This window comes from Hyaena hyaena, unplaced genomic scaffold (genome assembly GCF_003009895.1).
Source record: "Hyaena hyaena isolate Hyena2069 unplaced genomic scaffold, ASM300989v1 scaffold_180, whole genome shotgun sequence".
NCBI classification, from domain to species: Eukaryota; Metazoa; Chordata; class Mammalia; order Carnivora; family Hyaenidae; genus Hyaena; species Hyaena hyaena.
Window position 1 is genome coordinate 137,856 of NW_024080811.1, and position 124,187 is coordinate 262,042.

At 39.4% G+C, this 124,187-nt stretch overlaps 1 protein-coding gene across 1 annotated transcript; it reads right to left on the reverse strand.

The window, feature by feature from the left end:
• Window positions 1–9,227: 9,227 nt before the first annotated feature.
• Window positions 9,228–94,515, reverse strand: PTH2R (parathyroid hormone 2 receptor). Its single transcript, XM_039240661.1, has 13 exons — window positions 94,441–94,515; window positions 67,257–67,359; window positions 59,827–59,937; window positions 59,594–59,715; window positions 51,060–51,157; window positions 47,060–47,249; window positions 45,749–45,902; window positions 37,951–38,011; window positions 30,178–30,244; window positions 21,144–21,238; window positions 13,030–13,168; window positions 11,479–11,520; window positions 9,228–10,408 (listed from the first exon to the last, which is right to left on the reverse strand). The coding sequence occupies exons 1-13, from the start codon at window positions 94,513–94,515 to the stop codon at window positions 10,013–10,015; spliced, it is 1,653 nt and encodes a 550-aa protein (XP_039096592.1). The 3' UTR covers window positions 9,228–10,012.
• Window positions 94,516–124,187: the final 29,672 nt, after the last annotated feature.

Below are 124,187 nucleotides of genomic sequence, written 5' to 3' on the forward strand. Positions count from 1 at the left end.
ACCTACTGCATCTTAAACATTCCCCCCCCCCCCACATCATTCTCTATCCCATCACCCTGTTAATGTTCCTCATAACAGCTAACTAGGTCTGGGATTATCTCATCTGTGCCAGACTTCATTTATTTGCAGTCTGTGCTATCTTTTCCCAAGGAATACAATTTTCTTGAGAATAAAGACCCTGTCTATCTCATCCACTGCCTTAATCTCAAGTCCTTGGACACGACCCGGCACACGATAAATATTTGCCGAATGAATAAAATAACCTAAATAAAGTGTGACTTTTTTATTTTTATTTTTTTATTTCTAGGAGAGAGAGAGACAGCGTGAGCAGGGGAGGGCCAGAGAGAGAGGGAGTCACAGACTCTGAAACAGGCTCCAGGCTCTGAGCTGGCAGTCAGCACACAGCCCGACGCGGGGCTCGAACCCACGAACCGCGAGATCATGACCCAAGCGAAAGTCGGACGCTTAACCGACTAAGCCACCCAGGCGCCCCAAAGTGTGACTTTTTATATCAGCATAACCTAGGGTTGAAAATGGCAGAAAAACTTCACTGGCAAATAAATAAAATCAGGCATTGATTGGCTTCATGATTTAAGAGATGATTATGAGGTAAAGGAATTGCTACCTGAAACAATGTCAGCAGGATACATGGGTCTGCTTTGCCTCTTCGGAGCTGGCTCCGCTGTCAAACTCTGCTCCAGGCACATGTCTTAACCATCAGTCCAGTAAGGGAGACAGCTTCTTTTTCCTGCAAGCCCAACCTATTTATTTCCCCCTGGGTATACCTTCATCACCAACCCAATACCTGGCCAGAGGAAAGAAATAATTGTTTGATTGCAGCCTAACAGGCCCCATCTGGGAATTGTAAGTGGCTTCAATCCCACCCAAATCACATGACTGAGGATGGAAGAGGGGTGGTTTCCCAAAGGAACCTGGAGGTGTTATTACCGGAAGGAAAGAGAACAGGTGATGGGCATCAACCACAAGACGTCCTCTACGGTATCTTTCCTCTGATCCATTAACTGGAACAAATCACCTTGATTCAAACCTCTCCTTTTTTTTAATTTGAATGTTATTTAGCTCTACACAAATATTGCCATTTCTGATCAGAATGAGGAAGACAGAAAAGAGTGCAGAGGCTAGGTTATTTAATAGTCCTTTGGTTGTTCATGAATATTCATACAGCTCCTCACAGCTGGTTGCTACTCTGCCTGAGCCTCCCTTTGGAGGCAGATCACCACCCACATGGAGGCTTGTTCCCTCCTCTCTGGCAGCCTTGAATTATTAGATTACGGCTCTTTTCTTTGAGCTGGAACCTGATAATACTTAGGAAAGCCTCGGTGTTATAGCCAACAGAACTCTGGAAAATGCTTGCTCAACAGGCTGAGAGGTAGACTTTTGTAGCTGAGGCTTGCTAAAGCCGCACCAGAGAGTAATGTCTCCACCTTGGAGGACTTTGCTCTGTCTTCTCTTCTGCTTCTATCCTCAGGCTACCTTAACTTACAGAGCTCTCGAATTCAGCACACCCAACTCTGGAATTACCAATTTTCTTCTTTAGTACCTCTGCCTGCCTTCTATCTCTTAAATACCTTTCCCCCCATTTCCACTGCCCTCCTCCTCGTACTTCAGACTCCTATATCTCACCTCCTAACCGCTTTCTTCATACCTATTTAACCTTTTCTAGTTCATCTCATACAGCTTGAGAGTTATCTTAGAAATATATACCTGCTCCTTTACCGCTTACCTCTGTTAGGGATTCCTCCTTTTAGGTTATAGATAGAAGGAATAGAAGCCTTGCCAGTATTTTCCCTGACTCCCTCTGCAGCTACATCTCTGATATCCCTGTCTTCCCAGTCCACACTTCATCACAAAAGGTACCCGAACGTACCACATTCTCCCACACCTTCGTAGCTTTCCACCTGCAAGTTCAAGTGCCTGGAACACCTTCTTCCTGAGAGAAGTTCCTAGAACTTTTCCTTTTCCTTAGATTCTCCTTTACTTCCATGAGGAAGCCTACTTCTCACTCCATGTCTGAACCAAGTACTTCCCTTTTGTGGCCCCATAACTATCTTCTCTCATAACAGTCCTTACATTTGAATGTGAACTTCTTGAGAGTAAGGATCTCTGTTATTTCCCTTATCTTCAATGCATGGCTTTTGGTCAGAGTTCAATGGATGTTGATTAAACCAAAGAGCTGACATATCACTGTCGCTCAGGTGGAAATTTCCAAGACTGCAAGGGCACAGCCTACAACTCTACACATTACTTAACTCCAACTTTACTCACTGAATGTATAAATGTAACTTTAATAACTGAAGGTATAAATGTATGTATACATACTTTCCTAAGTACTATCTATCTATGAGATTTATGACAAGAGGAAAACAATGGAATTCTTTTGACCGCTTTATTTCAAAGGGGAATATGTGATCTAGATTACAATATAGAAACTGATACTTCACAAAAGGGGACTTGTCAAATAGGAAACACACAGAAGAATGCATATTGTATGCTTGATGATGTTACAGCTTATACAATAAAACTACAGGAGTTGAGCTCCTTTCCAGCTCTCTTCAACGCAACAGAAATTCGACTAGAATAAAGATAGCATTCAAAAGATTGGGATTGGGGGTGGGCTTTACCAGAGAGGAAATAGTAACAAAATGAATGACTACTCCAGACCACACTTTCAGCATTTACCATTTTTCCCCAAGGGTTTCAAAATCCTTAAGATTGAATTGTAACTAGAAAATGTGCATTATAATTAGTGAATGTGAAAGAGGTAGAAGGTTTGCTATGGGAAGAGCTAAAAACAAATATTTGACATTTTCAGATAAAGGCATTCAGTAATTATTACTCAAAAGTGGGATTAGATATACTTGTAAACCAAAGATCTTGGTGTGTGCTTTTTGTTATATTTCAATGAAATCATATTAAATATTTGATATGGAAAATTTCAAGTGGAGTTAGACAATATCCATGCTAATTTCCTAAATGTATTCCTTTTTTGTTAAGATGAGAATTTTTTGAGAATTTTATTTTGGAATGGCTTTATATTTACAGAAAACTCACAAAGATAGTACAGACAGTTCATGTATGGCCCACACCTGACAATGGGTTTCCCCCTTTGTTAACATTTTATGTTAATTACCATTGTAGATTGATCAAAACTCAGAAACTAACCTTGGCACATTTACTATTAACTAACCTCTAGACTTTGCTTGGATTTTACCAATTTTTACATTAATGTTTTCTTTCTGTCCCAGGATCCCAGTCAGGGTAACACATTGCATTTACAAGTCAGTCTCCTCTGACCAAGACAGTTCCTCAATCTATCCTCTCTTTTCATGACCTTGACAATCTTGAGAGATATTTAGCCACGCATGCTGTAAAATGTCTCCTATCTAGGTTTGTCTGTTGTTTTTTTTTTAATGATTGAACTGAGGTAATATGAGATTTTTCAGAGAAATAGCACTTGCTTAGTAGTTCTATTTTAAGAAACCGTTTTCCTTGTGTGCCAAAAAAAAAAAAAAAACCAACCTGTGAAAATCTTCTTGGTTTTGGTTTATTCTGTCCATAATGAGACCCTCAAAACAAGATCCAACAAGATTAAATCACATAAAGTTATTTTGGATGAATGTGCAAATTTTAAAGAGTTCTTACGATTTACTGAGGCATTCTTACAATTTGCAGTAATTCTGAAAATGTTAGATGCTATGATAGCCAACTGGAATGGAAGGGAAAGCCTCCAGGGCTCCACAGGTTAAGACAAATTGGGGGTACCTACCGTTTTGCCTGCTCAGGCTGGCATTTTTCTGAGGCACAGATCTCCATCGACATGTTCTGGGGCAGTCAAGGCCGGCAGACTTAGGAAATGTCTTTGGTCAGCAAGCATCTGCCGTATATGTCCTAGAGATGTGGGGAAAAGGTTACACAAACTCATGGCTTCGTATTCTAAATCTGTTTTCCTAATCAGCCATGTAACTCATTAATCAAATGAGCCCATAAGCTCCCAAAATGAAATGTGGTGTCGGAAGAGATTAAGGGTCTAAGTAGGAGCTAAATTGAAATGCTAATGACATTAAGCTAAGAGTCAGTGAAAGAAGAGGAGGTTTGCCATTGTGTCTGGCTTCTGCACCATTTATAGATAGTTCCATTGCTCTGAGTGGTTTTTATAATAGCGAATAAGTGGAAACCCACATAAAAGCTATCTTTAAATGCCATAAAGATGAGTAATCTGGAGATAAATTGTTCAAAGTCATCTTTGTAACAATATGTGGGCAAATTTTCCATGGTCTCATGAGGCAGTTTAAGAACAGGATTGAGATCTCTGTCTCTACTTAGAGATCCTGGCTAGAATTAAAAGAAGAGTTGAGATTAAAAAGCTATTTTTTATTCTGATAGTCATAAAATCCTGGGAAATTAAAATGCACTTACCCAAAACTATAATCATGTTATTGTTTTTCACATTTCCGTAACTATTAGTAATTTGCTACCACAATAGTTAAAATGAATCCTTATTTTATTTATTCGTTGATTACTTGGCATACTATTAGTTTCTTGATAAAGAAAGTAAAAAGGTCCATATGCATGAAAAAAGAATCAAACTTGGAGTCAAACGGAACAGGGTTCAAATCCAGATTCAACCCCCTTGACCTGAAGCAAATCATCTAACTTCTCTACATTTTTGAAATGGTGATAGCTTCACAGTGTGTTATGAGGATTATATGATAAAAAATACGGAAAAGGCTGAGCTCAGCTCAGTTCCTATGTTATTCCCAAACTACCCACAGGGTGGGCCAACTTTTCAGCCTTGAACTTCCCTAACCTTGCTCGTGAGAGCTTTACTGAGCAACTGAGTCCCTGTGTGTCTCATGGAGAGGGGCTGAGGGTGGAAGACATATGCAGAGCAAGTCCAAAGACAGACAATGAATGAAATACAACTCATAAAACAAGATACTTGGTAACTCTTTACAGAAGATGAGAATGCTGATAAAAAAAAAAGTACCTTTCTAAAACAAAACAATCACTGGTAAAAAAAAAAAAAAAAGTGAGTTATAGTTAAATGGCAAATAGACAACTTTCCTCCCTGTAAAGGCAGCACATAAAACACCATAAACGCTACCAAAATAAGTAATCATCATGAAGCAAGCAGACAAGCAGCAATTATTCAACATAATTCTAATCAACCATTATAATTCTTTCCATGCAGGTCATCTATATAAATCTCTGCAACAGGTTTCTATCGGTGCCATATTACCACAAACTTAGTGGCTTAAAACAACACGAATGGATTATTTTACAGTTCTACAGGATAGAAGTCCAGCAAGGGTCTCACTGGGCTAAAATCAAGGTGTCAGTAGGGCTGCATTCCTTCTGCAGGTTCTGGGGGGGGATTCAGGTCTTTGCCTTGTCCACTTTCTAGAGATTGCCTATGGCCCCTTCTGCCCTCTTCAAAGCCGGCAACGAGAGGCAGTCCTTCTTACATTATATCACTCTGACATTCTCTTCTGCCTCCCTCTTCCATTTTTAAGGACCTTTGTGACTATGCAGGGCCCACCCAGGTAATTCCATTTATTTTAAGGTCAACTGATTAGCAATCCTTATACAACCTAATCCCTCTTTGCCAAGTAATCCCACACAGTCACAGATTCTGGGAATTAGTGGGCAAATATCTTTGGGGAGGGGGGATAGGTGCTATTCTGTCTGCCATAATTTCCAAGGAAAATCACCTCCGAATTATATACTATTAATCTCTAACTGTAAATAATAGACTCCGACTCAGACATACCTTATGCATTTTCTTCCTACAACTTAAAAACAGTGGCCCTTTTCAGCAACCTTAGAAAAGGTGTTTCCATTCTATTTAACAAGAGCAGAAAGAGACAATGCTATGACAGTAAGAGTTATGTGACCAGAATCATTCCTGTTTACGCTAGGCAGTGGAATTTTGTTATCTCTGCTCTCAGGCTTCCTTTGGCTACAGGGAAAACAGGGTATCAAAATATAATCTCCATGTGAACAAGCCGCCTCGGTAACCTACTATACGGTTTAGTCCATTTTGCATTTAGAACTTGCTGTTATTTCCAAAGAGAAAAATATCTGTTACATTAGCAACAGGTCAGAGAGATGACTTAGAAAGTGAAGCTATGAATCGTGTGGTTGGGATATGAAAGCACAGAAACTGTGGGATGAATTTTTCTTTTAATAGACTCATCTAAACACGATAATTGTGGTTTCAAGCCTAAATACCACCACACATAAAAATACTTGGTTGCAAAACAAACAAATAAAAACAAACTTGGTTGTTTAACTTTATTTAAAAAATTAAAATTATATAGAATGTCACTCCCCAAGAACATTTTTAAAAAATTTATGTTTATTTATTTCTGAGAGGGAGAAAGACAGAGTGTGAACAGGGAACGGCAGACAGAGAGGGAGACGACACAGAATCCGAAGCAGGCTCCAGCCTCTGAGCGGTCAGCACAGACCCAGATGTGGGGCTCGAACTCACAAAGAGCGAGATCATGACCTGAGCTGACATCGGACGCTTAACCACCTGAGCCACCCAAGCGCTCCCCCAAGAACACTTCAGAAAACTACTGTTAAAGTGTTATGTAAGTGCACTGCCTAGATCAGGAGACGTAGCGGAAAGGGGTCTGGAGCCCAGGCAGGTCACAGAAATAATGGATGAAAGCAGGTGGGCACTCTGTGTACTTGCTCCGTCGCTGTCCTGTCTGTAGAGGCCAGCCACTGCCCAGCTCTAGCAGCTGAGTGTTGGCTTATATGATTGTCTGATATTTTCATAATCCAGCAAATATAATTTTATGTGGAAGAATTCATATTTTCAAGGTTGGCAACCTAATAGTATACCGCAACCCCTTGACGGAGCAATGAAACACACCCATGGGCCCGATTTAGCTAATCGGCCAGTAGTTTGTGCCTCTGAATATAGATCAGCCAATCCTTAGTAACTACCTGATAGTTTAATTGCTAAAATCAAGAGTGGTATAACTTATTGTCTAAGTGGACGCAAACATCAAAACCTAGAAGAAAAATGTGTGTACACAGATGAGGTAAAGAGCCTTAGCATGCACTTAAGGGGTTCTTTGTTCCTTTCAGGGAATACATTGTGCCTTATGTTTTGTCATGGCCCCAGCACGTAGAATACTATCTGTTACATAATAGGCTTAAAGTAAATTTTTGCCTAATTTATGAGTAACTGAACTCTAAAGAAAACATTGATGGGGTACCGGGGTGGCTCAGTCGGTTAAGTGTTCAACTTTGGCTCAGGCCATGATCTCACAGTTCATGAGTTGGAGCCCCTCATTGGGCTCTGTGCTGACAGCTTGGAGCCTGGAGCCTTCTTTGGATTCTGTGTCTCCCTCTCTCTCTCTGTCCCTGCCCTGCTTGTGCACTCTCTCTCTCAAAAATAAATAAGTAAACATTTTTTTTAAATTAAAAAATTTAAAAAATAAAACTTCAGTTACTCTCAGGATTATACTCACACTTGTTAACATAAAGAAGTAGGGACGTAGCTTTAGAATTTTTTAATGTTTATTTAATTTTGAGAGAGAGAGAGAGACAGAGTGCAAGCGGGGGTTGGTGCGGTGGGGGGCAGAGAGAGACAGAGAGGGAGACGCAGAATCCGAAGTAGGCTCCAGGCTCTGAGCTGTCAGCACAGAGCCTGATGCAGGGCTTGAACTTGTGAACCGTGAGATCATGACTTGAGCCGAAGTCAGATACTTAACCGACTGAGACCCCCAGGCACCCCAAGTGACATAACTTTAGAATGTGGGGCTGGCTTAGAAAGTAAGAACTCTTAATATTTTCCATATTATCAAAATCTATATATTCTAAAAGTTACTATGTTGCACCGACCAAGGAGGTCTTTTATAATGGGGCAAAGCCAGATTTTAACTTGAAATTATAATATAACAACCTAAAGCAAGTATTTGTATGATATTTGTATGTTATAAAGTGCTTTCAATATATGATTTTTCTTATCAGAACTTTTCTCTTCATTTTATTTTTTAAAGAGTTCATTTTTTTAAGTTTATTACTTTTGAGAGAGAGAGCACACAGGCAGGGGAGGGGCAGAGAGAGAGAGAGAGAGAGAGAGAGAGAGAGAGAATCCTAAGCAGGCTCCATGCTGTCAGCCCAGAGCCCAACATAGGGCTCCATCTTATGAACCAGAGATCAGGACCTGAGCTGAAAAGAAGAGTCTGACGCTTAATCGACTGAGCCACCCAGGGCCCTCATCTTCATTTTAAAGATAGAAAACCTACAGATGAAGTTAAGTGACTTTATGAAGACTTGCAGGAAACTAGCTATAGAACTGAATCTCTCAGTCCGTGACGGTTCTCTGCCGACAAGGAGAGAGCATGGTGTGTGACATTAAAGCGTAGAAGCAGATAAATCGAATCTGCAACAGGATGAGAAGGAAATCACCTCTGTGTGGCACAGAAGAGGAAGGCAAGAATGACCATAGCGGGTAAGTATAATATTTTTGAAGAAGGTGTGCGGGCCTCACCTACCTTATTCATCATGACACTGGTGGCACGTTGGTTCAATCATTCAGCAAAATGAGACACATCAGCTTGACCTGCAGTGTTTCACTTAGAAACACATCATTGCTCTGTAATATTTCATTTCCCACATATATTTGTCTCCCCCACTACGGTGGAATCTTCATGAAGGTCAGGGGCTAAAACATAATAAGAGTTCTTAAGCACTCTCTAGCCAGAAGAAATTAATCGAATGTTTTGATTGATTGATGGGCAACATGTATATTGGTGACAGCAGAGCATAATGGTATGAACAGGGGACTTGAAGTCTGTAGATCTGTATCTGAAACCACATTCTGTCATGACTAGCTGTGCGACTTTTGGGCAAGTTACTCCACCTCGGTGAGTCCATTGCCCTCTGTAAAAACGGTGACAGTGATACAACTTAACCCTGAGTTTGTAGTGAGGATTAAATAAGTTAATTCTGGTAAATAAAAACCAGTGGGATGTCAGGTACCGAACATACACTCAGTAAATGTCTCACTGCTGCAACATACTGAAGTTTCAAGTTCAGGAAAGTGCTGGAGTTACATGCTGATCTCCGTAGATTTGAAGAAAGAATGTTGGGTTGGTTCTCAAAAACAAAGTTAGAGGCTGAGGGAAAAATTTTAAAAGGGACCCAAAATGGATTTTTAAAACACACTTTTAATTTATCCCACATGCCATTTGGAATACAGCAATAGAACAAAGAACAAAAAGGCACGGATGCAGTGTGCCTTACCAGCGATACAAATGACTACAAATACGATCAGTCTGTGGGCACAAACCCACGGAGAAAAACCGTGTAACATGTCAAGGTTTACAGAGGAGTGAAGACCTGAGATTTGGCTGGTCACAGAGGAGACATTCAAAAGAAGGAAGATGCACAACACTTTTTTTCAGTAATTCTCCTTGTTCCTAGAAAGAAACAAATCTGTCGCAAATGTATTATCTTATCAGAGCCAAGCCCCTTACTTTCCAGTGTCTGCATGTTCTTAGCTCATCTTGAAACGTACATTTTCAGACCCTAATTACTCCCATGCATCCACAAAAGAAATGCAATGGTAGAAGTACCTTAAAAGGAGAAAGAGAAAAACAGAATGCTAATTTCTTAAAAGGGAAACGACACAGACCGAATGATCTCTATGATAAGTAGGGTGATATTTGCGACAGAAAACCAGCGCCAAGGAAGTGAAACATTTTCTACCCAAAAGTAGCAGAAAAATGAACAATCACAGAGCAAGCATCACACAACTTGGAAGAGAACCTGATGCCAAAATAAAACAATAAACTACTCCACTGACACTTCCTCTTTTGTGTCTTTTGTACGTATAGGATCAAATTCATGCAACCTGAACAGTTTTGCGAAGTAACGGGATGAACCCTGAATTTTCAGTTCTGGGGCGCGAGCAGAGGAAGGCCAGCCAAGCTTCTCTCACACAACCGGAGGGATCAGAGATGTTGACTCAGAGAACATCCTCGTTTTCTCCTCTGCTTCCTTCAGGGTCTGCGTTCAATTCCAACAGCCTGGGAGACTCCGCCATGGCAATCTCACCTCCTCGCCTCGCGTCACCTTCCTTGGTCTCCTCATGGATCAAGTGTGGCAGGCAGTCCTGCTCCGAGTTACTCCAGACATAGCCGGGTAACGTCACGTGGCTGTCGGGCTGGCGGCCGGCTGCCTTGGTGGCTTTGCCAGAGATGAGCACCATGCGAGCGCTGGCCGCCACCTGCGACTGGCTGCTGGTGCTGTGGGTCAAGGTGGTGAGCACGGAGCCGTATCGGTGGCCGCCGCATGGGGGCGTCCTTTTCCAGTCGATGGAAACGTTCCACCGGCTCCACAACTTCTTCACCTCCGACTGAACCTGAGTGGCAGGAAACACTGTCCGTCAGAAACCATCAGGGAGCCCTGAAGCCTCGTTAGATGGATGTTTGCCCTTCGGGGACAGTAATCGCTGAGTTTCCACTGTGTGCCAAGGACGTGATGTGCACATTCTCTCTCAACCCCCCCCAAAACCTCTAGGTGTTATTACTGGCTTCGAGAGAGGTAAAGGGACTTGTCCAAGATGAGTATTTTAATAGAAGCTGAAATGCAGCCCATAGAAGCATCTGACTTGTGGGAGAGAGAAAAGAGGATTCTGGGTGGAAGAGGAGGGAAGAGAAATAATGCCAGCTGTGTCTGAGGAACGGCGTGGAAGTACTCGACTTGAAATGTAACACTATGACTTTGCACAGGCGTGCTGAAGGAGGCCAAAATGGGAAAGAGGCTGGCACCACGGAAAGCAGCCACTGCAAATACATTCCTAATAGGGTGGGGCTCTTGCCTCCAAGATCGTGGTTGAAGATTCAGTTCTACTGCTATTGCCACTTACCAGAGGAGAGCTTAGTTGGAAGTTCCATGGAAAGCAGTGGAAACCTGGTAAGCTGATGTCACCTAAAAGAACAGTATGGCTAATTCTCTCCAGCCAACCCCTCAGTGAACTCAAAGTGTCCTGTTACCATGTGTGGTTTTAAAAATATAAAAATATTCTCATGGGCTTTCCCAAGAAAACGTATTTTTTAGTTTCTTATGGAACTGGAAATTGAATATAAGGTTACGTATTAACTGGAATATGAAATTCATTGTCCTTCCAAGCATCGATTTACATTCCAACAAGTTGCATGGTTTTTGGTTTTGTTGTTTTGTTGTTTGTTTTTCTGATATCAGGGTTTGCAACTGAATTAACATTGAAAAATGCTACGGGAAGGCTTTAGCTTATTTACATTCATTCTTGCTTTCTCAAAATAATTTATGATTGAAATATCTCCTTTCTCCCTGCTCATTTTTTCCTATAGTTCCTGGGGATTGTAAAGAGATGCCGGTCACACCGTGATGGCCATTTACAAGCTTACTCGAAGCTACACTGTGCAGTGTCGGGGCATTCTTCAAACCTACCTCCCCATTGCAGTAGCAGTAGATGATAGACACAAAGAAACCCTAGGGAACAAAAGAGAATGTTAGCATGCTGACAAGGCATGAAGATCATAGCACTGACGTGCCTTGCTTGTGTCAAAATACATAATTGAAAAACTAGGTTGTCTATGATTCCTTCAGAAAATTATATGAACTACTCTCTCCCGATGTTTCCAAATCTTTAAGTATATATTATATTTGCCTGAGATCTTTCCTCGGTGTCAGCTGAACCAAACAAGTAACTGAGTAAAACACTCCGAGAGTCACAAAGAACTGATTCCTATTTTATTAGCTTCATTTATGTGGTCACTCAAGGATCACAGAATAGTTCCTGGTTGGGACGAGATATGTATACATTGTAAATGCTGGAAACCACAGGCACGGGCTATTATATGGTAAGAAGACAAAGAAACGTTTTGTGTCACTCATTCAAAAGTATTTATTGAGCCTCTACAGTGCAAACTGCTCAGCACGCCAGGGGTGAACAATTCAATCAAGACAGACCGGGTCCCTGTTCCCTTAGAGCTTACATTCTAGAAGGAAATACAGATGGGTAAAACATAAACACCTAGCCACGCTGGAAAAACTTAAGATAATAAAAGCTATGCAGGCAAAACAAGTGGTGTGAAAGAGAAGAATGGGGACGGTAAACTGAATGGGCAACTCAATGAAGAGCGCTTTGAAGAGATGGCGTTTAAGCTGGTTTGAGAGACAAGAAGAAGCCAGACCTTGTGAATATTAGGGGTGGCGGGGGGAGAGCTTTCCAGACAAAGGGAACAGCGAGTATAAGCCCCTGACATGGGAATGAGTTTGAGGAACAGAAAGTGTGGAAGCACGAGTGTGACTCAAACTCAGTGGGTGACAGGAAGCACCATGTGATGTGAAGTCACAGTCAGTCAGGGTCCCTGCCACACAGGGCTGTGCACACCAGCAAATGGCATTTGGATTTTACTCTGAGTGCAATGGGAAACCTCTGGGTACTTCCGGTAGGTAAGTGACACAATCAAATTTATTTTTAAGATCTTCCAGACGATGTCAGGGAGACTAGATTTAAGGGGCAGGAGGTGCAGCGAGTGAGGGCCCGGGAGGAGGGAGGTGTCTGCTGTGGGCCACGTGAGCGATGGTGGGATGGTGGTAATTGGATTTTCCAATGAGTTAAAACGTGTAGCAGATACCTCTCCTTTTTCGTCTCCCTTTCCCTTTTTTGCCTCCTCCCTGCCTTCTTTTTCATTGGCTTTGGTTTATTTTCCATACACCCATGCAGAAGTCCCTGCTCTGCACGTGTTCCATTATTTTACAGGAATATGCTTTCTTGTCTCACTGCCCAGGCTTGTTGGCGAGAAGCAGCCCCTGCTGTGGGCAGAGGTTAAAAGCACAGGCTCCAGAGAATAATGCCCTTTCGTGGCCCTCAGGAGACAGGTGCATTAGAGCCAGAGAGGGGCAGAGAAAAAAGTTCGTTGCAAGTGGGGGTGGGGGATGGGGGTTGGGGACTGGGTTGTTACCAAAATGCAGGAGCCAGGGCTACCTACCTACCTGAAAGGAATTGAAGAAGAGCTCACAGTGCATGCGGACCTCCCAGCCCAGGCCGGCGAAGGAGTGAGGCAGGCACAGGAATACGATGTAGTGCACTCCGAACACCAGCACCAGGACCAGGGTCGATTTGGCAAGTTTCCTGAAAGAAACCTTTCTATTAATCAACTTAGAGCGTCCATCCTTGGCGACGGCTTGTGGGGGGTGGGGGAAGGGAAGAGGGAGGAGGGGGGAGGGGAGGGACCAAGTTTAGCAGAGGCTGAATTCCCCGTCTTTTCGGACACTGTGGCTTCTGTTACATTTTTTCCCCTTCCCTCCTTTTCCTGTCACATTTATACTAAATAGAAAAAAGGGAAAGATTAATTCAAGCTTGAGAGACATTGAGAAAAGCTTAAGGGAAAACAGTACTTTTTTAAAAAGCTGAATTTGTTAGACGAAATCCAATTGTTTATTCTCACTTCCCATGATTATCATCCCTTACTCTCCTGGACTAACAGAGAGTATTGTCATAAAGCTATGAAATGCCCTTTGTTTCTGTCCTAAATTTACTTTAACTTCTATGTTTGAGACTTAAATAAATATCACTCCCATTCATGTCAAATGTCTTTACTTTTCACAGACCACATTTTTATTTGTTTTGTTCATTTTAAAACTAACTACTCCCAGGGTGTGTGGATAGCTCAGTCAGTTAAGCATCCAACGTTTAATTTTGGCTCAGGTCATGATCTCATGGCTCAGCTCAAGAGTTCAAGCCCTGAGTCAGGCTCCAGGCTCTGTGCTGACAGCTAAGAGCCTATAGTCTGCTTCAGATTCTATCTCCTTCTCTCCACCCCTCTCCCGAGGGACCCCTTGGTCCCTCTCTCTCTCTAATATAAATACACATTTTAAAAAATTTTAATTAATTAAAATAAAATTAACTACTCCCTAGATTCTTCTTCAGTTGGATCTCCATTAATCATTTCATATTTTCTTGTGAGCAGCAAATGGTCAATATTTTTTGCTGTCTTTAAATATTCTCCAAATTATCTACAGTTCTAGGTGTTGTACCTTTATTTTGCAAGCTAAGCAATTTGACTTTATTTCCCTTAACTACTTCTTCATATACAGTTTCTTGTGTATTTGGAGGAACCCCAGGTTTCCAGTATGTTGGTTGGCTCTAAAACAGCTCCCAGTGATTCCCCACCTACCATTTATATTCTTGTTAATCCTCTTCCCTTAAGTGTAGACCATCTTGGTCTAGGACTTGTTTCTAACTGACAGACTACCGCCAAAATGATGGGATGTCACTTCAGTGATGATATTTCGTAAGATTGTAACTTTCATCTTAATAGCAAACCCTCTCCCTTGTTTGGCCCAATGAAGCAAGAAACCATGTTGTGAGCTACTCTACCTAATGGCCCATGTGGCAAGGTGAGGTGGCATCAGCCAACAGCCAGTAAAAAGCCGAATTCTGTCAACAATCTCATAAGCTTGGAAGTGGATTCTTCCCCAGTCCAGCCTTAAGATAAGACTGCAGCCCTGACTGACATTTCAGTTGACCCTTATAAAAGATCCTGAAGGAGGGGGTCCATCTGAACCATGCCCAGATTCCTGACCTACAGAAATGTTAAAATAGCAAGTGTGTTGCTTTAAGCCACTTATGTTTGTGGTAATTCATCTGCACAGTAGATAGCTAGTACACCCAAACACATCATTTTCTGGTATTTGGTTTGGGGGTTGGGGGGGAAGGGGTTCCTTTGTGTTTTTTATCCAAGAATCTGCCAAATCTGGCTTCTTCTATTCCTCAAATATTTCCTTCTTCGCAAATCATTTATGCCCCAGTAATCTCAAACAATTGTAACCTTCTCCCATTCTTACTGGTCTCTTCTATGGCTACTTTTCTTCCTTCCTCCCTCCCTCCCTCCCTCCCTCCCTCCCTTCTTCATTTGTTTACTTACTTATATACTTACCTAGCTTTCTTCTTGGAAATAAACAGTGTGGGAAAGTAGAGATCACACTGGACTGAAACTAAACAAAACTGGATTCACATTCCAGATTTGCCATTAACTTCCTGAGTGATTGGGATTCAGTTTTCTGTTCTCTAAAATGAGGTCACGGGGCCCAGAAGTTTAGAAGAGCGATAATAGTCTAAGGCTTTCATAGGGATCATCTTCCAGACAAATCCACTTTCGTATCATAACTATCTTCTCAGCTCTTGCAGGATCTGGGTGCCTCACAAATCATCTGGAAATGCCTCACTTGGACGTTTGGAGTTGCACATGTGTCCCATCTCATTCTCCTCTGCCTCTCGTATCTCCCAGTAGTGCCTCGACTGTCTGCTCCTCTTGTCTCAGAGCTGTCTGCTCTGCCTCATACTCACAGTTTGCCCAGTGGCCTACGGGCTCTCCCTTGTGCTGTTCCAGCCCCACACTTCATACTTTGACTCATCTACAGTCTACTTCATTTGAAAATTCTACCTAAAGTCTGTTTCATTCCAGGCACCATCCCTAGTAAGACAATGGGTCTTACCTAACTAATCCTTCCAACTTTCAGAGGCTCCTTGAGATATGCCTGTCCTCCTGAATCCTCACAAGTGACTACTCTTTCCATCACTGCATAAATAAGCAAGACACTGTGAGTAACTTCATGACATCATAGTTCAGTCTAATCAGATAAAGGGGGACAGCACTAACTACATTTGCAGAATTTTACAAGTCTTGCTTAACATGACCCTGAAAAGGAAATTGCATTTCCTCTTTTAAGATGAATGGATAAGGGTGCCTGGGTGGCTTAGTTGGTTGACTGCCCAACTTCGGGTCAGGTCATGATCTCATGGCTTATGAGTTCAAATGCCACGTCAGGCTCTGTGATGACAGCTCAGAGCCTGGAGCCTGCTTCAGATTCTGTCTCTCTCTCTGCCCCACCCTTGCTAGTGCTCTGTCTCTCTCTCTCAAAATAAATAAACATTAAATTAAAAAAGTATTATTTTTAAGATGAATGGAGAAATACTCATGGAGACCATTCTCAAAATCAAGCTAATTTTGATTGTTCCTATTGTGTGTGATGAGGAGCCAAAAACTAGGTTAAAACAGGAAAGAGAGAGAGAGAGAGAGAGAGAGACAGAAAGAAAGAAAGAAAGAAAGAAAGAAAGAAAGAAAGAAAGAAAGAAAGAAAGAAAGAGAGAGAGAGAGAAGGGGAGGGGAGGGGAGGGGAGGGAAGGGAAGGGAAGGGAAGAAAATGAAAGGAAAAGAAGAAAAATGCAACACATTGTAAAATGATCACAAATGTAAAACTTTAGGGACAATTTGGTTCAAAGCAGAGCAAGAAACAGTTGTCAAAGGCTGCAATTTAGTGGGAATCCTGCTAGCTCAGCCATCTGGGTTTTCTCTCTCTTTTTCTATGACCTGGCTCTTTTACAACTCTGTAGAGATAAAAGTTAATTTATAGAAAACATGATAATTGAATTCATTTTCTATTGCTATGTAACAAATTATCACAAATCTAGTGACATAAACAAAATTCTATTTATTCGCTCTCAGTTTCTGTATGGCCCAAGTCCAGGCATGATGTATATAGGTCTTCTGCTCAGGGTGTCACAAGGCCAAAATCAAGGTGTCAGCCACCAGGATTGTGTTCTCATCTGGACCTCAGGGCTCTTCTCCAAGTTTATGCATACTGATAGCAGACCTCAGCTCCTTGAAGCTGTAGGAGGGGGAAGCTGGCTGACGGCCAGGGATCATTCAGTGCCTACAAGCCGCCCTCAGACTGTCCTCAGGTCCTAGCCACGTGCCTTCACAACATGTCAGATTACTTCTTCAAAGCCAGAAGAAGGATCTCTCTCTAGGCTGCCACCCACAGGAGTTACTACCCCAGCACCTTGGCCATATAACGTAACCTAAGCAAAGGGAGAAACTATCCTATCACAGGTCTTGCTCAAGAAAGGTTAGGGGAGATGAGGATCATACAGGCAGGTAAGCCAGGGAAGATAATCTTGGTAGGGCAGGGGTTGGGGGAGGGGGAGTGGCGGGAGGATGCATCTTAGAAATCTGTGCACCAAGCAGTGCAAATAATTCCTGTCCATAGACATGTAAATTGTGTCCAGTGGAATGTCACTAATTACAGCCTTGTGGATATTAACAAGTTTTACTAATTTGCATCCATTTGTAAGTTCATTTCAGCCTTCATAATTCCCTTTTAGGCATCTGCAATATCTTATCAGTTCCTTCATTCATGAGTTAAATAAAATCTTTGATGTGTGTTCATTTATATTGTCGAAGAGTTACAGTCGCATCCTCTCTTAAAATGTATTCTTCCATGTCGGTGAGCAAGCTGAAGCAGGGGCATGTACCAGGCCAATGTATACATTTGTCTTTCTGTTCATTTACAAAATGGATTTTCCCACTCACATAAAGTCATTCCACAATCGTGGGTACTGATTTGTTCAGCGTCCATCTGCTCACTCATGCGCACTGTACATCTTTGCAGCCCGGCTCTGAAAAGGCACAGCTGTCTAATGAGATGATCGGGGTGCACCAACTGAACGTGGCCTTCCAGCTTGCTGGAAATGTGGTGGCTTTGCCCTTGGCAGCCATGGCAAAGCTCAAGGGCAAAGCCATGAGAGGAATATAAAGAAATCAAATGGTTGGTTGGACTCAGTGTCCTATTTAGAAAATATATACTCAATTCTTGCAATAGCTCTCTCTCCAGGTGGAAAGTGTTGGAAGATCCCAACTTTCTTTAAGAGTCAACTTAGTTTTTTTAAAAAACTACTATTTCGATCCCTCTTGAGCTTGAATTAATCTTTCCCTTTTTTCTATACACCTAACACTGTAAGTGCATTTCTACTGGTACTGTCCTCACTTTGTTTAATCTCTCTCTCTCTCTCTCTCTCATCACTCAAATTTCCTGGCAGACAGAAACCATGTCTTCTTATGCTTTGAATTCTTGCATGGCACAAAAAGGGCACTCCGTCAATGAAGCTCTTGCCTATCACACCCCTGGCGCATCCCATACAGGCTGCCTCCTCCTATTCGGCCAACCACATAAGAGCCATTACCACCCCATATCCAGAGAAGGATAGAGGCTCGGAAAAGGAAAGTATTTGCCTAAAACCAGACAATGAGTATAGGATTCAGCCTTAAAAGCTGCCCTCTTTACTATCATACTGTATAATAGACATTGGTTGAATTTATTCCAGAAATAATAAACAATAAATATGAGTTTTGTCTAATATTGAATGGAAAGCCAAATTAACCAAAACATTCCAATGTTCTTTTCCATTGAATGTTGCATTTCTCATAGCTCATGTTCTTTCAGTCTTGGCAATCTTTCTTACTTTGCAAGGGGACGGAGTTGTAATTTAAAACAAAAAGTACAGGGGTGTCTGGGTGGTTCAGTGGGTTAAGCATCCGACGTTGGCTCAGGTCATTATCTCACAGTTTGTGAGTTCGAATCCCTCATCGGGCTCTGCTCTGACAGCTCGGAGCCTGGAGCCTACTTCAGATTCTGTGTCTCTCTCTCTCTGTCCCTCCCTTGCTCATGTGCACTCTCTATCAAAATTATATAAACATTAAAAACTTTTTTTAAAATGCATTAGCCCTGTTGTTCAATCTAATACATTATTTAATTTTCTACATACCAGTCTTGTTTTAAAATAACTTATGTGAAAAAAATAAAAAAATGACTGATGTGAACTACAGTTATGTAAAATGTCACTTTCGAGTGTAACTGGGTAAAGGGTATATATATTATACATTACACATACATATGCATTATTTTTACATTCTGCAGTATTTGCATATATTATTTTATCTCTGTATTACTTCTATAACTGCATATAATTCTATAATTATCTCAAAATAAAAAGTTTCCTAAAAGCTGATTATATTAATTCACTTCAGTTTTAAGCTACTGTATCAGTGAACGGATACCGTGTACTTTTCATAAGTCTTTCTTGGTGGGTACACACATGCTCACAAGGAGAGACTATCTCAATGCTGAAGGATGTTTTCAGTCTTTCAGAGAATAATATGCATGGCAATAAGTTTAAAAATTGCTTTAGATGCACCATTTGGATATATAAATATAATATACATATATTTTTTGTTTTATTTTAGCAAGAATATTTGAACATCTGTTGGACAAGAGTAATAACCAAATGAAATATAAGTTTAAAGGAACAAAAATGAGTAAGTGTAAGTGTAAATACTCAATTAAACCTCATAGGTAGAATTTCACTGAGGCAGAGACACAAATTACATTTTTCCAAGTCTCTTTATTTACAAAGTGAGAAGCTATTAAAACATGGTTATCTAAGGCCTCAGAAACTAAATACTGAATTGAATTCCCAAATACTGCCAAGTAAGTACCCACATTTTTCTCTCCAGAAAGAAAGACCGAGCCTTTCCTCACCACATTTTTAACTTTGGACACAGGTAAGAATACTAAGTATGTTTCAGTTGTTAAAAAAAAAATGTATTTGGCTGGAAAATACTTTCCTTGACTACTGTTAGTCTAGACTCTGTTCAAATTAATCACTTCAAACTTAAAAAACTTCTGGGCCCCAGATTATTTTAAAATGTGTTGTGAATTCTGAATAGCAGATTATTTTAATCCTTGATGAATTTTTCTCTTCCATTATTTTGAGAACTAATTCCTGATGCATGAACTCAAAATATTGTCTATTCAATCTATTTTTTAAGATAATTCACCCTTTGTTCTCCTCAGAGTTTCTCAAGTCTCTTTGGTAACTTTGAGAGTTCAAGTTCACATCATTTAGGGCTATAAAAGTAAGGAGCTTTTATTCAGAACTAGAGAAATAAGCAGCTTTCAAAACCTTTGTACTTTTCCACTTTCTGGAGAAGACTGAAGAGCTATTTACATTTTCCATTTTCCATTGTTCTGTCATCCTCTGGCCTTTGTCTTCATCAGTGGGATGTAACATGAGACAGGCTATATTAATACAGCAAAGGTCTTTCACTGTAAACTCTTAGGCACAATTTATGTTATAATAATACCGCTTGCAGCACATTAAAAATAATTGGAGCCTGCAGCTCCTGGTTTGTTCAGACCATGTGTCTTATCCCAGACTCCAGTCTATACCCGTCATCTTTTCTGTCTGACAGTGAATGTTGCCTACACAGTAGAGGGAAATAATTCAACAAAGGGCCTCGAGAACACTTGTGACACTGAGCCAAAATACCGACTATGGTTTTTTCCTTTCCGTGTCTCAGACTCGCAACAATCCAAGACAGAAAGTAGTAGTTATTACTTTGGGATTATAAAGATCAATCCACATCCACCTGACTACTGGATGTGTGTCTGGATAGAGGCTGTTATTATTCAGAATTTCCAAAATTATCGTCGGGAAAAGTGGGCACACCCTTAAGATAGTTTGATAACGATCATAAACACTCGATTTGCATTTTTCTTCATGAGAGACTGAATAATGGGTCTTGCTCAATCAGTGCATTTGAAAGTTCTTAAAAATTTATATTTGGTAGGGGCCAGTTTAATGGACAGATTAGAAACAATAGAGCAAACCCACTTTCTTGATATTTTCAGATATGACACATTATTTTAAGATCACAGAGGGATGCCTAGGTGGCTCAGTCAGCTAAACGTCCGACTTCAGCTCAGACCATGATCTCACAGTTTGTGAGTTCCATCCCTGCATCAGGCTCTGTGATGACAGCTCAGAGCCTGGAGCCTGCTTCAGACCCTGTCTCCCTCTCTCTCTGCCTTTCTCCCACTTGAGCTCTGTCCCTCTCTCTCTCAAAAATAAATAAGCATAAAAAAATGAACACAGAAAAGAAAATATAAACTTGTCTGCTAAGATCATCAACAAGAGATTTTCTGAGTAGTCACATCATATATGGGAAAATCCCAATCTTCTAAGAACAGATAAAAAAAATTATCCTTAATGAACACCTAAAATGTAAGCACATTAGGAAGGTTTTAGACTACTTCGATTTCCCTAAAGTATATATGCTTTTCTGATAAACTGCGTAACTAAACCAAATGAAAATGTGTATTCATAAATTTATCTCTCAGAGACATTTCCCATCAGTCAATACCTGTTCTTTACTCTAAATAGTAACCAAAATATTTCCTCTGGTGGATGCCTGTCCTGGAATTACCTGTATTGCTTTTTTGTGTCATGCCCAACTGCATTGGTCTCCCAGATTTTGGTAGCCAGAACTCTAACCGTATTCAGAAACAGAATAAAATTGAGCTGAAAGAGAAGGTAATAATACAAAGAATTATTGAATTAGCCATCAAGATGTTTATAAACATTTATACAAATTGAACTTCTTTGTATTCAAAACCCAAAAACTACCCATTCCGTAAATGTGAATGAGGGACTCCGAGATAAGATACTGGACAGCTAGTGATTCTTGAGCAGCCCTCATGAAAACACAGAGATAAAGAGTGTGAGCAGCACTGGAAACTGAAAATGCCGCAGGACGGTCTGCAGAATCCACGGGGAATTTCCAAACCAACGTTCAGACGAAGTCCTGCGGCAGACGGGCAGCAGAAAGGATGATAGTTACTGTGTATATGGAACCACGTGCCCTGTTTGAAATGAATTCCCAGCTTCTGTATATACTTTAGGGAGAGGACTATTAGAGTTCTTAGGGGAATGCTGTCCTTCTTATGATATATAAAAAGTATTGGGTGAAGTATATAAGGTGTTTTTCTTTTTTAAGCAAGTGGTGTGGGGCATGGATGAAACTGATAAAAGGGATTAAGAGCACACATATCTGGATGAGCACTGAGTAATGTACAGAATTGTTAAACCATTATGTGGTATGCTGAAAACTAATATTATAACACTGTATGTGAATTACACTTCAATTAAAACAATAAAAGTTTTAAAAATGCTTCTCAGACACACACAAAGATATGATGCTGTCTAAGAAAATGCCCCAGTGAGGCAGTTAGATTAAATTTGAAATATTACAGGTGTGAGCACCCCCAGAGACAATCAAGTTCTGGTGTTAAAAATGGCAGAGAGGACTTTTGGTCAGATAAGCCCTTTTACGCCTAAGGGCCGCACGAATCAGAGAAAAGATCCAAAATGAAGGAAAAGAAAAGATCTCCAGGCCTAGGGTATTAAGGAAGCAGAAGCCTGAAACCATGGAGATGCCTGCAGTCGAGAAAGTGCCACTACTTAGGAGTAACAGAAATGTGGGTTGCCACGAGTGGGCTGTGTTAGTGGCAGACCAGTAGCTGGAAGACAGGACCGACCAAGGTCTGGATTTTTTTTTTTAATGTATTTTTAAAATTTATTTCTGAGAGAGAGAGAGAGTGTGTGCAGGGGAGGGTCAGAGAGAGAGGGGGATACAGAATCTGAAACAGGCTCCAGGCTCTGAGCTGGCTGTCAGCACAGAGCCTGACGTGGGTCTCGAACCCACAGACTGTGAGATCATGACCTAAGCTGAAGTCGGACGCTTAACCGACCGAGCCACCCAGGCACCCCAAGTTCTGGATTCTTGGAGATAAATTGTCTTGCAGAGTTTTCAACAGTTTCTGGAATTTGGAGAATTTGGGTTATGGGGTGAATCGTGTGCCCCCCTCCCGGGTCCAGCTGATCATCTCCATCAGCCCTTAGCTCCCTGCCACCTCCATTGTCATCCTACCACTGACTATACTCTTACCTCTCACTAATGTCACACTTTCTATAAGAACTAGAGACTGAGTCTTGAGCCCCAAAGCCTGGAGGAAGGACACAGGGGCGCTATGAGCTGGCTGAAAAAGGATTTTCAGGCCAGTAAGAGCTGCCATTTGTCAACACCTGAGTTTAAATGCGCACATGAATATGGGACAAGCATATGTCCCTCTATTACGAAGAAACTCCAGTCCAAAGAGATCAGTTGATTTGACCTAGGCTATTCAGCTATCAGGGGAATCTGACCCAGGTCTATGTGTGTCTGTACCGTGAATTCTTAACCACTATCTTATATCTTCTCTTCAGGAAGATAAAAAGATGCAAAACACGAGAGCAGAGAATCTCGCCCATTGCAACACCTGGCTCAAGACATAAAATCTTTTTCTTTAAAAAAAAAGTTTATTTTTTCAGAGAGAGAGAGAGGAAGAGAGAGCATGAGTGGGGGAGGGGCAGAGAGAGGGGGACAGGATCCAAAGCAGGCTCTGTGTTGACAGCAGCAAGCCTGATGTGGGGCTCGAACTCCAGAACAGTGAGATCATGACCTGAGCCAAAGTCGGATGTTCAACCGACTAAGCCACCCAGGCGCCCTAAGACACAAAATCTTTTTCAATAAGAGGGTGAAAGCAGCTCACAGATGTCACATGAGTGCTACTCTGTGAATAGCCACTTCTGTCGGGCCTCATTCATTCTACCCTCCCTACGACCACAGCCCTGGGCCATACAGTGCAGCTGGGAGTCAAATGGTGAAAAGCGATGCTGTGTAGTTACCCTGCAAAGGACAAAGTGGCAGGAACCGAAGCTGGCAGAGCTGTGGAAGGAAGCCATGTCAGCAGGGGACTGTCACTTGTCATTTCCTGCTTCTGGAAAAGGAAGAATTGTAGATGGCTTTAGGCAGGGCCAACCTTAAACTTCATCCACATTAAAAAGCTCATGACCAGGACCTCTGTTCTCAGGCCAGCAGACCCCACTAAATAAATACTGAAAACTCCCAAATATTTGACTAAAGAAAATATACACATCCAATACGTCAGCTTAATAATGAAAATGATGCATCGAAGGCAAGGAAGTGGATTATGGAAAGAATTAAGAAAAACTAAGATGGAGTAAAACGTGCTGCCTTAAAAGATCAGTTAACAAAATATACTGATACCTGCAGCAATAGGTGGATGAAATTCCAAATAATCACTCTGAATAATTTAAGAAGGTATAGAATAGAGTAATTAGGGAAACTAAGTTCTTGACTACTTACGTGTATTACGTGAAGTGACTCTTAGTCTTCCCAGGAGATAGGCATATTACTGTCCCATTTCACAGAGGAGGAAACGAAGTAACACCTTATACAAAATATTCACGGTCACACAGCCAGCAAGTGTCAGAGGCCTGATGAGGCCCTTACCGCCTGGTTGTGTGTATGGTCTCAGCCCCTGCACCATACTGCCCATAAAATAGAGCTGAGTTACTGCAGATTGAGATGGATACAGAAGCTTCTTAAAGAGCAGGGTGGATTAAGAAAAGATTGTAAAGAATCTAAAATATAATCAAGTATTAAAATCAATATTAGAAACAGCAAACAGGGGATGTAACAAAGCTGGAAAATACATCCTGCAGAGTGGAAGCCCCCTGAGGAGCTCCCACGTGGGAGGTAGAGAACAGAGACCCGCCCGGATGATGAGGGGAGAGAAGCCTGCGTGGACGATGTGCAATTGCCGAGTCGTGCACATTAATTTCTCTTTCTGTAGAAAAGATCATGATGAATTGAACAAATCAATAAAACCATAAGAGGGAGAAGTCCCTGTGCTCAAGGAAGACCTGCGTCTGCAGGTGCAGAAATGACATTCTACGCCGGGCAAATGGAGTGAGAAAAGACCAAGGCCAAGAAGAAGCTTCCCGGTGAGATCCCTAAATTTTATTTTAAAAGATGAAGATACAGTTCTAAGAGAAAACTGGAGAGTCCATGTATCTCTCACGTGAACTTCTTGTAAAATTTTGCTTTAAGATCTACCTCAGGCAAAGCATAGATAAAACGAAGAAAGAAAACCCAAAACTGCGGTGAATAAAATGACCCCGCAGCAGCATTAAACCCAGTCACACATGGAATCAATTTTATGCAAATACAGTTTTTAAATAACGCAAATATAAACATTAGATTCGTTCTCAATTAAAAATTTAAAGACGGATTCAAAGTGAACCACAGATGACTGGAAACAAAGAACTCCAACTTTCAGGCTGGAAACCTCTGGCCGCTCAGGCTATCTCTGAGACTTTGTTCCCAGAGTCCTCTTTGCCGGGATCGTTCCCTCACTCCCTTTCCCCCCTTCCCGCACCAAGTTAGCTCATTTTCCTCGGCTTCAGGCTGAATGTCAGCTTTTCCCAGAAGCTGTTCCAACCTCACCAGGGCACTTGTCACGTTTAAACGTCTGCCTCACCCACTCTGCTTAAGCTTCAGGAGGGTCTCCTCACCATATCACGGCCACTGCCTCACCCAGCACCCGCAAAGTCCTTGGTGTTTAATCAGGATTTGTTAAATGAGTGAATGAATCATTGATCGCATGAGATCGGCCCTCCGCAAGCCCTAGTTATATTCTGAGAAATCAGCATCTCCCCCCTTGATGTAGAATGTTCTCTCCTCCGTGCCTATCATAGAAAGACATCGTCAGAGACAGAAGTCAGAATTTATGTCTAGGAAAGTCCACTGTAGTAAAACATCTATAAAACCATCTTTGGGCCCCTGCAATTTTCATCTGTGTCTTTGAATACGTGCGGGGGAGGGGTGCTTTCTCCTGGTCCCTACGGTCCCTGCCAGGGGGTGCCCGCTCAACTGATGTGCACGTCTCTTCTCCCCTTTACTCTCTCCAGCCCCAGTGAGACAAACTGAAGTATTTAATGAGCAAGTGTGGGAAGAATATCGGGTTTGCTAGACCTGACCCATCCTTCTTTGCCTTGGGAGCTCGCAGTAAGCAGCCTTGCCCCACAGCGTCTCCAGGGTTAGGAGTCGGTCCCTTAGTGTCCTGTGGAAACGTAGGTCCCCCTGTCTCAGGGGGCCATGGCCCGCTTGGTCAGGATGGATTACATCGGCCAACTTCACCTTTACCACTTCTTCCAGACGTTGCTGCCTTGCCCGCTGCTTCCTCTCTTCTTTCTTCTGATGACGCTCTGGGGGGCCCAGGACCAAAACCATGCTCCATGCTCTGCTGTCCACCCGGAAGTATTCCTCCCATAGTTTGATGTTATACAGAAGAAATTTTTTTAAAAATCACCCTCAAGTCAACATAGTGTTGCAGGTGAATAAGAAATTGTGTTATTGGCAGATGTTTATTTTCAGACCAAAAAACGAATGTTTTCTAATGACTCTAGTTCTTTTAAATATGGCGTTAACACTTATGAATAAAACAAAGTCAACAACAATTGCTGTAATTTCAGATTCTGTGATTCCAAAATCAAGTGGTTATTCCTACATGTGTACTGACGTCTGTGATTGTCTCTAAAATTCGATTCTCTCGATATGACGTCTTCAAGTTAGAACCTTTAAGTGCTTATTGTCTACAAACTCCTTTGTTCTCTTAAATTCAGTTTGCTTCATATATAGCTTAGACCTTCCGATCACATTTTATCAGATTTTACTCCCAGAGACACAAAATTCCAATTAATAGCATCTTTGCTATTCCAGTATCCAAAGCCACAATCAAGTGAGGGATCCAACTCATATTTAAAATTCTTGGCAAATAATTTCTGATAGCATATAACGAGCATATCTCATTACATAAAACCCTGCCACATGCAATGCAAGTCTGAAAAACAAGTATTTTACCCAAAGTGAATAAATAAAAAACTACAAATATTGCCTTAAAAATTGAAAGAACTTTTTCCCATAAATTCAAGAGACAATCTTGACAAGTCTTGGGGGGCAAGGCATAAGAACATGGTCAAAAATGTGCTCGGTCTTATTTTGTCACACGGGCTGTGTGACCTTTATCTGCGTGGGCTCTTGTTGGCTTCTCTGGAAATGAAAAGATCACATGAAATGGACTCAGAGTTTCTGTAATTACACAGAACTTCCCTTTGTGCTCTCATTTCACTTCCCTCTTAGCAGCTCCTCAGGGCTTCTACTCTGCACACCAGTTTTATTTTTTCAACAAATATCGAGTGGCTACTCCGCACCAGAAACTTGCTAGGCACTAGATATATAGAAGTTGAGGAAAAGTATGGTTCTTGATCACATAAACTTTCCAGCTTAGTGGGCAAGACGGACAGTTAACAGTTAGGAGCTTTATACATTGATCTTGAGAAAGAAAAACCTCACCTTGCCCTATGGGATATAACAAGTGCGACCTAATTTAGACTGGAGGCGTCAAGGAGGCCACAATGAAGAAGTGGCATTTAAAAGTGAGGAAGAGAAGAAAGCACATCCCAGCCCTCCAAAAGTACACAGCAGAGTGTGAGAAAGCCTTGGGGAGGCAGAGGTGGACAAGTTCAAGGATCTGAATGGAAAACAATGGTACTGCATATAAATAGTGCAGGCATGAGTGACGGGGCTTCTCTAGACTATCGGGAACGTTAGATTTTATTATAAGTGAAAGGAGTTCATTGGGTAGAGACACGGACCCTGAAGTTCCAATCCCACTCCACCACTTACTAGCTGTGTGACCTCGGGCAGTTTCCTCTTTTAGAAGATTAGATAAATCTCCATAAATAAAGCACTTAAAACAGTTCCCACTTCCTGGTAAGCACTATACAGTGTTTGCTATTATTTGTCATTTTTCCCAGCTTCAGGACATTGAGGAGCTGAGAGGAAGGAACACATCACTCAGAACACAAGGATGGTGTTCAGGGCACACCTCTTCCCTTACAGACTGGCTCTACAGTAAAATGAGAGAATCTTTTTTTTTTTTTTTTTTAATTTTATTTCTAGGAGAGAGAGAGAGAGACAGCGTGAGCAGGGGAGGGTCAGAGAGAGAGGGAGTCACAGACTGAAACAGGCTCCAGGCTCTGAGCTGGCAGTCAGCACAGAGCCCGACGCGGGGCTCGAACCCACGAACCGCGAGATCGTGACCGAAGCGAAAGTCGGACGCTTAACCGACTAAGCCACCCAGGCGCCCCTAAAATGAGAGAATCTTAACGGGAACTGTGATGACTGAATTGTAATACTAAAACAAAAAGGTCACTCAGCAAACAGAAAGGTGGTCTTGAATCTTCTCTGATTTGTGAGATTAAATGGATGTTGTGATATTGGAAAAACATTCAAGAATTCTTGCTTTGGAGCTGGCATAATTTTAGTTCAAGAAGATGAAGATGGCTTCCACCTAAATTTTCTTCAAAATGCATTGAGTGTACCATCATTTCTAGCTCTCTTTCCCCAATGGGGAATCTTCTAGAACATCTATAATCACCTAACTTTACTGTTTTACTTTTCAATTTAGAAAACTCAGCAATTAACTTCTCATCCATCTTGATGATGTAACTACAATCTGCAAACAAACAAAAAATATAAACACAAAGCTTTGGATAAAAAAAAAAATAATAATCAGTGGTTATTGGAGTGCCTGGGTGGCTCAGTCAGGTAAGAGTCCCACTTCGGCTCAGGCCATGATCTCATAGTTTGTGAGTCCCAGCCCCTGGTCAGGCTCTGTGCAGACAGCCTGGATCTTGCTTTGGATTCTGTGTCTCCCTCTCTCTCTCTCTGCCCCTCCCCCACTTGTGCTTCTCTCTCTCTCTCTCTCTCAAATATAAATAAACATTAAAAAAATTTTAATCAATGGTTTCAATGGAAGGCATCCTATGATTTACTTTTCTCCACTGTCCTCTGCTTCAGTTATTAATTTTGCAAGGATCTCTTAGAGCTTTAACAGGTCTTTTCTTTTCATCAAATGAAAACTCAAACCTGCTGTTCGTAAACTCATCTACATTTTCATATAATGTTTAATTATCTCTTTTTTCACAATTCTAGTATAAGGCACTGAAGACACTAAAAGTAAGACCTGATTTATCCCTTAAAAAGAGGATGGTAAGTAATAGATGAGCAAACCCAGCAGAGGAGGAACCAGGAGGAAAGAAAATGAAAGGCAGGGAAGCACAGATGAGGATAGAGTATTAGCGGATAAAAGGGAAATCAGCGTGGTAAACACTATACCCTATTTTATAAAGTCAATTTGTATCTTTAAGTTCATTCATGTTCCCGCAGGGATACACTTAATCACTAGACGGTTTGATGGGGTGGTTTATCCCTAGACTAAGAAAGCAGCCCTCCATTAAAATTAAAATGATAAGAGTTTATAAATGTAAGTAATTCATTCATTTACCCACAGTCCGTTTATAGCTTCTCCCACGACACAGAATCCAGTCTACATTGCTAACACGCTGTTTTTGCAAGAAACTGGCTTCTCTAAAAGGGGTCTACATTTTACTTCCCCCTATAAATATTTACGTCAATGGGCTTTTGAAATGAGTCCTTTTCGATCTTCTCCATTTTCCTTTCTGCATTTTTCCTATGAGATAAACAAGCTTTTCTCTGTCTCTGGGTAGATCTATGAAACCTCAGACCCATTAATGGCCATCCCTCTACATCCAGTGTGGCAGCATAATGACAAACCGGGTGATGCACTGTGCTACAGGAACAAAATGAGAAAAGTAAGAAACTGGAGAGCAAAGAAAAACCAAAAAATCATTACAAACTAGGCTCCCACTTTACTTTCCAATGGTTTGATGGTTAATATGGAAACATAAGTCATTTTATTAAGATGTTTATAATCTTGAATTAATACAAGAAAACCTAAGATGGTATAATTTCTTGATCAAACCACAGAGAAGCTAATGAGATAAAGCCTTCAAGGGAAGTCAACAGTAAACATTTTGGCTTGACACAAAGAAGCGTAACTTTGTTTTCTTTCACAAACCAGATATAATATGCAGCTGAAATACTATAGGCAGATAAAGTCCATGCAATACGTATTGCCTACTCCAGTCCTTCCAATTCCATATCAGCCAGGATTCTGTGGGATATGTCTCCTCACAGCATCCTCTTAACCACTCAGACAGTACGCCAAGGAAGAGGTTCCGTCAATGCTTTCTAATGAATCATCCTATCATTTTTCCTTCTCCCAATAATTCCTCTGTCCTCCTGCTATGTCTTCTCCTCCTGACCTCCTTACTGTCAGGTGATCAGAACTGTAAAGTGGAGCTATAATATAACAGATGTAAAGACAGAAGAGTTTTAGGATCTTCCAACTCCTTGAACGTGTAAATGGCCACAGATATTTTGAAGCACTGGAACTGAACCACGTGCTAGCTGACTAAAGCGAGGTCTGTGCTTTCTGCATGGATCCCAGCATCAGCCACGAATAGGGTACGATCCCAGCCCAGACTCTCCCAACAGCTATTGCTATAATGTGAGGGTCTCCTAAACCTTTGTAGAAAAAAGTGACAGACACAGGTTCTCTCAGTTTTAGCAGCAATTTAATTATGCATTCTATTCCTTTCTTTCCACTACACAGGCTTTTTACACTCACCCCGATAGCTGCTAAGATTGGGGCTTGGTAAATCCACTTGATGTTTCCAGCACTAAGTTCCCAGCATCTGAGACATGAAAAAGAACTTCCATGAATAAAATGACAAGCAAATAGGCAGTGAGAATTAAGTAGCATTTTAAGTTTTACCAAACACTCCACTCCCAAACTTTTGATTAAAAAATAAGTAGACCAAAAAAAAAAAAAAATCTCATAAAACACCCAAACCAGTTAAAAAAAAATGTGTAATGGGTCTTGGTTTCCATACGATGAACTGAGAGCATTATAATATAAATATTCTTTATTTTTATAATAACAAGAGTCAAAACCACGGTTCCAGAGCCACAAAAAATCATTGTCTTTTAAATGCGGTGCACCTGATACTTCATTTTTATCACTGGAGTGAGAACGTCTTCTCGCTTTCAGCAGTTCCAGAAATTCTATGTTATAACTCCACTTGCTGTAGAATACTGACAATAATGCAAAGCATTCTTACCTATCGAAATGCAATAAAATACTGACAAGGGGCGCCTGGATGGCTCAGTCGGTTAAGCATCTGACTTCAACTCAGGTCATGATCTCACAGTTCATGAGTTTGAGCCCCATGTCCCGCTCTGTGCCGACAGCTCAGAGCCTGGACCCTGCTTGGAGTCTGTCTCCCTCTCCCTCCACCCACCCCCAATCACACTCTGTGTGTGTGTGTGTCAAAAATTAATAAACATTAAAAATAAAAAACTGACAGTAATGTAAATAATCTTTGTTGACAGAAAAGCATCAGAAAACCAGAAGCAAGTGATTTTTATGCCTAGAAGTGAAAACTAGTGTGTTCGGTGGAATATGACTGATTATTGTCTTATTAAGACTGAATTTTTGCATGTATTTATAAAGTTATTTCAGTGTTCATTTTGTTAAATATAAGCAGGTGATTCCTATATTTCTTCTTTGTACCACTTATAACATCTTATTGGTTCCTTCACTAATTAGTGAGTTAAAAGATCTTTGACAATGCTCATTTTATATCAGCATAAAATCCATTTTATCTTGGACTGTAAAAAGCTTGTTTTTAGCAGTACTTAATAAAAATGCTATATGATTTACCTATTTGTTTCACTTATTCATTTATCTTTTGCTTCACTCCCATCCCGGATAGAACTTAAGTTTCTACATGAACAGGGATCACTGTTCATATTTTCTGATGTAGGATACGTGCCTACAGCAATATAGAGCATGCAGGTAGTGGACACATATTTTTGGATTGAATTGAATTCAAAGTAAGTTAACTCAGTCTCACCCTGGCTGATGTGCGATTGGGTGAAATTGGAATAAATAGAACAGTGTTGAAAAAAAACTAGTTTTGCTTGAAACTTTAATGTAGCATTTTAAACAGTTTTTATATATTAAAGATACATGAATAAAAGCTTCTTTCTTGGGTTCTTTCTCCTTAGACAAAACCTAGCATCAATTGTGGGCACAATACGTGAAAGTTTATTTAAAAATATTAAGGATATATTGATCATTTTTTAACTCTAGATGACAAACCTCAAAAAGTTACTTTTAAATTAATGAACAAGTTAAAAAGTTATTTCAACTATCCCTTGAAGGTAAAACATTTTCAGTATATATGTAATGACTATATATTTTTAAATTTTAATATTTTTATACAGGCAATATATTCTCAGTTGAAAAATCAAACTATAGACAGCCGTTGAGACATGTCTGTTCTTCCCATGTTCACCTTCCTCTGCCCGTCTCTCTCCTTATGCATCATGTCTTTTATTACTTTATTGTATATGTTTCCAGTGTTTTCTTATGCATATACAAACCCAAATATTATAATCTTACTTTTCCCTGCTTAAGAAAAATCCAATGTATAGTCTGTCCTGCAACTGCATCTTTCCTTTTAACAGTATATTTTTTATTTCTTTTCCTATCTGTGCCAAGACAGCTCAGTAGCACAGCATTCTGTTAGAAGCATGTACGACAGTAGAATCAACTAGACCCCAAAACCAAAGTGTAATCCTGACCCTGCTACACTGCAATCTGCAAAGTCAACGGACTTGAGGTTTGAATAACATGGAAATCGAAGACAGGGAAATTTTGCGCTCACATGTTATTAAATATTTCCTAGCATTATTTGCATTCACGTATTCAGCTACACACAAAGGATAAGTGTGACTGAGCTGTGCACAATGTCCATCACACTACCTAAAAACTCCTCCTACTATATGAAAAGGAGCATGTATTGTATGAACACAAATTGAACATGATTCAGTAGCTGCAAGACTCTTGGATTCCATAAATTTTCCTCTTGCTTTGACTTTTGGTAATATCTTCACAATCTTCTTTATTTGCCTCAATGGCATTTCATCATGGTGTCTCCTAACACACTGCACTTCAGTTGTACAATTTCAGCTCTATAAAAAAACCTTCTACTTGGAACTAGGTCAAAACCAGCTACCTCTAAAAACAGGAAAAACTTGACATTGATAGTTTTCAATGTCAAAGCTTCAAACTTACCCTTTGCTATGAAAGGCAACTGAGATTTCAGATCTTTAAGAAAAAATGCTATTAATCCTTGTTTTTCATTAATTCTTCAGTGTCCCAGCTCATGCTGTGTTTGTTAACATGGCTCAGAAACTACCCTCTGTTCAGACTTCACGAATTAAATGTTGACACTCTCTAAAATGCAGCAATGGATGCCAGTAAAAACGCAGTTCTGAGTGGTGAGTAAGAGGCACAAAGATCTGACTAGAAAGTAGGACTCCCTGGAGCCACATAGGGAGTAAGAGAGGCTCTGTTCCATCAGAACAGCTCCAGGCACCTGTACTGACACCTATATTGTGTCCACAGCTCACAATGGGATAAGAGCAGGGGAAGTCTCAGAAGCCCTGGGAGCCACGCAGGTTTCCTAGAACTGGTAGAAGCTATCTTTCAAGTCCTTTGCAAGATGGTCCCACTTTTCCGCTGGCGTCTCCTCTCCTTTGAATGAGCCGGGAGAAGGTAATAAGGTTCTGCTTTTGTTAAGTAAAAAGAAAGAGAAACAAAAATACTCACTTTCTAAGCTCATTTGTCCAATCAAAACTACTCAATTTTCTTACCCTAGCTTAGCCAAATAACTTCTGATAGAATTTTAGAACTGTAGGACCTCCTTTGTGTATTCAGTAGCATTTAAAGGATCTTCCAAAACAGAGTCTGATCAGCTTACCTCGCATAGGCAAGGCCACAGAGAAAATCAGAGCTCTCGTTTTGAAAGGCCAGAATAGAAAAAAAGAGAAATCTCAAATGTTAGAGACAGGAGCAGAGATCCCATTCATCCTTTGTAGATGCTCTAAGCTGGCTCCAAAGCTGAACTTTGTAGCAGAGAACTCTGTGTAGGTCAGATTACCCTCAAGAAAACCCACAAAAACCTTCTATCTAGAGACAAGCTGAATTGCGTGAAAAATCAAGTTAGGCAACTTTGAAATCATGCCATGTATGTGACAACACAGTTTTATTTCATATGCAAAATAAAAACAAAATGACCCCTTAACCCAATTATCATGAGATCAGGACACTATAAAATTCAAAATTTTATTCTATGTAAGGCAGGAATAAATGTCTTGCACAGAAGAGTTACAGAATCTAACTTATATTTCATTTTTGACATTAATTCAACTGTTTAGAGCAATATTCAGTATCAGTTGTATTTTTTGAAATATTATGCACCTAAAGGTGCCTCAAATATAATATGTACAATTCTTATTTTTTTCTTGAAAATACAAATGACTGTTAATGGTGTATGGTTCAGTTTATGATTCTTAAGAAAGAATACAAGATAGCTAAGAAAACTAATTATCTAATTCAATATAAAATGCATTGTGAATATATTTGCTTGCTTTCTGTGCTCAAGGCTTGGAATATCTGCTGAACAGATGAGTGAGCCAAAATTGCTACAGGCTGACTATAGATTTTGAAATGTAACCTGATGTCTCTGGGAGCCTTTTACTCATCTCCCAAATGAGAGGATTGAACCAAAAAATACCTTATGATCTACTTTCTCTAAAATTCCAAAGCTAAGTTATACGGTTGCACATCTCAGGGTAAAATTATTTAGCATTATTTAGTACCTCTTTACGGACTCAACCCACCCTGCAAGAAATCAAATAGCAGATGCTATAAGTTTTCTTTGACATTTCCAATATCACCATATACATATAGCAATAATGATAATGTTGATAACATTAACACTCAATTATTAGCCAATTTAATGTTTGCATAGAAGTTGGAGTTTACAGGGGTACCTGCGTGGCTCAGTCAGTTAAGCTCAGGTCATGATCTCATGGTTCATGGGTTCAAGCCCCACATTGGGCTCTGTGCTGACAGCTCAGAGCCTGGAGCCTGCTTCGGATTCTGTCTCCCTCTCTCTACACCCCTGCCCCCGCTGCTCTCACTCTGCCAATCCCGCTCTCTGAAAAATAAAAATAAACATTAAAAAATAAAAAAAAAGAAGTTGGAGTTTACAAAGCCCTTTCATAAATGGGCTCTCATCTGATTTTCAAATCCAACCCCTGCAGACTCACAACCTTACTCAATGCCAAGAATATTTTCATTTTATAAGTGGAAGTCTGAGGCTAAGGGAAATGGTCACAATTAACAAATGGACGAGAAAATGCATCTCCTGGTAACTCACAATTTGCACTGAGTCAAACTTTATCTTGCTCCAGAAACACTTAGAAAATGGAGGAAAGTGGCCAAATAGATCCGTAAGAACTGATTAGCAAGCATTGGAGAGTTCTCTATTATAAAACAGAGAATTTCACTCCTGCCCGTTTGTAATTCATAGGTTTTTTTTTTTTTCAAATGTGACAGTTATACATGCACATCAAGAGAAATAAGATAGTAGGGAAAATAACAGAATATACATACAAAATGCTACAGGAATTTGGTAAGGAAGATTTTACATGGCGGCATAGTGCGTTTCAAACATATTGAAGTGGCAGAGTACTTGTAGTTATGGTTTTCCTTTCTGAACACCATGAAACGCAGATGTAGTTGTAACATGTGAATGAGAGAAAATGTGCTAGTAAACAGCTCTGTGTGTTTACACAAATACCAAGGCCCAAGCATGAGTTCACATTGCAGCAAAAAGTGTGAACTATTGAGAAGTCCATGGTAGGTGACAAACTATTTCTGATTTAGAGAATGGAAACAACTACAAGTGGTAGAAGGACAAAGAGAAGATCGAATGAAGGCATGAAAAACTGTCCAGTGTACAGTGGGCATTTTCCACTGTGCATGCCTTATTACCAGAGGGGTGGAAACTACTGAGGAGTGAGCAGCTGTCAGTGACAATGTAAAAGGAATCTCTTTACAAAACTCCTCCTCCACGGAAAATAAAAATACCACTAATCTTAACAGAAACATGGACTCTGCTCATAGTATTTATTGAGTGCCTCTGGAGCCCAATGGTCTAGACAAATTCCTTCTCTACCACTGTGGCTGTGCAATGTTGGCTACAACTGTTCTGGCCTCAGTCTCATAGGGCTGGCATGATGTTCAATTAAACTAATATTTACAGAACCCTTAGAGAGTACCTGAAATGTGGGTATCATTCAAAAATGCTAGCTACTGGGGGTGCCTGGGTGGCTCAGTCGGTTAAGTGTCTGACTCCTGATTTCAGCTCAGGTCATGATGTCATGGTTCGTGAGATCGAGCTCTGTGTTGGGCTTGCTCTGATAACGTGGAGCCTGCTTGGGATTCTCTCTCTCCCTCCCTCTCTGCCCCTTTCCCCACTCTACTCAAAATAAATAAATAAACTTTAAGAAAATGCTAGCTGCAATCTTTATTATTACTTTTCTCCAATTTTTCCTCTGTATGCTGGTAACGATCTTTATAAAATGCAAATTTGTTGTCATTGTCACTGAAAAAACACCAACCATCCTAATGGACCTATAAATACTTGGAAGAGGTGGCCCCCGTCTCTTCACCAGCTTCATATTTAAGCTCTAACTTTAGCAGAATCAAGGTTCCACCGGCTTGATAGGATAAATATCATCAGCTAGGATCAATGAAAGGATAAGTCCTGCTTTCTAATGGAATAACATAACAGAAACATTATTTTTGATCAGACACTATCTATAGGTATAAATTAATGAAATAATTAAGGGAATAATACTTGCTAATACATATTTAGTACTTATTATTCCAAACCCTATTCCAAAACCCTAAGTATTTTACATAGATTCTCCTTCAATCTTCCAATAACCTCATGAAGAGTAATATTCATTTTATCTGCACTTGATCGATGAGAAAACCAAGGCTCAGAGAGGCCAGGTAGTGTACCTGTTGTCACAGAACCAACCAGTAGTAGAAGAGGCCTGTAAGTTACCCACACTTGAACTCTTCCTCATCACGTTCCCATTTAGTGCCTGCCAGCTACCAGGCTCTGTGCTAAGTGTTTTATCTCTACGAATGTCATGTATACATTATTATCTCTGTTTTATATTAAGAAGTGAAGTACAAAGAGGTCATGTGTGTTTCCCATGGTCTCAAAATTAATAGCAGCGAAACCAAAATTTGAACTCAGGTCTGTGTAAGTCTAAAAAAAAAAAAAAGGGTCTTTTACCATCATTCATCATCACTGCGCTGTACTTTAAAATGGTCCTTCAGGGGCTCCTGAATGGCTCAGTTGATTAAGGGTTGGACTTCAGCTCAGGTCATGATCTCACAGTTCATGAGTTCGAGACCCGAACTCGGGCTCGCTGGTGTCAGCACATAGCCTGCTTCAGATCCTTTCTTCCTCTCTTTCTGCCCCTCCCCTCCCTCTCAAAAATAAACATTAAAACAATAAAAATAATAATATGCTACTTCAAATTAACCCCAGGCTACTTGATAATCTTAGCAATTCACTAGAATGGATTCCACTTCCAATGTACATTTGTTTTAATTTTTGAAAACATTTAATTATGCTATAAAAGACCAAAAAAAACCCAAATGGGATGGACAAAACCCGTAGTTTGCATCAAATAGAGATAAGTAGGTAAGGAGTGGAGCCCATGCATGTTAAACACAACACTATAACATGGGCACTATATATTCATGATATACCAAATATATAAGAGACACAAAATATCTCTGATAGACAGGAAGTGTTCAATATCCTTGACATCCTAATTCAGCCACTGGTTGGTAAAACCCATGCCCACATATTATTTGGAAGGAACCCAAATAAAACCCAAAGCTGTTTAGCAGACTAACTGGCCAGCTACAGCTATGACCAAGCACACTTTCCTCTCATCAATACGAGAAAGCAAATGGGTGTCATTGGCCCCGGGCACCTTCTGTGTGCAAGTCTCCTTGCTGCAACCACATCTCTGGTCTTCATAACCACACCATCAGTAGGGACGGCTGACATGGACAGATTGAGAGAGAAAATCTGAATATGGCCCATTCTGGAACTCAAGTAGTGTGGTCCTTCCACATGCTTGCATCATATCTTAAATGTGTTAACTTACCCATCTCCTTCCCCTTGATTCTCACCATATGTTTTTAAACGATATTACAAACTAAGGAGGTCAAGCATTCTAATCTGGTCTGCAAGTCTTTCTGTCCCATGACCTCTGGGATGGATAGCTTGCTGGTAATGTATCAAAGGCTACAAGTTCACCAAGGTAATTTCCTACATGACGTCCATCAAGGGAAATGTGGTCCACAACAGCAGCCAGTGTAAATTCCAGGCAGGAAGACTGAGTCTTAGGAAATTTTAGGTTCTCTCCTTACCTCTTCTTTTTCACTCACCTTGCATCAGCCAGAGTCGCTCGCGCCAAAGCCCAGGCTACAACAAAAGCTGCCGGGAACCCTGTAATCAAAAAAGAATTCAGAGGCCATACTTATTTTAAGATTAAGGGAATTTTTAGCCTCATACTCAGCACACATAAGAATATACTATCAAAAGTTGAGAGAGAAAAACAGAAAATACCCATATGAAAAATATGGGTATATCAATGTGAAATTCTTCTTAGTTTTTCCTCTTGCCCCCTTGAGAAACAAGCCAGGTACACTGCTGCACGTGCCCCTGAAAGTCTGAAGTTTTGAAGGCTGGCCCAATGTCCCCTGGAGGGATGTAGAATCAAGCCATATGGGGAGGGGACAGAAATTCCTGGGGCCAGAAGCAGGTAGCGGTTGGAGCACTGGACTTTGACTCTTGCCAAACTGACAGCTACATGCCTTCAAGGGGGAATGAAGCCGCAGACTTCATCAGGAGCTGCAGGGACATTGTTAGTTCAAAAAATTAGAACTTTGCGCATTCTAAAAGTGCAAGCTGTTAGAGAAACTATACCGGGAAGTATATATAAAAGTTATAAAACTGGGAAGTTTCGATCAGTGTAGCCTCTTCTTTTCAGGAAATTTCATATTGGCTCAAGATAAGCATTTGCATTCAGTAAGACCATAGTGAAGGGTGAGCCCTAAGTTAGTTTGATGATTTAAGCATGAGATATATATCCTTCATAAATGGTAAACACCTTGTGAGCTTGCAATGTCATATCTATTATACTGACTTTCCATGAGTGTAAAAAGTCTGCCCACAGCAAAGGCTGACTGTTTGGCTTATGTTATAGTTGATTAGACTCTGACATCACACGCAAAAAATCACAAACCATAACTTTTATGGAAAATGACAAAAAGGACCAAAAGATTTAATGGACAGCTTCCCATTCTGCAGAATTTATGAAAGCAGTTTAAACAAAGGAAAGAGAGCATAGTGAAAACATTGCAGAAGTTGGGAAGCACTTTACAAGGGGAGAGAAAAAGTTTTAATCTAACTTACATTTTTTTATTAAACACAATATTAAATTCTTTACTTTTAAAAATACATTTGTAAATTTTGAGTATGCCTTTTTAGCAAAAAAGTGAAAAAGAATAGGTTCAGATGAAGAAAAATGCCATTAAAAGTGAAAATAAGATGGTGCCCTGCAATAGAGAAAATTTTGGCCTCCTTGGTGATCATCTCATTGAAATTAACCTCATCCTGCCTGGGTGGCCATTTAATTTCAAATTTTATGTTCCAGGAAATTATTTTTGTCAAAATAGATCTACCCAGGGGGCGCCTGGGTGGCTCAGTCAGTTAAGCTTTAGCTCAGGTCACAGTCTCACAGTTCGTGGGTTTGAGCTCTGCGTTAAGTTCCATGCTGACAGCTCAAAGCCTGGAGCCTGCTTCAGATTCTGTGTCTCCGTCTCTCTCTGCCCCTCCCCTGCTCACACTCTGTCTCTCTTTCTCTTAAAAATAAATAAACATTAAAAAATAAATCTACACAACTCTGGTTCTTTCTTAGGCTCAGTTCACATATTTTATCTATCTTTCTGTCCATCCATCTATCCATCCTTCCAACCACCCATCCAGTAAGTATTTATTAAGTGCCTACGTATGTGTCAAGGATTGTTCTGGTTTGAGAATACTTTATAGTTCTGAAATAAACAGATCAACAATATTCCTGTTTTTCTGAAGCATATTGTATAGGGAGATGCAAAATTAATAACATAACTTCAGGTATCAGTCAGCACCCTGAAAGAGGAAACAAGAATAAGGCTGTGTAATGAAGGGAGTCTGGATCCTTCTAACAGGGTGGTTCAAAAAGCCCTGACATAGCTCTCTTTACTGTTCTGCTGCCTTGCCTGTTTTAAAATAGTGTCTGTCTTTGATCAGAATTTTCACATTTTCTCATTTACAGGTATTTATCTTTTCCTTCCTTTACCATCTCCCAATCAAGCAATTTCCTGAATAATGTTCTATACACATTGACCAATGGCACTTGAGTTGAGATTCTGCTTTAGATGATCATTATAACAAATATCTTCTATCAGACATTATGTCTTAATGAAATTACTTTTCTCAGCCTCTTGGAAGACTCTCACTCACAAAACTAGCACGGAGGCAACCATGGAGGAAAAAGAATTAAAACCATTTTTGGGATTTAAGGATTTTTGATTACCAATCTTGGTATCACATCATTGCAGAATTGGGAACACATAAATACAGGGGGAAATGTTTGAAATTTAGACTTTATTTTAAATTTGAATGCTAATTTAAGTAAATGTAATGTAAATTCAAATGTTACTCAATATATACATTTACCTTGAGAGCTGAGTAATCTTCATAAAATGTCAGTATAAAGAAGTGACTCTGAGAGGGAAACAATCTCTGGTCCAAAAATAAGTAGACACGGGGGTGGGGGTGGGGAGCACCTGGATGGTTCAGTAGGCTGAGCATCAAACTCTTGAGTTCAGCTCAAGTCATGATCTCACAGTTCTTGAGTTTGAGCCCTGTGTTGGGCTCTGTGCTGACAGTGCAAAGCATGCTTATGATTCTCTCTCCCTCCCTCTCTCTCTGCACCTGCCCCCCTCACATTCGCTCTGTCTCTCTCAAAATAAATAAACTTAAAAAAAAAATAAAAGATAAAAATAAGTAGACATGGGTTCTCATGTGGCTCCATTACTACTCTTCTTTAGTTTTTTTTTTTTTAATTTTTTTTTAATGTTTTATTTATTTCTAGGAGAGAGAGAGACAGTGTGAGCGGGGGGGGGGGGGGGGGGGGGGGGGGCGTCAGAGAAAGAAGGAGCCACAGACTGAAACAGGCTCCAGGCTCTGAGCTGGCAGTCAGCACAGAGCCTGACGCGGGGCCCGAACCCACGAACCGCGAGATCATGACCTAAGCGAAAGTCGGACGCTAAACCGACTAAGCCACCCAGGCGCCCCTACTACTCTCCTTTAAAATGAAGTTTTGGGGGCGCCTGGGTGGCATAGTAGGTTGGGCGATCAATTTCACTTGGGTTATGATCTCAGAGATCGTGAGTTCAAGCCCTGCGTCAGGCTCTCTGCTGACAGCTCAGAACCTGGAGCCTGATTCGGATTCTGTGTCTCCCTCTCTCTCCGCCCCTCACCCACTCACACTCTGTCCTTGCCCCTCAAAAATAAATAAACATTTAAAATTTTTTTAATAATAAAAAAGTTTAAAAATTAAAAAATAAAATGAAGTTTTGGACTAATTAAATGGTAGTCAAAAACGTTTTAGCAATTAAACTCTTTCTTCACGTAAAAACTTAGGCAGCAGCCCACAGCATAAAACAGGGATGCTTTGAAGCCAAAGACAGTAAATAGGATCTTCTCATCTTGGTCCACATAGTTTCATCTTGTTTTGGATATTTGCATAGGCTTCATAAGCCATGCCTCAGCCTTACTCTCTTCCTGTAGTGCTAGTACTAGTGTAAAATCACAGATTGGTCATAAAGTGTAAAGTTAGTTCTAGAAATTAGAGACCCATCATGACATGGGCTACCTGGATTAGCTACAGACATACAGTATCTTAGTAACCAGAAATACTGATTCCCCAGGGAATCTAGTCAACATATGGACTGCTCAGACCTGAAGTTTCAAGCTATATCTGCCGTTCTCCCTCTACTCATCACAGGACGCTGGAATTCACTATCCATCACCTAGATTTCAGTCTTTAGGGAACTTAGAAGTGCCTTCATATGATTTTGGTAGAATTGTTCTCAACTCTTATGGGACTTGAAGCCAATGCTGAATGAGTACTTCTTTTTTTCAGGAAAACTGCAAAACCTTTGGAATCCTCCATTGTTATGAGGAAGAGTATCTACTTAGGAAACTTTAGAAGAACTATCTCCTCCTGAGATGGAACTGCTATAGGAAACAGAAGAAATATTTTAAAAATATGTTTTATTATAGTCCAAAAAATGCAGTAAGGTACTGTGGAAAAGGACAGTCTGAAATAGAAGAGTTGCAATAGAAAAGAAAATAGGCTTACTGAATTAAATATTGCCACTGGGCAGAAACTAAAGAAGATCGAATTAGTGGAGATGAGGTGAAATCTTAAAACCAGGTGAACCCACTGAGATAAACTTACATAATTGCTGCATATGTAAATCTAAACTTGACTATAATTTGTTTTCTGTTAAAAAGGTAATAATCCGTATAATTTTAAATGGTTCAGAGTAAAACCTCAAATTACATTTGAAAAGTTTGTTCTGTATCTTTCATAAGGGAGGGTTAAAATATAGATCTTCTTTTGACTCCACTTGTTAAATGCAATTTTAAGTTTAAGGCAATCTTCAGTAGAAATAATAATGGAATTAAAAATCATAAAGGATGGGAGAAATAGCTCTTCTAGATTTTTTAATTGTATAAAGGTATTATTTGACTACTGTAAATAACTTTTTGGAGAACAGATCTTACAAGTCAAACATTTTCATTTATGATCACAAGTGACCAGAACAGGCAAACACAAAACAAAATAACCTACTGGGTCAGACTGCACACTTCTTGTGTGCACAGACTATTTACCACATATCTCTGTATTTCAATTATGTTTACTGCCAGCTGGATAATCAAAAAATATTTGCTGAATTGACATCAGCTTATACAGAGATAATAAAACTGCCAATGTACTGTTCTCCTGATTATTTTCAGAGAATACAGAATATGAAAATATTCTACATGAAAGCTTGGCAAAAGAGACATGACTACACGGTATAACCAGGAAAGGTGATCTTATATGACAATGTATACATCCTGGCATCTTATCTAACAGTTGAAAATTAAGAATGGTTGCTAATATAGAGAAAAATGACCACATTCACTAAGATGAATGAATAAGACTGATATCTTTTAAATAGAGAATGAAATACATAGAAAAATAATGCATACATGAAAGAACAAAATGGAACCAAGAATAAAGTGCCTAATTTATGAGAAAATTGAAGCAGGAAGAGGGACAATTAAGAATTTGGCTGAAAGAAAAGAAATATAGTCATCATCGGATTTTTCCTTTACTCCTTGGGATACATCTTGTTTTGTGATGAAAATCTTGTTTTGTGATGAAGAAACAGTTATTTTAAGACTGTAATTTCCTTCCCTTCCAATTTATTCTTAAGAATCAGTAAAATCAATGCAAATGATATAGCTGCACACATCACTATAATGTGAGCAATAACGTTCTGAGTATTTATTTAGCTGAAGAGAGCTTAAAGGTAAAATGATTGGGTCCAATGAGTAACATAGGAATCCAAGCAAGTTGTCTTCTCACATGAAGCCCATAAATCACATCATTGAAAGAAAGCACAAAATTGGATTCATTCTAAATTATTTCTAGCAAAGGATCCTGCAAAGCAGCTATAATGTTTTTGATCATTGTTTTCCTTATAGGAATTCCGAAAAATGAGTCAGAAATAAAAATGATTATTTTCCAATCAGACTGTCAGTGTTAAGGGAAAAATAGTCTATTACTCAAATAGACTTAGGTATTTACTTCATTAAATGGTAGCTTCATTTAAGGAATGGAGAGATATTCTTAAAAGAATATAGCTATAATTATATATGCCCTAGACTAGAGCATTGGTTTTGTTTATTATACATTTATTGAACAAGCAAGACAACTGACAAAGACAGCATTCTGAGGGTTAGAGCATTTTTTTAAAATGGAGTTGCAAAGAGAGAGAGTCAGAAGGTAGACTAAGTGGAGAACTGTAATTCTATAATGATTGGTTATTAGTGTTTCAGATTGTAGTTAAGTGTGCATGACATATCTATGTAAATGCTTTTCAAAGAAAGCTTCCATATGAAGCCTACTTGATTTCATGTTTGTTCTTCAGCCATTTGATAAAAAGAAGATTTCAAGTAACGATGCTTCTCTACTATAGTTATCATTCCAATGTCAAATTTCTTGTGGACAAATCAGTAAAAGTTGTAAAGGAAGGTAAGAAATTCATACTTGAATAGAAGCTCACTGGACTGTTGTTGTTTTTTTTGTTTTTTTTTTCCAATTCTTTTTTTTATTTTTGTAGAAAGATTTGAAAACTAGTTTCTTGGGTTTAAGTGATACAAACTCCTGACATTAAAAAGGAACAGACTGAGCTGTCAGCACAGAGCCTAACATGGGGCTCAAATTCACGAACTGCAAGATATTGATGCAAGCCATAGTTGGAGGCTTAACCAACTGAACCACTCTGGGCACCCCTGACCAAATAACAGTTAATGGGGGAGTTAGCCATCAAACCAATAAGTAAATAGAGAAAAAAGAGTTTATTACGTGTGACCAGTGGTGCTGAAATCCAAAATATAAAACGTAACTCAGACAGATATCTACACTCATTGCTGAATTTTCTATCAACGCCTTTACCAACTTCTAGTAATTATGTGAGTACAAAGATGTAATTATGATTTGAAGGCAAACTGCCAGAAACTATTGAGGAAATTTCCAAAGTACTCTAAAAAAATAAAATGCATCTTTTTTATTTTTAGCAACTGCTAGTCAAAAGCAGAGCTTTAAAATAGACACACTGCCTTCAGAAATAAAACTTTATTCACAACAATCATTTCATAATAAATGAAATGTTATAGTAAATAGACCCTTTGTTTTCTTAAAAGTTATTCATTCACTAGTAGAAAATTCAATATTCCGTACTTCACATTTTCAAATGTTATAACAATATTAAGGTAAAGCAAACAAAGAAATATTTTTAATTTGAGGAGGAAAAAAAAGCCCTTCAAATTTAATCTTGAACCACTTAGTTAATTTTTTCCCAATGCCAAGCACCTCATAATTTGAATATAAAATGATACCTGGGTGGCTCAGTCAATTAAGAATCCAACTCTTGATTTTGGCTCTGGTCCTGATCTCATGGTTCATGAATTCAAACCCCACATAGGGCTCTGCACTAACAGTGCGGAGCCTACTTAGGATTCTCTTCCCCTCTATCCATGCCCCTCCCCCACTCTCGTGTGTGTGTGTGTGTGTGTGTGTGTGTGTGTGTGTGTGTTCTCTCTCAAAATAAATAAGCTTTAAAAAAATAAAATAACAATTGAGATCTGCATTTGTTAATCATGATGTTTCTTAATTGCAACCACATATGAGTTTTAATTTTTCTTAAATTTGAACAAAAAAGCAACATCCTTTTCTCCATGTCATGTTGAGTTAGCGCCTAGTCCAGTCTAGTACTGATAAGGCATTTTTGGAATGTGAGCTGGTTATCCTTTTTTAAATTATGTATGCATAAAGTAATCTGAATTATGTTTTTCCAAAAGACATGATAAGTCTACATAATTAGTTTGTAATTTCTATCATTAAGTGCAATCAAGATGCAATCTTATAAATTCCTTCCTGGCATTCTCACCAACTTATCAACAATGCATCAGTATAGCTTAGAAATTTAAAAATCAAAATATTTAGGGTGAAATTATTGTTAAATCAGGACACTGACATAAGACAAGAGCATAGCAGTTCTAAATGTGTGTGGCTAACAATGTGTTCTTTTATATTTCTGCCGAAGAATTCTCTCAAGAATCTGGCCCAAGAACACCAACCGGTAAGATATACCTGAAGAGTTTCTTACCACTGGGAGGCTTATAGTCTTGATCTTAATAACTCTCCCCAATGAACAACGGAAGAGTAAAAAGGAGGTATAAAGGTCAGATGGGGAGACATTTCAGGAAAATGGCTGAAAGTATGCTAAAGACAGGCTTAACAGAAAGCCCTCAAATCCATAATCCAGTTTAAAGGGAAAGGAGACATAAATACCTTACCCCAGCCTATCAAGGTGAAGCCCCACAGGTATTTGGTGTCCGAAAAGAACGCCACAAAGATTAGACTATGCAGGTAGAGACCTTCCACCAAGATCCAATAGTAATTCGTAGCCAGGAAGTAAATAAACATCACAACAGCAATCTTGCACCCAATCTGTTACAAATAAACCAGAATTGCATCATATTAGAACTCTTAATTGTACTAGATGCACTAACAGACCACCAAAAAGCAGTTCTCTCCTTCTCTTTTATAATCTATTTCCTGTACATAGAAAAGCCAAGACTGTTAAAAGAGAGGACAAAGTTATTTTAAGACAGCATCTCGAAGACTCTGGGCTTGATTCTACTTTTTTTATATAAGATAATTTTCCTTTAGAAATTACCAAAAAATCACTTTTGCTTAATTTCTCCTGTTTATCAAAATAAGACTTGATCATCAGAGAAAATTAGGAAAGTACAGAAGAGCATAAAGAAGAAATATTAGCCTTTATTCTACCATAAATTTATTTTATTCTTGTCCTTTTTATGCCCTAAAGTCAGTGGCTAAAACAATAAACATTTAATATATCTTATGAATCTATGGACTGACTACGTGATTCTGCTGATCTGGGCCAGGTTCAGCTAATCTTGGTTAGGCTCACTCACAGAGCTCTACGTTCAACCGGCACACTGTCACATCTACTTCATTCTGTTGGATAAAACAAGTCACAAAGCCAGCCCAGAATAAGAATCAGAAGGGGTTACAAAGTTACAGGGCAAAGGCCAAAGATACAGAAAGGGTACTAATTCATACCATCAAGGCATACTTGATTTCTAGATATAGTGCATCAGTATCTAACTAACTGAATTATTGAGTGATTCTAGTTACTAAATAACCCCAGGGCATTTCAGAGCAGAATCAAGTACTTGGAGTCTTACATTTGAACAAGTCTTTGAGTCTACAATAAAGAAACTAAATGTCGTGGGCTTTTAAATCCCACACTTCTGGTTTTGCAAGTGAGCTTTTTACTTTTGAGAGTCACAGACAGTGGCTAGGAGCCATATACCAAATGCATTCCAGTCATGTGATTTTTGAGGCTTCCATTCCAGAATGTTCTGGAGGAAAGAGCCCAAATACTTTTAATAGTCTAAGATGATGAGTAATTAGGAGTGAAGCTTGAGACAGAACTGAGGTAGTAAACATTATACAAACTGGTCATCAGTTAATTCAGAGATAAGCCCAAACAAGTTAACATTTAGTGGACTGTAAAATGTAACGTATCTATAATGTTATGTGAATCAGTAATGAGAGAAAATGGTGAAAACACTTACATACTGTGATTTGTCCACAGAAGCCACTTTCATGGAACTCTGCAGGTCATCTTGCATTAACAGAGACTGCAGCTCCTTGACTCCTATGTGAGTATGGACCACTTTGTCCTTGACAAAGATGCTTACAGCTCTCAGCATGAAAGACATAAACAGGTGCATGTGGATGTAATTCCTAGTGCAGTGCAATCGTCTATAGAGAAAAAATATTTAGTTCTTAGATTTGGATGAAATTAGAAATGGAGAAAGAAAATACATAAATGAGCCCATACTCGTCCACAAAGAAGAAAATGCAGTAAGCATGAACAAAGACAGAAACCCATTACTATATATTTCCAATAGAAACAATTGAGATCAAAATCTAAATTGTAACTTTTTGAGAAATGATTTCAAATTTATCCTGCTCTACTACCATGTTTATTCTGATTTGGCAGTTAGCTATTACATTATATGGTAGTATTATACTAAACTATATATTAAAGTAATAAATGGTTAATGAAGAACCATTTTGAAAAGGGATAAATATTATTAAAAGTGGAACTTTTGCATTTTCAATACATTCTCTATAAGAAAAAATTAAAATAGGGGCACCTGAGTGGCTCAGGTATCAGCTGTGCTGACAGCTCAGAGCCTGGAGCCTGCTTTGGATTCTGTGTCTCCCTCTCTCCCTGCCCCTCCCCGGCTCACACTCTGTCTCTCTGTCTCTCTGCCACTCTCTCTCTGTCTCTCAAAAATAAACATTAAAAATTTTTTAAAAAAAAAGAAAAAGTAAAAATATTTTGATAGCATTACACAACTTTATTTCCAAGTACTGTTAAAGAGTAAACAAGCTGACTTTAACATAAAAAGCTTTGAGTTTATAAAAGAATCTTAGACACAAGTTAAGTCATAACATACTTATAAGTAGATATAGTACTACTAATTTCCTTTACAAAAAGCTAACTCCAAAAGAGATCTTTTTTTTAAGTTTGATGGAAAACAACAACAACACTTAGAAAGGGACGTATAATCTGGCCCAGCACTACCATTGCTTGACTGTGAGACAGTACAACTTCCCTGTACAAGGGACACAATAATACTTCTCTTCCAGAAAGGACAAAGTACGCAAGTGTAAGGTAGTAAAAAAAATTTAATCCAATAATATATTTTTATATTTCATAATATAGGAGGGGGTAGACCAAATGAGAATGAGCTAAAATTAGAAATTTTGGAAGTGCTTTGTTAGTATGTTAGGGACACGGATGCATGTCCATGCTGCCCAGATGGTCCTCCTCATGGATTGATTCTTTTGGGGGAGTTTCTTCACAATCAAGTGGGATTTTACCAGATAGGTTTTCAGGTGTTTGTGGAAACCATTGACTGTGAATAGTGCCATCAGAGGATATAAATAGGTATGGATTTTTAGAAGACTCAACACAATTTACTATCCCATTAAAAAAAGTACTTTGTTTTGTGAGATGGAAGTTTCTCAAATTTTTGTATAGCATTCTGCTATATAGTACAATAATTGTATAAAAAGTACTATATAGAAAAGAATTTGTTAAATAGAGTGATAAATGACTACGTAAATTGAAGAATTACTACTTAGTGATGTGTATCCTCCTGAAATTTTGTGTAGGGTTTTTTTCTCATAAATATTCACTTCTTATTCTAAACAACCAGAGCTACACTTAGTATAATGGAATGGACTGGATAGGAGTTGGAAGATGAAGGTTCTGTTTCCAATTGGATCATCTGGGACCTTGTGACCTTGGACACTGAGCTTCAGTGGTGTCTCTAAAATGAGATAATACTGCCAAGCCAATTTCACAAGACTGTTTTGAGAACACCTTCGTAATTTTACAGATCTGATGGTGGTCCCCTTCTACTTAACAACTTCATTAGCTCCCTATTCTCTACCTTTCCAAGACAAAATTCAAAGCCTTTGACAAGGGCCTGCAAACCCAATGCCACAAAATCTAGTTTCTTCCTGGCCATTCCTACCTGGATACTTCTCCCTGTAAATCAAATGCTGCATTCACACTGGACTCTTCTATGTTCTCAGCATCTACTCTGCTCCTTCCTGCCTCTGAGTTTTGCACATTCTGTTCCCATCATCTGGAATGCATTGAATTCCTTCTCATCATTGCAACATCAGTTCACATGTCTGTTGATCTGGGAAGTCTCTCTCTCTCTCTCTCATCTAGTCAGTTTTGGACTAGTACCTTGGTCTTCCCAAAGCTCTTTATAAAAACCTGTATTATAGTACTAACAGTATTTTATTTTATAATCATTTAATGAGTCAGTCTCTCTCAATGGCTTATATACTCCTTTTCCAGTCTGCAACATATCTTAACCTGTTCTCCATCAGTACTAAAAAGAGTCTACCATATGACAGAGAAAAATGCTTACTGAGTAGATGGACTAGTGAATCAATAAAGTAAAAGTTTTGAAAATATAAACTATACCATAATAAGAGTCATCATTTTAGAAGAAGTAGTTGGAATATTAAACTAGTCATTTATTTATTAATTCAACAACTATTTATTAAGCATTACTACAAATCAAGTACATTGCAACTACTAAGAATGCTCCAATGAGCAAACAGAAAAAAAATAATGCTCTTATGTAGTTTTACATTCTAGACGAAGAGATAAATAAAAAGATAAATAAGTAGAACATCATATTAGATCATGATAAAACAAAAGAGAAAGACAAAACAGGAAATAAATATGAGAAGTTTCAAGGAAGAGGAGATTGTAAGATGGTCAGAAACAAAATATAAAACATTTTGTTTTTTGAATCTGTCATCTACCCTCCTCTCTCTCCCCACACATAATTTGCCACTAAATTCTTAAAATTATATTGTCTTAATTAATATACCTCAAAACCTTCCATTTCTATCCAATCCTCAAAGCCACTGCTGTTGGCCAGGCCACCATCTTCTGGTCCTGAATTATTCTAACAGCCTCTTCCAAATGAGCTTCCTATTTTGCCTCCCACCAACTCACTCTCCACCTTACAAATGACCTTTCATGTCACTCTTCTGCTTAAAATTCTTCAATGGCTCCTCATTGCTCTTTGGGTAAAGTTCATATTTCTTCCTATAACCTTCAGGTCTCAAAACATCCTCAACCCTGCTTACCTCTCCTGTCTCAGTGCCCATCACTTACCTACACCACAACTCTGAAATCTCAAATATTCCATGCTTTTCTTGACATAAACTTGTCTTGATCTAAACTCTGTTCTCCAAGGTTCCTTGTTGGTTAAATCTTATTTATACTCCCATGTCTTTTGAGATTTCACTTCATTTCAGTCTTCCCTCATCTTCTTAACACTGCCATCCCAAATTACCATCCACCACCTGAATCACAGCACTTCTCACACTGTATACTAATTGTTTCTTCAGCTCTTTGTATCACAAAGCAGCTGCAAGCATAATGAGAATACCTTTCCCATACATGCTGTGCACTGTTGTATCTGCATACCGGTGCTCAAAATTTTGTATTGATTTAGATTAAGTTGAATCGAATCAGGCAAAAGTTTCAATGGATAAAAAACAAACCACAACAGAAGCAATAAACGTGATTATTTTATATATATCATCAGATAATTTGGGAAATTATTTCAAATGAATTTTGGTCCAAGGGCACCAAATTCATTTGGGAAAAATGAAGTCTTTGCACCAGGAATGAAAATTTTTGTAACTCATTCTGTTCCGCTCTGCATGTGTCACTTTGCAAACAGCATACTGTCCTGAATGATCTATTGACTTACTGGCTTCATACTGCTTTAATGCTTTTTTAAAATTTTTTTTCATTTTTTAAACAACAACAAAAATAAAAACCCTGAATCTCCTCATGAAAAATAAAATTTCAATGCCAAATATCATAACACTGGGGTGAATTCAAAAACTTATGCTGAGAAAAGTGCTTGGAGACAGAAATTTTGACACCTCTACGTCTTCGATGCATAGGAAACAAAACCTGTTCCTTCATGGAGAAATGCATAGGGGATCACTCACCTGAAGTAACCAATGATGAGAATAGCCACAGCCAAGGAACCGAAGGAGATAGAATATCCAATTGTGTACATGACATAGAGGCGTTCAAAGAATTCTTGCTGACGGGGAAGAGATTTAATTAGAAAAACAGGTTTGAACAAATAAGTAGATGTACATAAACTTAAAAATCATGTTTTCCTCTGTTTAGAGACAGGCAATGTATTATCCCATTTATAGAACATTGGTTATTTATCTGGTCTTCCTTTTACTTTCTAAATTCAAGTCAGAGTTAAAGATATAATAATAATCTTGGACATTTCTTGCTTAATTGAGGCCAAATTAAATGTTGCAATATTTACTTCATGAATTTTTGTGCTATCCACTTTAATTACTTGGAACTGTATATCTAATGTGATATTTGAGGTAAACAAAAAGCATGTTACATGGCTATTTTAAAAGGAAACGTGTAAAAACGATATGTCATTCTTGGAATATTAGTTCTAGCTTTCTTTAATTTTTTTAAATTGTTTACTGTAACTTCCATTTATTTTTTTGTTTTGGTTTGGTTTTTTCCTTTTTTATTTTTTTCTTTTATTTAATTTATTTTTTAAATTTACACCCAAGTTAGTTAGCATATAGGAGTAGATTCCAAGTTAGTGATTTCAGGAGTAGATTCCTTAATGCCCCTTACCCATGTAGCCCATCGCCCCTCCCACAACCCCTCCAGTAACCCTCTGTTTGTTCTCTATATTTAAGACTCTCTTATGTTTTGTCTCCCTCCCTGTTTTTATATTATTTTAGCTTCACTTCCCTTATGTTCATCTGTTTTGTATCTTAAAGTCCTCATATGAGTGAAGTCATATGATATTTGTCTTTCTCTGATTGACTAATTTCGCTTAGCATAATACCCTCTGGTTCCAACCATGTAGTTGCAAATGGCAAGAGTTCATTCTTTTTGATTGCTGAGTAATACCCCATTGTATATATACACCACATCTTCTTTATCCATTCATCCATCGATGGACATTTGGGCTCTTTCCAATCTTTGGCTCTTTCAGTTTTTATTGAGCCATCATTCACATGAAATACAGATCTCAAATGAACTGTTTGATGGGTTTTTGACAAACCAACTTTGCTGTGCCCCTGGCCAGTCAAGAAAACCACCCACCATTCATCCCCTTGTAACCACTGTTCCAATTTCTGTCATCACAAATTGGTACCATCTGTTCATGTACTTCATGTACTTTTTGACTGTTCTTGGACTAAGAATTAGATAGTATATACTGTTTTTGTCAAAATAATGTTTTTGATATTCACCAATATTGCTACATGAATGAATGATCCATTCCTTTTTAATTTTTTAAAATAATTACAAATTCACAAAAACTGGAAAAGACAGTAAAAAATGTCCTATGTGTCCTTTACTCAGTATTCTCCAATGGTTACATCTTAACATAATTATACTAAAATTACAAAGGCAGAAATTTGATATGGTGCAATTGTGCATTTATAATTCTACATCATGTTATCACATTTGTACATTTCTGTATCTCTATAATTTTGTCATTTCAGGGGCACCTGGGTGGCTCAGTCATTTAAGCGCCCAACTTTGGCTCAAGTCATGATCTCAAGTCTGTGAGTTCTAGTCCCAGGTCAGGCTCTATGCTGACAGCTCAGAGCCTGGAGCCTGCTTCAGATTCTGTGTCTCCCTCTCTCTCTGCCCCTCTCCTACTCATGTTCTGTCTCTTTCTCTCTCAAAAGTAAAAAAAAAATTAAAAAAAATTTTTAAGTTTAAAAAATATATAATTTCATAAATGTTATAGAAATGGAATCATAAAGTATGTGACCTTTTGAGATTGGCTTTTTTCACTCAAGATCCATTCAAGCTATTGCATATATCAAGCTTGTTCTTTTTTATGCCGAATAGTATGGTATAGTATGTGTATAATCTATGTGTATCATTATATTTTAAATGTTCCAAACTTTGTAGACAGCATACATTTGAGTCATGCTTTTTAATAGATTTCTTCAATCTCTGTTAATTGGTATATTTACACCATTTTTTAAATATAATATTGATATGTTAAGGCTAAGTCCATCATTTTATTTTCTTTTTTCTGTTGTTCTATTTTCCATTTCTCTCTTTTATTTTTCCTGCCACACAGTGGGCTACTTGAACATTTTGTAGAATTCCATTTTGATGTCTCTTTTTGTGGTAGGTATTATTGTGTACTGTTTAATGTGGAACCTTTGATTACTGAATGGTTACCTTTCTTCCTTTCTAATTATGCACTGAAAGCTATAAAAAAAAAAAGCTCTGTTTTCACTGTTTCCCCCAATTTTTGATATATTCAGCTTTGATAATTATTCAGTTCACACTTTTGCCATGGGTCACATATTTCCAACACATATTGTCAACTGTCTACATATTTTATTTTAATTGAATTCAATTAATTCTTTTGTGTCGAGAAAATATACTCTGTATGATTTTCATCTCGAGATTTGTTGACACTTGAACTTTTGGTGTGTAATTTAAAAGAATGTGAATTTTGTAGTGTTTGGCTATTGTGTTCTATAAATGTCATTTTAATCAAATTGTTTTAAATATATGCTATGGAAGTTTTTACCTAATTGTTTTACCAATTACTGAGAGAATGGTATTTTTATAAATTCCAATATGATGGGATTTGATCATGTCTCCCTTTAGCTTTGACAATTTTTGCTTTATGAAGCCCCTAGATGCATGCATATTTAGGACTGTTATTTCCTCCTGGTAAGTGGGTTATTTTATCACTCTGATATGTCCCTCCATGTTGGCATTACTGTCTTCAAGTCTACCTACTCACACCAACTCTTTTATGCCTAATGTATGCACTGCATATAATTTATCTACCCTTTTGATATCAACAAATCTATTATCTTCACATTCATCTGTATCTTTCTATTTAGAGTACATTTCTTGAAGACTATATATAATTAGGAGAAATTTTATTACCCATTCTGCCTTTTAAGTAACTGTTTACTTCATTTACATTGAATATAATCATTGCTAGGGGTGGGTTTAATAATAACACATTGGTGCTTGCATTCTGGATGTCCTATCTCCTCTTTGTTCCGCTGTACCTACTTCCTTACCTTCTATTTGGGGAGGGGAGAGGGTCCAATCAAGTATTTCTTAATATTGTACTTGTGTTACTTTTTAGCAGTTATGCATCCCGAACTTATCAGAACCTACATTACATAATATTGAACTATTTCACAAACTAATATACTCAATTTTGCTTCCCAGAATACATCCCTTTTAGATTCTGTCTACATAATTTATAAACCCTAATAAGAAACCATTTGTTTGCTTTAAGCAGTCAATAGACTTTTAAATGAATTAAATTATAGACACAGATATAAAGATTAGATATAAAATAGCAATGAGGATAAGAATAGAGTTTTATTTATTGTTTTAGTCTGTCATTTAAAATTTTTTTTTTAGGGGTGCCTGGGTGGCTTAGTCGGTTAAGCGTCCAACTTTCGCTTAGGTCATGATCCCGCGGTTCGTGGGTTCGAGCCCCGCGTCGGGCTCTGTGCTGACTGCCAGCTCAGAGCCTGGAGCCTGTTTCAGTCTGTGACTCCCTCTCTCTCTGACCCTCCCCTGCTCACGCTGTCTCTCTCTCTCTCCTAGAAATAAATAAAACATTGAAAATAAATAAATAATTTTTTTTAAATGTTTATTTTTGAGAGAGAAAGACAGATCACAAGTGGGGGAGGGGCAGGGCGAGGGAAACATAGAATCTGAAGCAGGTTCCAGCTGAGCTGTCAGCACAGAGCCCTACACAAGGCTCTAACTCATGAGCTGTGAGATCATGACCTGAACCAAAGTCAGACACCCAACCAACTGAGCCACCCAAGTGCCCCTTCTCTGTCATTCTCATCCACATATATACCCATTCTGGTACTTCTCATTCCTTCCTACTAATCTATGCTCCCATCTGATAAAGTTCTCTTTACCCTAAAGGACTTTCTTGAATATTTCCTATACTGAAGGTATGACAAAGATTCTTTCATTTTGTTTTATCTGAAATGTATCATTTTTTTACCTTCAACCTAATATATAGGATCACTTTAAAGATGTCATCCCACTGTATTCTGGCCTCCACTCTTTCTGACTAAAAGGCAGGCATCTTTTATATTGCTGTTCCCTTGGATATAATATGCCCTTTTTCTTTCTGCTTTTAAGATTTTATTTTTTTTTAATTTATTTATTTATTTTGAGAGAGAGAGAGAGAGAGAGAGAGAGCAAGCAGAGGAGGACCAGAAAGAGAGGGGAGAGAGAGAATTCCAAGCAGGCTCCACACTGTCAGCACAAAGCTCGATGAGAAGCTCAAAGTAACTAACCCATGAGATCATGACCTGAGCTGAAATCAAGAGCCTGAGGCTTAACCTGCTGAGCCACCCAGGCTCCCCTAAGGGCATCGATCCTTTACCATGCTGTATCCAGTGTGCTGTTGACCTTATCAAATGAATTCATTTTTGAATTGAATATTTCCATTTTAGAATTTCCTTTTTGTTATTTTTTTCAGTTTTTATTTCTCTGATTTTCCCAACTGTTTTATGTACCTTTGTCATTCACTAAATCATCTAACATATTTGCAATAGTTATTATTAAGTACTCATCTGCAAATTCCAACATCTGGATCATCCGGATTTTTTTTCCTGCTGTTATTCTTGCTACAGATTTCGGATCCTTGCCTTATAATTTTGTGTTACATTCCAGGCCCTTTAGTAAAAGAATAGTAGGGACTAAAGTCTATGATGTTAACAGCCTGAAAAGGGCAGGCCTCTTCCTCTGTCAGTCTTCTGGGGTCGGGAGGCTGGGTTACCCTGTTGTTAAGCTGAGTTGAGCTCTGTTGTAGTTTTTTGTTTTATTTTTGGGGGGATTCCTTTTATCTTAGTTTTAGGTTTTGAGAGCAGAACCAGCACGCCTTCAGCAGACCCGGAGATCTTAGCACCAGCAGCCTCTAGCGGCCATGAGGTGGATTTTAGCCCACTTGACAGTTTCCAAGCCATAGAACTTTTGTTGGTATTTGAATCATCCGTCAGCTTTTTGAGTTGCGAGGGCTCTTGCTTTGCTCTCCTGCCCTTCCCTGGCATTTGGGCTGTACAATCATGCATCTAGTGAAGGCCCCACGGGCCTCAAGGCACATCTCTCAGCTCCTCTGTTCTGTCCCATGCCTTGGCCACCTGCTGCCTCCCATTCTGAGAGCCCTACACACCTCGTGGGGAATGTTTCTCAGCTCCCTCTGTGCTACCCACAGCCGTTGGCACAGGGCCTCCACACACTCAGTGAAGCCCCGTGGGAAACATGTTGGTAGGTGATAGCTCACTGTGAATGGCGCTCACTTCTTGGAAATCTAAGCTCTCATGCCAACTCTTGTCTGTGAAAAGTTGGTTTCAAAGCCTGGCTCTTCTTTTTGTCCCCTGTGATGGCGTGGTTGTTCCTCTTCTGCTACAAACCCAGGGATAAATAGCAGTCACAGGTCTCCTCTCTTATATAGGAAGGGCTTGCCCACTTCTAGAATTAGGATCATTTAGAGTTCTTGGCATCCTCAGCTCATGGTGAGTTATTACAAATTTCCAATTTTGCATCTTATTCAATCTCTTCCTATTGTCACAACTTCCTATATCTTAACTGGAAGCAAAAGATTTTGCCTCTTATTCCTTTGTAAAAATGTTTACTACATTTTATTATCAGTGAATAAAATACTAAAACTTTGTATAGAAAATATTTGGATAATGTGTAAAATACAAAAGATGGGGGAAAAAATCTCCTGAATTCCTGCCAACCAAAAACAAGCATTGTATTTTGTGTATTTCTTTCCATTCTGTCTCTATGAAGCATTTTCTATTGTTTTGAACATCAAATTCTTAATATACATTCAACTTTATTACTTGATTCTTTTTTCTGTTAACTGTATAACAAAGGAACTTCCTAAGACCAAAAACTCTTTACAAAAAAATTTATATAAGCTTATTTAACCTTCTCTGGAAGGTGCTTCACTGAAAACTTATATTCTTCAGAATACTCACTATAATAATTAGTGGTTCAAGGAACATTTTGTCCGTTCAATTCCCCCCAGTCCAAATCTTTTACTTGAATCTTAGAAGTAACATTAGTAGATCAAAGGTTATGACCACTTTGAAGTTTTTTTCATATATTTTGCCACATTGCTTTCCAGAAGTTCATTTAGCCTTTAGATATGGTAATTTTTAGAGTATACTACTATTTTAAATACAATACTCTCAAAGATTATGGCCTATCAGAAGAGTTCCTTCCTATCTTTTTACTAATAGTAAGTGTCTCATTTTGTTAAGCCAACAATAAGGAAATTATTTAAGGAACAAAACAATAGATGTGTAAAATATCTTCAATTTATTTCCCCCAATAAAGATATTTATTCTCAATGCACACTCTTTTGTTTATTTGTTGTTCCTTATACAAAAGCTCTCCTTCTAACCATTAAGAATTAATGACATAAATAAGTAATATCACTTTGCTCTAGAGTATATCGAAACTTCAGGACATATCCAGTTTTCTTAGTAGGGGATATTTAGTATTCTTAAGTTTTCTCAAATTATTGTGTAAGGGTTGTAAGCAATATAAAACACTTTATATTTTTAATTAAGGAAATATAATATGCTAACAAAATTCATCAAATCTTTGAGTTATTTTTTTAAGTTTATGTTTTATTTATTTTGAGAGAGAGAGCAAGCAGGGAGGGACAGAGAGAGAGGGAGACAGAATCCCAAGCAGGCTCCCCATTGTCAGTTTAGAGCCTGATGCAGGGCTTGAACTCATGAACAATGAGATCACGCTCTGAGCCAAAATCAAGAGTTGGATGCTTAACTGACTGAGCCACCCAGGCACTCCTCAATTAATTTTTAGATCATTTTCACATGAACTAGTACATAGTTGGGTGTATTACTATCCTAGGCTACTTTGATTATTGGAATACACAGTAATCACAAAGAGTGGTTCTAAGATTAGAGTTCAGTGTAAATAAAACCATGATTTAACTGAATAACTGTTTAAAAGTCATGGAAGACTTGCATCATCATTTAATGCACAAATAAATTCATCACAATAAATACTGTTTACTTCTGTCAATGAAATTAAAATTATTTTGAAGCATTTTATATGAACTCATTGTTAGTTTCAGCTCCATAGTGGAATCCATCATCTTCTCACATTGAGTAACGTCAGCAATGAAATATAAAGCTGAAGGTCTTTCAACAACTTACTAGAGAGTTCATTAAGGTGGTAGCACTTTAGGTCAGAAAAGAAGAAAGCTAAGAAAGGAATTTCTATTAGTGCGAAATCAAAGACATCGTCAACTCACCACTTCTCTTCCTGCTCTCCCTGTTCACCCCCCACACTGACTAAAAAAAAAAATTAAGCATTAGGAAAAAGGTCTAATGCTGGCAGTTCATGTATTGGAGACTGTTCTCAGGTCCCCATAGAAATCATTTATACATCCATTTATCATATTCACTCCTAACATCATATGCATATACAACAAGAATTTTACTTATGTGGGTTGAGTGATGGGAATTAAACATGATTTTTAAAGCCTATGTGTCACGTAAAAGTGATTATCTAGAAGTTTCCAAAGTTTATATATAATAGCTATACCGCAAACAGTACTGATGAGAAATTTGGAGATCAGGATTCCACTTTAGATCCCATCATCAGCGAGCTGGGTCACGCTAACACCCCAAATCTCTGCTTCTGAGCTGACTCGTGTAAAATTAAGGTGTCATCTGGAAGACTTATAGATGCCCCTTGCTGCTCCTTAATTCTACAACTCTAATCTTACAAATACTAATGAAATCACCTATGGTTAATCTTATGAAATGAAAAATATATCTTTTAAATACAAATCTCCTTCAGGAATATAGAGTGAAATGAGAAGGAGTCATACACAGGTAACAAAAAGGAAATCATGAATCCTGTTGCTGAATACCTATCTCAATTTTTATGTATAATATAATGTAATATAGCATAGTACAATATAATATAAACATAATGTACACACACTGACACATATTTATTAGTATATATGCCTATATCTCAGCCAGACAACACTAACCTAAAGTAAATACAGAATGTTTCAGGTCCCACACCTTTCCTTAACCAGATATCTAAAAGATTCTAACCTTGCTTTTATCTTTTATAATCTTTATGTCCCAGAATAAAATGATTTTTACATATAGTAGTTGACAATCAAGAACTGCATAAAAATATTCTGTTTTCCCTTAGGGGTTTGCAAATACAAAATATATCATTACGTTTCCTTTTTTTTTTTAAGTTTATTTATTTTGATAGGGTGGGAAGGGGCAGACAGAGAGGGTGAAAGAGAAAGGATCCCAAGCACACTGACGGTGCAGGGGCCAGACGCAGGGCTCAAACTCACAAACCATGAGACCACAACCTGAGCCGAAATCAAGAGTCAGATGCTTAACCAACTGAGCCATCCAGGCATCCCCCCCCCCAATATCATTACCTTTCCTGTGCTGATATCTGGCTGCAGAAAACGAAGGCACTCTGAATAATTAGCCCATGTTTTATTTAGACTGTACATAAAATCCCACGTCCCATTGGGGTTACAGTGTCGGAAAGCAACTCCTGTAAAGACATGAAGGAAAACACTGAGATTGCCCAGTTCCCTTGGCATCCATTGCGGGGGAGGGGAGTACATTTCCATTCCAAAATAACCATTGCAGAAAAACTCAATACCTTTATGATTGAAGTCATAAATATAAGGAGGGCATGGCACAGCCAATAGTTTCCCCACTGTTCCTCTGGGCCAACAAATGAGTCCATCCCATTCTGGGAAACAATTTCCCTCTAATCAAGGAAAAAATTAAAAAGCAAATAAACAAAAATGTAATTGGAACCAGATATTAAATGCACTCAAAATACCTGCAGCAAAATGTAAAACAAATTAGTAGTTGTGCAAACAAGAATGGCATAGATGTGATGCAAATACCCTAAGGTACAACCACCAGCTTCCTTAAAGGGCCATTAGTAAGAACACTTGATTTGCATAAATTAAACATATTTTAGTGATTCCACAATATATGAGTTATAGCAATTAATACAGAAGAAACATTGGAATTCATTGTGAAAAACCTCTGTAGTAAATTCTATGATAGTTATAGCTACATTGTTTTACTCTAAATTTTTTTAAAAAACTGATGTTAAAAAATATATATGAAACAGATTGAGCTTCACAGATACGCTCCAAGATTTGGGTTTGCCTTTTTACCAGTGATCCTTTTTTTCTTTTTTACCAATAATTCTAGAAATTTGTTTAAGTCTAACACTTATCTCTTTCTTTAAATGCACTCACAAAATTTACTCTCCTCAAGAATCAAGTATAAAGATACAGAGTCGGGGGGACTGAATGGACAAAGTACATCCAGAGTGCAACCACTTCTCACAACCTCCATTGCCACACCTGTGGTCTATGCTTGTCAGGCCATGATATTTCCATTTTAAAACTTGGAAATTCCTGGGGCACCTGGGTGACTCAGTCAGTTAAGCATCCAACTCTTGATTTTGGTTCAGGTCATGATCTCACAGTTCATGAGACCAAGTTCTAGGTCAGTCTCTGTGCTTACAACGAGGAGCCTGTTTGGGATTCTCTCTCTCCCTCTTTTTCTGCCCCCCTTCCCCATCTCTCTCTCTCTCAAAATAAATAAATAAACTTAACAAAATAAAATAAAATGAAATTTGGAGACTCCAACTTTCTCTTTTCAGTGCTATAATTACCCATGATGCAATATAACCACGTTAGTGAAGTCAAACTGAGATCAATAATATTTGGAGTTTTGTTTTTAACTACTTGAATCATTTTATAACTAGGTAGTTGCATTTCCATTTCCATTTATTTCACAGACGTGAGGAAAATGTTTATTTTCTTTCTATTACAAAATGTTTTTCATAAATAAAGCAGAGAACATTATATATATACATCACCTAGAAATGACACTTGCTAATAATTTACCATATTTATTTCATGTAATTTATTTTTCTCTGTGGTATTTTAAAGGAAATTGCAGACAGCGTAATAGCTAATATTTTAATATGAATCTCTCAACTTAAGTAGAATTTAACAATGGAAATTTCTTAAATTAACTAGTGAATTCAAAGTGCCATTTTAGTTTTTTACACATAAATTGAAGACACTTTTCATTGAAGTGTATATCTGGCTTCCAGATTCCATTCTTCCTCTCCTTTCACTTATTCACACAACAGGCCCAAATCTCCCCCAAAGGCTTCCCATCTCACTCCCAGCAAAAGCCAAGTCCTTATAATGTTCGAAAGCCCCTGCAAGCTCCCAGTATTTATTTATCGCAGCCAAGGTCCTCCTGCCCTCCTTCCACTTCAATTCCCCCATGGCCTCACCACTTATCCCCCTCTGTCCCACAGACTTTTACTCACATGGTCACTCCTGAGTAACTTTTCCCCATTTAGAATTACATTTAACACACTCCTTTTTCCCTTTCCTGCTCTATTTTTACCTGAGCTTTCATTGCTTTCCAATATTAAGTGTTATTTTATTATTGGTTTCTGAAACCACAGGGACCCTGAAGGCAGGGAATTCTGTCTTTGCTCCCTGCATTAGCCACCCGGCACCGGACCGGCACTTGACAATGTCAGTCAATGCCAACACTCTGTGTTCTTCAGGACCCCTCTCCATCATCTGTGTGGGAACTTCCAAGAAGAGAACATATCTTCCATTTCAAAATGAGATTACTCTCAATGAGTGCTGTATTCATTTTTCTATTGCTACCAAAATAAATTACCACAAGGGTAATGGCTTCAAATAACCCAAACTTATTATCTCACTATTTCTTTATGTCAGAAATCCAGTGAGTACACCTAGGACTGAGTTTCCCCCTTCCTTTCTGGCTGTCAAGTTCTAGAAGTCACCTGCATTCCTTGGTCATGACCCCCTTCCTCCATCTTCAAAGTCAAGAGGCAGGTCAAACTCTTCTCACATTTCAAGTATCTCCTCCATTCTCCTTCTCCCTTACTGATGTGCCCACCTTCTTCTGCCACTTTGAAGAACCATGAGATTACATTGAACACATCCAGATAATCCAGGATAATCTCCTTATTTGGGGGGACCCTTATTCTGCTACCACAGGTACTATCCATTATAACCCTCTCAATTTTTTAGTTATCAATTCCACTAACTGTAGCTGAGAAATTTTGTTCTAGCTAATGTTGATGATGTCAGGTTGTTTGTTCAGTTTTGAAGAGTCATGCAAACACTGATCTGTACAGAAAAGAATCCAGCATAAACCTGAAATTAACTTCTTAGTGTCCTCCATAGCACATGGAAACGAATAACTTGATTTGCTTTGGGGATTGATGAAGCAAAAAGAAAAAGAAAATGTCTTCCCTCGCCCACACTCTTTCTATAGAAGAGAAAGTTTTCTTGGAAACAGCCTCACCTTGCTCACATAATCAAAGCCTGGGCTTTACATAACACAAGTAAACCAGGAACCCATCGCACTGGCTCCTACTTCTGAGGCACAGTTTCCCCAGCTTCTTTTCCCCATTACCTGCATTTTGTTCTTCTTTCTTATTTAAGCAGAGGGCAATGAATCAATCTCTTTCATCAGCTTTATCCTAAGCACTCTTCTGTATTTTGATAGCATTCCACATGGCTTCCCATCCATTCACTTGTCTTTAATAAGTCATGCATCTTTATTTATCTGGACTGTCCGATCCTTTACCAGATATCTTTTGTGCAATCTACATAAACCAGACCTGAACAAACATTCTTGTGCCTTCTCATGTTCTGGTAACTAGTTGTCCCTATAGATTGTATTCTGTGATTTTATTTGATATTTTTTAGCAAGAGTTAGTCACATTATGGAATAAAGGCTTAATATAAGTTTAAAATTCAATGACCAGTTTATTCTATAATTATGTAGCTTTTAAACTGCTATGGAGACAAATCTGTTGACATTTTCCTCACGCTCTAAAGAGGACACTTTTCTAGTTCTCTGTAAGATACCACCTGACACACATACACATATACCCCCCAAAATTCAGAAAACCAACATTCCCCAAATATAATGTTTCTGTAGATTGTGTTCATCTCTCAGGTGGCCTTTTGACAATACTAAATATTCACAAAGGTTGAAAGGATTGGGGAGGCCATAACCTCATAAAGATATTACAGAGATCTTAATTAACATCTACTCTTTCATCATGTTACATTTCATATGAGTAAATACTTTCATTAATTAGCAAGAAACTAATTAATTGTCTGATGACTCACCAATCTCCCTTTACAAATTAACACCATTAATTACATTCCTTGTAATCTTTTGTGTAGGCCAGGACAAACTATTTATTAGTGAAGCTCTTCAAACTGTGATATTTACACAGAACAATCTAAAATCTGGAGACTCTAACTTTGTCTCTTTTCAGTTCTACAGTTACCCATAACACAATATAATCACACATTTGTGAAGTCGAACTGGGACCATTAATATTTTGAGTTTTGCTTTTAACTACTTGAATCATTTTATAACTAGGTATATTTGCTTTTCCTTTTCTCTCATAGACATGAGGAAAATGTTTAATTTTTATTACAAATTTTTTTTCATAAATAAAACAGAGAATATTACATATGTACACATCACCTAGAATTGACACTTGTTCATATTTTACCATATTCATTTCATCGAATTTATTTTTCACTGTGGGTGTTTTAAAGTGAATTGCAGACAGCATAATACCTCGCTCCTAAATATTTTGATATGCATCTCTAAACTTTAAAAGAATTTAAAAATGGAAATTTTTTAAATTAGCCAGTGGATTCAAAATGTCATTCTAGTGTTTTACAGACAAATTGAAGAAATTTTGAGTCAATTTACATATAATTACACATAATCTTTCACTGAAAGGGCAATCCAAGTTTGACCAGATTTAATTCTATCCTATTTGTATGGGAAAAGTTCTCAAAGAAAGTGTCTTTTCTCTTTCCATATTTATTCATCTACATGTCTCACACCTTCAGAAATTTTAGGTGTTAAGTAAGTTTATATCCAGATCATTTATTATTTTTTTTATGTGTCACTCATGTGATATGTGACTAATTCATACTTGCTCGCCTTTGTCCATCCTATTCCCTGTGGCAGGAATGTCTTTTTACTATCCTCCTCTACACATCTAATTCCTACTCCTTTACTCTTAAGATGGGATGATTATTCCTCCAGGAAGCCTCCTCCAATCCATTCCCAATCAATCACGATCCTTTTTCACTGGTTCCGTAGTTGGGATATTTCTGTTGTTAACCTCACACACCGTACTGCAGGACGTCTACCTCCCGCGCTAGGTCATCATCTCGTGGCGCCCAGACAGAATCAGTTCATTCTTTCCAGTGCTGACCACAGAAGCAATACGCAGTGGACACGTAATATATTTGTCAAACTGTTAAAGGGACACTGAAGATGACAATGTTGGACTAGCTAGTCTCTATCTTCCAGCTCAAAACTTCATGACACTCCATAGAAAATAGCTCATTGAGCCTTCATACATAATAATCTTTACAAATCCCTTCATAGTGATGTCGCTCCTTGTTAGCAGCCCTCATGTTTGAGATCAGAATCAGTGTTCTTCACGGGTGGCATGAGTGAATCTCTTTTTTGACACTTTTAGTGTCAGAGAGCTCCTTCCTAATTCAAGGCACCTACAAAAACTGGATTAGTACAAAAACTTGCTTTCTTAAAACACAGTTTTGCTTGCTAGAAATGAATGGAATAAAGCTCAGGCCAAAAATTATCCCATAGGCTCAGGGGGCACTCCAATGGGGGCTTTACCCGGGTGGTCTCTACTGACTTGTTGGCTTAGAGCTTGGATTATGATTGTGTTCAGGTAACAAAAGATGAGCCTGAAGCCTGATGCAGTCAGGAAACCCCTGGATAAGTTCAGGATCTCCCCCAAAATGACGCCCTTAGTGAGTGAACAAGAAACAAAGCTATCCTTCAGAAAGAGATTGGCTTTTTTTACTCCTGGCTCCATTGAGAGTTAGAATAGAAAACTATTTAAAAAAAAAAAAAAAAAAAGAATAGTAAACTATGGGAAAAAGTCTCCTCTGAAAATTTCTAAGCACAAGGTCACATTCATGTGTGGCCTAAATTTAGTTTAAAATAGATGTAGGCAGGTCAATAGGTACCTCACAGAAGCAAATAGAAATTGTCTCTGGAAAAATGTGCTTTAAATGGAGACCCCAAGAGTTTTTTGTCATAAATCATTAGACACACAGGAAATTACCACCATATATGATAATACACATTGACAAGCAAAGTCTATGGATATTAGAATTATCAAATGCAGAATATAAAATATGTTTAAGAAAAAAAGAAGTTGAAAAGTTATTGAAGATAAAAAACACTATCAAAATTAAATATGAAGATTCTACAATGTGAAAAATGGATAATCAAAATTAACCTAGTAAATGGACTAAACAGCCATTAGACAAAGGTGAACAAAGAGTTAGCATACTGGAAAATATATTTGAAGAAGTTACCAAAATAACAGTAGAGAAACAAACAAACAAAAAGAAAATATATAAGACATGAAGACACAAAGAGTAGCATAAGAAGGTCCTACATTTGTCTCATTAAAGTTCCAGATGGACAGAATAGAAGAATGGGGGAGAGCAAAGTTTCAAAGACAAAATAGCAAAACATTCCCACCACTGAGTAAAGACACAGATCTTTAGCCCCCAGAAATCAAATGAATCCATACGTAGATACAGAATAAAATGGTAGAACATCAGAGTCAAATTGAAGCTCTTAAAAGGAGCCAGAGAGAAAAAGCAAACCATCAGCAAAGACCGAAAACTGATTTGTCACCATTAACGGTGGAAGCTAGGGGGAAAATGAAGTAGTATTCAGGTGCTAAAAGTAAACAATTCTCAACCAAGGGTCATATGTCCAGAAAAACTGTAGCTTTGAAGACTGAGACAAAAATAAACACCTTTTCAGACAAACACTGAGAGCATTTGCTGCAAGCAAGTTCTAACATAAAAAAATCTTGTAAGACATATTTTGGCTTGAACAAAAGTTATAATATACAATTAAAATAAAGCCATATGATTTTACTAACATAAAATTATATGACAGTAGCATACAATTTGGAAGCAATTAAAGTATTTCAAACTGCATATATTATTCAAGCAGGAGAAGCTATTGATAAACTTTAAACTTTCTTAAATATTTGGAGACTAGAATGAAGTAGATCAAACCAGACATTTCACAATAGGGCATAGCTTTAAAGACATTATCTGCTGCATTCAGAATGTTGGGAATTTAGGAAAATTCAGTAAATAGCACCTCCCTTTTTTTTAAAAAAAATCCTTAAACATATTCAGCTATTAAGGCAAGGCATTTTCCCATACAAAACATTGTAATTTTCCCACTCCTCCAAAGATTCCAATAAATAGCTTTTTCAATGGCCCCAGTGAAAACTATGAGTGACCATCAGGCCACAAGGACCACCACAAGCCACAGGTCCCATACAGCTGTGACAGTAGAGCAATCCAAGAACATCAATGCCACCACAAGCTCATCTGTAGTGTTGTAGTTCTGGTTTTTTTTAGCATCCCACTTGAGTTTGGAACTAATGGAGAAATTGCATAAAGAGTCAGGCCGATGGAAATTAAATAATCACTTCACTAAGAAGAAAAAAATCTTTTGAGAACAGGGCCTGGGTACACACAAAAGGGCCTGCTTCTTTGTTCTTCTGATATTTATACATACTACCTAAAACTGCAAGCAATACCCACCAGCAGAGCCTGTCCCTCCAAGCTTACTACCTGGTGAAGGGCAAACCAGCATGCATGCTCTCTGCAGGCAAACAGATCCCAAAGAGAGGCCTGAGAAAGGAAGTGATGTGCACGTGCTCAGAGGCTATTCTGAAATTCAGAAATCAGGCAAGTCATTCTGTCTATTGGGAGGGAAGAGCTTGTAGTGAAGGAGACAAAAAGAGCATGATTCTGCTACCATGACCTTCCGCATAGAAACACACAATGACTGATGAGGAACTCCCTACCACTAACTTAGGAGGGCAATTTGAAGTCTCTGTGAGGACTGGGGTAAGGACACAGCGAGACACAATTTTTTCAGCACCTTTACCTCCTCCCTGGGGCTGAGCTGTGATGTTGAGCTCACATTGTACTTTAGCTTTCAGTACAAGGACGATCTGCTCCTCCATGGTAATGGTGCCACCAGAATCCAGCTGTAGAAATGAACAAAATACAAACAGAAAAACATTCCCATTACATTATTTTTAAGCCATGATATAACCTTTCATCATTTACCTTCTAATACAATTGACAATTAAAGTTTTGATATCCAGCTATCTGAAACAGTCTTTTATCTGAGTCAAACTTTGCATGAGATATCTTTCACCAGATACATTGATACCCATTCCCACCTTGAAACATGCTTCTAACATACAAGTGAATAAAGAATTCTTATTGGATGAGGTCACCTAGATATGGCTTTATTTAACACCACAAATATTTATTTAAACATAAATATTTATTTATTTAATAGAGAGGAAACTCTACTATTGGAAAACCTTGTTTCAATGAAATGTATTTTAAATATGATCAAATATTCATAATTGTTCAGACCACCCATGCTTGCCACCTGAATCTGATATGTATATAAACTGTAGATCTTTATGCTGCATATCAGACTTAGTGAGAACTGAGAACTGAACACCTACATGTTCTGGAGGTGATGGACTGGTAATCCTCATATTTACCAGTAACCTTTGTTGTTCTTGCACTAACTTTAATGGGTTTGAGAACCACCATACTTGAAGATACAAGATAATGGTGAAGATCATTCTATTAGTCAAGCTTCAATAAGAGAAGCAGAACTATAAGAGATTAGGATAGATGACAGAGAAATAGAGATAGAATAAGTACTTGCTACAAGGATTTGACTAAACAGCTGTGGGAGGTGGCTAACCCGTCTCCAGAAGGCTTTTTTGTTTTGTTTGTTTTATGGTGGGGGGGATTTTTTTGTTTGGTTTGGTTTGGTTTTTGTTGTTGTTGTTGTTGTTGTTGTTGTTTTGTTTTTTGTTTTTTGGTCTGATGCTGGAGCTAGAAATCTGCAGGCCAGGCCAGGCAAACAAAAAGAGAAGATGAGTGTAAAGAGATGGAGAGTGGGAACATCCTGGAACCATGAGCATGAGCTAGAAACCATGCAGACACACTGGAATGCATGTGAATTCTCAGGGCCTCCAGCCTTCATGTTACAGGTGTCCCACAGAAGCCGGCATTCTTTATCATGGACCTAAACACACTTAGCCCAGGAATCAGAGAGGTCAAAGAAGGACCCAGGAAAAGATGAAGCTGCTGCAGGATTGGCTGCTATCCCTCCGCAATGAGATGAGCCAATAGAGAAGCAACAATGTATGTGAGACACAAAAGTACCAGCCTTGACCATCTGAGTGTAAAAAACAAAATGGCTGCTGCCTCACTTTTGCTCTCCAGCACTCATGAAAATATGTCTTGTGTGTCACCCTAACCAGAAACATAAAGGGAATGGGGATTCTGGGAAATGCAGTTTAATACAGCTAAGCTGCACATTAAAAAGCCATGAAAATCTGTCAGCTTGGCAGCCACACACATCCTCTTTAAACAACAACTGATTTCCAGAAAACTCAACAACAAAGTCATGCTCCATCTAACATGATCCAATTCATTTGGTACCAAGAATGATTCCAAAAGAACAGAATATAGGAACAAAAAAATCTGTGTTTGTCATCTCTAGCCATATAACAAATTGACCCAAAACTCTGTGGCTTACAACAAACATTAACTATCTCACAGCTTGGGCAAAGCTTAGCTAGGTGGTTCTGGACTCAGTCTCTTATGACGTTTCAGCCAAGACTTCAGCTACAGATGTGGTCACCTAGACTTGATTGGGACTAGAGGATCCACTTCCAAGGTGGTCTACTCACACAGCTATAAGCTGAGGGCTTACATTCCACAATGGCTGACGAGAGGAAGCATTAGTTTTTCACCCTACAATTCTCTATGGGTGCTTAAATGTCTTTACAACATGACAATTGACTCCCAACAGATGAGTGAATCCAGAGAGAGAGCAAGGAGAAAGCCACCGTGCCTTTTATGATCTACTCTCAGATGACACTCATGGTCATTCCCATCATATTCCATGAGCAAGCCACCAAGTCTCATTCAGGGGGAGAGGAATTAATCTGTACCTTTTAAAGGGAGGCATCAAAAAATTGATAAATATATCTTTACCACAATTTTCTGCAGGTGGTCATCTATTTTCCAGAAAGAAAATACTGAGTATTGTGGGGTTTGTAGATTTATTAACAATAATAGGGTCCAGAACTTTGCATTTCTGTTTTCTTGTAGCGCCTTAGAGATTCTTTTTATTTATTTATTTATTTAAATTCAAGTTAACATGCAGTGTTTAATTAATTAAATTTAATTAACATGCAGTGTAGTATTGGCTTCCTGAGTAGAACCCGGAAGTGATTCATCACTCACATATGACACCCAGTGCTCATCCCAACAAGTGGCCTCCTTAATGCCCGTCGCCCATTTAGCCCATCTCCCCACCTACCTCCCATCCAGCAACTCTCAGTTTGTTCTCTGTCTTTAAGAGTCTTGTATGGTTTGCCTCCCTCTCTGTTTTTATCTTATTTTTCCTTCCCTTCCCCATGTTCATCTGTTTTGTTTCTCAAATTCCACATATAAGTAAAATCATATGATGTTTGTCTTTGTCTGACTTAGTTCGCTTAGCATAATACTCTAATTCCATTCACATCATTGCCAATGGCAAGATTTCATTCTTTTTGATCTCCAAGTAGTGTTCTGTTGTGTATATATAGAGAGAGATATAGATATAGATATAGATATATATACCACATCTCCTTTATCCATTCATCTGAAGTCAAATGAGATGAAAAACCTATCAATTTACATAAGTGACAAATTCCCAATAATACAATCGTTTGCAAACACCAAATCCTTAATTTTTGGTTGTAAATACCTGTTCTCTAGAATCAGTCCTTGAGGAAATAAGGAAAACAAACTGTTTTATGTTTTGCAATATGACATCATGGACTGAACATTAGAAATAGAAAGATGTTTGCATTATTAGGCATAAAAATACTTAGATATTACTGATAATTATGATTTTAAATAACATGTACAATGATAGATTGGAAGGTTAACTTGAAATGGAGGCTACAGAAAAATATCATAAGAATTAGTGTCAGCATCAAAACAAAGTCTTATTTCTGAAAACTATAAGTTTATTATTTCCTAACATATTTACAATACAAAGAGTTGCTCAGTGGATAGTCTGGTATATAGTTTCGGAGATTTCTGGATAATATTCATAATTCAATTCTCACATTTATTTTAATGATATTTTATGAAATGAGAGAATAAACAAAAATTAATTTTTTGGATTAGAATACACACCATAATTTAGTTATCAAGCAAACACAATGGAGATCTTGAGTTAAAAGTAGCTACACTAAAAATGAGCCATAAAAATCTCACTTATCCAAAAGGGAGAATGAAATGGAAGCCAATGAGTCATCTAAGTGAGCCTGGTAGGAAAATTAACTTCTTCCCATTCATTCCCCAGAAACAGCCAGACACCATTCACATTTTGGTTTGCTTTATTTTCTGGCTGGGTTGTTTGGTTTTTTCCAATTCAATCATTATTTTCTTTTACTTCAATCCTAGAAAACACTGGGTAAGCTGTGACCAACATTCAGGACTACAAATTTGATTCAGAGAAATTTGACTTCAGTTATCAAACATGAACATTGCAAATTACCCCTTATACATTTTTACTTGAGCAAATACATTTTTTGTTTCTTTTGTGTAGATTTAGCCTTTTTATTGGGATAATCTTTTCAGGAACATAAGCATCATACAAACTATAGCTTCTACAGATGTTTTGCTCTACACATGTGGCCAATTTTACCAGGAGTAAATTTGATTTGAATGTGCTAATTCATGATATTTTAAATTGCCCTTTAGACATTCCAACTGAGGATAAGGAAATGTTTAACATCTTTTATAATGCTTTCTCTTCCTCCTTAGTTACCGATACAAGTGTTCTTCACCATAGAGAAACTGTGAAAACATAGCGTACTTAAAACAGAAGAGAAGTTTTCATGTTCAATGTCTATTACTCCAAAAGCAATAATTGGATCCAAAACAAAATGGCACATTTAGTAAAAACAAGATGCTAGTAATTTTTCCTGGGCAAGTGATCATTTACAATTTAAAACAAAACGTTGTATTTTACTGAAAGTATTTAAAGTTGTTACAGACACTGATTGGTTGAAGTTAGAATATGCAAATCTTCAAAATTTCCATATTCACATTTATTCCATCTTTAAGTAAACATGAATCCATAAATCAGATGTTTTTGAAAAGAAGCATTCTGGAACTTCCACTTCTGGCATATTGGAGTAGATATACTTTTCCCTATTTCTTTCAGTGAGTATAATTAAAACCCCTGGACATTATATATAAAATGAACATAAGATAATTCTGAAATGTGAAGAGCAGAAAGCAGACAAGCTAGGGACCTAAGATCCCAAAGCACAACACAGTGGCGAATTCTCAAGGTTTTCATTTTGCCTCATGTATTTGGGACTTGGAGGTGAGAAGCTGGTGACACTGACAAACCCTCCTCCCCCCCCAAAAAAAAGCCTCCAGAAAACCATGCTCTCTGTAGCAAAGAAGGAAAGGGGGAGTTGACTAGACAGAAAACTCTTCACAATAATAAACAGCCCAACCTAAGCCAAACACCACAGGAAAGAACCTGCAGTTCTATCCCAACTGACACCTCAGAGGCCAAGTGGAGCACCTAGCCTTCCACGCTTGGCAGGAGGTGACCCAACACTCTCTCCATAGTAGTCTCAGAGCAAAGTCGACAGCCAGGACATTTCACCCACACTACTCTGTAACAAGCCCCCTTGCTCCTCTGGTGTCACTGGGGAGCCTGGACTTTCACCCCTTGCTGGCAGTAACAAGGTATCCCTCCATCCCCCCTCTGGGGTGCTTTGAGGAAAGACGGAGTAGCGAGTGCAAGTAAGTCAGCCTGCAATGAGGCCACCCCATTGTGGTATCAGTGGAGACCACGTGGGGCATCCACTCACATCCCCACCCATCAGTAACAAGGAGCTCCCCACCTTGGGTGCCAACAGCAGCTGGCTGGGAACTTGAACTTCTAGTGACACCCTCATTTCCCCAACTGTTTTAGTACCAGATAAAGTAGACTTCAGAGCAAACAAACTTACCAGAGACCCAGAGGGACATTGTATGAGGACAAAAGTGTTATTGCACAAAGAAAACACAGCTATCTTAACAGTGCATGCATCAAAAAAAAAAAAAAAAAAATATGTGAAGCAAAAATTGATAGAACTGAAAGAGGAAATAAACAAATCCACAATTATCATTGAAGACTTCAATACTCCCTTCTCTATTGATAGAACTAGAGTAAAGCAACAACGAGATAAAAGAACTCAACAACCTTATCAACCAAGAGGATCTAGTAGACATTTATAGAACACTTCACTGACAAGGCAGAATACACATTCTTTCCAAGTGTTCACAGAATATATATCAAGGCAGACCACATCCCCAGCCATTAAACAAATCTCAACAAGTTTAGAAGAGCTGAAATAATACAGACTATGTACTCAGGCCACAATGGGATCAAACAAGAAATCAAAAACAGAAAGTAACAGGAAAATCTCCAAATGCTTGGAAACTAAACAACACACTTCTAAATAATCCATGGGTCAAAAAAGGAAGGCTTGGGGAAAATCAAAACAATACATGGAACCAAATGAAAATACAAAATATCCAAATGCATAAGGCATAGCTAAAGCAACACTGAGAGAAATTTACAGCACAAAATATCTACACTGCAAAAGAAGAAAAGTCTCACATCAATAACACAATGCTCCCCCTCAAGAACCTGGAAAAAGAAGGGCAAGTTAGCAACACAACAAGTAGAAAGACAAGAAAGATAAAAACAGAAATCAATAAAATTAAAAAACACACAGTAGAGACATTGTCATGTCTCATTAATGTCAATGAAACAAAGAGCTAAGTCTTTGAAAAGATGATAAAATTGACAAACTTCTAACAAGTTGACAAAGGAAAGAGAGAGAGAGGACACAAAGTAAATTACCGAAATGGAGAAAGGATTAGTGCTTGCACAGGAGCTAGGAGAAGGAGATGTGAGAGAGGCCACAGAATGGCAACAAAGGGGATTCTTTTCGAGATGGAATACATCTGTATGTTGACTGGATCAATGTCAATATGCTGGCTGTGATGTTCTACTATCGTTTTGTAAGATGTTACCACTGGGAGAAATTGAGTAGAGGGTACAGGGTTCCCTCTGTATTATTTCTTATAACTGCATATGAATCTACAATTATCTCAATAAACTAATATTTTAAAAAAGAATCAAGCTAACTTGAAAAAACACAATATAATATTTTAAAATATTGCCTCATTCTGGTAAATGAAGATTTGCCACAAGGTGGTTGTAAAAAACAAAGGTAAAGAAGACATGTTAAAATATGACAAATTTATAATTTTGCAAAAATATCTCCTTTATAAAATGAAGTTTCCTTAATGTATTTAATGCCTTCTTAGGAAGCTACCGTAATATTCATAAACCAAATTTGACTCTAATTCGGAAAGGACTAAAAGAATGTTTAAAGCGAATGAATTGTTTTAGACATTCTCCTTTCCATAGTCCAAAAGAAAGGTGACCTGGTCTATAATAAAAAAATTTGTTTGGAATTCAGGATCTGTCATATAGTGTAGTATTGATGGGCCAAAAAATAAATCAGTTATATTAACTTTCTCCTCCATGTTTTCACACAGGCCTCAAAAGAGTTCATATAGAATTATTAATATTTTATTTTACTTTCTTAAACACTGATTTCACTCTCAAGAGTGTGTTTCCTTTGAGAGTAGGCAAAGGTTTTATATTGTGAAGTGAGTTGGAGAATGAAACATGTTTCTTAATTATTTAGAATTTATTGTCTGTAATATTGGGTTCAAACAGAGAAAAGGAATCTGTTATAATAAAATGATAGCTTTAGGGAAATTATTACTGAACCATCCACCTTTAATTAAAACACCAACTATGAAAGTGTTTCCCCATTTGTCCTTTTTTAATTCAAAGTAAAACAGGTTATATGGATAAAATACACAGCATAAACACCCCCCCCCACACACACAGAGCACAGCACAAGGGTCCATACTTCTTAAGATTTTTGTTTGTTTATTTATTTAGAGAGACAGAATGTGAGAGTGAGCATAAGCAGGGGAGGGGCAGAGAGAGAGAGAAAAAGAGAGAGACTCTCAAGCCGTCTCCACACTGTCAGCACAAAGTCCAACGCGGAGCTGGATCTCACACCATGAGATCATGACCTGAGCCAAGAAGTGTCAGAGGCTTTATCAACTGAGCCACCCAGGAGCCCTTCAAGACTTTTAATCCTTTCACAAACTGACCTCTAACTCAGAACTAAATCTATAGTCTAGTCCATCTTGCATTTTAGGCAACCATAAGACGTCCCATGACTCTGTTCCTGCAGGAAGCAAACCAAAAACAGTTTAAGAATATAATGTATCCAGGGACACCTGGGTGCTCCGTCAGTTGAGTGTCTGACTTGATCTTGGCTCAGGTCACGATCTCACAGTTCATGGGATAGAGTGCCACACGGGGCTCTGCACTGACAGCAAGGAGCCTGCTTGGGATTCTCTCTCTCTCTCTCTCTCTCTCTCTGCCCCTCCCCCACTTATTCAAAATAAAGAAATAAACATTAAAAAAGAATATAATGTATCTCTCTGTGATGTGGCTCAGAATCAGTTAAGATGGCAGAACCAGGAGTGTGATCACATAGAACTGTCGTTTTTCACACCTGCTCATTCATCCTTTCTCTTTCATTTTAAGCCACACAAACTTATTAGATATTTGTAGAGCCGAATTACTACTTAGAAGCAAAGTTAATTTTTTAAGCCATCTACTGATTATAGAGATAAAGAACGGATCAGCGGTTGTTAGGTATTGGGGGGGGGGCAAGGGAGGAGAAGGTAGAGGTTGTGCCTAAAGAAGGGTAGCAAGAGGGATTCGTTCCTGTGTTGAAACTGTTCTGTATTTTAACTACAGTGGTAAGTCTCCTGTATCTGCGTAATTACGTGTGATAAAACTGTATAACATTTCCTCCCACCCAACACACACATACCCAAATGAATACATATAAAACCAGTGACATCTAAATTAAGGAGGCAGATTCCACAAATATCAAATACCTGCTTGGGTTATTATACTATATAAAAGTTATGAAAGATGTCACCACTGGGAGAAACTGAGTGAAAGATACAGAGTATCCTTGTATTATTTGTTACACTGCATATGAATCTCCAGTGTTCTCAAAATAGCTTTTTAATTTGTATAATAAAGATTTTTTAGTGAATTGTATTTAGTTTATTAATGATTATAACCATGACAGAGAAAGACCAATTAAATTTTAAATTAAACACAACATAATCTATTAATTTGAGCTAAATTAAGTTCAAATATATTTAGACTATCTGGCAAAGAATGTGAGTGCAAAAGAAACCATGCATTAGGTAGCTCCCATAACTTATAGGTCTCTATAAATATGAAAGATGCCCTAGATTCTCAAAGGAAACCAATTAGTACGGAGAATTTTTAAATTCCCACCCATTACCAGATCTCCCAAGAGACTAATGGTCAATTATTACTCATCAACTAACTTAAAATAACTCCCTTGACAATTAAATGAAGGAACTGGGTGTCTCTTCCTCAAAAATAATTTACTTATTTTACAAAAAGTTACCATCAAAACACAAACACAAAGTTAGCGAAGGTAAGAACTAGGCACATAGGATCAGGCAGGTTTGTGCAACGTTCCATCCTCAAGTCAAAAGCTCCATTTTCAAATCTCAGCAAAGGTGGCTCAAGATTTTTAGTTATTTAAAAACCTAACTAGCTAGCACATCTAAAATGGCTTTCAAAACCATTCCACACTAAGAATTTGAGAAGTTTTCTACGAACATAGAAAAGCCGAACATTTGCTTTGAATGAGGTCTCTGCAATTATGGGGAAACACATTGAAATCATATATTTGAAATCAACACAGGCATACTTCACTTTATTGCACTTCTCAGACAGATACTTTTTTTTTTTTTTTTTTTTTTACAAATTAAACGTTTGTGGTGACCCTGCATCAAGTGAGCCTTCTGGCACCATTTTTCCAACAGCATTTGCTCACTTCATGTCTGTTACATTTTGGTAATTTTTACAATATTTCAAACTCTTTCATTTATTATTATATTTAGTTATGGTGATCCGTGATCAGTGATTATGACTCACTGAAAACTCAGATGATGGTCAGCATTTTTTTAGTAGTAAAGTATTTTTAATTAAGATATGTACATTGTTTTTTTTTCAGACATAATGCTATTACACTTTTCATAGACTACAAAATAGTGTAAATATAACTTTTATATTCACTGGGAAACCCAATAATTCATTTGACTCACTGTATTGCAATATCACTTTACTGCAGTGGTTTGGAACCAAACCCACAATATCTCCAAGGTAAGTCTATATATCTTAAGTGTTTCACGAAAGAAAGAGAGAGAGAGAGAGAGAGAGAACGAACGCAGGAAAGACAAAGAAAGAAAGAAAGAGAGAGAGAGAGAGAGAGAGAGAGAGAGAGAGAGAGAAAGAAAGAAAGAAAGAAAGAAAGAAAGAAAGAAAGAAAGAAAAGAAAAGAAAAGAAAAGAAAGAGAGAAAGAAAGAGAAGAGAGAGAGATGATGGATGTGTCATAATCATTTCACAAGGTATACATATATGAAATCATGTTGTACATCTTTAAAAGAATCACATTGTACAACCTAAAAATACATATAATACAAAATAAAAAAGCTACCCTGACCCAAAAAAACAGTGTTGCCCTATTTGGGGGATATAACAAATCATCAAGAAGATGATTGTTTCCTTCAAGCAGTTGGCAACAAGAATTTGAGACACAGAAAATCAGGCTGCAGGCCAAACTGCATTGGCCAACATTCCATCCATTTGCATCTATAGTGTCACCACCCGAGGCAACACATCTGTCATGCAGCCTCGCTGTGGATTCCGGGGAGGGAGTAGCAGCTGGGGAAAGTAACATGGTTGATATCCAGCGAGAATGAGAAAGCTACTCTTGAGCAAAAGCAATGAGGTAAAATCACTATCAATAATAAGGCCCACAAACTATAAGGTAAGTTTCACATAGTAGAAACTATGCACTCATTAGCTACAACAATCATCTGTGTATATTAAGAGAATAAAGGAAAATTACTATGAGAGCTTGTAAATGACCCCTCAAAAAAAAAGGGGGGGGGGATGAATGTTGCAACTTTGGTTTCCCTGATTTCTGATATAAGGATGTGACCACCTATCACATAATAGCTAGCTTTATGGATGAAAGAGAGGAGGTGAGGTATGACTGTTCTTAGTTGAATGAGTAATGAGGAAGAGGAGGAGGAGAAGGAAAAGGTAACATGTAATGAGGAATTTAGTCAGTAGATCCGGGAGTAATAAAGGGTTTCTAAATCAGGAAGAAGTGAGAATCCACATGGTCTTACTGCAGGTAAAGTAAAACTTAACCCAGTGGGGTAGAGGGAAGCAGGGAGAGTGGGAGAGAGCTATTTTTGACAAGACTGTGTGAGATCAGTATAGTTTGGGACACAAACATTTGGACAGATAAACGGAGAGACGGACAGAGGGCCCAAGAAGGCAGAGTAGCATGGAAGTTCTCAGCTTCTCTCACCCCTGAAATGCAACTAGATCAGCACCAAACCATTTCTGCACATCTAGGAAACTGATCTGAGGATTAACACAATAATCTGCATAACCTGAGCCACAGAACTTGGCAGGTACGCAGTGTGTACAGGTGGACTGGGGAGAGAGAGAAGCCACAGAGGGTAGGGAGCTGTTTTTGTGGAGAGAAGACAGTGAAAGGGGGAAGAGTGTGGGAAAAGCACTCCCCCCAAAAGAGTGGAAAGAGAAAGAGAAAGAGTGGAAATACTCACAAGGGACTGAGCAGGAAATCTGTTCCCCAAAGCCACTGACAGGGAGAAAGGACAGGGTTTCAATACCATTAGGACTCTATAAACAGGGGAGCACAGAGTCAGAAATTCAGGAGCTCAATACCTGGTGGTGCTCTGGTGGGGAGGAAGGGCAAATCCCCAGGAACAGGGAGCAAGGTCTGAGGGCCACACAGGAAGAAGTGGTTCCGCTGCTTGGAGGGCATTTGGTAGAAGCCATATGGCCTCCCCACAGGCAAAGGCCCCAGTAGACCCAGAACAGCCATGTCTGCTGGTATTGGAACAAAGTGGGTGAAATCTGGCACCTGCTGTGAGTCACATGTCCGCAGAAACTGTCTGTGGGGCAAGCCAGCACCCAGCCATTGCTCAGAGGGTCGGAGCCAGTCCAAGCAGCAGGGTTCTCTGAAGTGACGGGTTTTGAAACACAGCCCCATCTGAGATAAAATTTGGGAGAGAGGTGCCACCTGGCAGGCTGACGGCTTGGATACAGACGGTGTAGAAGCAGGGAGTAGACGGAAGCTTTAAAAAAGGAGGGGTATTTGACTGCAGGTCAGTGAGAGCACAGAGTTCCTGTGCCAGAGACTAGGAAGCTGGGGGAAGCCATTTTCACCGCTCCCACGTGACAGGCACATGCAACTCACCAATCCACCCAGGTAGGCTAAGCAGCGCCACCTACTGGAGAACAGAGCCGTTACATCAAACCCCGCCCAACTGAGCCCTCCCAGCACATGCCCTAGAGGGACATCACAAGCCTCTCCGCCTGCTTAGTATCCGGACTATAAGGTGATTCATAACTTGAGTTCTAGGGGAACCGGATGTAACTTCATTCAGGTTCCATTCTGTTTGCTGGTCCATCTATTTGTTTGGGTTTTTTTCTCCTCTCTTTTCTTTTCCTTGGATACAGAAAGAAAAAAAATTGTATTGTTAATTTCCTTTTTTAAAAATAATTTTTGGGGGGCACCTGGGTGGCTCAGTTGGTTGAGTGTCCAATCATGTCAGGACATGATTTCTGGTTCATGACTTCAAGCCCCACATTGGGCTCTGTGCAGACAGTGTAGAGCATAGAGCCTGCTTCGGATTCTATGTCTCCCACTCTATCTGCCCCACCCCAACTTGCACTCTGCCTCTTTCTCTCTCAAAATAAATAAACATTAAAAAAAATAATAATTTTTAAAATTCTTGGGGCGCCTGGGTGGCTTAGTCGGTTGAGCATCCGACTTTCGCTTAGGTCATGATCTCGCGGTTGGTGGGTTCGAGCCCCGCGTCGGGCTCTGTGCTGACTGCCAGCTCAGAGCCTGGAGCCTATTTCAGAGTCTGTGTCTCCCTCTCTCTCTGACCCTGCCCTGCTCATGCTGTCTCTCTCTCTCTCCTAGAAATAAATAAAAAAATATTAAAACAAACAAAAAATAATAATAATTTTTAAAATTCTTTTTACTATGGTTTTTATTTTTTGTAATTTTTTTATTCTATATCACAGTCTTCATTTCATTTTATTCTATTCTACCTTATACTTTTTTTTTAACTTTTAACCTTTTTCTTATTTTTTTCTTTTCTTTCCCTTTTTTCTCTATTCTATCAAGTTCCTTTTAACAAGCAGACCAAAACACATCAAGGATCTTGCTTCCTTTATTTGACTTTTTTTGTGTGTTGTTATTAATTTTTTAATTTTAATTTTTTATTTTATTAATTCTTTTTCTTCTCCAAAATGACAAAACAAAGGAATTCACCCCAAAAGAAAGAACAGGAAGAAATGGTAGCCAAAGGCTTAATCAACACAGATATAAGCAAGATGTTTGAACAAGAATTTAGAACCATGATAATAAGAATACTAGCTGGAGTGGAAAAAAAAGCATAGACTCCCTTTCTGCAGAGATAAAAGAAGTCAAATCTAGTCAGGACTAAATTAAAAATGCCATAACCGAGATGCAATTTCAAACGGATGCCACGGCATCAAAGACAAAGCAGAGCAGTGGATCAGTGATATAGAAGACAAATTTATGGAGAATAAGGAAGCAGGAAAAATAAGAGGGGAAACTAATGCAAAAGAGCATGATACAAGAATTAGAGAACTCAGTGACTTATTAAAAAGGCATAATGTCTGGGGCGCCTGGGTGGCTTAGTCAGTTAAGCATCCGACTTTCGCTTAGGTCATGATCTCAGGGTTCGTGGGTTCGAGCCCCGCGTCGGGCTCTGTGCTGACTGCCAGCTCAGAGCCTGGAGCCTGTTTCAGTCTGTGACTCCCTCTCTCTCTGACCCTCCCCTGCTCACGCTGTCTCTCTCTCTCTCCTAGAAATAAATAAAAATATTTAAAAAAAAAAAAGGCATAATATCTGAATCATAGGAGTCCTAGAAGATAAAGAGAGAGAAAAGGAGGTAGAAAGTTTATGTGAGCAAATCATAGTGGAAAACTCCTAATTGAAAGAAACAGACAACAAAATCCAGAAAGCACAGAGAACTCCCACTAGATTCAGCAAAAACTGACCATCAACAAGGCATATCACAGTCAAATTTACAAAATACACAGACAATAAAAGAATTATGAAAGCAGCAAGGGAAAAAAAAGTCTTAACCTATAAGGGAAGACAGATCAGGTTCTCAGCAGACCTATCCACAGCAACGAGGCAGGCCAGAAAGGAATGGCAGGATATATTCAATGTGATGAATCAGAAAAATATGTAGCCAAGAATTCTTTATCAAGCAAGGCTGTCATTCAAAATAGAAGGAGAGATAATGAGTTTCCCAAACAGAAACTAAATAAGCTCATGACCATTATACCAGCCCTGCAAGAAATTTTAAAGGGGGGCTCTCTGAGGGGAGAAAAGGCGATACAAAACAAAAAAGACCAAAAACAAACAAAGACTAGAACATCGCTAGAAACACCAACTCTACAGAAAACAAAATGGCAATAAATTTATAGCTTTCAGTACTCACTTTAAATGTCAATGGACTAAACACTCCAATCAAAAGTCACAGTGTATCTTATCATAGATAAGAAAACAAGATCCATCTATATGCTGTTTACAAGAGACCCATTTTAGACCTAAAGGCACCTTCAGATTGTAATTAAAGGGATGGAGAACCATCTATCATGCTAAGGGTCACCAAAAGAAAGCTGGAGTAGCCAAACTTACATCAGACAAACTAGTAATTAAAATAAAGACTGTAACAAGAGATGAAGAAGGGAATTATATCATAATTAAGGGGTCCATCCATCAAGATCTAACAATTATAAACATTTATACCCACAAAGTGGAACTTCTAAATATATAAATCAAATAATCACAAATATAAAGAAATTCATGGACAATAATACCATAATAGTAGGGGACTTCAACATCCTACATATAGCAATGGACAGATCATCTAAGCAGATCAACAAGGAAACAATGGCTTGGAATGACACACTGGGCCAGATGGACTTAAGAGATATAGTAAGAATATTTCATCCTAAAGCAGCAGAACATATTCTTCTTGAGTGCATATAGAACATTCTCCAGAATAGACACAAATCAACCCTCAACAAGTACAAAAAGACTGAGATCATACCATGCATATTTTCAGAACACAACTTCACGAAACTTGAAATCAACCACAAGAAAAAAAATTAGAAAGACCACGATTACTTGGAGATTAAAGAGGAATGCCAGGGTGGCTCAGTCGGTTGAGTGTCCAACTTCAGCTCAGGTCATGTCTCACGGTTCGTGGGTTTGAGCCCCATGTCGGGCTCTGTGCTGACAGCTCAGAGCCTGGAGCCTGCTTCAGATTCTGTGTCTTCCTCTCTCTCTGACCCTCCCCTGTTCACGCTGTCTTTCTCTATCTCTCTCTCTCTCAGAAATAAATTTTAAAAAAATTTTAAAAAGAGAAAGAATAAAGAACATCCTACTAAAGAATGAGTGGGTTAACCAAGAAGTTAGAGAGGAAATTAAAAAGTAACACGGAAGCTAGTGAAAATGATAACACCACACCCTAAAACCTCCGGGATGCAGCAAAGGCGGTCATAAGAGGGAGTATATAGCAAACCAGGCCTTCCTAAAGAAGAAAGGTCTCGGATACACAACCTAACCTTACGCCTTAAAGAGCTGGAAAAAAAATAGCAAATAAAGCACTAAGCAGAAGACAGGAAATAATAAAGATTAGAGAAGAAATCAATGATATCAAAATAAAAACAAAACAAAACAAACAGTAGAATAGATCAATGAAACCAGGAGTTGGTTCTTTGAAAGAATTAACAAAATTGTAAACCCCTAGCCAGATTAATCAAAAAGAAGATGGAAAGGACCCAAATAAATAAAATCGAGAAAGAGGAGAGATCACAACCAACACTGCAGAAATACAAACAAGAATAAAAGAATATTTTGGGCAACTATATGCCCATAAACTGGGCAATCTAGAAGAAATGGAAAAATTCCTAGAAACATGTAAGCTACCAAAACTGAAACAGGAAGAAATAGAAAATTGGAACAGATTCATAACCAGTAAAGAAATTGAATTAGTGATCAAAAATCTCCCAAAAAACAAGAATCCAGGGCTGGATGTCTTCCCAAGGGAATTCTACCAAATATTTAAAGAAGAGTTAACACCTATTCTTTTGAAGCTGTTCCAAAAAAAAAAACAAAAAACCAGAAATGGAAGGAAAACGTTCAAACTCATTCTATGAGGCCAGCATTACCTCGATTCCAAAACCAGACAAAGGCCCCACTTAAAAGAAGAACTGACCAATTTCCCAGATGAACATGGATTCAAAAATTCTCAATAAAATACCAACCAAGTGGATCCAACAATACATTAAAAGAATTATATTTTATATATAATTGAATTATATTCACCACTATCAAGTGGGATTTATTCCTGGGATGCAGGCTGGTTTGGTATTGGCAAATCAACCAATGTAATGCATCACATTAATAAAAGGAAGAATAAGAGTCACATGATCCTCTAAACAGATGCAGAGAAAGCCTTTGACAAAATACAGCATCCTTTCTAAATAAAAACCCTCAAGAAAGCAGGGATTGAAGGATCATACCTCAACATTTTAAAAGCCATATATGAAAGACCCACTGCTAATATCCTCAATGGGGAAAAACTGAGAGGATTCCCCCTATGGAACATGACAGGAATATCCACTCTCACCACTGTTATTCAACATAGTTTTGGAAGTCCTAGCCTCAGAAAACACAAAGGAATAAAAATCATCCAAATCAGCAAGGAGGAAGTCAAACATTTACTCTTCACAGACAACATGATACTCTATGTGGAAAACCTGAAAGCCTCCACCAAAAAAACCTGCTAGAACTGATCCAGGAATTCAGCAACGTTGCAGGATATAAAATGAATGCGCAGAAATCAGTTGCATTTCTATACATCAAAAATGAAGCAGCAGAAAGTAAAATCAAGGAATCAATCCCATTTAAAACTGAACCAAAAACTACAAAATACCTAGGGATAAACCTAATCAAAGAGGTGAAAAATCTATACACTGAAAGCTTAGAAAGCTTGTAAAAGAAATTGAAAAAGACACATAAAAATGAAAAAACATTCCATGCTCATGGAGTGGAAGAACAAATATTGTTAAAATGTTGATAGTACCCAAAGCAAAATACATTTTCAATGCAATTCCCATCAAAATAACACTAGCATTCTTTACAGAGCTAGAACAAACAATCCTAAAATTTTTACGGAACCAGAAAAGATATCGAATAGCCAAAGCAATCCTGAAAAAGAAAACCAAAGCTAGAGGCATCACAATCCCAGATGTCAAGCTGTATTACAAAGCTGTAATCATAAAGACAGTATGGTACTGGCACAAAAACAGACACACAGATCAGTGGAACAGAAAAGAAAACCCAGAAATGGACCCACAAACGTATGGCCAACTAATCTTTGACAAAGTGTGAAAGAATATCCAATGGAATAAAGACAGTCTATTCAGCAAATGGTGTTGGGAAAATTTGACAGTGACATGCAGAAGAATGAACCTGGGCCACTTTCTTACACCATACACAAAAATAAACTGAAAATAGATGAAAGACTTAAACATAAGGAAGGAAGCCATCAAAATCCTAGAGGAGAAAGCAGGCAAACACCTCCTTGACCTTGGCCACAGCAACTTCTTACTCAACATGTCTCTGGAGGCAAGGGAAACAAAAGCAACAATGAACTACTGGGACCTCATCAAGATAAAAATCTTCTGCAAAATAAAGAAAACAACAAATGTAAAATGGAATGGGAGAAGATCTTTGCTAATGACATATTGGATAAAGGGTTAATATCCAAAATCTATAAAGAATTTATCAAACTCAACACCCCAAAAAATAAAAAATCCAGTGAAGAACCCTGAGATCTCAACCCTATGATCAAGACCTGAGCCAAGATCCAGAGCTGGACACTCAACTGACTGAGCCACCCAGGCACCCCATGACTTACTTGTTTTAAAGCTGGCAGTCTGTTCTTTTGACAACCTTCACTCATTTTTCCCTGTTTGGAGGTTTTTGTTTGTTGGGTAAGGTATTTTTTTTTTAAACAGCTTTATTGAAATACAAAGAACTACATGTACTTAAAGGGTACAATTCAATGGGTTTGGACATACGCAAATATTTATCATACCATCACCAAAATCAGGGTAATAGATGTAGCCAACATCTTCCCAAGGGTCCTTGTGATTCTTGTTTGTTTTTTGTTTTTTGTGATAAGAAGAGTTACCATGAGTTCTACCCTCTTAAATTTTGAAGTGCACAATACCATCTTGCTGACTATAAGCACTACATTGTCCTGCAGATCTCTAGAACTTGGTCACCTAGCATAGATGAAACTTAAATAGAACAATGTTATTCAGTGGGTAAGGTATTCTTTGTTTTCTTGTATCTGTATAATTAAATTTTTTTAACATTTTATTTATTTCTGAGACAGAGAGACAGCATGAGCAGGGGAGGGTCAGAGAGGGAGGGAGACACAGAATCTGAAACAGGCTCCAGGCTCTGAGCTAGCTCAGCACTGAGCCCAACACGGGGCTCGAACCCACGAACTGTGAGATCATGACCTGAGCCGAAGTCGGCCGCGCAACTGACTGAGCCACCCAGGCACCCCTGTATCTGTATAATCAAAGCACAAACTCTCCCACAAAGTTAGTGAGGAATGAAATGGATGTTGGAAAGGCAATAATAATGCTCCTTGCCAGGGTGCCTGGGTGGTTCAGTCTGTTGAGCGTCCAACTGTGGCTCAGGCCATGATCTTGTGGTTTGTGAGTTCAAGCCTCACAATGGGCTTGCTGCTGTCAGCTTAGATCCTGTTTTGGATCCTCTGTCCCCCTCTTTCTGTCCCTCTCCCACTTGTACTTTCTCAAAAATAAACACTTTTAAAAAATGCTTCTTGAGGCACCTGGGTACCTCAGTCAGTTAAGCGTCCAACTTCAGCTCAGGTCATGATCTTGTAGTCCATGAGTTTGAGCCCCACATTGGGCTCTGTGCTGACAGCTCAGAGCCTGGGGCCTGCTTCGGATTCTGTGTCTCCCTCTTTCTCTGCCCCTCCCCCACTCATACTCTGTCTCTCAAAAAATGAATAAATGTTAAAAATAATTTTTTTTCAAGGGGCACCTGGTGGCTCAGTCAGTTAAGGGTCCAACTTCGGTTCAGGTCATGATCTCACAGCTTGTGAGTTCAAGCCCCACATCAGGCTCTGTGCTGACAACTCAGAGCCTGGATCCTGCTTCGTTTTCTACGTTCCTCTTTCGCTCTGCCCCTCACCAGCTCATACTCTGTCTCTCTCTCTCTCTCTCTCTCTTAAGAATAAATAAAACAAAACAAAACAAAAAATGCTGCTTGCCTTCCTCTTAAGTTTGTTGCGAGGATTAAAGAAAGTAATCCATATAGAGCACCTAGTTAAGGGACTTTATATGGTGAACACTGCATAAATATTAACTAGTATTACCAAGTCTATACGTTTTTTAAAGATTTTATTTTTTAAGTAATCTCTATACTCAACATGGGGCTCAAACTCACAACCCCAAGATCAAGAGTCACTCGCTCCACCAACTGAGCAAGCCAGGTTTCCCACCAACTTATCACCGTCTGCATATATTTGGCCACCTTAAACTTAATGAAACAAAAAAGAAAAAAAAAGTGCTAAACATGAGAACCTTTGACAGAGATCAGGCAGGCCTTTCCCATCTCTAGTTGAGGACCTTCCATCTACACCACACAAACACTGAAGTAAAGAATAGATACACGAGAGAGAAGAAGGTACAGCTGGTGCAGGCTGGGAGACACAAGGCACAGAGCTCCTCTTCTTGGCCTTCTGTCTCCTCCTGTAGAGTGGAAGCTCCTCGGAGAACAAGGCTATGTCTTAACCACTTTGAGAGCCTCCCCCATAAAAGTAATACCTAGTAGTCCACTGTAATTTTGCTAAATTTAAATGAGAAGACCTATGGAAAAAGAATTTTACTAGGAGGGTACCTCCTTATGTTCACAGAAAAGACGTCAGCCAGTTGTCTATTCATTCGACACTACTCATTGTGCTGGTTTTGCAGCGAGGATTGTTGAGTATATTTCTTCTGCAAGTATTTTCCAAGACCTTCCATGGACAGGACCCATTTACAGACACTGTGGCAGAAGATAGATATAAAAGAAACCCAAGCCATGGATCGGGCCCTCGGGTAGGTCAGAGCTACAGTGTGGCTCTTGGGCACTTGCTACACAATTAGCATGAGCGGTAAAAAATGTGATAGACCCACAAACAAAATGCCATTACTAATATATGACCGATCTGCTGAGAAACAGTAGTATATTGCATGTTGTGGATTGATTTTAAAAGGCATTTTTAAGACTGCAGGGAAGACTGTGTCTACCTATGGTTTCTTCTAGCTTTTAGATATCTCTAACTTCAATTCATCAACATGAAAATTGTGCTTATGCTCCGCTTACATGACTACCCAACAGCTTCCAAATGTCATGTCTTACCGATTTTATTCATCTAGGAAATAAGATCCCAAAATATATATGTTCAGAGAAGAAGTTCCACCTCGGGCTCATTATATGTATGAGTGCCTTTCTGAAGGTAGGTTCTCCTGTAGTGTGGGCAGAAGAATATGCAAGCTTAGACATACCTCATGCCCACAAAATTGGTTTAAATGCGTTGTTAAACATAATCTTTGCTCTCAGAAAGTATATTTTAAAAAAATAACTTTTTCTCATAGAAAACAGAACTAGCCTGATTATATAAGGAAAGTGACAAGTAGTATAAATTATTCTTATTTAAGAAATTGCAACCAGTTTACAATTTGATGTAAAGGAAAGGCAGAAGTTTACCTTAATGTCACATAGAAGTCCCTTCCAGTCGAGTCACATGAATATTTGGCCAAAGAGAATTGAGCAACACTTTTGTTTGTTTGCTAGGTTTTTAAATATGTTATCAATATGTATCTTATCTTTTTATTTTGTTTTAAAGTTTATTTATTTATTTTGAGAAAGAGAGAGTGTACCAGCATGGGAGGGGCAGAGAGAGAAGGAGAGAAAGAGAGAGAATCCCATGCAATCCCGCCCCAATGCAGGGTTCGAACCCATGAACCATAAGATCATAACCTGAGCCAAAGATGAGAGTTGAACACTTATCCAACTGAGCCACACAGGGGCCCCAATATGTATCTTATTATTGACAAGAGTATTTAACTTATTTGCTAACTCAAGCAGCAATATGTAATACCTCTTCTACCTATGATCATACACTTACCAATATTCAATGAGTGTCTACTAGGTACCATATACTGTGGAAAGTTACTAAGAATCAGTTCTTGCCCTCATGTAGCCCACTACCTGTGGCAGAACATCAAAACAGCCAAGGTGACATATTTTTTAAAGAAATAGCATATCATTTATGACTTTAAAACAAAAATCATGAACGATGTCATTCAGAACTTTCTGCATGAGCCTTACATTTAACAACTCAATAAAATTAGCACTGATGAACATGAACAAATATCGTACTTGATAAATCTTTAGAAGAAGTCCCATTGAAGTAATAATAATAAACAAGATAGGATGCCTATAATAAATACTACCATTCAGTATTACATTGGTGGTTCTAACTAATGCAATAAGACAAAAGATAAAAAGAAGTAACAGATATAGTTACTGAGGAAAATTGCCACTGCTCCAGAATAAACTTGGTAGGTATAAATCAAAAGCTAAAAATAATAGTTTCTCTATACCAGCAGTAGTTAATTAGAAAATACAGTCAAAATGATGATGATGATGATGATGACGACGACAATGATGGCAGTGAGAATGAGCAAACTCCGCAGCAGGTACTACATTAAATGCTTCTCCTGAGGTTTTCCTAGTGTGTAAGCCACACACCAACTCAATGAATTTGGCATTAGGTCATCCCCATTTTTCAAATGAAGAAACTGAGTTTTTGAGATGTTAAGTAATAGCTAGAGAGTAGGAAACATAGATTCCAAATTCAGTTCTGATACCTAAGTCCATAATCTTAACCATTTTATATACTTTTGTCCCCCTCCAGAAAGCTATGAGTTGCTTTCTTTGAGCCTCTATAAAATCCCATCATCCAATGGAATAACTGTCAGGCTCAACATTGAGCCTGCTTGTTTATCACTGATTAGGACAAGACAGCTCTAGAAACATTGAACTCTCTTAGGGACCAACAGCGCTTTTCTCTCCATCCCCATGAGTAGAAACATGCGGGTTCCATGACATCATTTGTACCCAGGGCAGTTACTTCTATCCCTTAGAATAGAGTGATTAATTTTTAAAATTAAAACTGAAGTGCTTAGAGACTTCAGTTCCAAGTGGGATCAAAGAGGACGAGTTTCCTTAAAATGAAAGAAATACAAATGATCTTATTCAAACAAGTACGCTACCCAAAAGCACCATGCTAATTGTCACAGGTGTTCCAAATTGTTTATTAGCCTTGGCGCCTGTGAGTTTACAATTGAGGGGTAATCTCACAAAAAGCCTACCTGCATACCCTCTTTTAAGTTATACTTTCATTGAGAATATCATTCACAAGTGTGGTTTCAGGCACCCCCTATAAAGTGCTGATGCTAAATTCAGAGCATTTCTTGACCTTTATAATCCAATGTCCAACCATCTACTAAATAGCTCAGGCATCTCACATTCAGCTTATCTAAAAATTTCACTCCATCACGTCTGTCCCAATCCACTCTTCCTTCACCTGAACGTACCTTCTAACTATCTCTTGAGTCCCTCCGCCTTCTTGCGTCTCCAATTCTACAAAGACACACCAGTGTTATTAGAATGGCTGTAACTTTCTTCTGATTAGTTGCTCTGTCTCCAGAATGATTTCTTCACAGGGGAAGACAGATATTAATCAAGTACTCAGATTAATAAGTACTCAGAAGATAATTTGTTAATAAATTAATAAATACGATGAATAAAATGTCCAATTGCTGTGAGAATTGGATTCTGAAGGAGAAACCATAAAGAATAGAATAAACAGTGTTGGAGGCAGAGAATAACCTTGAAAAAGTCACATACACGCGCACACACACACATATTTAAAAGCCTCAGTGGCTCCCAATCATGTTTAGAAATAATCTCAAGCTTGGGCACCTGGATGGTGCAGTCAGTTAAGCATTCAACTTGATTTTAGCTCAAGTCATGATCTTGCAATTCGTGAGATTGAGCCCCATGTCTGGCTCCTCACTGACAGGGTGGAGCCTGCTTGGAATTCTCTCTCTGCCTCTCTCCAGCTATTGCTCTTGTTCTCTCTCTCTCTCTTTCTCTCTCTCTCTCTCCCCTTCAAAAATAAATAAATAAACAAAAAGAAGGAAAAAAAGAATATCAATCTAATAAGCATCCAATAAAAAGCCTTTTACCAATCTACTTATAGAAAAGATCTGGCATTCTTATTATTAGACACCTTAAGGCTTTTTCTTTTTTAAAAAAATGTTTATTTTTTTGAGACAGACAGAGAGAGAGCAAGCGAGCATGTGCCAGCATGTGCAAGTGAGTGGCAGAAAGACAGAGGGAGAAAGAGAATCCCAAGGAGGCTCTGAGGCATGGGGCTCAGTCTCACACTGTGAGATCCTGACCTTAGCAGAAATCAAGAGTTCATTAATTAACTGACTGAGCCACCCAGGATCCTCTGCTTCCATACTTTTCTATTCAATATTTTCACATCCCATGAGATAAACACCATATTGCTCATCACTTTAGAACGGAAGAAATGAAGACTCAAAAAGGCTGCCTGAAGTCACATTGCTGTTAAAAGATTTAAAGAGTAACTCAAGGAGAAGGCAAAAACCACAGATGAAAGAAAGAACATGGATTCTAGTACATGACAAAACCAAATGAAGTTCAAGGCAGGAAAATAAAATAAAAATAAAAATTTTATTTTTATTCACAAAGAATTGAGGAAGGGCTAAAGACATGAAACCCCTCTGTGCGTTGGCAGGAAAAGGCCATATCTAACTCCATTCCATCTTGTAGCTTCTAGGCTGCCAGGGCTGAAAATTCTACCCACAGTTAGTGCAGCCACAGAGAAGTCCACCACCGCAGGGCTACAGGGCTTCCCCTATGACTAGATGACAATGAAACCGGGCTGGCTGTCAACAGGACAGAAGGAGAACCAGCCAATCACTGGATCTTTAACACGGTATTTGGTACTTGGTAGGTAAATAAATATTATCACTGACTGGGGCGCCTGAGTGGCTTAGTCAGTTGAGCGTCCGACTTTCGCTTAGGTCATGATCTCGCAGTTCGTGGGTTCGAGCACCGCGTCGGGTTCTGTGCTGACTGCCAGCTCAGAGCCTGGAGCCTGTTTCAGAGTCTGTGACTCCCTCTCTCTCTGACCCTCCCCTGCTCACACTGTCTCTCTCTCTCTCTCTCCTAGAAATAAATAAAAAACATTTTAAAAATTTAAAAATAAATAAATATTATCACTGATTAAAATCCCCTCCCCCCTGATTAAGAGATTTCTGATTCCCCAGTAGACTCTGAATCTTCACATTGGAAGGTCAGTATAGCTTATCCCTCTCAGTGAACCAAGTAAGAGTAGAGAGATCAAGTTTCATGCCCAAAGACGTTGCATGTTCTCAGAGGAGGAATTTGAACGTGGCTTTCAGGTTCCCAGGCTACTGCTCCTTCCCCCACACCAGAATGTCCCTGAATGATTAGTGAAAAGTAAAACCTGCCCACTGGTATCTGCTGAAACCTAGTACTCTATAGAATGTATATACTTCCATTCAAGTCATCATCTTCTGGGTATTTTCTCCAGTTGTGGTGACGGATTTGTATTCACTCCCCTGCCCATACACTATCAGAGCCACACTGGTCTGCAGCCGGGCAGCCTAGAGAAGGTGACTGAATCACATGGAGTCAGGCCACTCTCGAGCCCAGCAAAACCAATGTTGTCCTTTGATAATTGTGTAAGAAAGCAGACACCGAGATGGTCGTTCAAGAAAGAATCAACCATTTGTCCGTGAGGAGTATGGCTGCCTGACAGTCTCCAGCTGCAGTGCTTTCACACGTCTGCCTCAGGTCTGGAGCCAAGTGGACAGCTACACACACAACCCTGAGCTGGTAAGTAAGCAACAATGGGAGTACCAGGACCTGGCCACTTTATCACCGCCTGAGACTCCCCTGGTGGGCGACCTTTACCCCTGAGGGTTGCAGGAGGTTGGCCGAGACTCTGGCAGATTTGCACCCTGGTCTGAAGCTCTCCCTGTCCAATCCTACTTTCTCACTCCTTTCTCTTTCAGAGGCATGTCTCCCCCCCACCCCACCCCACCCCCGCCACACACACACACACACACACACACACACACATAAATCTAATTGTAACAGTAATTCCATCTCAGAGTCTGTCCAGAAGGACCCACTGACACAGCAAACAAAATACTACACATATTTACACAGTGCTCCCCATTGTCGCGTGATAACCTGCCTTTAGGAAAGGCATTACTGGGCACAGCAATGACACCTGACCCCTGAAGGCATGGGTTTTGAACTGAGCATTGAGGCAAAGGCAGCAAACCTCACCAACACAAAACCACAGAGATCTTTAAAAACAACTGACAGATACTAGTCTATAATATCTATTTTGTGATGTGATCCGATGCTTATTGAATATTAAACATATATTCTACACAAGCTATTCTCCTTTGATGCATTCCCTTCATTGTTCTATCCATATACTTTCTAAATCCAATAATATACATATTAGCTCAGAATGAAGATGAAGAAACTGAATTATCAGAGAAGGTGTCAGCGTGCCCATGTAAATCACTTTATTTTCACTTTCTGATTTTGTTTAACTTTCAGATTTTGTTTAAAGGGGAAAAAACGTAATACGTTATCACAAACTGTCATCTCATACAATTTGTAATTTATAAACATAAATTGAAGTCAATTTAAAGCAATGTGTCTTAACCAGGACTGATTTTGCCTCCTAAGGGACATTTGGCAACACCTAGAGATATTTTTGGTTGTCACAACTAAGCAGGGTCGGGGGCTGCTACCAGTATCTAGTGGAGAGAATAGGGGTGCTGCTAGATACCCCACAATGTACAAGACAGTTCCCACACAAGGAATTATATGGCCCAAGATATAAATAGTTTAAAATTATAGAAAAAGCACCTAAATATCCTGATTGTTTTATTGAAAGCTAAAAAGGAAAGGAAAAATTCTGCCCACAATCCCATTGTGATATTTTTTTTGGTTGTGCTAATCAATATCTCCCCACTCCTTTAGAAAAAAGGAATCTAGAACACTGAATAAAACAAATGGTTAGAGTTCATCTGTTGCTTATACAAAGCAGCAATGTTTTTTTAAGCATATTATTCATATTTTATAGATATTCAGGAAGTACAGCAGAGATCACCAGAGTTCCATAACTGTCATCAAAGCTTAGGGTGTCTTTTTTTTTTTTTTTTCCATTTGCTCATATTCCTTCTATTACCTTTGTGAAATTTTTCAGGTTTGAGAATACCCTACAATTGCTAACAGTATTAGTCAGGGTATAACACACACATTGTCTGATTGACTTTTTAACATAACTAGTTTGCATTAAACATCCTGGTCATGCTAGGTAAAGCCCAGTATTTAGCAGGACGCTATTCCCTTTACTTTATGTGGTTATGAGGTTAAAAAAAAAAAAAAGTCACGTGCTGTTAGGATAATTGACATTGAAACTGGCCATCTGAAAGCCAAAAACATAGTAGTAAGTTGGGACAGTATCAGTACATACATCAATGCTTTGATTTTTTCATGGTTAAAGAATGTAAAACAAAAAAAAACTCACACCAAAAAAAAAAAAAAAAACCCACTAAAACACCTGGGGCTCCATTTGACGGTCAAGGTGCGCCCCCTGCTGAAAAGAAGCTAGAAATAAATAACGTGGATACAGCTTAAATTCACAGGGCTCTTCTACTGCATTACACCCACCACTACACGCATCTCCTTACGGTTCATCTGAAAAGCTGAGCGTAAACCCTACATTTTAGTTGACTCAAAAAAATGTGAGGTTGAATTATAATTTGCACATTTTAGAGGTTCCATTCTCAAAGATCACCCAGAAAAATCTCTAAACAGTATTAGCAATACGAAATGACAACTATCACTTATCCTTAACATTAACAAACTGAGCCTTATTTAACACTGTATTTGTTTTCTACCTAGTCTCTTCGAATTGATGGTACGTGATTCCCTGTCAGGGAAAGCCAGTATCCTTTGAGTCAGTAGTTACTATCCATCCTAGAAGTTTAAGTTCTCAAAAGTGATGGTAAATTGTCAGCAGACAAAAATAATTTGGATTAATTAAACGAAAACCAAGGAGTGTAAGGGCAAGAAAAGTTCATTCACCTCCCAGCCGCGCTTCCTGATCCACAATCCGTTGTAAACATCGCTTCATTTTGGAGATGCCGAGACGCTGGTCTGAATAGTACCCACCCCAGGACACTCACCTAAAGCAATTCTTTGTAGCTCCACTAAATGCCTGACAAATCCTGTTGGGGGTGTGTGGTGTGTGTGTGTGTGTGTGTGTGTGTGTGTGTGCGTGTGCGCGCGCGTGTGAGTGCCTGGATGTGTTAGCATGAGCCCGCGCGCGCCTCGGTCTCCGTCCCCCTAACGCCAAGTCCGGAGGCTGCGGGAAGCAGGTGCCGCGGGGCCCCAGCCCTTACCTGGGCTCCGGCGAGAAGGCAGCCGCCGAGCAGCAGCCACCCCCAGACGTGGGGCGATGCTCCCGGCCCGGCCATGGCCCGACCAGCCCGAGCGGGAAGCAGGGACGCTCTCCCCGGAGCCCGGAGCGGCTCCCCGCTCGCAACTTGGCCCGCGCGGGGCAAACTTGTGCCCGGAGCGCGGCGCAGCTGGGGCGGCGGGAGCGCGTCTCCGCTCCGCGTCCTGCGCGCCGCCGCCCGCGCCTGGGTCCCGTCTGCCGGGGAGAGCGGCCGCGCTCCGGCCTTGACTCACAGCCCCGCAAGGCCCGCGTGGGAGGGGGGCTCGGGCCCGCCCCTTCCCCCCCCCGCAACCCGGCGCGCCCCGCGTGGATGCAGGAGGGGCGGGGGGACGCTCGCGCTTCTCCTAGAGTCACTGCGTCCCGCAGCCCAGAGGACCGGAGGGCCGGGGATCCTGGACGCTGCTGCCGCCACCCGCAGCTCGCGCCGTCTCTACTTCTGTCCACTCTGTACCGGGTTCCAAGCCCCAGTCTCTAGGGGCGCCCTGGGTCCTCGGGGAGTGGTCTCAAGTTCCCTGCTGTTCGGAAGAGCGCTGACTCCCAGCCAAGTCTGCCGCTGGATAGGGTGAAGGTTTCCGGGGCCACGCGTGTGTGCAGCACCTGTGGCTGTGTGCTGAGCACTCTACACCACCCTCTCAAGGTCTCTGATTGCCTTTCTCCTAACCACTGTTTATAATTGTTGGGGACGGGGAACAGGGCGAAGGAGAGGGAGAGAGGGAGAGAAGGAAAGAGGAAGGAGGAAGTGAGGGGAGGGTGTGGGAGAGGGTCTACTCCAGCAGAATTCTCTGGGTCAAAATTTCTTTGCATCATTTTGAGTTTTGGGTCCAGAGCTTAAAGAAACACAACTAATAGTCATTTATAGGGTGGGTTTTTATTTTTCGTGTAAACGTCTTCATTTGGGACAAAGCCTGTTCCTTATTTTCTTTACAGGCGTAAAAGATGCCAGAGACCTTGCTTTACAGACATTGAGTTCAGGAATATTCAGTCTCCCAGGATCTGACCCAGTTGGGAAAGAATGATTATTATAGAGAAAACACAGTAATTCGCTCTCCTGTTGACAACGCAGATGTGAGATTTGTCGCCATCGGCTTTCATAGGAGTGCCAAAGTGAAAACGAGGTTTGCTTTTAAAACGTCTAGATTATTCATGGTTGACCACTGTAAAACACTAGAAATGGATAACTTTTATTTCTATTTCTACATGTCTGAAAATGTTTACTCCTATCTATTTTAATAGCTCTGTTTGTATTATGTATATGTATTGTGAACAATCTTATGTGCTCTTTGGAACCAGCAAATCTAAATTATATGACATACACACAGGGACACACCTGTAAACTTACCAAGCACAGTTCACTTCCTATTTATTCTATAAAATATTTACTGTTTTACTATTTCACTTTTACTATTCTATCAAAGATTCACTCTCTGTGGTGACTATTATCTAATGTCTTCGGTTTGATTAAATTATTTAGAATTATTACCTGTTACATTATCCTACTGTAGCAAGAAAATAATGGTAATGGTAATCATCCTGATAGACAGCATTAAGTGATTTATTCCATTCCAGCTACTCTTCTAAGAACTTTCTATATAATTACCTAATCTTTACATTAACTGTGAGAGTTAGGTATTATTCTTATCCATATTTATAGATGAGCAAACAGTAAGTAAGTCGCTTGCCCAAGGTCCAAATATCCTATTTTCTTAAGTTTATTTATTTATTTTGAGAGAGGGAAAGAGAGAGCACGCGTGCAAGGAGGGAAGGGGCAGAGAGAGAGGGAGAATCCCAAGCAGGCTCCAAGCTGTCAGCCCAGAGCCCAACGTGGGGCTCAACGTCAGAAATCATGAGATCCTGATCTGAGCAGAAATCAAGAGCCGGATGCTTAAGCGACTGAGACACCCCAGCACCCCAAGGTCCAGATATTCTATCGCCGTGTCACTACTAATCATTTGCTCTTCTATTTGTGCAAACCTATTATTACAATTTTTTTCCATGTTCCTTGGGCCTCACAAAACCAGAAACGCTCTTCCAGCCAGATTTTATTTTTCTTTGTTTGCCCTCCCTAAAATGGAAAATAATTGACCGTGTACTACAGCGTGGTTATGAGCCAGGGACAGTTTTGTCCCCCAAGGGACACCTGGCAGTGCCTGGAGATGTGTCTGGTGTGTCACACTACACATTACTAGCATGTAGTGGGTAGAGGCCAGGGAGCTGCTACACATCCCACAATTCACAGGACAGCTTCTTGTGACAAACCCCTGTCCCCAAATGTCAATAGTGACAAAGTTGAGAAACCCTGCATTACAGCAAAAAGAGCACCCCAAACTGTCAGCTGTGTATTAACTAGATGTTCAATAAAATAAGACAGGCCTGTACACTGGAACTTACAATCAATCTGTGTAAAACCTATGCTATTCGAATGGTTCATTCATGCAAGCAGGTAAAACTCCACAGGCTCCAGACTAAAGTATCCAAAGCTTTGAAGATACTAAATTATGCTAAATGAAGAATTTAGGTAAAATAAAAAATAATTACACAAAATGCTGTGAAATCATCAAGATATTTGTGACCCTTGCTGGAAAATATATAGTTGCTGATATTGTGGGTAAATTAGGAATAATTAATTAAGATCAGCTGTAAACTGATAATTTAAAAAAAAATCTTTATGCAAAGTTGATGGAGTGACTTACCCAAGAAATCTCTTTGCAAATTCTATCTTGTCAGTCCTTAAAATCAGTGAAAGACAAGTGGTAGTTTTGATCCTCCCCATTCACAAATGAAAAACAAGGTCTTGATCATTAGGGACTCAATCGAAGCAAATCATAGCCCCAAGGAAATCATCTGATTTCTGGCAGTTTTGTTTGTTTCGGGTTTTTGTTTTTGTTTTGTTTTTGTTTGTTTTGTTTTGGTTTGTTTTTGTTTGTTTTTTGCTGTTGTTCATTGTTGTCTTTTTTGGGCCCCAATGTCACACACTGGCCTGTGTCAGAATTAGCTGGCATGCTTGTTAAAAATGCATTCTTGAGCTTTACTTCAGACCTGCTGCACCCCCATCTCCAGGGCTGGCACTTGGAAATCTATATTTTTACAAGCTCCTGGTGATTCTCGGAAAAGATAACGTTTCAGCACTGCTGTTTAGACTGATTGGTACACGCAGCTGGTGTAGGCTCCCCGGGCCGTTGTGAGGTCCGACAGCCCAAGACTCACTTCTCTTCCATGAAACGCGCACTACCCTCTGCAACCAAGGGGCAGAGGTTAGGTCAGCTCAGCAGCCTGCTTTGTACAGTGGAGACGTGGGAACAGCAGGCTGTTAGCCCGACTTCGCCACAGTTGCACACGAACAGCCTTGTTGTAAGGAGGACCGCTTTTGTTTTTGTTGCTGCTCCTCCATTTCTGAGTGTAGGTGTCTCCCCGTGTTCTAACGCTGTGCTTCTGTCTTTGTGTTTGTGAGGAGGCGCACAGGATCTGGCTCCAGTGCTCCTCCCTGAGCTGCTCTTGAGCAAACCCACACGCTGTCTCTAGGGACGAACTAGAAAAGCTTTTTTTTTTTTTTTTATGTTTTATTTATTTCTAGGAGAGAGAGAGAGAGTGTGTGTGAGCAGGGGATGGTCAGAGAGAGAGGGAGTCACAGACTGAAACAGGCTCCAGGCTCTGGGCTGGCAGTCAGCACAGAGCCCGACGCGGGGCTCGAACCCACAAACCGCGAGATCATGACCTAAGCGAAAGTCGGACACTTAACCGACTAAGCCACCCAGGCTCCCCTGGAAAAGCTTTTTCCTAGGAGCAGATATCCCTACTCTCTGCTGCTCTGTATTTGGGGAAAGGGCATCTAAGGTGCTAAAATAATTAACTGAGATTAATCAATGTGATTTAATTGCCTTAATGACTCCTCTAAATCCCTTCAAGCTTTTTGATCCCAAGCTTGTGTATGGTTTTTGCTGCTGTTGCTGTGTCCATGATTGTGTCTCTCTGTATATCTGTGAACGTGTCTGTATCTCTGTGTACCTCTGTATATGTGTGTGTCTGTGAGTGTATGTGAGTCTGTGTCCATGCGTGTTTGCAGTTGTATCTGCTTTCAGCATTCTAGGAATTTCTCAAAAATTTTAGTGTACAAATCTCATTCCTTGATATTTTCCAGTAGGATGAAGTTTGATTCCATAAAAATACAGGGGTGCCTTAAGTGGCTCAGTTGTTAAACGTCTGATTTTGGCTCAGGTCATGATCTCATGCTTCATGAGTTCGAGCCCCATGTCAGGCCCTATGTGGACAGCTCTGAGCCTGGAGCCTGCTTCTGATTCTGTGTCTCCCTCTCTCTGTGCCCTTCCCCACTCATGCTCTGTCTGTCTGTCTCTCTCTCAAAAATAAATAAACATTAAAGAAAAAAATCTTAATACAGAGTTGACCCCTGTACAATTCAGGGGTTAGGGGCACTGAAACTTATTCAGTAAAAAATCCGTATATAACTTTTGACTCCCCCCGAACATGACTACTAATAGCCTACTGTTGAACAGAATCTTACAAATAACTTAAAACAGTCAATTAATATGTATTTTTGTATGTTATATGTATTGAATACTGTATTCTTACAACAACAAAATAAGCTAGAGAAAAGAAAATGCTGTTGAGGAAAGGAAGGAAGAGAAAATATATTTACAGTACTGAATAGATTTACCAAAAAAAATCCACATATAAGTGGACCCTTGTACTTCAATTATGCTGTTCAAGGGTCAATTTTATATACATTTTCTCTCATTTCAATGAGACTTTAAACAGGAAGTAGAAACAAATGTATATTCTCAGCCTATCTTTTTCTGGAAACCCAAGTTAAAATCTGTTTTAAAATTTTTGGGGTGCCTGGGTGGCTCAGTTGGTTGAGTGTCTGACTGTTGATTTAAGCTCAGGCCATGATCCCGGAGTCGTGGGATCGAGCCCCATAGCAGGCTCCATGCTGAGTGAGGAGCCTGATTAGAATTCTCTCTCTACCCCTTTTCCTTTCTCCCCGATTCATGCACTCTCTAAATCAGTCAATCAATCAATCAATAAAAATTCTTATTCACACTTGTTTTTAATAATAGCTGTTCCAAAAGCAAATTTTGAGAATGCAGAAAAATCATAAAAAGGAGAAAAAAAATCAACCAAAACTCCTTTATCTAATCTTATGTCTACTCATAATTATTTTAAAGTAAAATTGGCCTTTCAGCGTACATAACATTTTTTCGAGGAGAAGCAGCAAACCGACTCAATAAGAATGTTGGGCTGGATGGGTTTTATTATTTAATTTTCTATACTTTCTATACGTTTATTGTATGATTAACATATTCTAGAAACACAGAGTTATGAACATTTTCTAGAAACAAAAATATCACTCTGGTAACTTTCCTTGAATATGTTATTTTGATGTATTTGATTTAAATTTTTTAAATCAAAATTTTTGTTAAAGAAATGCTCAGATTTAAAGTTTATTGTGTATACGTGTATTTACCAAGTGAACTTATTTGTAGTCTCAGTAAAGCATTTTCCTACACTCTTGCTTTCGTTAGCCTTATTATATTTTAGAATCCTGTCCATTTAACAAAGATGACACGTCATTATTGCCTTACTTCTATTTTGTAGTTTGCTAATAAAGCTGACCGTTGTATATACTTATTGAGTAAATGCATTAGTTCTTTTGAAAACCTTCTATTCTTTCCTCTTGATGGAAGAAACGAAGTGGCATTCAGTCTGAAGCCAGATAGCCTGTGTCTGAAATCTTAGCTGTGTAACCCCAGCAAAAGTTTATTGGAAAAGTTAAATGAGATAACAAACACAAAGTATGAAAAGCAAAGTCTAATCCAGGGGAAATATTCAATAAATGTTACCTATTATGAGTAGTATTGTATTAGTATTAGTATTATTACCTTTCTTGTTATCAATGATTTTAGTCTCGTGACCATGGCTTCAGAATGGGCAAAGGACTCTGCTGAGTTTGAATTTTCTTCCTTATGTAGAAAACCACTGTCTATGTTTAGAATATTGAATCTTTCTCTGGTACAAATACCAAAATATTATTCTAACACTATATTCAACCTAATTTGTACAATTAAACACTTGTCACGCTTAATCAGTGCAGAAATTTTTAAAAAACTTTTATGTATCTGAATCTCTCAATGTTTTCTTTGACTTTCCTTCCTTAGTTTCTATGCCAGGAAGGAAACCACACACTAAGAATTAAAATATCTTTTCACCAGGGGCACCTGGATGGCTTAGTCGGTTAAGCGTCCGACTTTGACTCAGGTCATGATCTCATGGTTTGTGAGTTTGAGTCCGCATCGGGCTCTGTGCTGACAGTGAAGAGTCTGCTTTGGATCCTTTGTCTCCCTCTCTCTCTACCCCCGCCCCGCGCCCCACTCCTCTCTCTCAAAAATAAGCATTTAAAAAAAGAAAAAAAATACCTTTTCATCAGATTTTTTTCTAGTTCTTTTTCACTATTTCATAACTCTACCTTTAATATTTCTTTTTAAGTATCAGATTTTTTAAATGGTGATTTAATAGTTTTCCCAGGTACGCAACCAGTTAACATAGCATGATATGTTCAAGAATCCATCCTTCTAATGGGAAAAACATTCCGAAGGGAGGTAAGGGGTGAAAGTTTACTGATGGCTCTAAATCACAACCTCAGCACCACATGAGGCCACTGTGCTAGAAAGGGGCTTAGAAATTAAAGCAGAGTGGAGCGCCTGGGTGGCTTAGTCAGTTAAAGCGTCCAACTTTCACTTAGGTCATGATCTCGCAGTTCGTGGGTTCGAGCCCCGCGTCGGGCTCTGTGCTGACTGCCAGCTCAGAGCCTGGAGCCTCTTTCAGAGTCTGTGACTCCCTCTCTCTCTGACCCTCCCCTGCTCACACTGTCTCTCTCTCTCTCTCTCCTAGAAATAAATAAAACATTAAAAAAAATTAAAAAAAGAAATTAAAGCAGAGTTTGCAGAGGGTTTAAGAGAGCATCTCTCCATTTTACCCAGGATGGAACCCCAGTCATCAAACCCAGGTGTCAGAGGCCCCTGTCAAGCTGTTGGCAATGTTCCTTCTGAGTGTGTAACTGTTCGGTTTGGGAAGCTGGACGAAATGAAGCCTCTGAAGTTTAGATCTGAGGACTTTCTGGCTGGCATTCAGGAAGGAGGCAGACAGCAGCAAGGAAAAGCCTGGCCATCTATACACAGGGTAGGTCAGCTACTCAGGAGAGAAAATGTGCTCCACAAGGAGAGAGCCTCCGCCTGGACCCCAAACTGATGTGCGAGGGCTCGTGTGCAAGTAAGTGGTTGTCCGTCTGTTTACTCTGGGATGGTTGTTGTTATTAGTAACTGGCTTCAAATATTCATGTGAGGGGCACCTGGGTGGCTCAGTCGGTTGAGCATCCGACCTCTGCTCAGGTCATGATCTCATGGTTTGTGAGTTCGAGCCCCACATCGGGCTCTGTGCTGACAGCTCAGAGCCTGGAGCCTGCTTCAGATTCTGTCTCTCCCTCTCTCTCTGCCCCTCCCCCGCCCCTGCTGTGCTCTGTCTCTCTCTGCCTCTCCAAAAATAAATAAATATAAAAAAATTTTCTTAAATGTTTGTGTGAGAATTAAGTGAGGCAATGATGTCAAAGAAACTTATGAGCTGTACAAAATTACACAAAGAACAATAAGACAGTATTTACAGGACACTTTCAGACAACGATCACATTCAAGTTATAGTTGTTAATATGAAAGTCTTATATTCAGTAATGAATTTGTAGCTTAAGGGGAAATAATGAAAAGGAAGCAACAGCAAATCATAAGTTTTTCCTGCTGAGGATTAAAGGCAATAATTAATAAACTCAAAGTCCACCTCAGTCAAGATAAAGCCTGAGGAAAACTAAGAAGTTGGACAGTTATGTGTTTGGCACCATCCCGCTTCCTCTCTCTCAAATTTCCCTCTGCCTTGGCTTGTTAAATGCCCAGTGGTTTTCATTTGTTTCTTGAAAATTAGATGTGAACCTCTTTCCCAACATCTAACTCACACGCTGAGCCCTTTCTCTAAGACGTCTGCCCTCTGTTGTTTCTTTTTATATTCTCTCTCCGTAGAGGTTTTAAAATATGTCCCCCAAATTCTTTGAAATTGTTCCCATCTGAGAGGTGTGGGGGATTCTCTGTGCCCTTCCCTTGATGCTGGGTTCTGTGACTGTTCAACAACTACAGTGAAAGTGAACCCCAGTGAATCTGAAGAAACTGGCAGATTCCACTTCTAGGGACTCCCTTTCACTCTTGGAATGTAGCCACCATGCTCTGAGGAAGTCCAGAAAGCCCACAGCCAAACTCACATGGAGACACTGAGGACCTCAGTTCCCCACTCTGACCGATACTCCAGTCAACAACTATCATCAACTCAGTAGCCATATGAGTGGGCCATGTCTGAAATGGGTCCTCTAGCCCAAGGCGAGCTGCCTCCGCTACTGCTCTGTAAAGCAGAGATGAGCCCTGCTCAAATTACAGATTTCTGAGCTAATAAGTGGTGGTAGTTACTTTAAGTCATTAAGATTTGGGTTAGCTTGGGGCACCCGGGTAGCTCGGTCGGTTAAGCGTCCCACTTCGGCTCAGGTCATGATCTCATAATTCATGAATTCAAACCCCACATCAGGCTCGGTGCAGACAGCCCAGAACCTGGAGAATGCTTCAGATTCTGTGTTTCCTCCCTGCTTCTGCTTCTCCTCCACTCACGGTCTGTCTCTCTGTCAACAATATACAAACATTAAAAAAAAAAAAAAGATTTGTGTTAGCTTGTCACACAGCAATACCTGAACACTATCCTACCATCAACTGACATTTCCTATCGTCTCAAGATCCCATCTATCACTTTTCCTAACATTTACATAGAGGAAAAAAAAGACCCAGAATAGCCTACACAATGTTGAAGGAGAAAAAAATTTGGAGAATGAACACTACTTAACTTTAAACCTCACTGTAAAGCTACAGTGATCAAAACAGTGTGATATTGGCAGAACAGATAATATATCTGTGGAACCCAATAGACAGCCCAGAAACAGAGCCACATAAAAAGCTCACTTGTCTTTGACAAAGGAGCAAAGGCAAACACCATGGAGCAAAAATAGTCTCTTCAACAAATAGTGCTGAAAAAACTAGACCCCCACATGCAAAAAAATTAATCTACACATAGAACTTACACTCTTTCCAAAATTTAACTCAAAATTGATCCTCGACCTAAATGTAAAATGCAAAATCATAAAACTCCCAGAAGATAACATAGGAAAAACCTAAATGACCTTGGCTATGGCAATGACTTTTAGATGCAAGTCAATGACATGATCCATGAAAGAAAAAAGTGATGAGCTGGACTTCACTAAAATTAAAAAATTCTGCTCTGAAAAACCAACATCAAGAGAATTAGAAGAAAAGCTACTGACTGAAAATGTTTCAAAAGATACATTTGATAAAAGACTGTCATCCAAAATATGCAAAGAATTCTTCAAACTCAACTCTCAGGAGCAAACAACCCAGTTAAAAGATGGGCCAACAAGCTTAGCAGTCACCTCACCAGAGAAGATAGACAGATGATAAATAAGCATAGGAAAAGATGTTCCACATCAGATGTCCTTAAGAAAATTCAGATGCACCTTGGTGGCTCAGGTGGTTATTCCGACTTCATTCAGATCAGGTCATGACCTCATGGTTGGTGAGTTTAAGCCACGCATCAGGCTCTGTGCTGACAGCTCAGAAGCTCAGAGCCTGGAGCCTGCTTCCGTTCTGTGTCTCCCTCTTTCTCTCCCCCTCCCCCACTCATGCTCTATCTCTCTCCCTCAAGGATAAAATAAACATTTAAAAAATTAAGAAAAAGGGGCACCTGGGTGGCTTAGTCGGTTAAGCGTCCGACTTTCGCTTGGGTCATGATCTCGCGGTTCGTGGGTTCGAGCCCCGTGTCGGGCTCTGTGCTGACTGCCAGCTCAGAGCCTGCAGCCTGTTTCAGTCTGTGACTCCCTCTCTCTCTGACCCTCCCCTGCTCACGCTGTCTCTTTCTCTCTCTCCTAGAAATAAATAAAACATTAAAAAAAAAATTAAGAAAAAAAAAGAAAAGAAAATTCAGGGGTGCCTGGGTGTCTCAGTCAGTTAAGTGTTCAACTCCTGATTTCAGCTCAGGTCATGCTCTCCCAATGTGAGCCTGCATCAGGCTCCAGCTCTCTCCCTCTCTTTCTGCCTCTCCCCCACTCATGCTCTCTCTCTCTCTCTCTCTCATACATACAAACATAAATAAAATAAAATAAAACAAAAAAGAAAATTCACCTTATAACAATAAGGAGATAGTCAGCCTTTCACACCTATTCGAATGGCCAAAATCTGGAACACTGACAAAACTGAGGCTATGCGTGTGGGGGGGCAGTGAGAATAAGGGAGATCTCCATGCCTTCCTCTCAACTTGGTTGTAAACCTAAAACTGCTCTAAAAAATAATAAAGTCTTTAAAAATGTTTCATCTAGCTGTTGGCATGGGATATGAGAACAATTTGGCTTCACTGTTAGGTCACTGGTGACCATGACTCAATCCTGGCCAAATGTTGACTGACAGGTAACCCCTTCTGCCCTAACACTCCATTTTGTCTTTCCAAAATCAGATGGCTTTCACAGAGTTGACTCATTCTTCTGTCAAGAATTTCTAAGAACTGTGATTCTTCTTTAGAAATGCCATAAAATAAGAGTATTTGAAAAATCTTTCAATTTCATCCTAATATTTGAAATACGTCTACAAATCTATAGCCATATTTCCTCGGTGAAGGGATTCCTGGGGTCGGGAGATTTACGTGGAAAATACCTGACTGCACTAACCGACAGCATAGATTAAATGGCCACAGCTGGCTGACGATGAGAAGCACCTGTGTTTTATAGCGCTCTATAAAATAGCTACACATTTTATAAATTCCCTTCATTAAATTCATATCTTGCAAAATATTCGTGTCAGCAAAACATCCCTGGGACCCCAGACAACCCTACGAGATGAGGAAACTAAGGCAACCATTTAGTGGTTGGGACACTGCAACACAGAGAGAAGCTAAGTGACTTACAGAAGGACACACAGCAGGAGGTAGAGACCACAGCCCAGGTCTTCTGTTTCCACATCTGTCACTTTTCCGACTAGCCTACCTACCCTCCTGTAATGCACTTTAGCATCTGCCTAAAACTGCACAGACCTACTAAGTGCCTTCTCATTCATCTTCTCATTTCCTCACAATTTTCTAGTAGAATCGCATTTTTTTAAAAGAGATCCTTGTCAAACTAAAGAATTAGTCACATTTCAGGCAGCGTGTCATATCTATCAGTGATTTATTTTTTGAGTCTTTCAGCACAGGGAGCCATATGCTCCCAAGAATGCACAAAATAACACTTAAAAGAGAAATTTAACCTAGATAAGAAAAAGAATGACACTTTAATTTGGAGATGGTTTAGAAAAGAACATTGACGTTTTTAATATAGGTGTTTATCTCTTAAAAAAAAAAAAAAGGTTCAAGGAATCTTGAAGAAGGTAATCTGATTAAGCTTTTAAGCCTTCGGGAGCCATGACAGTTTGTTAGTAATTTTACACCAGCTGCTTTCTAGACACCGAAGTTCATTGTTCAGAAGTAAATATTGATAGGGGCGCCTGGGTGGCTCAGTTGGTTAAGTGTCTGACTTCAGCTCCAGTCATGGATCTCATGGCCTTTGAGTTTGAGCCCCACCTCAGGTTCTGTGCTGATAGCTGATAGCACAGAACCTGCTTAGGATTCTGTCTCCCTCTCCCTCTCTCTCTCTGTCGCTCCCCACTCATGCTCTGTCTCTCTCTGTCTCTAAAAAATAAATAAATGTTTTAAAAAAATGCCATTTAAAAGAATTCAGCCTGCTCAGTCGGTTAAGCATCCGACTTCAGCTCCAGTCATGATCTCATGGTTCCTGTGTTTGAGCCTCGCGTCCGACTCTATGCTGACAGCTCAGTGCCTAGAGCCTGTTTCAGATTCTTTGTCTCTCTCTCTCTCTCTGCCCCTCGCCCACTCGCACTCTGTGTCTCTCTCTCTCTCAAAAGTAAATAAGCATTAAATTTTTTAATTAAAAAATATAAATATTTATAAAAGAAAGAAATAGAACCTATTCTTTGTGGCCTAAAGAATGTATGTGACAAAGCAAAATATCAACACAGCTAAAATAATGTCTTACAAAAATAGCTACAGGCTACAGAGTGAGGGAGTGACCGGGTTGGGGCTGAGGGCACCTGAAGAGGGTTTCTAGGAGGCGGGAAGATTTGCAAAGCTGAGGTGATATGACGAAGGGAGAGGGCAGTTATGTGTTTCCCGTGACATGAACTCACCACGAAGCTGGGTATATCATATAAATATTATAGGATAGAGCCACATTTTAGAGCGTGTACAAGGAAGCAGGAGGAAAATGGCCTTGCCAGTAAGACCAGGAAGATGAGAAGGAGCGGGGGCTGGGAGTGCCTCAGACCTGGCTAAGACTCGGAACTGGGAAGGGCAGGGCAGCCAATCACGCACCACTGCAAAGCGAAGGCATTAAAATGTTTGCATGGGAGGGGCGCCTGGGTGGCTCAGTCGGTTAAGCCTCCAACTCTTGATTTCTGCTCAGGTCGTGATCTCATGGTCGTGAGATGAAGCCCTGCTTCCGGCTCTGCACTGAGCATGCAGCCTGCTTGGGATGCTGGGGATTTTCTCTCCCTCCCTTTATTTCTGCCTTTCCCCCACTTATTCTCTCTCTCTCTCTCTCTCTCAAAATAAACATGTAAAACAACGTTTGCATGGGAAAAGTGTTGTGTCCGCTCTGTGTAGAACGGATGCAGTGAGGGGAAACCACGGACCAGTGTCAGCGGGCCATTCCTAGTGAGAACTGTGGTACAGTAGGCACTGTGTGCTGGGCACCAGAGCTTCAAAGGAAACAATCCTGTTGTCTCCCATGTGTTCCTAAGAGGGACGCATAACCTTGTGCAGGTGACAGAGGATTTCAGATGCAACATGGGGACTAGTGTGCAGAGTGGCTATGCCTAATGGCTATGCCTAAGTCAACAGAGGATGCCAAAGAGGGTAAAAGGGATGATGGGGTTAAAAACAATTCCCTTTAGGGGTGCCTGGGTGGCTCAGTTGAGCATCAGATTCTTGATCTTGGATCGGGTCATGATCTCACGGGTTCATGAATTCAAGCCCCGCATCCAGCACCACATCGAGCCCCGCATCGGGCTATGCACTGTCAGTGCAGAGCCTGCTTAGGATTCTCTCTGTCCCTTCCTGCTCGTGCACACTCTGTCTCTCTCAGAAGAAATAAAAATTTTAAAAATACCTTTTTTGCACGTCTTGGAGCCCAAAAGAATGGGAATAGTGTGGAAGGCGGGAAAGGATCCTGCTTCGCCAGGGGAGAGGTGCTCATCCGTAACACTTGACGTTGCGTTTCCGGGACCTATGGAACACACAGGTAGCAGGAGGGGGAGGGTGGCCACGGAGGAGAATGTGGAATCGAAGTGGGGCCACGATGAGCCCTGAAGACAGATTTAGGAACAGCCCTGATACAAGCAGAGGCTGAAACCACAGAGTGGATGAATTACTTGTAGAACCTCAGTGTGTGCAAGAATACAAATTATTTCCTTGTAGAATCTGTGTACACACATCCCGTATACCCAAGCAGGGCATAAACCTGTTGTGTGCCTCCTTCACACGCCTGGAGTCATGGCTGGGCGAGCACATGCCGCTAAGCAGACTGACTGCCTCTCGCGGCCCATCCAGCTGGTTTGTACTCCAGAAGTATGAAGCCAACGCTTGTCAACTATTTATTAAGATCTACTATGAAATGTGCCTTTATTTTCTCCAAAAACCTTTGTTTTGCCTTTTAGGAAAGGTCTAAGAGATACAAATACGTGTAGTTAAATATCCATTTAGATACCAAATATCTTCTGATAAAAGACTACCTTCCTTAGTTGAACATAACACACATACATAATATTTCCAATAAAACATAAATAGGCTTTAGAAAATAAAGAAATGATTCTTAGCAACTATACATTGAACTCTCTTTGGCTTAATTTGAAAAGTACTGCGATAAATTTAAGTTATTGTCTGATCTCTCTATGTCTAAAATAATTTTACCTAAATGAAATCAATGGAGTCTGTAGAAAAAGTTATAGATAACATAGTAAACCTCATACCAATGTAACCACCAACATAATTTATTCTGAACCATCCCCTAGCAATCTTGCTGCTTGCAATGTTGCTGTTTTTACTGCATTACCAGGCTAAACTAAACATTTAAAAAAGAAAAAAGGTTCTAATGAGAAACTCAAATAGCTCTTGCCGTTTTTGAAAATTTAAGAATATCCCACTGCAGTATAAATAGACACCTCCTTTCATTTCAGGGGGTCCCAAAGATAGGTGCTGATGACTAATTTAATAACTAAGCAGATTTTTTGGCAACTACTTCTCAGGATATTATGATATTACAAAAGGGAAAAGTCTACTGAAGTCAATTCTACCCTCTCACATTTTGGGAAATTTGAACATTACTCTTTAGAATTCATATTTTGTTTTTCTGGCAAGAAGCAAGTATGCTACCAGCCTCTGGACATATAAGCACTATAAATTTATTTTAGTGAGCTATAAAGGAGTGTTCTCTGCAGAAACAACATGGGCCAAATAACTGAAAGTAATAGCTGGAGATTTAGGAAGAGTTTAATTTTCCAGGTGACTTGACTAGAGATCTATGGAAATAAGCTTTTGTTTCCCTATGGGATTACTAATGAAGGTTTAAGTCTCTAGAGAGACAGAGCGAGTAGAATGTCAATATAAAGAGCTAGAGGGTCATCACATGGAGGTTTGCAGCTCCACTCTTTATGCTGAGAAAGAAAAGGTGAGTAGAAGGCAGGCAAACTTTCCAGCAAAAAGGAAAGTCGGTGCACCTGGGTGGCTCAGTTGGTTAAGTGTCTGACTTTGGCTCCTCAGGTCATGATCTCACTGTTCGTGAGTTTGAGCCCTGAATTGGGCTCTCCACTCTCAGCAGGGAGCCCACTTCAGATCCTCTGTCTCCCTATCTCTCTGCCCCGCACCCCCAAGCTCTGTCTCTCTCTCTCAAAAATAAACATTAAAAAAAATTTCTTTTGAAAGGAAAGCTAAACCCCAACTCTCTGTGTAAACATGCTGTGTTGGGGGGCTCCAAGTCCACCGACTTCACTCTGGATGCTTTGCTAGAAGGACTCACAGGACTCAGAAGCTGTTACACTCGTGGTCTCAGTTCATGGCAGTAAAAGGATACAGATTAAATTCAACAAAGGGAGAATGCACCCAGGGCAAAGCTCAGGAGGAAACAAACCCAAGCTTCCAGGTGTCTCCTCCAGGGGGCGCTGCAAGACAAGCTTCATTCTCTCACAAGTGAAGCAGGACAACTCATGCGGAGCGCTCGCTGCTGCAAGCCGGGGAAGCTCACCCAAGCTTTGGGCTCCATGGTGTTTACTGACCTCACCTAATCCAGCCTCCCACCACCTGAAGCAGAAATAGGCATTTGCCATAGATCACATTTTTAGCATCAACTATCTGGTCAAACTGAGGCAAACAAGCCCTCAGGCATACAAAACCACTCCTATCCAGCAGAACATTCCAAAAACTCAGATCTCATCTCCCAGGGGAATGTGTGGGTTGGAGCCCTGCAGGCCTGCTGAGGTAACCCATTCCTGCACATACGCTGATGACCAGACTTCCCAGTAAACTGACTGATGGTATTTACTGGGAGTGGAAAGATGATGGAGGATCTGTATCTGTAAAATGTTTTGGGAGGACATATCTTAATTACGTAGGTTGTCTATTATAAATAAATTTAGAATTTTCAGATTAATCGGTGACATGGTTCATGGTAAAATAAGGGCTGATCACGCAAACAGTTACCCAATGGGATATGAAGAAGAGAGGTTCCTGAACCCAAATTACTCCCTTTGTTTGAACAATGTTTCTACATACATTGCTTAGGAAGAATCTTGCCTATTACATCTAAACCAAAGCTCACCCTACTGCGTAACAGTGGGGCCATTTTAAAAGGCATCCTGTGGGGCGCCTGGGTGGCTTAGTCGGTTAAGCGTCCGACTTTTGCTTAGGTCATGATCTCGCGGTTCGTGGGTTCGAGCCCCGCGTCGGGCTCTGTGCTGACTGCCAGCTCAGAGCCTGGAGCCTACTTCAGTCTGTGACTCCCTCTCTTTCTGACCCTCCCCTGCTCACGCTGTCTCTCTCTCTCTCCTAGAAATAAATAAAACATTAAAAAAAAATTATTGATTGTGCAAGTGGTATGTATATATTTAGTGAAATGTTTATTTTTGAGTTAATACATTTGATGTTAGAAAAGGTCATATTATACTGGATTTATTTCTATTCATTTAAACCACTTTGGTACATATGCTTTTGACCATTTTTTAAATGTTTTTTATTNAAATAAATAAAAATATTTAAAAAAAAAAATAAATAAATAAAAGGCATCCTGAATGGTCTCGGACTTCTCCAAGAAAAGACTATTTTATTTGTGCCTGGTGTTTGCCTGATCTTTTGAGTCATTAGTCAAGTCTGGTGCTGGTTAAGAGCGAGAATTCAAGACAGTCTAATTTGATAATTCAAGTCTTTGCTCTGTTATCACAAGGAACACAGGTCAGTGACACAACTCTTCTCTGAGTAATATAACAACTTTGGGGAAGAGAGAAGTTCCCTTAAATACTTTTATCAGAACGGTCTAATTACATTCCTAAACCACATCCATGCACCTCATATACTGGCTGTAAAAGGATAATGATATAATGACCCTTAAAAAGCTTTTCGTTTTGAATGCTTTCTTCCTTTTTTTAGGCTCTATGTCTAAGGATATACATCTAACCCATCCACTAAATCACCATGGTAATTGGATATGGGTGGAGCCCTGATCTAGCTGCTATAAACACACACTTCCAACCAACCATTTCTATAAATGCACAGTGAGTTTGTCAGGCCGTTTCTTGCACAGGACGTGTTTGGCTTTCACGACCATCTGGCAACAGATCATTCGAGACAATACCAAGGAGTGGTAAGTGTGGGATATGAATGCTTATATTAAAAATTAAGTAAACATTAACATTTCAATAAGGATAATGAAGATATATGTGCACTGACACTTAAAATACATAATTCTGAAGGAAAAAGAAACTAGTACTTTTGAATGAAATACTTAGGGTGGTAAATTCAGTTTTTTCCAAGATCTCTATGGCTTCAAGAATATTAAGAAACAAAGACCCCAAAAATCAATTTTTTATTGTTGAATATTATTTTTAGACTGGATGAATAAATCGCTTTCTAGTAATCAATTACATGTATTATAATGATTACTCTTCATTGGATAAAGAATATTTACTTTCAATACAAACATTTATTTAATAAATATTTTCTGGTATGTGGTATTTGGAGACCAGGAAAAATATTAGTGCCCCTCAGAGACAGGACTAAAAGTAACTTGTTCATCTTTTCAACAAATATTTCTGTAATACCTACTATGTGCTAGTGGCTATTCTAGATCATGGCAATATAGTTATTTTTAAAAAAAAATCTTCTTTCAAGAATTTTAAAACACTGCTCATTGATGACCTGCAATAAAACATCAATGTTAGAGGCACGTGAGTGGCTCCATCCGTTGAGCATTCGACTCTTGATTTCAGCTCAGGTCATGATCTCAGGGTCATGACTCAGAGCCCTGCATCAGGCTTCACACTGGGCACGGAGCCTACTTAAGATTCTCTCTCTTCCTCTACTGCTCACACTCTCTCTTTCTCTCCCTCTCTAAGAAACACACAAACAAACACATCAATGTTGGGAACACGTTATTAGCCAGAGTCACTTTAACCATGATTCACTAACTTCTCCTCACGGGCCACATACAGCCTAGACTTTGAGGCAAGTGCCATTCCAGCCGCATTCCGTTGACAACCTGCAAACTAGCATGCACTCAATTTATTTGTAGGCTAGAAATTAAAAGATGCATTTAATTATCAGTCCTCCCGTGCTTGTTATCTTTTGGCATTTATGAGAGTTAATAAACTGCCATGGTTTCTGCAAACAGAACTGGCAGTAATCCACAATTGATTGAGTTAATTAAGTAGAACAATTGGCAAGAGCTAAAAATAATGAGATGAATTGTAGTGAAAGGGTGCATAATGCTGGAGACCTGCGCTAGGGAGTGTAGACAATCTATTTAGAGATTTTTCCTAATAAATTATGTGTGTGCTTGATTTTAATGTATCACTGTAAAAAGTATGGCATAGTTCTAACATTCTGACTAATGGAAAATAACTTAATGGAAATCTACTCTTTTCTAATACCTTAAATGTATAATATTCTCTAATGCTTAAATTCAGATATAATGAGACCATCTTCATTATGAACACCCTATAATTATTAATCAGAATCTCTTGATTCTAAGAAGGGGGCAAGGATGTTGATGCTAAGGCTACTTTATTCAATTCAACATAATCAAGAAATGTTCAAATAATCTTCCATTGCTTTTCTACGTGTGTGCTATGCTCCAAGGAGTGTGTGCTACAGGATATTTTCTGGTTATATCCATGAGTACTTACTGGGTACCAGACCCCGGGTTTGTATTCTCTCCTCTAAAAATTGCATTTGAAGCTGCTGGGGGTAGAAATTTCAGCCAAACATCAGGAGAAGCAGAAGTTTAAGGATATTGGGCAGTGAACTGTGGTATCTTCTCCTAATAGTTTGGCCATGGTCTTTGACCATTTTCTTCCTTTTATAAATTATTTTTTTAATGCTTACTCATTTTTGAGAGACCAAGAGAGATACAGTGTGAACTGGGGAGGGGCAGAGAGAGAGGGAGAAAAAGAATCTGAAGCAGGCTCCAGGCTCTGAGCTGTCAGCACAGAGCCTGACTCAAGGCTCAAATCCACGAATTATGAGATCATGACCTGAACATAAAGTCAGATGCTTAACCAACTGAGCCACCCAGGTGCCCCTTGACAGCTTTCTTTCTAAAATCATGTTTATTATACCACTTCTACTTTGCCTAAATATGATTCTTATCTCAGCATGTCTGTACCAGAGAAATTACTATTACTTGGAAATTCAAAGCACACAATTCATAACGATGCATTTTATGCAAAGATGGAGGACTTCAGGATTTACAATATCTATGTACCCACAGAGTGGTATGTAGATAGGAAGATAAATACGATCTAACAGGTTATTTCCAGCTTTGATGGAATGGAACCCAGCAGTGGACACAACAGAAGAAAAGCTATCTTGACAGTGTTGAGCAACAGTGACACCTTACAGAAATCATGTGCGGAATTATAGCCTTGATGGTGTTGAGACCAATGCAGATTGAAGGGTAAGGTCTGCAGCTGCTACAAGTTCACTCCTGGCCTCCATCCCCAACTGTATGGCTTATGTCCTGAGGAAGCATGGCACAGTGTTAGTCGACTGACTTTGTGTGGAATAGTCCTGTACCCACGTCCAGGTTCTGCCACTGCCGGGGTCGTCTGTGATCCCAGGAGAAGTTATTTAACACTTGAGCGCCAGTTTCCTACTCTTTGTAAAATGAAGGGGTGAGGGGGTGGGGACGGACGTCTGGACCAGGGTTGTTGTCATAATGATATAATTAGTGACTGAGAGAGATGTAGTTAATTCCCCTTCAGGAACAGTCAAGTAAAAAGATGTCAATAGTGTGACATCCTCTAGGTAATAATAGTATGATGGGAAAATAAAGAAGCAAAAGCACCCGAATGTTATTTTGCCTCGGTCATTTTCACTATGGAAAATGATTATCTAATTGCGAAGAATGGAGCCACACTTTTAAGAGGGGGATAAAGTTCTAATGTAATTAAGTGGCTCCTCATTTCTAAAGCCCTTTCCTAAAGGAACTAAAGCAGCAGAGTCAGGGGCTTCAGCAATCAGGACAGTGGGAACAACAGGTATAACAGGGTAGACTTTTAGGAGGGCGTGCCTTTGAACAATGTTCTGCCTCATGGGATGGAGACACATGAATGTGTACTTGGACAAACAGGCCTGTTTATTTCGGATTTAGCATCACTATGTTCTAGCTGTATAATCTAAGGTACCCTGGACTCTACCTGGAGCCTATCTGTGAAATAAATATATATGGTTTTCCTACCCCAGAGAATGTTTCATGAGAAACCAAATTTGATACTGCATATAAAGCTGTTTTAAAAATACAAGGTGCCATCTCTGCAAATGTAAGACTATAGGATGATCATGATCACAGTAGTGCAAATGGCAATCCAGAACTCAAAAAGCAGAAACATTTAGTCAAACTGCTGTTCCTTTGCCTATGGGAGTTCAAGAACTGGAAAGTAGAAGACGTTTCTTTAAACAGGGAACATAGACTACAAATTGCCATTTAACCTTAAAATGCTGTCATCAATGACAGATCCTTATAAAGAATACAAATTCTTGAGATTTTGCAACTTATCTGTTATGGGCTTGAAGGTTTGGTCACCCCAAAACATGTATATAACCCCCAGTGTGATATATTTGGGGGTAGAGCCTTCGGGAGGTAATTAGGTCACAAAGGTGGAGCCCGCATGAGGACATTAGCCCTTAGACACAAGAGAGCTGATATCTGTAGATAGGTAGATAGATAGATAAACAGATAGATAACCAGATAAATATCTGCCATGTGAAGATACAGCAAGAAGGTGACCGCCTACAAAGCAGGAAGAAGGAACCAAATCTTCTAGCACCCTGGTCTTGGACCTCCCAGCCTCCAGAACTGAGAAATATCTCTGTGTAAGCCATACATTCCGTGATATTTTATTGTAGCAGCCCACACTAAGATATTACCAAATCAATTGCGTTTATTCGTAAGTTCTCTCTGTCTCTCCCTGCCTCTCTCTGCATCCATCTCTGTCTCTCGCTGTCTCTCTATTATTGATTGCAATGTGCCAAGTGCTATGCTAAGAGCTTCACATGTATCAACTTACTTATGCCTCACAACTCAATAAGGCATTGGCATAGATACAGTCTAGATGTAAACGATATATAAATGTAATTATACAGCTGTGTTGTATCTATGTCAATACTATGCCTACATCCACCTGTATCATCATCTGTGTGTACCTCCATCTAAATACATCACAACACAAACACAGCGTGATACACGTATACACGTCAGTGTGAGTTTAGTGAGTACAACTCATCAGGTCTTAATCTGTATGTCCAGAAGATGAACACAACAAAGAACATAAGTCTAAATCTCTCTCTGGCATTGGATAATGAGAACACTTCCTTGTGCCAGATATATGAAATGAATCAAAGATTTGAAGATTCAAATATTTTCTGGAACTTTCTGTATCCGAAGAGACATTGGAAAATCGCGAGTGGAGGAATAGTGATCTAGTTGCTAAAAGACATTACTCACAGAATTTGGTGAAAATGAACGCCCAGATTTTTGGGTCTCTGAGTCAGGGAGGGGAGGTCAGTTTCTTCATGTGTGTTTGAGGTGGGTAGAGTTCTTTTGTTTAACAAGAGAAAGCCTCTTTACAGTTTTTCCTCAGGTTAGCCCTGTCGACCATGTAGTTAGTAATTTTGGCAATAAATTATTTGTCAAGGATTTTGTTGGTTTGTTTTTTGCTGCTGCTGTGGTGGTGGTTTCTTTTATCTTCTGTGTCTAGCTCTTCAGAGGTCTTTTATGATGAAGCTGGGAGAAGCCATAGCATGTCTAAGAGCCTGATTCTACTTCAAATCCAGAGTCCTACAAAAAGACCTAACTTAGGATCTTGACTGGTATTATTGAAAATTAGAGGATCAACCACTGCAAAAAAAAGACTACAGCTCAGAGGAGGAAGGACTGCATCGCTCTGACGCCTCTAGACCTCATCAGGCTTTCTCCCAGATGACCACAGAGTGAAGTCTAGACTTGGGACTGCTCGATCAAAGCACGGGAACATCTTTGGAGTTTTTATTATGTGCATCCATTGCCCAAAAATGTGTGTGGATTTGCAATCCTATCCATAAAATTTATGCAACAATTTTCAAAAATATTAATTTGAGAGGCAAAAATGGCATGTCATTATTTTAATTTGCATTTCTTTTGAGTATTAGTGAGGGAACATTTTTTAACATGTTTATTAGCCACAGTTACTGCTTGTTTTGTAAGTGACCTGTTCGTGTCCTTTACACAATAGGCCACTTTAAAAATAATCACAGCACACACACAATTGAGTTAAAGGACAGTTTCTTGGAACAGGTCATTTCCCCTGTATTTTTTAAAGAAGGGCACTAAACGGAAGTATTAACACTATCAGGTAGTGATTGTAACTTGGAGAATGGCAAGTACAAGTAAAATATCCAATATTTTAAAGCACAAGTCCTTTATTTCTGTTCTAAGAAGGGAGTGCTGGAAGGGAGATGTGTGGTTTTCAAATGTTCCTGCTGTTTTCACTTACATGCTTTTATTTTAGTCCAAAACTCTGAACCGGAATCTGTTTGCCATATAGACTTAACAATAATCGCTCCTTTGGGGGTTAGCACCTAACTGCTTCATTCTTTTATGGGACTATGGCACTTTTTAGTTTAAAAAACAATTCATCTAATAGAAACATTCTCAAGAGTAAAATGTGTGTGTGTGTGTGTGTGTGTGTGTGTGTGAAGAAACTGGGACTCAGCAGTAGCATCAACCATCTTTTTTACACTAGGATGTTATCAGGGGTGGTGTTCCTTGTGGGAGAGGTAAGAGAACGGTCTGATGTTTGGGGTTTACTCATTCTGCTGACTAAGTTCAGATTTTGAAAAAGGTTTCATAAGTCTGTCTTCAGATCTCCAGGGCCCCTCGTCAAATTGCCTCAAACTCAATATGGAGCCTCCCTACTTTCAAGGATTCCATATCACCATACCCTACTTTTTAATGGGTTTTCTGTCACAAATAAATACTCATGTGTCCTCAAATCCACTGGCACGGCAGCGTTTTGGCGCGAGACATCCACCCTTTCTTTCCACCAATCCAAACCCTGGTCAAGCACCTGGCCAAGCCCTGCCTACACCAAGAAACCTGCTCATACCTGTGGCCTGGACAGAGCTCACTGTGCTAAAAGGCTTGTGCACTTATTTCTGGATGACACACACTATTGCTTGCTCATATGCTTTCTGGTTTGAACAGCTATTGTTCACATCACTATCCTCTCTTCCAAAGTCAGTGTTAGGTGGAAACATTCATTCCCTACCATTAGCTGACACAGAAAGGGTCCTAATTAGATGGAAAAGCCTGACTTTTTCCCATGTCCCACCCTCCATTTGCTCCTCTCAGAATAGTATCTTCATCGTGGCAAATAGTCATTCAACGTGGCAGAGATCTATCTTGCCCCGAGCATGTGGCTCAGTGTGGGACTGGGATGCGCTCTGGGGTTCAGGGGGGCGTGACAGCAACCTGTTTCCACAGGGGATCAGTGCTCATACTCATACAATCATGCCAAGTTTGGCTGTTGGCAATCTACATGTTCCCCGGTGATTACTTCAGTGGAATGTTGTATTTCTAGATTGTTTTCTGGGATCATTTATCGGTCAGAAAAAAATTTAGGTAAGGAGGCTAAAAATAACAGTGTTTTTCTGTGCTGCAAAATGTGGCCAGAAAAAATCAAGTTTTGGAGGTGTTGTCACGGCATGAGGTATGAATTTCACGAGAATCTTAAACATCTAAGCATTTCTACCTTTTGCAATGCAGGCTGCACAATCATTACTGAAAATATTTTGCTTGAGCTTAATGGAGACCAAATTCTCCTTTCAAGACTGATTTGGGAATAAATAAAGCAGTTACTTGGGTCGATGTCATAAGTTAAACACTCCCCCCTGCCCCACTGAAAACAAGTTTACCTTCATTTGCAATTTGTTTGCTAATATAATATTATACTGTAGAACCTACCTTCAGTAATTTCTCTATTCTCTAGATAAGTTTATGTTTATGTCTACAGAATAGAGAAATTACTAAAGGGAGGCTGTACAGATCTGTAATATTATGCTAGCAAACAAACTGCAAATGAACACAAAATTGTTTTCCAGGAAAACAACAAAATAATTACATACTTTGATTAATATAAATAGGCCAGGATTTTACCTCTAATTTAAGATGGAAACCATCTTAATGACTTATGAAGCTGAAGGTTTGTTACAAAAAAAAAAATTCTTCATTGCACCAAAGAAATTTTTTACATCCTTTGCAGTAACAACTGGTTAGAATCCAAAGAGAAGAGCTGAGAACAGGTATTTCTATAATGCACTGCTGGCGTTATTCCTGTTTGAGAAGAAGTGGCTATTATTGAATTATATTGAAACAAATAACTCTTCACTGCAGAAGAGGGTCTTCCCTATATGTGAGTCATTATTTTCAGTAAGTAAAGAAGATTTGGCAACTATATAAATCAAAAACAAGATAACAAATGAAAAAGAAAAGGAAAATGCCAAAATCTACACAATCATAGATTAGACTCTGTTTAGAACTTCCATAACCTTAACTTAGCCGTAAATGCTTGTCTGTGGTTTCAGGATTTAAATTAATTTAGTAGGAGCCTAATACAAATCTAGCAACAGTTCTTAATAATTTGGCTACTTTCTTGCCTTCCCATATTTTTTTAATGTTTATTTAACTTTGAGAGAGAGAGAAAGAAAGAGAGAGAATGTGTGAGCAGGAAAGGGAGGTGGTGGACACAGGATCCCACGGGGGCTCCGCACTGACAGCAGTGACCCCAATGCAGGGCTTGAGCTGAGAACTGTGAGATCCTGACCTGAGCCGAAACTGGACACAACCAACTGAGCCACCCAGCACCCTGCCTTCCTGTACTTTAACACGTCCTTATGAAATTCTGAAACTTTCATGAAAAGGCCATTATATTTCCAATACGTATAGTTATATATTTTTTAATATTTTTATTTATTTCTAGGAGAGAGAGAGGGAGAGACAGCGTGAGCAGGGGAGGGTCAGAGAGAGAGGAAGATACAGATTCTGAAATAGGCTCCAGGCTCTGAGCTGGCAGTCAGCACAGAGCCCGACGCGGGGCTCGAACCCACGAATCGCGAGATCATGACCTAAGCGAAAGTCAGACGCTTAACCGACTAAGCCACCCAGGCGCCCCTATAGTTATATTTTTTAACCGTTGTAACATTTGCATGTGAAAGGCCTGGGTTGATCATTTTTAAATATTTGCTAAATGCTTTTAAATTCACAGAGCAGTGCAAACTAGGGAAAGCAGATACATTGTCAGATGCCTTGCAAAGTCAATTCTACCTGGAAACCCTTGAATGTCATGGCCACTGAGTTGGCTCTATACTAAAATTAAGAGATCTGAATTCTGTTAGAGCTCAAGTCAGTCTTAAGCACTAGGGAAGGATACCAGCTCTGTCTAGGAGACCATATATAGCTGAATAACTGAATTTTTCCTCATTTCACTCTGAATTCCTGATTTTATGTTCATGAATAGCACATTAAAAAAACAAAAACAAAAACAAAAAAACACATATGTTCTCAAATGCCTGAGAGAGGAGGTGTTAGGTACTGACCTAAAGGCAGTTGTCAATCAAATGTAATTTAGATATTTGAAAGAGGCATTTTTATTTACAAGGGGATGTGGTGGGGGGGTGGGGAGGAATGGGAGCGAATAAGAAGGAAAGATAGAAGGGGATTTGGAATACTGCAGAAGACAGAGCCCATGCGTGTGAATATGACCAACACGTATGCCAAATATTATGAGATCAAGAAATAAAATGCTGTGTCTTCGAATGGAAACTAGACTTTAAAAAAATTTTTTTAATGTTTATTTTTTAGAGAAAGAGAGAGAGAAAGCAGGGAAGGGACATAGAGAGAGAGGGAGATCCCGAATCCAAAGCAGTCTCCAGGCTCTGAGCTGTGAGCATAGAGCTTGACATGGTGCTTGAACTCAGGAACTCCCAAACCGCGTGATCATGACCTGAGCCAAAGTCGGAAGCTTAACCAACTCAGCCGCCGAGTCGCACCAGGAACTAGACTTTAATAGAGAATTCAGATGAGTGCTTCCTTTTTTCTTACTCTTACTTCATTGCCTGTGTGGGTCGGGGGGCAGTTCCAAAGATAATAGCTAAAACCCTGCGGGTGGTCTTTTACAGATCAATTTACTGATTGTGCAGGAGCTTCTGCTGATCAATTCTTGTGGAAACATGAAATTTCAATTTCAAACAAGGACAAGTGTTACAAAAGCATTTTTCTATCTGACGAAAGTCATCAGATTTTCCAGTCCTGATTTTAATTTTTTTAATGCTTATTTATTTTTGAGAAAGAGAGAGAGAGGGAGCAGGGATGAGGCAGAGAGAGACGAAGACACAGAATCCAAAGCAGGTTCCAGGCTCCGAGCTGTCAGCACAGAGCTCAACACGGGGCTTGAACCCATGGACCATGAGATCATGACCTGAGCCAAAGTTAAGACACTTCACCGACTGAGCCACCCAGCCGCCTCCAGTCCTGATTTTATTTATATGTACAAAACACATTAAAATAGAATAGGAGCATTTTGCTTTAAATAAAACTATTCTAAAATAATATGGTTAATAAAATTCTTTCTCAGGCTTACCTGGTTAATTTTGCAGTACTTTTTAAAGTGCTAGCTTACATTACAATCACAGTATTTTAAGCAATACAATTTAACACTCTATTATCTGGGCAAAAATGCAAGCATTGCTGATTGGCAAACACAGTAGTGGCGTAAGGCTAGATGTGAATAATATAGTGAGGTGGGCATGCTGTTACCATGCGTAATATGGTAATGGAAGCATTAATAATTCCTTTTAGAATTATCACTGCCTAAGTATTGTGTTAGCCTCTTATAGGCTCTGAGGAGTAGGCGATGCCCACCTCATCTGATGGGTGTCTATTATGCACATGCCAGAAAGAAAGGAAACCCTAGAATCTTTTTGGGCTTGTGGAGCTAGAAAAGTCATCCTTAATCATGAGAGAGCAGCTGCTCAGGCAACTTGAACAAGTGCTGGAGACACAGCATCCAGTCAACCCCTCAGAAGCCAGCTTTCTCTCACTCCCTCCTCTACTGAGCCCACTATACTTATGACTCAGCTGCCATCTTGGTTTCTCCTTCTGCTGCCTCAACTTACACACACAGTCCCTGCTTCTACTGCCATATCTGAAAATCACAATGACCAAAAAAGAGAATCTGAGTGAATCCATAGGCACCGTCCAACATGGACTCTTTCTCTTGGGCAGGCTCCTCAAACCAGATCATCTCCTAGGCTGGTGGGCTCTGTACCTCTAGCCTATGTGGAGAGTTGCTTTGGGCATAAAGAAGGGTTGGGTCAACCAGTAAGGGTCAAGATAACAACAAAGTCAAATCAGGGGAGAATACATGGAAGAAACTGCGGTTGCATAATTAGCACCCGGTCCCGAGAGTACCGTGGCCTGGTCTCCTGTTCAACTATGCAGAGAACTATTTTGGAGGACATGGGAAGTAAAGAAAGGTCCCCACCTTCACAGGGACACTTAGGTGCCTTCACAAGGGTTTTGAATTACCCTCCTGTGTTAGCCTAGAGAACCCTCTCACTGAGCAATTTAGGTTGTCCCATGAGAAATGCTTAAAATGAGCTGTTCATGTTAAGCTTTCTTCTCCTTGACATTGACCTGGGGAGATGCAACGCTTTACAGAGAAAACTCCCTCAAGTTTACATCTTAAAGAAAAAATAAAATATTTTTGTAACTAACACTCTCTAAAACTAAAAAAAAGTTAAGGGGTGCCTGGGTGGCTCAGTTGGTTAAGCGTCTGACTCTTGATTTCAGCTCAGGTCATGATCTTACGGTTCATAAGTTGGAGTCCCACGGTGGACTCTGCTCTGACAGAGTGGAGCCTGCCTGGGATGCTCTCTCTCCCTCTCTCTTCCTCTCTCTCTGCCTCTTCCCCACTTGCACACATGCACTCTTTCTCTCTCTAAATAAAGTCATTTAAAAAAAAGTAAAAACAAATCTCTTCTCAAGTCACTTAAACATAACATTCTTCAAATCAGCAAATTTGTCATGTAGCTAACTGAATAAACATTCCCAGAGAATAACAAAAGGGCATTTATTAGACTTTACCCCAAATAATCTTCTGGTTCTTTGTTTTATATCCATTTCCACCTTGAGACTGAGAATGGGGACTTTAATCTCTGTAGCAGCAGGAGGAAGTCAAAAGTACATGTTTCATCATGTTTCTTGAATGAATGAGTGAAAGTATTTATTACCGAGAGAAGACAACAGAAAAGTGTTGCTGATACACAATTGTGAATAGCACACACCATGTTAATGGGAAGTTGCAGATAAAAATCCCACTCCTGCGGCACCCAGACAGAATGTACCAGATGGCAGCTCCAGGCTTGGATGAAGGCAAAGGCAGTGAGTGTCCACCTTCCATCACAATCGAAGAGCTTGGATCTCTCAGAGCCATCACATCCATTTCATTTAGCATTACTTACAACGTGTTCACTTCTGATGGACAGAAGGAAAAGGCAAGATTTCTGACACAAAGAGCAAAATCTTTGCAACTTCCACTGATGAGTCTTCAGAAGTGGGCAGAGAGAAGATAAAACAGGGGCCCCCTACAATGGTGGTGTGACCAGTTGAAACAGACGTTACCATAGGAATCACTTCTAGGAAATCAGGGTGTGCTCTTCTGCTAGCGGCTCAAGCTCAACTTTCCTATGGAGCACTTCCTGCATGATACATTGTAGTTTGGCACTTTATGTGATATCGCTGGAGGTGATGATGACAATCAGATCTGGGGCGCTGGCTGGAGCTGACAGATGGGTTTCTCCCACATCAATCAGCATGTTAGCAATAGAAATGCCCATGAAATTCTATGTGGAAAATTCTAGAAGGACCTTCCAAGCTCTGTGGCCAATAAACTACAGCGCAATTAGTTATGCCTATATAGTCTTGAACGACCTTGAAGTTCACCAGCCTTTTCAAGATGAGAAGCTAAAAGGCAGATGTGGAGGCAGCACCAGGAATCTGGCCCAGGGTTCTGTGCTCCCCGGAACACGCCTGCCCAGGTGACAGTGTATATATCTGTGTACAGGATCACAATTACCTGCTGTACCTCATGGCATACTATTGCATAGTGAATTTAAATTTTCTCTCCTAGTTACATTATCTATTTTAATTTGTTGCAGATAATAAGACATCAGTTAGAAGAGACTGGATTTTTTAAAATCATTTTTAAAACAGTCATGAATAGAGTATTACTTTTTACTCTGACAGAGAAAACACTGTATCAGTAATTCAACACAGCACTTAGATATAATCTTTATAAATTCCATCTGATCTGGGCTCCTGCTTCAGCCAAAGTGAGGCAGTAGGGTCCAGATTTACTGAAACAATCATGAAAAACAGGCAAAATACATAGAACGACATTTTTTAAAACTGGCTAGCAGCCAGCAAAGGACAGCAGATCCTTTTTTTTTAAACCAAGACACTTAATCTTTTTAAACATATTGAATGTTTTTTAATGAATATAATTTATTGTCAAATTGGCTAACATACAACACCCAGTGCTCATCCCAAGTGCCCTCCTCCATGCCCATCACCCCCTTCCCCTCCCCCCCTCCCCCCATCCACCTTCAGTTTGTTCTCTGTATTTAAGAGTCTCTTATGGTTGCCTCCCTCCCTCTCTGTTTGTAACCAGTTTTCCCCCTTCTCTT

Bases quoted from the DNA above. Each gene is read 5' to 3' on its own strand.
- PTH2R (XM_039240661.1), bottom strand. From the start codon at position 94,515: ATGGCCGGGCCGGGAGCATCGCCCCACGTCTGGGGGTGGCTGCTGCTC. The intron at 67,360-94,440 runs GTAAGGGCTGGG...TCATTTCTACAG, and splicing joins GCCTTCTCGCCGGAGCCCAG to CTGGATTCTGGTGGCACCAT. The intron at 59,938-67,256 runs GTAAAGGTGCTG...TTCCTTGATTAG, and splicing joins AGCTCAGCCCCAGGGAGGAG to AGGGAAATTGTTTCCCAGAA.